The sequence below is a fragment of the Lepidochelys kempii genome, chromosome 6, assembly GCF_965140265.1.
Source record: "Lepidochelys kempii isolate rLepKem1 chromosome 6, rLepKem1.hap2, whole genome shotgun sequence".
In the NCBI taxonomy this organism is placed as follows: Eukaryota; Metazoa; Chordata; order Testudines; family Cheloniidae; genus Lepidochelys; species Lepidochelys kempii.
In genome coordinates, this window is record NC_133261.1 from 115,634,543 (window position 1) to 115,778,721 (window position 144,179).

The 144,179-nt window shown below is 41.9% G+C and overlaps 1 long non-coding RNA gene across 1 annotated transcript; it reads right to left on the reverse strand.

Moving 5' to 3' along the window:
* Positions 1-18,241: 18,241 nt before the first annotated feature.
* Positions 18,242-107,758, reverse strand: LOC140913425 (uncharacterized). The gene is made up of 3 exons (XR_012159584.1): positions 107,667-107,758; positions 23,330-23,601; positions 18,242-18,575 (listed from the first exon to the last, which is right to left on the reverse strand). It is a non-coding gene; the product is annotated as an uncharacterized lncRNA (long non-coding RNA).
* Between the last annotated feature and the right edge of the window lie 36,421 nt (positions 107,759-144,179).

The window sequence follows — 144,179 nt, forward strand, 5'->3', positions numbered from 1 at the left end:
AAATCCTAGCGGATCTTAAACATAAAAAAGAAGCTTACAAGAAGTGGAAGGTTGGACATATGACCAGGGAAGAGTATAAAAATATTGCTCAGGCATGTAGGAATGACATCAGGAGGGCCAAATCGCACCTGGAGCTGCAGCTAGCCAGAGATGTTAAGAGTAACAAGAAGGGTTTCTTCAGGTATGTTGGCAACAAGAAGAAAGCCAAGGAAAGTGTGGGCCCCTTACTGAATGAGGGAGGCAACCTAGTGACAGAGGATGTGGAAAAAGCTAATGTACTCAATGCTTTTTTGCCTCTGTTTTCACTAACAAGGTCAGCTCCCAGACTGCTGCGCTGGGCATCACAAAATGGGGAAGAGATGGCCAGCCCTCTGTGGAGATAGAGGTAGTTAGGGACTATTTAGAAAAGCTGGACATGCACAAGTCCATGGGGCCAGACAAGTTGCATCCAAGAGTGCTGAAGGAATTGGCGGCTGTGATTGCAGAGCCATTGGCCATTATCTTTGAAAACTCGTGGCGAACCAGGGAAGTCCCGGATGACTGGAAAAAGGCTAATGTAGTGCCATCTTTAAAAAAGGGAAGAAGGAGGATCCTGGGAACTACAGGCCAGTCAGCCTCACCTCAGTCCCTGGAAAAATCATGGAGCAGGTCCTCAAAGAATCAATCCTGAAGCACTTGCATGAGAGGAAAGTGATCAGGATCAGTCCCTTTTCACCACCTGATCTGTATCACTAAGAGGGTGGTGAAACACTGGAATGCGTTACCTAGGGAGGTGGTAGAATCTCCTTCCTTAGAGGTTTTTAAGGTCAGGCTTGACAAAGCCCTGGCTGGGATGATTTAACTGGGAATTGGTCCTGCTTCGAGCAGGGGGTTGGACTAGATGACCTTCTGGGGTTCCTTCAAACCCTGATATTCTATGATTCTATGATTTCTTCTCATGCTGTGCTGATGGTGTGCTGAGACAGCTGCCTATCACGCTGACCAATATTGTCTCATTGTTTCCTTGTACTGACCCATCAGTCCATGTGTATCCATCTGTTGTTTCGGGTTTCATACTTAGATTATAATCTCTTTGAGGCAGAAACTCATTTGGTTCTGTGTTTGTATAGCCCCTAGTACAGTAGGATCCTGGTCCATGACTGGGGCTCCTAGATACTACAGTGGTCATACATAATGATAGAAGTGTAGGACTGGAAGGGATCTCAGTAGGTCATATAGTCATAGAATCATAGAATATCAGGGTTGGAAGGGACCTCAGGAGGTCATCTAGTCCAACCCCCTGCTCAAAGCAGGACCAATCCCCAACTAAATCATCCCAGCCAGGGCTTTGTCAAGCCTGACCTTAAAAACTTCAAAGGAAGGAGATTCCACCACCTCCTTAGGTAACGCATTCCAGTGCTTCACCACCCTCTTACTGAAAACGTTTTCCTAATATCCAACCTAAACCTCCTCCACTGCAACTTGAGACCATTACTCCTCGTTCTGTCATCTGCTACCATTGAGAACAGTCTAGATCTATCCTCTTTGGAATCCCCTTTCAGGTAGTTGAAAGCAGCTATCAAATCCCGCCTCATCTTCTCTTCCACAGACTAAACAATCCCAGTTCCCTCAGCCTCTCCTCGTAAGTCATGTGTTCCAGTCCCCTAATCATTTTTGTTGCCTTCCGCTGGACACTTTCCAATTTTTCCACATCCTTCTTGTAGTGTGGGGTCCAAAATTGGACACAGTAGTCCAGATGAGGCCTCATCAATGTCAAATAGAGGGGAACGATCACATCTCTCCATCTGCTGGCAATGCCCCTACTTATACAGCCCAAAATGCCATTGCCCTTCCTGGCAACAAGGGCACACTGTTGACTCATATCCAGCTATTCATCCACTGTAACCCCTAGGTCCTTTTCTGCAGAACTGCTGCCTAGCCATTCGGTCCCAAGTCTGTAGCAGTGCATGGGATTCTTCCGTCCTAAGTGCAGGACTCTGCACTTGTCCTTGTTGAACCTCATCAGATTTCTTTTGGCGCAATCCTCTAATTTGTCTACTCCGCTGAAGGCAGAACTATGTAATAACTAGACCATTTCCGACAGATGTTTGTCTAACCTGTTCTTAAAAACCTCCAATGACAGAGATTCCACAAGCTCCCTAGGCAATTTATTCCTGTGCTTAACCACCCAGACAGTTAGGAATTTTTTCCTAATCTCCAGCCCAAAACGTCCCTTGCTGCAATTTAAGCCCATTGCTTCTTGTCCCATCCTCAGAGGTTAATGAGAACAATTTTTCATACTCCTCCTTGTAACAACTTTTTATGTACTTGAAGACTGATATCCCCACTCCCCCGGCCTTCTCTTCTCCAAACGAAACAAACCCAGTGTTTTCAATCTTTCCTTGACTTTTAATAATTTTTGTTTCTGTCTTCTGGACTTTCTCCAGTTTTCCACATCTTTCCTGAAATGTGGCATCCAGAACTGGACACAATACTCCAACTGAGACCTAATCAGTGTGGAGCAGAGCCGAAGAATTACTTGTGTCTTGCTTACAACACTCCCGCTAATACATCCCAGAATGATGCCTGCTTTTTATTGCAACAGTGTTACCCTGTTGACTCATATTTAGCTTGTGATCCACTATAACCCACATATTCCCTTTAGGGTGACCAGATAGCAAGTGTGAAAAATTGGGACAGGGGTGTGAGGATAATTGGTGCCTATATAAGACAAAACCCTGGATATCAAGACTGTCTGTATAAAATCGGGACATCTGGTCACCCTAATCCCCTTCCACAGTATTCCTTCCTAGGCAGTCATTTCCCATTTTGTATGTATGCGATTGATTGTTCCTTCCTAAGTGGAGTACTTTGCATTTTTCCTTATTAAATTTCATCCTATTTACTTCAGGCCATTTCTCCAATTTGTCCAGAACATTTTGAACGTTCATCCTATCCTCCAAAGCACTTGCAACCCCTCCCAGCTTGGTATCATCTGCAAATTTTATAAATGTACTCTCTATGCCATTATCTAAATAATTAATTAAGGTATTGAACAGAACCAGACCCAGGATCAATGTCTGCAGAACCCCACTTGATATGCCCTTCTAGCTTGACTGTGAATCACTGATGATTACTCTCTGGGAACAATTTTCCAGCCAGTTATGCACCCATCTTATAGTAGCTCCCTCTAAGTTGTGTTTCTCATTTGTTTACGAGAAGGTCATGTGAGACAGTATCAAAAGCCTTACTAAAGTCAAGATATACCACAAGACTTGTTACCCTGTCAAAGAAAGCTATTAGATTGGTTTGACATGATTTGTTCTTGACAAATCCATGTTGACTGTTACTTATCACCTTATCTTGTAGATGTTTGTAAATTGATTGATTATTTGCTCCATTTTCTTTCCAGGCACTGAAATTAAGATGACTGGTCTGTAATTCACTGAGTTGTCCTTATTTCCCTTTTTGTAGATTGGTACTATATTTGCCCTCTTCCAGTCCTCTGGAATTTCTCCCATCTTCCATGAATTTTCAAAGATAATCGCTAGTGGCTCGGATAGCTTCTCAGTCAGATATCTCCTCAACCACAAGCTGGGAATGGATCACTTGACTATTACCTGTTCTGTTCATTCCCTCTGAAGCACCTGTCATTGGCCACTGTTGGAAGACAGGATACTGGGCTAGATGGATCATTGGTCTGACCCAATATGGCCATTCTTATGTATGTTCTTATGTCAGCTCCTTGAGTATTCTAGGATGTATTTAATCAGGAACTGCCAACTTGAAGACATCTAACTTGTCTAAGTAATTTTTAACTTGTTCTTTCCCTATTTTACCCTCAGATCCTACCTCATTTCACTGGCATCCACTATGTTAGACTTCTGATCACTCCTTTTTTGGTGAAAACAAACAAAAAAATCACTTAGCACTTCTGCCATTTCCACATTTTGTTATGGTCTTTCTCCCCTCATTGAGTAATGGGTCTTCCTCTTGCAATGATGATGATGATAAAAGTTATTCATAAATATTTGTCAATTATTTTGAATGAACAATTATCAGTTTATGGGTAATTTACAAACTGTTCATTTCATTATTTGTAGTATGGGGCTGGTTATCAAACAAACCTGGTATTATTTCTGCTCCCTAATTGGAAGACAAACTTTTTAGATAGGAGAATAACAAATAATAGATAATAAATGGCAATGCTCTTCCTCACACATGAATATCCTTGTCCATATGTGAATACAAGTATTGTCATTGTACTAAGAACAGTTATTCTCCAGGACTAATGGCAACAAAAAGCTGTTGATAAAGCTGTTCAACAGGAATGAGCACAGACAGATGTGAACATGGGAAAACTGAACAGCATGACAATGAACCATTTACAAAATAATTTAAAATAATGTGAAAATTCTGACCAAAATGAAAATAAACCAGGAAACACAAAAGTCAAAATCCTTAAATCACATCATGCTGAGAAATCAAATTCAATTTGTGCGAAAGACATCTTTTATGCTAACTTCTTTTTTTCAACTTTGTGACTTCCGCTTTAAGCACCCCAATGTCCTGTGCTAATGGCCCCCCAAGTTTTGTTTTAAAAATAATGCCACTATAGCTCAAACAAACCATCTCAAGGCTCCTGTGCAACACAGTATAGTGGGATGCAATTCGAGTATTCGTTTGTTTAGAATAGAATGGGAAAGAGGCCAGGACTCATAAATCCAGTCTCTAGAATTAGCATCACCCTTTTCCTAGATTCAGAGAGTTGAAATCCAATGCTGTTTACAGAGGTACAAATCACCTCCCTACTCTTTTTATACAGTCAAAGACTGCATTCGCCCTTTGTGCCGCAGCATCACACAGGGAGCTTCCAAGCACACTTAGAGAGATGTGCAAACAGAAGGATCATGAGAGATTATGATTTAATTCAGTGCCATGTGCTTCACTGGATTGGGCTCTAAACGCTTTCCAAAGTTACAAAATCATAATAAATATGGGGCTTATGGTGATGGCCCCTCAAAGAATCTTACACGCACCAGTTGGCTCTAAAATGACATCATGAAAAGTTGATCCACTACAGATTGGAAGCAATATTTTTAGTGAACATTTTTTCAACTTGAGGGAAGAAACACTTTGTTTTAGAAGAGGACAAATGTTAGATGGCAGAACTTTGGTATTTAAAGCTGATCTCGAAAGGCCTAATTGTGACTTACGCCCCAGTTAATTAAGAGAAGCTCCACTGAAGTCAAATGTCTTACTCCGGTGTAAGTGAAAATGGAATCCATTCTGGAACCCTCTGGAGTTTTCCCTCTAGCAGCTTCAAAATCAGAAAATAAAAAGGGCAGTGTCTCGCAATACAGTAATCCTCTTGTAAGTAGTTATTGGATGAATGGATTTTTTGAAGAAACTAGAAGCTGCTTGTTACAGGATGATAAGTAAAAGCTCCTTCAGCTGTAGCCAACAGCTGTTTAATTTAAACTGCATTCATGTCGACAAAACCAGTGTCTAAACTGCATGCACTAATAATATCCTGCCTATGTATTTTGCTTGTAGATGGTCATTAATATCATAATGACCCCCCTATGATAGACAGAGTGCAGCGTATGCAACTATCATATTTAGTTTATCACAGAGGGATAGTCTGGCTTTAATTCAGTGCTGAATAACTAGGGTAATGTGAACTGCACTGTATTTGGGAAGATATCAGACAGATACCGAAATGATTCTACATTAGGGGCTTTCTATATTTACTTCTTCCCTGGGCCACGTCTTACATGTCTCAGATTTTCACATGAATGACAATGTGGGATGGTGAATATGTCCTAAAGACGGGCAGGGGCGACTGCAAAAAAAGGAGAGCAAAAAAAAAAATAAAAAAGGAGTGTGGGCCAAGGGATGTGCTGGCTGCCACTTCCCGCAGCCCCCAGTGGCCAGGAACGACAAACTGCGGCCAGTAGAAGCTGCGATCTGCCAAAGCTGGGGTTGCTGCAGGTAAACCAACCAGCAGATTTCCCTGACAGGTCATGTGCCAAAGGTTGCTGATCCCTGAACTAGAATGTAAAATCACTCCCAGCTATGTTACACAAATGCGCTCCCAGCATCCATGAATTACATACAGGTGACACCTGCATAGTCCTCAGTCCCAGCCTTGTTCCCCAGAACTATGTGTCTTGTACTTCTCAGTACCCTCTTGGACAATGTAAGCTTATAGTAAGTCCATAATACCAACACTAAGTAATGATTATGCAGCAGGCTTCAATCCAAGCACACTGGTTTAGATAAAACAATAAAATAAGTTTATTATCTAGAGAAAGACAGATTTTAAGTGATAAGTGATAAGGCATAAAAGTCAGGATTGGTAACAAAAGATAAAACTGCAAGCTAATACCTAAATTAACTTAAAAGCAAAATGTCTCTCTCACCATAAGCTACAACAGTTCACAGACTGGATTTCTCTTCAGCCAGGGACCCATCCCCCAGTTCAGAGTCCTCCATGTGTTCGTTGATGTCATGAACAGAGACTTGGAGGAGGAGAGAGGTAATGTGGAGGTTGCTGTCTCTTATTTTTAAATCCTCCTCCTCCTCTTTGAGGATTGCCCTCCACAGGGATGTAGACAGTCTACAACGTATGTGAAATTTGAACGGTCTCTGAGACAAAATGTAAATTTCTTGTTTACACCTATTCCCCTGCTGATTAAGCAGGAAATGTTAACACCTTGTTGGCATGCTAGTGTCCCTTTGACTCTGAGAAATTGGTTTGTGGGCATTACCCAGAACTACAACATATTTCACTAACAATCATACAGTAAAATTTCGTAGCTTTACACAACGTACTATCACACACATTTTAACAGGATAATATTCAGCAAATTATGAGCTTTCAAATGATACCTCACAAGGCATACTTTCTACAAAACATACCATGACCTTATAAAAGTGGTGAACATGGGGTACAGAGTGTCACATCTACCTAACTGCTCTACCATTTTAATTGGAGGAACTACCTTTGTCTTGCTACCATAGCTGTGGTACGCTCTTAAACAGTTGCTGAGTTTCAGCTGTGGAGTGTGTGGTCAGTTTGTACGTGAAGTTTGACATGTGAAGTGTTTTGGGATTAAAGTTATTTCTGTGAATGCCCATAGGATCATTATTTCTAACGATTTCCCTCTTTTCTTCAAGTAGCCTGGTTAGTGTATGCTGCCTTCTGGATCTTGTGCAAAGCGTGCAATGATTCCCTGGTTGAATCTTCTCTAGGGACTGGACTGAGGAGCTCTTGATCTAAAATCACGAACCTCTGCTATCAGGGTGAAAAAGCCCAGGTCCATTAGCTCAGAAGCAGAAAAGGACATCTTTTTTTGCCCTGAGGAGTGCAAATATCCACACTGATATCAATGTGGGTAATGTCTAACAGAAATCTTGTTTTGCTCTCTTTGGTTTATGTACTTAAAGGTCAATCTTCTGTGTTTCCAGTGGTAAAAAGAGAACTGGCTAAACTAAATTGAACTAAACTCCATATTCCCCAAATGAGAAGTGGGTAAACTCAGTTTCCTCTTGACTACACCACTATCTGTTCAGTATTTTGTCCTGTTAACACCTAATGACATAACAGGCCTATACATAAGATTTACCTCCCAGCATTTACGTTTTAAACATTGTATTTATGATTATGTGGCAGCACATTCTGTTTTGCTCATTCCTATCTTACTAGCTAAACCTACAATTTAACACCTGCCACGAAAATCCAACAAAATGGCTTCTGCTATGGCTCCTGACCACATGGGGGCAGGCTCAACCAATCAGAGAACCAGAACCAATAACACATCATTTTTGTGACCAAACATAACTAACCACTGCAAAAAAAATTTTTTTTGAGAAAGAAAGAATTAAAATGAACTTTCACACAAAATTTCATTTACTCCGCCCCTCCTGAAATTTGCTCCGTATTCCCAAACTCAAAACCCTCTTCCCCCCTAGGATAGTTTGATTATTAGACATATACAATATGTGGTGGCGAAATAAATATGTGATTAAGGTAGGTTGTCTTGCATGTATGTGGGGTTTATCTCATTGAAATATGAGAGAGTCTAGCCAATTTCTCTGTCCTCCACATCTAATGCTGTGTCAGTTCTACTTACTCTCCTTATCATCTGACATCTAGGATGTCCTTTATATTGTGACACATTATTGAAAAGATGGAAAATCTTGAGCAAATGTCATTGCCTCTCTTATTGGCCATTATGTCCTCATCTGAAGCAGTAGGCATGCTTCCCTCCTATTCACAGGTGTTACTGCCCCTTTGTTTAACAGCACTTCTTGTTGCCTTAAAAAGTAATTCACATGAAGGATGATAAGGAATCTTGAGTCTCATAACATGTTCCTGTTTGCTCTCTGAACACTCTGATATAATCAGTTAGCCTGGCTGGAATTTAAAGAGACACACAGTCAACCTGTTAAGAGACTCACACACCACGGCGATGTGTATGGTTTAAAAACCTAGATTAGATATAAATTGTAGCATCCATAAAGGAAGTTAAATCCCGTGCACTATTCCTGGAACCAATGAATTGAATATATTTAGGCCTGGCAGAATCTAATTTTAAAAATATATAACTTCAGTGGATAACAACGTTTATTTATAAAGCATTTTTTAATTTTTATCTGTTTAAACTTTCACATTTGCACAAAGTTCTGGGTTGTAAGCAATTTTATTTTTATCTATTTAAATTTTCACACTTGTGAAAAATTATGGGGGAGGGGTTCAGACAATTATTTAATGACAGCTGATGTGGAGAGTCAAAAAGTTATAAAGCTTTATAACCATTAAAAACACAATTTGCAAACATGTTATGGCAGAGTATACAAAGTGAATAGCCTTAAATCAAACTCTAATAAGTTCTCAAGCATCATTTTTCTTACTTTGCCTATCTGTAAATTTTGATCATCATCAATGGAAATGTTTTTGTTGCTTTGTGCCTGTATGGTAAAAATTGATATTTCTCAAAATTTACTCATAAAAATTCAATCCTTCCAAGCCTACATTTATTAAAAAATGGTTCTTGGTTTTGTACCTATCAACTATTCTCTATATATCAGTTGAATATTTATGTTACAGTAGCAGTGCGGGAGTTGCATGTCTTTGAGACTATTGCATTTCAGTTAAAAAAGAAGAATAAAATAGAAATATATTTTCAAATGAATATGACAGTGTTGAGGGAAGGGTATTTCAGGGGACTGGATAATGGTCAGATCTGATCAAAGAGCAAAATACTGATTTGCAGATATTTACACTGAGTTGGGTTTGCTTTTTTTTCCATTGAGCAATGGTCACATTATTCATGAATATCTAGGCAACCTCTGGATATTTATGAATCCCAGAAGTTTTACGGATCTTAACATGAATTATTATTTACTTGAAAATTCACACTGGAAGTACGTTATTCATTATTCACCATGTCAATTCAGGAAGTAGAAGTGATACCATGTTACACAGGAGACCATATACATGCCAGAAGTAATAGATAAAGTCAATGGCTCACAAACAGTCCAGGGTCTGAAAAATTATTCATTCTAACTATTCTGCAAATACTTATACATAAAGCAGACGACATTTCAAGAAGATCTGTATCATTTTGTGAATGATTCACTAATCAAAAAGAAAGGGTCTATATAGCACAATAGGGCCTGGTGGACGACTGACGCTTCCATGGGCAATGATAATACAAATAAATAACCATAAATAAAAATAATAAAGATTTGTAAACAATGGTTCAATTAGCTCTGGCCATGGGATACAGAGACTTCCACCTCTAGATCTTAATTCAGCCATCTCATTAAATCACTAGAGGCCCTTACTGTTTTAGAGCTATTTGGTGGCCACTATGAAATGAACTGGTCAGCTCATTCTAGTTTTTATTAGATAATTGTCCTCTATTTGACAAAGAATACTGGACAAGATCCTCCACTTTTGCAAACCAATTTAGCTCTATTCAGATTAATGCAGCTAAGCAGATTTTCTCCAGCCCGGATGATGATGACAAGAGATGGGCATGAGACTCAGAATTTAAACCTAGATTAAGATTTCAAATGCCCAAAAGACTGGGGTGTTCAGCTCCAGGGCTTTGTCTTAAGCCCTTTCCTTCCTCCTATAATGGCATTCTCGTGGGTAATCTAAACAACAGAGAGAAGCTAAGGAAAGAAAACCCATGGCAACTGAACTACCCACTCATGCCTAGATGTGGTCATGGCGGGGCAATGTGCAAAAACTGGCACTGCTGTGGCCCACACTGAAGCTGTTGTACAGAATCAGAAGTCTCCTCCTGCTGCAGTAATCTGACACATTGCTTTCAACGACAAGTGAACGATTTTCAGACAAAAGCTAATTTTTAAGTTGATGATGCCCTTCCAGCTCCCTGTAGTGGGAATGAAAGGCCTCACACATAACCTCTATTCTGGGGGTTATAAAAGTCTATTCACATGCAAGAAAGAAAGATCAGCTACCCGTAAATTTGTAAAAGCAGATAGAATATTCTATCCAGTCATGATCACCAGCTCCAGATCACTCTCTGTGCTTTGTTTCCTTTAATAATCTTTCAGAAAACCCGTGTATAGCTCAAGCATGCATTCCAGTGGGCAGTAAGCATGCCAGTCCAAATCCTTAGGAGATATAAATCAGCATAATGCCACTGATTTTAATAGAGCTCAGCCATTTAACACCACTAAAGGATCTGGCCTAATAGTTTCTTTAATTCTTTAGCAACTTTATAACACAAATAGATGGATATTTGTTTGTACTGAGGGAAAAATTACTCGCTTTAGCAGAAACCAACAGCCCTCTCTCTTTCCCACCTTGCTAAGTTACTCAGACTAGCAAATCAATCAACACCCTTTGTTTCAAAGCCTCTAACAGACAGTGTGGTAGATTTACTTTAAGTGCTTGATTTTTCTGCTTGTTTGTGTGTGTACTGCAGGCAAAAACTTAATACAAAATTTCCAGTTACACAGCTCTGAGCAGGAATACATGTTTCTTCCTTTGTATATGATTTCCATAACTATTTTCAGGCTTTGATGTTATTAATCTCCTTATTTTCAGTTATTTCAGCACAGCTGTCTGTGCATGTTACCTGAGAACAAGTGTGAGACTTTTTGTAAATAGGGCATGGAAATGCACAGAATAAGTTTATCACAAGAGCTGGACAAATAAAACAACATTTTTAGGTTACCATTCATTTACATTTTAGTAAACATTTCCCTTGGATTGGTCTCCTGGCTATGGGACCTCTTGCATGAACTCAGACCACTGATCTGGACTGCCCTTTGATCTGCCTGGTACTTAGGCATTACACAGGGACTGTCTTTCACTATGTGTATGTACAGAACTTAACACAATGAGACCCTGATTTTAGCTGGAACTTCTAGGCACTAACATAATGCAAATAACTAATTATTGACCAGCTAGCATATAAACTATATACTATATACTGTCTATAGATATTCATTGTATAGATTTTTATACACAGAGAAACAAGGTCTGATGTTCATTTGGGGTTTGACTTAGAATTTACTCCCCTATAAGAAGTTCCATCGACTTCTTGTGTGAAGAGGAGTTTGTAAATTTGGGCCTTTAATACATAAGAAATAAATTCATTAACATAGAGAATATGGGCCACGAAAGTTCAAGAGTTGATAGCAGAGGAGGTTGACTTCCTTAAGGGGCTAAGTGATTTCTTCATCCCTCAAAGTGGAAGGTATTTTAATATCCCAGGAGCCTGTATTTTCCTGGAGGGGAAGAGAAAATGCTAAAAAAGAGATTTTCCACTGCACCAGAGCAGATAATAAGGCAATTAAAGCTTTTAGCACTATTAAAAGTTGACAAAGCACCAGGCTTAGATGAAATACATCACAGAATTTTGAATGGAAATAGCGAGTGAAATAGAAAAGCCCTTGGTGAAGATTTTTGATAGCTCACTAATGACAGTGTTAGTACCAGACAAGGTAATTTCAATATCTAAGAAAGGAGCAGGGTTAAAGAATGAGCACATTTCACCTGGATTTCAAGAAATTATTTGATAATGTACCTCAAGATGGATTGGTTTGAAAAGGTCATGCAGGATGGTCGGCAGTGCAGGTGGCAAAAATATTGAAACTGGGCAGAAATTGTCCTTGAGTAAGCAGCCAACAGTGCCAGCGAAAGCAGCTCAGGGTGTTAATGTGATCATCTTTTTAAAAAGCAGTAATGGAACCCCTTCCATGACAACATTTTTCAGGGTTGCAAAATTCTTGTGCAGAAGGTGAAGGTACATAGATATTAGTCAGTACTCTCTGGTGCTCTGCATTCTGGCTGCTTTAGTTGATCTGCTCAGTCAGAAGTAGTCCATCTTGGAAGTAGGTCAAAGAAAAGTAGTTCTGATTCTTCTCCCTGTGCCTATCTTCCTTTTCTTCCTCTCTATGGTTTACTGTTATGTCTTGATCAAACATTTTAGCTATTAAAAAATCTGAATTTGATTAATTGACAAACCAGAACGTTTCAGGCACAGCGAAAGGAATTCTTGGGACAGCCTATGAAAAACAGGGTACGTCCCAGTAAAACCAAAATGTTTCATCTCTTTGGTTAAGGAGCAGCACCCTCAGTGCTAGAGGCAGAAGCAGAGCCAATACAGGAAGGACCACTTTGCATAAAGACTCAAAAGTTTTAAAAATGGCTAAATTGGCCAATTGCATAATGTTGGTAAGAATTAGCAAATATGGTGAGAGAGAACAAACAAAATGCAAAAAAGATTTGAATAAGGATAGGCTTAATAGATCAAATATGGCTCATCTAGCCCAGTGCAAAGAAGTTCACAGGAACTACACAGAGGATTAAATGGCAAAAAGACATTTGGGAAAACACAGCTCAGAATTATAGGCCAGAGAAACTAACATGAGGTGATTGTGAACAGTATGCTCAAGCCATACTCACAATAAAAAGGCACTGATGCTCTTGAGAATCTATATGCCTAGATGCATGCATACAGCATAGCTATACGTGACCAAACTTGCTCTGACTGACGTTTAGGGGATGTTATTGGGCGTTCAATATGTTATCCATAGACACTAATCAGAATCACATCCACGTAGCAAGAAGAGCATAGACCCGGCATAGAACATTGGGTGTTATCTTGTCATATAGCAATAACCTTGTCAGCAATTAAAGAGTTGTTGTAAAAATGAGAGATTGAAGTAATGTAGAATAATTAGGCAAAAAGTAGTTTCCATAAAACAGCAAAAAGGGAAAATGAGGGCTAAATGCACCTCCATTGCTTTGCACTGCAAAAGAGTCCAGTTTGGAGAGAAAGGAGCACAAAACAGATGCCAGGACTTGGCTCCTCCATCAACAATGCTGTGGACAACCAACAGAAGCCTGACTGCTAATCCATGATTGAGGTGCCTGTGTCATAATGAAGCCGCAAAAGTCTCTCTCTCTCATGTGAGAGTGTGTGTGCATGTGTGTCTTTCTTTCTAAGAAGAAAACAGGATGCCCTGACCTCTATCAGGATTCAGCGCTGTTCCGCTTGTGTGTAATAAAACTCTCAGCATGTCACTTACAGTCTTCCTAGCATAGGAATACATTTTACTTGGGGCTTCCACATACACTAGGAGGACAGAGAGTCCTGTGGCACCTTATAGACTAACAGACATATTGGAGCATAAGCTTTCATGGGTGAATACCCACTTTGGCGGATACATGTAGTGGAAATTTCCAGATGCAGGTATAAATATGCAACCAAGAATCAGGCTAAGGATAATGAGGTTAGTTCAATCAAGGAGGATGAGGCCCTCTTCTAGCAGTTGAGGTATTAATGTAAAGGGAGGAGAAACTGCTTTTGTAGTTGGCTAGCCATTCACCGTCTTTGTTTAATCCTGAGCTGACAGTGTCAAATTTGCAAATGAACTGAAGCGCAGCAGTTTCTCTTTGAAGTCTGGTCCTGAAGTTTTTTTTGCTGCAAGATGGCTACCTTTAAATCTGCTATTGTGTGTCCAGGGAGGTTGAAGTGTTCTCCTACAGGTTTTTGTATATTGCCATTCCTAATATTTGATTTGTGTCCATTTATCCTTTTACGCAGGGACTGTCCAGTTTGGCCGAAATACATAGCAGAGGGGCATTGCTGCCACATGATGGCGTATATTACGTTGGTGGATGTGCAGGTGAATGAACCAGTGATGGTGTGGCTGATCTGGTTAGGTCCTGTGATGGTGTCGCTGGTGTAGATACGTGGACAGATGCCACTGAAGATTCCTACAGCTGTGCTTCTGTCTCCTTTCCACTGATTAGTGTTAACATTGAAACAGAGCTACTTCCTGCTATTCATTTTTCCACCTAGCAGCAGTAGAATGGCCAGCTGCCTTGCCTATAGAATCATAGAATATCAGGGTTGGAAGGGACCTCAGGAGGTCATCTAGTCCAACCCCCTGCTCAAAGCAGGACCAATCCCCAATTTTTGCCCCAGATCCCTAAATGGCCCCCTCAAGGATTGAACTCACAACCCTGGGTTTAGCAGGCCAATGCTCAAACCACTGAGCTATCCCTCCCCCTAAAAAGCGATTGAGGGAGAAGAGGGTCAAGGAACAGCTGAAGGAACCAGACGTCAATGGAGAATTCAAGTTTCTATACGTAGCTCAAGATTTGACAACTACATGGGTGGAGCTACTGTATCATCATGAATGAAAGTGCTGATTTCATTCTGCACATAGTGAAGTTTCACACACACATACACACACTCCTGAACCCCAAAGTCGTATCATTTTGTCCTTAATCCATATCACTAATTGTCCATTAAGTAACAGTTTGCCTGCACTGAAACAGGATAATTTAGCTGTAAGTGGCAAGGGATGTAGGCGTGCTAGTGGACAAGAAACTAGATTTGTTTTTGCAACATGATACAGCATTAAAAGAATACCAGTGTGGGCTGAGGTGAATATTGAAAGGGATCCAATAAAATATAGAAAAAAAAGTCATAGTAGCTCTGTAGTGGTCTTGTGAGAGCTCACCCAGATACCTCAATTCCAGAAAAATATTGAGGAGTTGAAAGATATTTATAGAAAAGCGCAGGTGAAGGAATTCATTTATAAGGAGAGTTAAATGTTTATAGTTTAGGTAAGCAACAACTAGAACAAAATAGGTCTACACTTTAGAACAAAAAGTGTTTTCATCAGAAGACCTTTGTTTAAAAAATTGGAAAAAATGACTAAATGTTAATTGCAATATTTATTCAAATTTTGAAAGTGTTTAAATTTTTCATTTACCAAATGTTTCAGAAATGAAAAATGTTGATAATTGACAATAGCCATAAAGATTCTGATTAAAAATTTTGCATGTTTAAAACCTTGTGACATATGAAGAACAACTTCGAAATTCAAAAATATTTTGTGGCATTTTGCACCCTATTTGAGCAGTTCTGCTAAGTACAGATACACACTGGTGATGATGGGAAAGGTGATTGTAATGAGGAAGATGATGGTTAAACACTTCAGGTTGTTCTGCAAGGGATGGTGTGAGTATGTGAATGTTCAGATGTACATTCTGTTATATCTCTATCTACCTGACTGAGTTCCTATAGTGTGAGTGTTGCAACTGCACATTGGGGTTCCCAACTATATAGTAATTTGAATAATACTGGGCCTGATCTTGGGACAAGGACCTGTCAACCCTCAAAGTGATAACTGGGGATTCTTATGTAATCAATATAATGAATACATAATCTAAATGTCGGGCAACACCAAAAAGCACACGTTATGGCACACAGAAGAATGTGACGGGAAGGCACAGACAGGGAAAATGAACAGATGAAACAACTGGGTAGAAGAGTATCCAAAGTCCTTCAATTTCCTAAATTAAATGGATTTGAAATTTATATCTTGAGCATTTAATGCACCAAGGGGACACATGATATTGAAGACTTGAGAAGATAACTTTTCTTCCCAGTCCCATAAAGTGGCCTGTTGAAAGACTTGTGGAATGCAAAGAAACAGAACTGAGGTGATGTTGTCCCATTGCTAAAGGCAACTTAGGGTAATTGCACTCTCACTCTCTGGCTGATGAAGCTTGTTCAGGACAATATGAGAACACTGAACTGGCCCCTTGCTCTAGGACACAATCAATATTAAATTAGCCTTTAATTACAAGTCTTTTCATTATTCAGTGTTGACTTATGGTGTGGAAGCCGCAGCTGTAAATCTTTCCCAAGCCCTAGCTTTGATTCCTGGTATTCCTCCACCACCCACTTGTTCAGGAAAACATAAAACCTCTTTTGGACATCATTTCATAATCTTACAAGGTTAATAGGAGATAGATGCTGCTGCTCAGCAAGAGTAATAATAAATTTAAAAGCTTCTAGCTGTTCTAAGGTTGCATTACAAGGTAGAAAGTGATTTGTCTGAAGTGAGAGAGCAGATCCTAATCAATTTCACTGTAGTTGGCAAGTAATTCTTATGTACAAATCATGCAGACTCCTACCTGAATTTCAACAAATTGCTCTGAAACTGTTTGCATGAACTACAGCACTGATTCAGGCCAAATCCAAACTCTACTTGAAACCCATAGGGGATCTACACCTCTCTCTTGCCTCAGCTAACTTGTAATAAAATATTGGGTTTTGGCTCTCATTAATAATATATCTGTATACGAGGATGCGGTTGTCCTGTGTTACTGTAAATGTTCATTGCATATATTGGAGATTGGATATATTCCTCTCTCATGTTTATACTGTAAAACAAAAATATAAAATTTAAAAAGAAACAAAACTGAATTTTTATTATGTGTATTATTGTAGCACCTAAGAGGCCTAATCATGGTACATATACTTGGTACATATACTCACCAAGCCCACTGTGACATTGCACTCCATATGGTTTATGGAAATATGCTTATGAGTGTGAATATGATGTAACTGGAATATGCTTTATGAAAAAGGTCTCTTGTAAGGTATCATAACAAAGGTTATAACCTACTGAATATATTCCTCCTATTTATATCCATGTATCATTTTTGTATCCGAAGCTAGAAATATGAAATATGACTCTGAGGTCCTACTGTAATTCTGCAAAGTGTGGGCCATTAATGGTGGTTTAGAATCTTGATGGCTCCCATTGACTAGGACAATTGGTTGTAAATGGTTTATTTACCTGCACGTCTTCCTGTGTACATGTGGGCTAACCCAGGGAGAATGGAGACTAGGGGTCTTATAGTGACATGTGACCATGTCACATGATACTGGAATCCATCTTAATCCTTGTACTTTTCCATTGATGAGGTGGGGGTGGGGACAAGCACAGACAAAACATTCCTGCCTTGTGCCAAAGCTGTAAAAGGGTGTGGGGGGGAAGCAGGACAAAAGAGGTGGCCACTCATGAGAAAACCCCTGCTTACCACCTGAGATGTCTGCTGGAACTAACAAGGACTGTACCAGGAGAAAGGATTGGGCCCAGACTAGGAAGGAGTCTAGTCTGTGAAAGATGCTTATTGGAACATCTCTGAGGGTGAGATATTACCTGAATCAGTTTCTTAATGTATTAGGCTTAGACTTGCGTGTTTTTACTTTATTTTGCTTGGTGACTTTCAAGTAATAACAGACAGAACAAAGTAACCACTTAAATCCTACTTTTTATACTTAATAAAATCACTTTTGTTTATTAATAAACCCAGAGTAAGTGATTAATACCTGGGGGTGTGGGAAGGGGACAAACAGCTGTGCAGAGGGTGGACAATTTATGAATTTACCCTGTATAGCTTTATACAGAGTAAAATGGATTTATTTGGGATTTGGATCCCATTAGGAACTGGGTGTCTGGGTGCTGGAGACAGGTAACCTGCTGAGCTGTTTTCAGTTAAGTCTGCAGCTTTGGGGGCACGGAGCAGACCCTGGGTCTGTGTTGCAGCAGACTAGCGTGTCTGGATCAACAAGGCAGGGTTCTGGAAGTACCAAGCTGGCAGGGAAAATGGGCTCAGAGGTAATTTCAGCACATCAGGTAACAGTCCCAAGGGGTCTCTGTGACTGAACCCATCACACCCACATCGTGCTAGGTGCTGTACAATGCAGAAGGAAAAGATGGTGCCAAATCCGAAGACCTTTCATTCCAACTACAAGAAAAGAGACAGCATATGGATGCAGACAGACAGAAGGAGAAGTACAAGGAAACAGTAAAAATATTGGTCAGCACCAGTGGCCTAACCATTATCAAGTGTTTTTATAGGCTTCATGGCAGAGGAATTTTTAAGGGTGATGGTTTGAGAGTCACAAACTTATTGCTGAACTTTCAAAGTAGGTTGCCAGGTTTAAACCTTGTACTATTTAATACACTTGTGCCCTCCATCGGCTAAAAAGCCCTCATATGGAGCAATATTTTTGTTTTAAAATAATTTTACTATATTTCATAGTTCAGTTACACTGCTGTAGTTCATGAAATTCTGCTTCTTTTCTTTCATTTTGCAGGTCCCGGCTGCCCTTACAGGCTCCATCTGGTGCCCATAGTTTACTAAGTCAAGGTTAATCAATCATTTTTTGTCAAGTCCAAATTTCTTGGTCAAGGTATCGTCAAGGTCCAGACTCCAGAGAAAATAACTGGAAAAAAAACCAACAATGATAAGTAAATAAAAAGATTTCAGGGTCTGTTCAAAAGCATCTGGCGGTCCAGATTTGGCCTGTGGTCCACCTATTGACTACCCCAGTTTACTTAATGTAATGAGTGTACCTCAGAAAAGATTTGGAGGTTCAGCTGAGACAAGAAAGCTAAAGTCTGGGTACTTCATTGACGCTAATCCCAACCATTCTATTCTGTAAATGGGGCAGTGGGATCAGAGCATGAACAGTGGAACCATCACCATGGTATCTCAGAACACAACCTCTCCAAAGATCTGAAGTCTAAAAATCTGGTCAGGTAATCTCATGAGAACCATTTTTCTTGTGCAATGTCCAGTGTGACCTTCTTCACTTAGGGTCAGGACTACCACAAAACCAAAGTTGTTTTATTTTGGCATTTCCACTTGCACTGAAAACCAGGAAGTAGAGGTGTGCAAAAAAAAGAAAAGTTTTAAAAAATTAGCCAAAATGTGTGCATGAAACCACGAGTTTAAGCATCAGGTTGTGTTCGATTCTTATTATAACTAAACTAGTTTACACACGTCTATATTCTTATTTGTGTGGATAAATCTTCAGTAGAGTATGTATCTAAACACTGGATAACAAGTGAAAGAGACAACTTTCCACTGAAACAAGTTTAGCACAGCTTCTACTGTCTTAGCCCAGAGATGGCTCCCGTTGGCTCACTTTCTAGACCTGCCATATATGGGTTGAAAAGACTCGTTTTGACTCTTTGTTACCACAGAGAGCAGAGCATACTGTAAGGTCCCGAGGCCTTTTTCTGCAGCCACATTAGGACAGCAGCAGCCATGAGCTAAAAAGCAGAAAGTCAAATCCTCACATTCCATCCAAATTACATTAAAACAATGAAATACCGGGCTGTTAAGAAGGCACTCCTTTCCTAATAGTGCCCACCATCGCCAGATAAAGAAACAGATCTTAAGATGTCTAAAGAAAACTTTGTTTTATAGCGTTCTGTCCGGCAAGGAAACACTTATCAACAGTTGTGATTCTGAAATCTATACTTCTTTACTGTTTTGCATTTATGATCCCTGTTTATCTATATGGTTTCTGTCTGGTTCTTTAGGTATGCAACAGATAGGAACAATCAATTTTGCAAGATTTAAATCAACTAAGGTGTTGGAGTCTGATTGGTTGAAGAATTGTTTTGCAATATGTTAGGGTTGGTCATAGAGTTATTTTGTAGTACTTTAAAGTAATTGGTTAAGGTATAGTCAAGCAGGACTCGAGTTTAACTATATAAACTGGGGTCCAAAAGGAAGTTCTTTGGAACCTAACTCCAGAACACAGCCCAAGATCAGAGCTGCCAGACCGCAACACCTTGCCAACCATACCGCGCAGAAGCTGGAGGAGTCCTGGATGACCTGATCCTGACTAGCCACCATGAAAAGTTCATCTGCCTCACTGGGAGTGGTGAGCATTGTGTGCTTAGCATGTGTATTCTGTTTTGGTAACTGTTCATAAATAGAGATTTAGAATATTACTGTGTAAGGCTCTTTCACTGGTAAAAGGCCCTGCAAACCCACAGAAGATTACGCCCTGATCCCTAGGAATTGGGTAAGGGTAGGTGCCTTTCGGCCAGACCCCTAGGAATTGGGAAAGGGTGAGGATGCCTAAATTAACCAGGTTACACCTTGAGCCCACAGAAGGGTAAAGGTGGGCTTCCCTTGAATGTGCAGGTAACAATACCTGAGCATATCCTGCCTCCTTTCCCATGGGCTAAAGGATGCTAACTGCTTCACAACCTTCCGAAGATGTATGGAGTGGAGAGAAAAAAATTTAGGGAACCCAGCTAGGTGGGGATCTCAGAAGTGTTTGAAAGGGGAGAAATGCACCAGAGGAGGAACAGAGGATGCAGCTTCTGGATTGGCCTCTATGCATAACAATTTTCTATGAAAGCAGGAACACGGAAGCCTGAGGAGCTATTTCGCTCCAAGGGCTACAGTTGTTACTACAATGCAGTATGGGTGGGGGTAGCATTCAGTTCTCCCCAGCTCATCCAACCCCCTGAACCACACCTGACCATTTGGGCTTGGTTTTGTAGGGAAGCGCTAACCCTTCAGTAGCAACTCTGACTTGAAGATGGAGGATTCTGCAAAGTGGTTAAAGATGACCTGTTGCAGAAAGATTTTGTGGCAGTATCACTCAAACATGGCAGGTTTATTATTACTGCACTGTGCTGCTTTCTCCATTGTATAACACCATAATGACAACTCTCTTAAAAATCAATCAATCCCTCTGCTGGAAGATTATAAATCGTACATTATTGTGCATACTCCAGCAGCAGCATTTCAAGGATGAGTGTCTTGCCTTTCTTAATCACTTTTTTTAAATTACCAAAAGCAGACAGACCATATGAACAAATCGCTTGCTAGAATTTTGTTTTTTCCTAAAGTTAAAATTGTTCGGGAGTGTGTCCACAAATGTACAAACACAACCAAAGCCAAACATTTGGCACTTGGATAATTTTAAACCAACTCTTAAATATTTGGTTACGAAAGATGCTCCTAACGTGAATATATTTTACCCCTTCTTTCAGTTCAAAGTCATTTTTCCCCCAGTGAGTTCTATTCCCCTAGAGACAGGGATTTACAGATCAAGAGATCATCCATAGACACATTCTTCGCTCTCCTTTTAGCAGTGAGAAGAAATAGGCATCCCATGCTCACTCTCATTGATTGCTAAAATGTCTTCCACTTTCTTAGATCAGCAATAATTTACATTTAGTATCAAATCCATTAATGAGGTTCACAGGTAAGCACTGTGTAGAATTCAGTCACTGACATGAGATTCACTCTAAGGGTTGTGTATGGCTTTATTCAGCTCTGTTGCCCTCTAGGAAACAACTCAAACACCTAGAGAAATTCACACTTTAACAAAAGCTAAAGCTAATATAACTCCTAGCCCTTACTATGTAGATATGAGGGGCACAAGTACCTACTAGCAACAGCATGTGTCTTTGTGTCTATTAGCCTCTCCCTATGCTAGATCAGCTAGCTCCCTCTCTTCCCTCTATCAAAGGGGAGCACAAAGAGGATCACTATATATATAGGGTTCATAGCTCCACCCTTCTTCCAGGTGTTTGAAGGAGAAAGAGATGGAGTCTGCCTTCAGCCCAACCCACCACTGACATTCAGCAGGAGTTGGCGCCCCTCCAGCTGCCTGAGTTAGGGGGGGGGGGGGGGGGAGGGCTAATAGAAATTTACCACTTCCTTCTTCCTATCTCAGACCTGTAAGTTTGTTTGGGTTTCAGTCAAGCCAACCCTGTTACAAAAAGAGCAGGGGACCTGATCCTTCCATACCTCACAAGATGCTGTGAGGATAGCATGTAAAAGATGGGGAGATGCTACAGTAAAGGGGATGCTACAGTAAAGGGGAGGCAGCTTTCTTCTGACAACTTTTTCTTTCATCCCAGGGCACTGGAAAGACTGGGTTTGCTTTCCTAGCCTCCAGCCCAGCAGGCCACACTGAAATTACCAACAGCTTGCCCAGGCTAACAGAGCACACCTGTCAGCTGTTAAGTTAGGAATGTGATTGTCATTGACCCAAGCTGCCAGGTTTCTGGGAGACCCTCACTGTTTCCTAAGCCCTGGGATGAGGGCTTGGGGAATGTGAAGGTGTGACAAGAAATCTACCTCAGCTATGCACCGCAGGGTTGGTGAGCGAATCTTCTAATTCTTCTATCAAATCAGCACAGAATCAGCAATAAAAAAGAGACAAAAGAGAGGATTTAACCCTTTGCTAACTAGAGAAACCTCTTGGAGAGTTTGGGGAATGTGTGTGAATGGCGTATGCCTGTGATGAGGCTCCCTAGTATACAGGAGGGGGAAAGAACAGTATTCACCCTCTTTGCTCATAGAACTGCTTCCAAGCCCCAACCTATCAGAACATCAGAGGCCACTCTTTGATCTTTGTGGGAGCCCTTCTTTTATCAAGCCCTGCACACCAAGGATAGTAAAAGGCATACACAGAGATGTTTCAAGAAAAGGAGGACTTGTGGCACCTTAGAGACTAACCAATGTATTTGAGCATAAGCTTTCAGAGTCACTTCCTTGGTGTGAGGGAAAGGGAATATGTGCAGGGACAGACAGTCGGTTCCCTTGCTGTGGTGCTGAGCCACATACCAGCAACTTACCCATCCCTAGAAACTTTCTAGTTTCTTTCTGACTGTGATGTGTAACACACCCAAACCAGCACACAACTTCAACATGTAACCCACTACTCAGTGTGTATTGTACATCTGCCGCTATGCCTGATTCGCGCAGGACAGGCGTCTGTTACAGCTACCAGGCATCGAGCCTCAATCTTTAGTGGAAGTGGTAGAAACTCCTGACTTTTGGCTCTGAAGATCCCCGGTGTGTCAGCCTACATGGTGGCCATGACAAATATACAGGACCTGATTCTCTGTTGTGATACAACCCATTTACACCATGCCAGTAACACAATGGGGCTGTAACACTGGCATATCGGACCTCCCTGGAATTCCCTCAGTGCATCTCTATGCCACCCTAATGCAGGGGGAATGGCCAGGAGAAAGTGCATGAATGCTGCACTCCAGTTATTCTCAGCTACTGCAATGGCCCTTTGGGGCCACAGGAAGCCAAGTGCAGAAGGACTCTGAAAGGCTGCTACAATTTTTATCTGCAGCAGACCCAGTCTCGGCCAGGCCCAGAATACTTTCCTATCACCCTGTTTTGGCACTGAGCAGAGCTCACCTGGGAGAGATGATCAGAACGACAGTGGTCGGGGGAGCACTTGGACAAAATCAGGCAAAAATCACAGAGAAAATCAAACTCCAAATGTGCACGAATAGACTCAGGTCCCAAAACGTATGCAAAAGAGAGTAAAAAAAAATAGAGCACAGTGCTCCATTGACATATTACAAGGATTTGGTCTCCCCTCGTTTTCATTAGTCTTGCCAGTCCTTCTTTGTTAAGTTACTGTAAAGATTTAATTTTCTGAAGTTTGAGGATTTTTAATGGGCAATCTGAAAAAAGAAAGAGAAACATTTTATTGTAAACTCAGGGCGTAAAAAAAAAGCACAATTTTGACATCATAAAATTTTAGATGAGATTTTTAACTGTACTTTTGAGACCTATAATTCAGAACTGTACTTCCAGCCATGAGTTATCATGCATGAAGTTGAGTCAACTATTTACAGTGTTCCCTGACAAATTTAGCTCCTTTTTTCTAACCATATGAACAGACTTTGATTTTAACCAATTTACTCATTGTGTGTAATTGTTTGTCAAACAGCTGACGTGAACACATTGCAGCCTAAGGGTTGCTACCAAACTATTCACTACTATGCCTATTTCATATTTATTATTCATGGTGTGTGATTGGCCATGTAAATAGCATGTCATTGTTTCTAGTTTCTGCTACCAGACCTGAACTTTGCAAAAGGAGGAATGAATTCTTGCAGACACTTTCCTAGTCATGTGTGAACAGGGCTATTCATGCAACCGAAAGCCCATTCTCCAAACATGTGCAAAAGCAAACAAACAAAAACACGTCACCCTCGAACAAATGTCGATGTGTGATCAAAAAGGGGCATGGCCATGAATTGAAACATGATTTACAGTTTGCAAAAATGTTTTTGAATGAATGTTCCCAGCATTTTGCCTTCTCTGTGTGTAGCTCGCAGGAAGGCCAAAAAGGTAAGTCTGAAGAACTGCGAAGGCTGCAGTTGCATATCTGTGTTAAAGTTGACACTGTGTGGTTAAAAGACACATGGTTAAAGCACAGGAATCATAGTCAAGAGATCTGTGTCCTTTTGCATGCTCTGCGGCCTAACACTCATTCTGTGCCTCAGCTTTTCCATTAGCTGTAAAATGCAGATAATGATTTTGTAACATGTCTATGGCTGCCTTGAGCTTCACAGTGGTCTCTGTGCTGCACAGCATGGACACTTAGGATTTCACTGCAACAAGATTAGAACCAGAACCAGATCCTCCAAAAGCACACGTACTTATCAGTGTACCTCTAAGGAGAATCTCCTTTAGCTGTTAGTTGTATAATGCTATCTGCACCGGGATCCTCCCACCTGCTTTTGGACAAGAATAAAATCTTCTGGGCAGCAGGCCTCAGGCTTCATTCAGCATTTTCCTTTCTTTGACCAAACTCTGACATTTTTCATTTTTCAAGTTTCACTTTTTAATTTTTCCCTTGCCCCACTGTTCTTCTTTCTTCCTCCTTCCCTAGGTGTTGAGTAACCAAATGGAAAAGAAGTTGGAAGAGGGAAAGAAAGAGTGAAAAAACCTGACCACTGAAAAACTGATTTATTTTCTTTAAAATGTTCACAAAAAATTTTGAATCAATAAAAATATCATTCCTTTTCCAAACCTGAAGAAGGAAAATGATTTCTAATTTCTTGATTTTCTTGTTAATGAAAAATGTTTACCATTTTTTCCACCGGCTCTGGTCCCCTGTAACATTTAAACATTCCCTGGTGTTTCCCATGCAAAACTCATGCAGCTGGATGCTTCTGTGTACCCATAACCTCAATGTCCCTGTACATCAATGAAAGCGTCAATCCCTCTTTGTTGCACTATGATGGGCTTACAAAGGGGAATAAATAAATAAAATACTATAGAGTAGTTCATTCTGCAGCACCAGCCCCATGTATCAATTTGCACTGATAAGTTAATTTCCATAATTGTTATTCAGGAATAACATAATTTGAGAGGAAAGAGGTCACCATGGTCAGGATGCCCTGAGAGGATTCTGCTTTGCTGAAGTCAGCACATTAAAACTCTCTAAAGGATTCTAGAGAATAATGCCCAAAACCCAATCATTTGGTTAATGTTATTACGTATGTATTTGCTCTCAATTAGAGACATACGGTGACCTCCAAAATAAGACTTTGCCTTTGATACAAAGCTACATGACAATCTTCTTCTCACAGCCTGACCTTGCTGCTTTAGCAGTCAATGGCAAAACTTCCCATGACTTTTATGGGCCCTCAGACGCATTCCCTATACTATGCTCCTGCTTCTGTACTATGTAAATAAGTTGGATCACGAGAATGGAGAGGAAGTGTGCTGTAAGATGAATGGGAATCCTTTCAGCTCACTTTTGTCTCTCCTGGTGAGGTTCTTTCAGATTAGTTAATGTTTGGTTAAGTTAAAGGACTGTCGGAGTACTTCAACACAGCAAGCCCCGCCCCCTGCAGCAGTGAATCTCAGAACCAGGGTCAGCTGACTTGGTTTCATGGGGCTCACCTTATGGGACTAAAAATAGACATTCCCATTCAGCCTGGAGCCCAGGGTCCGAAAGCCACTGGCCTCAGTGGTTTCAGAGCCTGGACTCCAGTCAGACCCTGGTTGTCTACATGGCTATTTTTAGCCCGCAGTTTGAGTCCCATCTCAGGTGCTAGGACTATACGCTTTTGTTTAGCCAAAGTAGGCAACACAGACATTTTTTACAAACAAGATATATCTCATGTGGGATCGCAAGTGAAACTTCCATATATCAGACAGTATGTCATATGCTACATTTTATTTTGTCACTTAAAATTAAATTCATTTTTAATATGTACAGTAGTAAAATCAAATCAGGATTTAATCCATTTTAGAAACATGTTCTATTACAAGGAGAAATGTGCAGCTTAGACTCAGAATGGTTTAGTGCATTGGCAGTAAATATTAATTCCACGTTGGTTTTATTTCCCCCACAGCCCCTGCCCCCAGTATTTTATATGAGACATTGACCTTTCCAAAGATGCTGCTCTGATAATCTGATCCTCTGCACAACAGTGAAATATTATTGTAATTATTTGTTTTTATAACTATGATGGACACCACTGAGACTGTCTTGACTATAACTGGGCCAAGCAGATGGAGCATTGATTGGGTAACTCTGTTATGCCCTATACCAATATTTCTCAACCATTTCAGATTAACGACATCTTATTAGAAGTCAAAACTTTTCCTGATACCCTTACATTTACTACAAAAGTTAAAAAATGTACCAGTAATAAACCTTTCTAATATATTTGTGGGTTTCAAGAGGATATGACCTTGCAGAGTAAGAATACGGGGGAGTGAGATTTTCTTTGCTTTAGTTTATAATGAATTTTTCAGTGCCTCATGCCCCCCGGATTGCCTTTTGGGAAGCCGCTGGGGCTCAGAACTGTGCTGTTGACAATATAATTTCATGAGAACACCGTATTCCATGGTATTTTGGTCAAACAAGAAAATGCAGTATAATATCTTGATTTCCTCATGCACCAATGGGCCCAAAAGTTTGTGATGTTTAGGTCTGCATCCAGATTCAGGGTTTTTGCTCTGGAGCCATCTCTAGTTACAAATGAAGCACCATCCACGCTAAGAAAAGAACACGTTACTGGAATTGGTTTTCACCATGATTAACATTTGTATGAAAAGCATGTTAAAATACAGTCCATGTGGAGTGGTTGTAACCCAGTACAGATGGATCCTGAAGGATTTAAGGATCACGCACTATCTGAACACCCAAGTTCCTTGCAATAAATATAGTGTTATGAAATGAAAGCCAAAGCAAATGAAAGGTTTTCAGTGGAGGTGGAGAAACATGAGTGCACATAATCTTCTCATACAGTGGTATTAATATTTCTTTCTTTCTTTCTTTTTAGTTTATTTTGCTTCATTTTCTGTTCTACTTGTGACATTCCTATTGCTCCTGGGGATAGTGGTATTTTATAGCAGGGGTGCGGAAAGCCATTGAACAAAACTGTAAACCCAGTATATGATGGAAATCATTGCATAGAGGGTGCTGCCAGACCCCCAGGACCCATAGTTTCCGCACCCCTGCCTGGGGGCAGATCCTCCGCTGGTGTGAATTGTTATAGCTTCAGTGAAGCCAAAGAAACCGAGGCAATGAAGCTATGACAACATACACAAGTGGAGGATCTGTCCCCAGATGTTTAAAAAGGGGGTTCCTCCCATCAGTCCAGAGTGATTTTTCAGGAGAGTCTCCATTCATATCCTAGCAAAGACATCTTGGTGTGCAATAGAGATAGATGAGCCAGCTCAGAAAAGAACTGACTCTGAATTTCACACTAAACCTGAATCAAACCCAAATCTTTAAAGTGATTAATTCCCACTACCTTCCACCCCCACATTCTCTGTCATACCAATGCAATCCCGTCTTGGCTTCAATGGGATTTCACCACTATAACTGAAGGTAGAATTTGGCCTTTTGCATGTAAATTAGATCAGTCCTTTAATTGTTTATGGCAGTAAATATATTTAATGTAAAAATATCAGAAAAGTATATTTAGGGGCTGACATTTAAAGGGGCCTTGACCAAGCCTCTCCTCTTTTGTAGGTGCAATTTTCAGCTTACTAAAAGTGATTTAATTTACTAAAAGCGCAATGTAGCTTTAGCTCCAGGTCATTGTTGTTGGTATTTCTTGCTTACCACAAGTAGCTTACAAGTTCCTGCTCTCCTCAGACTGGATTTGGACAGCTAAACCATACGCAAGAGGAGAAATACTGAGGAAAAAGCATCCAACTTGCTATTCTGGGTCTTTTCTGTTGTTGCTACATATGTGTAATTCCCATTAGTAGTTACAGAAGATGTGCACATGTGCATTGATGGTAGAATAGACTCCATTTAAAAAAAAGTGAATATGAAATTCTTCCTGTTAGAAATCTCTTATCATTAAATATTGCTTTGCTTTCATCTACAACAAGCATAACAAGATAATTCTATTTACCATTTCTCACCAAGAAAAGTAATTAGAATGCAAGGTAATTTCCATAAAATGCATTATGACTTTAATATCAGTAAACTCCACTTAAATATTAAACACAGAGAAAAAATATTAGCTAAATTATCATAGAATAATACGATCAGGTTACTCTAGGAGAAAAAGTGATAAATGTGTTTTAATAAACTGTGCAAAATTATATGTATCATATTCTTGCTTCCTGTCAATTTTATTTAGAGTTAAATGCCATTGTGATAATTAGTTGGGTTTTAGAGTGTTCATTAAAAGCTTTTCTAATGATCACATAGAGGAATAAGTAAAATTTAATTTCTTTCTTTAAACTCAAAGAAATTCATCAAATAAATAAACAAAAAGCATACTCTGCTGCACACACACACACAATCATGTGATTTCTTCCCAGCAGATAAGCATTCAGCACAAGCACAATCAATGGGTCAATGGGTATTTTGCTAATGAATTCAATGGAAGCAGGCCTGGGTCCTTTGTTGATACTCTTGGCTCACTGAAGGGGCCCTATTAATTAAAGAGATACTGAGTCAAATCCCCAGTTCTTATCCAGGCCAAACTTCCATCAAAGACAACTCCATGAAGTCAGTGGATTTACACCAATGTAAGTGGGAAGAGAGGCCTTTGTAAGGGTCATGAGGCTCTGACCCTTGGAGCTGTGATCAACCACACTGTTTGAAGTTAATCACTGGTTAATTGCTCCTGGTGGCGAGGGGTAGTGCTGAGCTGACCTAAGCAGGGAGACATACGAAAAGTCACTGGTTCGGCAAACTTGAGAGTCGCTAACAGGAGAGTTTTGGAGGGAGCTTGGAAAGGGAGTGTGAGAGGCCTTCTTTCCAGGGTCACTTCTACATGCCATTTCAAGATGGCCAGTGATCTCGACCTGCAACAGATGTGCCATGTTTTCTTTCCTGCATGAAGCCAGAGGGACTTCCAGTGCATGAAGTGCAAGTTGATGGCTATGCTAGAGGAAAAGATTCTTGGATTGGAGAGGCAAGTAGAGATGCTACTGAGAATCAAAGAAGCTGAGGAGTTCCTCATCCAGGTTTGGGAAACACCAATACCCCAGGTTCACAGAAGAAAGGAGCTGGCCACCCAGGAGTCAGAGAGACAGGAGGTCTGAGAGGAGACCTGGCAGTTCATATCCATCAGAGGCAATAGATGACATTGGCATTCTTTGTGTCTGGAGACAGATGAGAAGAGGACCAGGAGGAAATCCAAACAGCTAAAAGTTACCAGTCAATACTGTAGACGATACCTCTCAAGATCCATCTGGTCCAAGGAAAGGGAGAGAGGTATGGGACACACCTTTGGATGGCAGCTCAGCCCAACCTGTAAGAAAAGTTTGCTTGCCCACTGAGTTCTCCAGGCATCCAAAGAAGATAGACAATCATTGTTGGGATTGAATTCTCAGAAAAATCATAAGACCATTCTGCAAGGGACAAGCAGACAGCAGGATGGTGTGCTATCTTCCCAGAGCTAAGACATGAGACATCACACACAATTAAATAGGCTTTTGAAGTCAATGGGCCAGGATCCTTTGGTGATGGTTCATACTGGTACTAATAACACTGCATCATGGGATATCTCACAGATAATAGATGACTTCAGGGAAGTAGGAAGTGTGCAGAAGAAGTTCAAGTGATGAAGTGAAGGCAGCTATAATAGATATAACAAATGGTACAAAGAGGAAATTGACAGTGATAAATATAAATCAGAAGCTAGGAATTGTAGAAAATTGATAATGGAAGCAAAGGAACACAAGAATAAATCTACGGCCAGCAGAGTTAAGGGGAATAAGAAAGAGTTTTTTTAAAGTATGTTAGGAACAAAAATAATTCTAAATATAGTATTGGTCCATTACTAGATCGAAATGGTAGATTTATCAATAATAATGAAGAAAAGGCAGAAATGTTCAATAAATATTTCTGTTCTGTATTTGGGAAAAACTGATTATGTAGTTTCATCATATGATGATACTCTTTCTATTCAATAAGTATCTCACGATCATGTTAAACTGCGGCTACTAAAGTCAGATATTTTAAAATCATCAGGTCTGGAATACTTACTTCCAAGAGTTTTAAAAGAGCTGGCTGAGGAACTCACTGGACCCATAATGTTGATTTTCAATAAGTCTTGGTACACTTGGAAATTTCCACAAGACAGGAAAAATTTAATTTTGTGCCATTGTTTAATAAGGGTAAATGGGATGTGTAATTATAGGCTTGTCAGTCTGACAATGATCCCATGCAAGTAATGGAGCAGCTGATACAGGATTTGATTAAGAAATAATTATAGGAAGGTAATATAATTAATACCACTCAACATGGGTTTGTGTAACATAGATCCTCTCAAACTAACTTGGTATCTTTTTTGATGAGATTACAGTCTTGGTTGACAAAGGTAATAGCATTAATGTAAAATACTTAGACTTCTGTAAGGCGTTTGACTTGCTACCACCTGACATTTTGATTAAAAAACTAACAAGATAGAAAATTAACATGACACACATTAAATAAATTAAAAGATGGCTAACTGATAGGTCTCAAAATGTAATGGTAAACAGGGAATAAATATCAAGTAGGTGTTTTTCTATTGGGGTTCTGCAGGGATCTGTTTTTGGCCCCATGATATTTAAGTTTTTCATCATTAACCTAGAAGAAAACACAAAAGCATCACTGAATAAGTTTGCAGATGACACAAAAATTTGGAGAGTGGTAAATAATGATGAGGACAAGTCACTGATATAGAGCGATGTGGATCACTTTGTAAACTGGGTGCAGCCAACTAATATTGGTTTTATTAAGGCCTTACTTAACATGTGATTTTGTGGAATTTGCACACTCCAAAATATTAGGCTTCCATTGCAATTTTGCCAGAGTCCTTGTAACCCCAAGAAAGCTGGATCCAGGATTCCTGGGGGGGCTCGATCCCCAATATTGTGATGGTCACTAGGGTGTCCCCATTCTGAGGTGCTCTCTCTGCACTAGATGTGTCCCTGGTCCACTGATCATTACATACAGTTCAAAGCAAATACAATTTATTAAACAGCAATCAATTTTTAAATAATAAGGAAAATAATGAGAAAGGTTAAAGGAAAACACATCACCCTGCTCTGTGGCACGGGGACATCGCAACCAGTGTCTCTGGAATGTCAGGGCAGTTCACAGTCTGATCCTCACATGTCCCAGGCCTCCCACCAAGGCCCTGACTGTGCTGCAAGGATGCAGGGATGCTGCAGGTCAGACACTTGCTCTGGTGGTGGCCACATACCTTCAGGCTCTAGGTGGCATGATCCTTCTTTCCAGCATCACCCCCACCCATTGGGGTTACGATCCCCCCCTCCAAGCTTGTGCTGCAAGACCTCTTGGCTGGGGGCATCTTCCTGCGCTGGGCCCGCTTCCCAGGATCCCCCTCGCTCTTCCCCCAGCTGCTTGCCACACCTGACTCTGGACTGCTCCAGCCTCAGCCCCAACTCTAGCCCCAGCCCTGCTGCTGCTTTGCCTCCAACTCCCTGGGCTGCTTTTCTAGCCCCTCTGGCTCTGTGGCTGCAGCTCTCCTCCCAGCACTGACCTGTTTCCTGGGCTGCTTCTCTGGTTCTCGCTGGCTGGCTTCTTAGCTCAGCCCTATTCTGTTCCAGGCAATTCCAGCTAACTTGGAGGACAGGACCTCCTGGCCTCCTGACTCCCTCATTAGCCAGCCCACCCTGTCAATCTCGCTGACCTGAAACATTGGCCTCTCCTCATTGCTCCTGGGGACTGTCAGTCTCAGGGTCCTGATTTCCCATCGACCCTTCCCCTTTCTTTTTGGTATTAGAGTTATCCAACTGAAAGAAGCCCACTGAGTTTTAGTAAGGGGCCTTACACTTGGGCGCACAAACAGCGGAATCTGAAACTGGAATAGAGAGGTTATTTTCCTGCTGTATTTGGCACGGTGTCACCACTGCTGAAATACAGTGCGCAGTTGTGATGTCCACAATTCAAGAAAGATGTTGAAAAATAGGAGAGGACAAGAGCAATGAGAATGATTAAAGAAATAGAAAACCTGCCTTATCGTGATAGACTCAAGGATCTCAACTATTTAGCTTAACAAAAGAGAAGGTTAAGGGGTGACTGGATTACAATCTATAAGTACCTACATGGGGAACAAATATTTAATAACGGGCTCTTCAATCTAGCAGAGAAAGGCATAACATGATCCAATGGCTAGAAAATGAAGCTAGACAAATTCAGACTGGAAATAAGGCATACATTTTTGACAGTAAGAGTAATTAACCATTGGAATAAGGGTCATGGCGGATTCTCCATTGCTGACCATTTTAAAATCAAGATTGGATGTACTTCTAAAAGATCTGCTCTAGGAAATATTTCAGGAAAATTCTATGGCCTGCGTTATGCAGGAGGTACAACTAGATGATCACAGTGGTCCCTTCTGACCTTGGAATCTATGAATAAGAATTTGGCCTAATATTTTAACATCGTATTCATTTTTCTGTATATATTAGACAAAATCTTTCAAAAATATGTAAGCCTAGGTTTTCAGTTAAACCAAGGCCCCTTTATGTGACTCTGACACTGTAAGAACCCTATATGTGGTTCCTCAGTGTACAAATGGGAATCATGTTTTCAGTGTTAACAAATCCCAAGTGATCTTCATACCTTACTGATGTTAAAAAATATTTATAAGTTCCAATATATTACTTTTATCTGTGGTAAATTTCTATGAGACAAGCCCACATATGCAAAGCAATTCAAAAACAGAAGCATCAGGCTAAAATCCCATATAGTAGGTCAGGCAACATAGGCAAAATGCATTAGCTATCATGCATTACCACACATTTCCTTGCAAACTCTGGGTGCTGTCCTGCAACCCCTTAGTAATGTTAATAGTTGTTTTGAAGTTCAGTAGTCCAACGGACTATTCACATGAGTAAGGGCACTAACTTAAGTGAGGGCTTACAGAACTGGGTCCAATGGGCCTGATTCAATGTCCATTGAAGCCAATGGTACTCTTCCCACTGTTTTTAGTGGGTCCTGAATACGTTAAGCTCTTTTGGAAACAATGGTAATTAAAATATGATCAATAGCAGTTTGACCTGAGTAAGAACTGAATAACTGGGCCCTTAAACCTTATTTCACTAAACTTTTTCCATTTATAATATTGTCACAGTTCCTGGAGATTATTGCATATCTAACTTATCCTGTAACCATAATGTTGTTTATTCTTTCTTATGAACCTTTACATTATTTCTCATTAGAGCCCCAGAGAACAGACTCAGTTACAACATCCTTGTGACGAATTTCCATTTAGTTGATATCAAAGTTGTGAAACAGGTAGGATCAGAACTGAAACTAATAACAGTGAAGTTAATCATGTTACCATAAGTGAAATGCAGTAATAAAAAGTAATTGAGTTTAATACATAATTTAGATCATTACTTGTTAATGCATTCTGCTTAGGTGTTGAAAGAAAATTATTTATCTCATATACAGTTAAGATTTCATTTGTTTTTATAATGGAATGCTTTCCAATTGACTTTAATAAGAACAGTTTGTTAAATCAGATTTTGAATTTGTGCATAGATTTGAAGTTCATATGGTAATTTTTGACATGATATATGTAGCACTTGCATTCTCCTCTTAAAGTGGTTGGATTTATTCTCTCATGAGATTTAATATTCATTGTTGTCTTATATTACAAAAATTAAATTGGTTTTCTCTGATGTCTTGATGGGAGGCAATTTGGCTTATGATTATTTTATTTTATTTTTAAAGCAATTAATAGCTTCACTGGCTTTTTGAGGCACTCTGTTCTTTTTGCTATCCATCATGGGCCTTGTGACAAAATTCTCTGTGAAAAACTTTATATTAAAGATTCTTTCAATGAAAGCAGACACTCTTAATTATTTTTTATTTATTTACATTTTCTCTTAATGGTTCTCCTGACACAGTGCACTTCAGTAGAAACTGTAGTGACCTGAACAAGGGATTCTATACAGTAACAGTATATAACGCCATACTGTCAACAGAACAATATGGTCAAATTCCTATTAGTGCTTCCATTAAAAATCCCTCTCTATCTTCTTATTTCTTTCTGGGGTTCAGTTCAGAACTGCAGAATTCAGCTCAGAAGGGATTTTTTTCTAAAAATGAAAATAGTCCAATTGTCAAACTGAGTATGTTACCTATGGGAGGATATTTTATGTTGTTTAGGGATTAGGCCCTCAATTCAAGAAATTACTTCAGCACTTGCTTAACTTTAAGCACATGGATAAGTCCCATTGCTTTAAGCACCTCCTATAAGTTAAGCACATACAGAAGCAGCCTTCCTGAATGGGAATGGTTTATTGAATTGGCACCTAGAGCAAGAAGTTGAAAGTCAGGACTCTTGAGTTCTATTCCCAGTTTCTGACATTGACATCCACTATGGGCTTGGGTAAATGCCTCTTTATGCCTCAGTTTCCCCACCTGTAAAAGGGGTATAACGATACTTACCTATCACACAGGGGCATTATGAGGCTTATAGCCAATGTCTGAGAATAAGTTTGAGATCTTTGGCAGAAGGCTGACAATATAAATGCAAGGCAATATTATCATCACTGTGCATGCATGTCCCCTTCACTATAATGTTTCAAAATATGATCACAGGGTTCATTTAAATGCATTTTTATCCATCGCTTTTATTTATGATGACTTTTTTCACGCCTGGTAAATTTAAACCTGGGCTGAATTATCTGCTAGAGAAGGTGCTGCCTTGTGAGCTTCAGTGTTACAAGGAGGAGGGCTTCTATAATTCCTGACAAAGGCTTGACCTGTGAAGTTGTGAACCACAAAATATCAGCTGCAGTTTGTAACTTTCACTGTGTAAGATTATAAATATTGGACCAAATCTTTATCTTGCTGAAGTCAATCACAACATTCTTATTAACTACAATGGGACCAGATTTTGGACAATTATAAACAAAAATCAGGGTGCTTTGTGAGCCCATTATTAATTGTCAGTGATACCAGAGACGACTGCTGGTTTTTCTGATGACATTCATGATACCAGGTGATCGAATGCAATCCCAACAGAAATCTTGCACGAGTGCACATGTATGTTTTTTTTTACATTATTCTTTTAGCATCTCTCCATGGGCACTAGTTTTCTGCTATCAGACAATTCTAATATTCAACCTAGACCTCCCACACCGCAACTTGAGACCGTTGCTCCTTGTTCTGTCTTCTGCCACCACTGAGAACAGTCGAGCTCCATCCTCTTTGGAACGCCCCTTTAGGTAGTTGAAGGCTGCTATCAAATCCCCCCTCATTCTTCTCTTCTGCAGACTAAACAAGCCCAGTTCCCTCAGCCTCTCCTTATAAGTCATGTGCCCCAGCCCCCTAATCATTTTCATTGCCCTCCACTGGACTCTCTCCAATTTGTCCACATTTCTGTAGTGGAGGGCCCAAAACTGGATGCAATACTCCAGATGTGGCCTCACCAGTGCCGAATAGAGGGGAATAATCACTTCCCTCCATCTGCTGGCAATGCTCCTACTAAGGAAGCCCAGTATGTCATTAGCCTTCTTGGCAACAAGGGCATACTGCTGACTCATGTCCAGCTTCTCATCCACTGTTATCCCCAGTTTCTTTTCTGAAGAACTGCCGCTTAGCCTGTCAGTCCCCAGCCTGTAGCAGTGCACGAGCTTGTTGAGCCGCATAAGATTTCATTTGGCCTAATCTTCCAATTTTTCTAGGTCACTCTGGACCCTATCCCTACCCTCCAGTGTATCTACCTCTCCCCTCAGCTCAGTGTCATCTGCAAACTTGCTGAGGGTGCACTCCATCCCATCATCCAGGTCATTAATGAAGTTGTTAAACAAAACCAGCCCCAGGACAGACACCTGGAGCACTCTGCTTGACAACAGGTGCCAACTAGACATCGAGCCATTTATCACTACCAGTTGAACTTGACAATCTAGCCAGCTTGCTGTCCACCTTGTAGTCCATTACATTGCTTGCAAGAATACAGTTGGAGACCATATAAAAAGCTTTGCTAAAGTCAAGATATATCACATCCACTGCTTTCCCCATATCCACAGAGCGAGTTATCTCATCATAGAAGGCAATCAGGTTGGTCAGGTATGACTTGCCCTTGGTGAATCCATGTTGACTGTTCCTGATCACCTTCCTCTCCTCCAAGTGCTTCAAAATGGATTTCTTGAGGACCTGCTCCATAATATTTCCAGGGACTGAGCTGAGGCTGACCAGTCTGTAGGTCCCCGAGTTCTCTTTCTTCCCTTTTTTAAAGATGGACACTATATTTGCCTTTTTCCAATCATCTGGAACCTCCCCAATCATCATGAGTTTTCAAAGATAATGGCCAATGGCTCTGCAATCACATCAGCCAACTCCCTCAGTACCCTCAGATGCATTACATGTGGCCCCCATGGATTTGTGCATGTCCAGATTTTCTAAATAGTCCTTAACCTGTTCTTTCACCACTAAGGGCTGCTCACCTCCTCCCCATACTATGCTGCCCAGTGCAGCAGTCTGGGAGCTGACCTTGTCTGTGAAGACCAAGGCAAAAAAAGCATGGAGTACTTCTGCTTTTTCCACATCATCAGTCACTAGTTTCCCTCCCCCATTCAGTAAGGGTCCCACACTTTCCCTGACCTTTTTCTCGTTGCTAACATACCTATCATTAATGCATATGAAGTTATGAGAATGTGTTGTATGGTTGTCATTAAAATATGCTGTGGGTTTGGGAGGCACCCAGATACTAGCTCTCCAGAGACAATATCAAGGGAGGTAACCAACACCCAGGTGGGTGCTGAACAGACATCTCCACCAATTGTCCAGCAGAGTTGCTAACATACCTTGTTACGCTTCACATCCCTGGCTAGCTGCAACTCCAGTTGTGCTTTGGCCTTTCTGATTACACCTCTGCATGCTCGAGCAATATCTTTATACTCCTCCCTAGTCATCTGTCCAAGTTTCCACTGCTTGTAAGCTTCCTTTTGTGTTTAAGTTCACTGAAGATTTCTCTGTTAAGCCAAGCTGGTTGCCTGCCATATTTGCTATTCTTTCTGCACATCGGGGTGGTTTAAAATACAGCCAGCTCTCCTTGACTCCTTTCCCCCTCATATTAGCCTCTGAGGGGATCCTGCCCATCAGTTCCCTAAGGGAGTCAAAGTCTGCTTTTCTGAAGCCAGGATCCATTTTCTGCTGATCTCCTTTCTTCCTTTTGTCAGGATCCTGAACTCAACCATCTCATGCTGCCCAGGTTGCCACCCACTTCTACTTCCCCTACCAATTCTTCCCTGTTTGTGAGAAGCAGGTCAAGAGGAGCACAGCCCCTGGTTGGTTCCTCCAGTACTTGCACCAGGAAGTTGTCCCCAACACTCTCCAAAAACTTCCTGCCTTTGGTCCACACTTGTATTGTACAGTCTGGGAATTCATAGAATCATAGAATATCAGGGTTGGAAGGGACCTCAGGAGGTCATCTAGTCCAACCCCCTGCTCAAAAGCAGGACCAATCCCCAATTAAATCATCCCAGCCAGGGCTTTGTCAAGCCTGACCTTAAAAACCTCTAAGGAAGGAGATTCCACCACCTCCCTAGGCAACGCATTCCAGTGTTTCACCACCCTCCTAGTGAAAAAGTTTTTCCTAATATCCAACCTAAACCTCCCCCACTGCAACTTGAGACCATTACTCCTTGTCCTGTCCTCTTCTACCACTGAGAATAGTCTAGAACCATCCTCTCTGGAACCACCTCTCAGGTAGTTGAAAGCAGCTATCAAATCCCCCCTCATTCTTCTCTTCTGCAGACTAAACAATCCCAGTTCCCTCAGCCTCTCCTCATAAGTCATGTGTTCCAGACCCCTAATCATTTTTGTTGCCCTTCACTGGACTCTTTCCAATTTATCCACATCCTTCTTGTAGTGTGGGGCCCAAAACTGGACACAGTACTCCAGATGAGGCCTCACCAATGTCGAATAGAGGGGGATGATCACGTCCCTCGATCTGATCGCTATGCCCCTACTTATACATCCCAAAATGCCATTGGCCTTCTTGGCAACAAGGGCACACTGCTGACTCATATCCAGCTTCTCGTCCACTGTCACCCCTAGGTCCTTTTCCGCAGAGCTGCTGCCTAGCCATTCGGTCCCTAGTCTGTAGCTGTGCATTGGGTTCTTCCGTCCTAAGTGCAGGACCCTGCACTTATCCTTATTGAACGTCATCAGATTTCTTTTGGCCCAATCCTCCGATTTGTCTAGGTCCCTCTGTATCCTATCCCTGCCCTCCAGCGTATCTACCACTCCTCCCAGTTTAGTATCCAATTCAGAGGAGGACAAGTTTTGCTCAGCCCTTGCATGGAGGTGAAAAGTCAAGAGATTTCTCAAGCCAAATTAATGAAGGCATAGGTGCAGTTGCCAGTATAGGTGACTGTGTAAGTGGGAATGTGGGTTTGCACCTCCCCAATTCAGGGGCTGAAGGAAGCTGATTCAGGCCTGGCACAATCTGTCCCAACCTTGTGCCCCCATTACAATCGTCCCTAAGGGCTATCGAAAGTGCATGGAATCACCCAGACCTACGAACACCCTGGCTACATCTCAAGACACCCTCCCCCACACCACACCCCAAGTCTGCCCCCAGCCTGCTGTAGATCACCCCCTGCAATGGAGGAGGGGCTGCAGGATAGCAGAGAGCTTGTAGGACTCACCAGAGCAATCTCTGTGCCAGTGGGAATCCCCAGGGAGGGATCTTATACCTGCCCTATGGCTTGTTTACAGCCGCATGTCTGGTATAAGGGGACCACAGGCCCAGGCCAGTGTTGAATCAGGCCCCTTCTCTACTCCCCTCCTTGCAGACCTAACTAGGGGCTGGACACAGTCAGACCCGGAGTGGGTTTTATTTATTAAGAGTTAGCAAATAATGATCTCAGCCCAGCTGACTACATGTTACTCAAAATAACTTCTTCTCAGGGTGGATGGCGGGAAAGAGCTGAACCATCTGGGGAATGAGATACCCACAGACATGTTACGGTTTTTAGCAGAGAGACAGGCTACCAGAGAGTCACATCACAGGCCAAAAATACAATCCAGCTGTGATGTTGCTGCTGGTGGTGCTGTTGTTTCCTTTTCGTGCTTTCGCTCGTGTGCCAGTTCCATTGGTTTATCGCGTTACCTGATATAACATGATGCCTTCACAGTTCTAAACAAACCCTTTTCCTGTGGATCAATAACAACGGTAGTAGCCAACTGATGTTCTTCGCAGCAGAGCAAATAAGCAAGTGCCTGCAGTCAAAATGGGTCAAGTGCTTCAGTAACAGTGTGGTTCCTGCCGGAGGCAGAGGCTCCTTAGCTAGCTACAAGAGGGGTGGGCCTTAATTTTACAAATGGCTGGTTCCCAAAAGGATTCAAATCACATACACAAAGCCGGGGCTGTACTTTGGGAATGACATTATGGTTGTGCTTCTGGCCCTTCAGAATATTTGTTTTTCAGACATGGGGATTGACTCACTGTCAGTGGTGCAGGGAGATGGAAATGACACATCCCCTGTGCCAATGATCCTCTTGAATTCACCCTGAGGTAAGGCAAATGCCCTTTGCCCTAACACCTTCCATCAGTGCTTCTGCTACAGAGGGCTTTCATTTGCAGGAGGAGTTTCAAAGGAGTGGGGGTTGCACTGCTTCCACATAGCCCTCTTTGGCCAACTCCTCTTGAGGCTGCACTGACCCAGAGACACTCCCAGCCCCATTGGAGCAGGAGGGAGGCTGTGATCCCTTCCAGATGCTGCAGTCCATCCTTTGGTGGACTTTCCATCCCCAGGGCCTTGCAAACGTGTTTACGTTGATGCAATCTAGGCTGGATTTTGCAATGAAGTTAAGATGCAATTTCATGCTCTGAAGCCTCATTTCTTATCAGTTTAGGTATTTTGTATAAAAAACCCAAATCATAGCAAGACTGTCTGCAAAAGGGATGGGTGGGATTATGTTTACAAGTATTTCAATGCAAGTGAATGAATGGACTACATTAAAGGTGGATCAGTTCACAATATGTCTATTTCGGTACATTTTCACATAACCTTTGGTTTTCAAGCCCCCCCCCCCCCCCCCTTTTTGATTCTTTACACACTATAATCCCTTGCTTGATTACTGTGTAGGTGAAGGAGGGAACACAGTAGCTTCTATTGTTAACAAGCTCTGTGGTATGAAACTGGATTTGTATCTGGGGATGTGTGTCAATTGCACTGCAGCATAGGTATGATGTTACCTAATGTGGCTGACTGGGGGTCGATCCTGTTTGAAATAATCCTTGCAGATCTAATACACAGCTGGGAATGTTTCTGATCCAAAAGAAGCCGAATCTTAAATGTCTTGGAAGAAATCCTTAAAATCAGACCAGTGGAGAGGAAGAGCTTGACAGAGAGACAACTCGCTGTGCCGCTCGGAAGGCGTTCTAGAACCAAGTCAATCAGATATCTTCTGCTCATCTGCATATACCATGTGACTAACTGAACACCATCTGAACACCATTTGGTTCTAAGAGGATGAACACTGCATTCCTGAGAGGAGTGATTATCTCCCAGGAGTGACAGGTTACATGCTGGAAGAAAAACAATTAGCACAGCAGTGAGGAAGCCGGTGGAAGACAGATGGAAATGGCAATGTTAGAGTCTTTTAAACTCAGTGTGATGAGTCAGAGATGAAACCTTTTATACAGCCTGGAGAAGCTGACTGAAATAATTTAATAAATGATAGATATTGTTGGTGATTACACTATTTGTCATATAATGGATTCAGATACTTGGTGATGGCATCTTGACTTGTGATGCTGCAAGTTCATAGCTTACCCACTTTGATTATTTTAGTGATGCTTTTCCTGTTATCATAGCAAAAAGGTCTTCTATTAAGAGCATAAAACAGCATATTAAAATATACACATTCTGGGGTTAACAATTTAGCAGTAAAAATTCTCTCTGACTCAGCTGGGCTAGGCTGCAGTTCAGAAACATTTGCTTTATAAATGCAGTTTGAAAAATGTATGTTTTTTTAATTAAATAGCAGTTTGAAGTTCTAAGAAAAAATTAATAAGCTAAAGTTGTATTTACACAACTGAAGAATGACTTACATTATAATATAAAGCAAATATTTCACACTGCTAGGTCGCCCCAACTTGACACAACTCTTTTTACCTATTACACACAGAAAACTACATCAAAAGAACATTATTAAGGTTGCAAATAAAACACTCAAAGTTAGGAAATAGCAGAATTAAGGTGACCTATGCAACCTGAATTCAGCCATCTTGAACATATGCATCATGATACAGTCTTTAGTTACATTACCACATATTTCCCCCCTCTCCCCACCGGACCTCTGTTTCATTTGGTGCATAGGATGGACCATTCTCTGGAGATGAATCAGGGTTGTGTAGTACAGGTGGCTGTTGTCGGTAGGCCTTCTGCCTCATTTGTTGTAGACGCTGAAAGGTGTTTAGTGAATGAGGCAGGGAATTGCAAAGAGGAAGGATGGCCTCATGGTTAAGATAGTTGAATGCTGCTCTGGAGAATTGAGTTCTATCTCTGTGTTTGTCATGGAGTTCCTATGTGATGCTAGTCAAGTCACTTAAATTACATTTTTCAGCAGTGGTCATTAACTGTGTGTTCCTCATTTTCTGGGTGCTCAAGTTGAGACTACAGGGTCTGACTTACAAACATCTTGTGCATTCATAGCTGCAGTGAAGTCAATGGAAATTCTGCTTAGAACATATAAAGTGTTATATAATGCAAAGGACTATGAAAAATCAGTCCCTAAGCATCTGAAATTGGATACCCAAAGTTAGTGGAAACTTTTAACTTTAATCTCTCTGTGCCTCAGGGCTCGTCTCCATTTACTGTGGCTGCAGCGATCGATCCACCAAGAGTCAATTTAGTGGATCTAGGGAAGACCCACTAAATCAACCACCGATCACTCTCCCGTCAACTCTGGTATTCCACCGGAATGAGAAGCATAAGGTAAGTCAGCCGGAGAGTTTCTCCCGTCGATCCAGCGCAGTGTAGACACCACAATAAGTTGACCTAAGGTACGTCAACTCCAGCTACGTTATTCATGTAGCTGGAGTTGCATAACTTAGGGCGACTTATCCCCGTAATGTAGACTTGCCCTCAGTTTCCCTCTTGTAAAATGGGGATAATAGCACCCTCTCATCTCACAGGGGTGTTGTGGAAATAAATTCATTAAGGTCCTGTAGTGATGAGCCCCATAGAAAAGGCCATGAGAAAGTTAAAAATTCTGTTTTCAGAGCAGGGTTTGAATAATGTAAAAGCAAATAGGGCAGGGGCCACACACTGAACAATGAGGAGAACACAAAATATTGAATAGCTACATTATCCCTCCCATGCACTGAGTGAGGCAGGGGTCCTATGGAGAAAATAGTATATGATGAAATTAACGACTATTTCATAATGCATGCGTACAATGGGCTGAATTAAGATTGCACGGGTAATCTTAATTGTGACATTTCCTAATGGTTGAGTGCTTGACTTTGTAATGCTAATAATATTCTTTTAATGTAGTGTTGTGTGTGTAATATAATATATGGTTTAACTGGTATTCGCTGACTACGGTTTTCTTAGGGCATGTCTGCACAGTGAGTGAGGGGTGTGATTCCCCTTCTTGGGTACACATACTTGCGATAGCCCTCATTGAGCCTGACACTGGTGGGTCTACACTTCCAATATTTTGGAAAATGTCTGTCGTTTGGTGAAATCTGGTGCATTCCCACGGCAAGCGTCCCTTCCCCTACCATTGCTCTGTTTTCCATAAGTATCTCGTGCCCCAGGGATATGTCATTCTTATTAAGGAAGGTTTAGCAGTATCAAGAGGGGAAAGAACTTCAGGAGTGACAGAGAAACCTCCCTCTACTTCATTACCCTCTTACACATGAACCTGTCATTCTGGAGAACAAAGAACTGAACTTGCGATCCATACTCAGATTCCCCATTGGGATCATAGGTGCTGGAACTAGAGGTGCGGGGGGTGTTGCTGCACCCCCTGGCTTGAAGTGGTTTTCATTATATACAAGGTTTATGGTTTGGTTCAATGGATCTAAGCACCCCCACTATAAAAATTGTCCCAGCACCCCCTATCAGGATACCCTCATCTTGTCTATATAAACAAAGTGGAATGCGGTTTTGTTTTGAAAAAATGATGGTCATAAAAGAGTAATGACCAGGTGAATATGGGGCGTTTCTCTTTAACTCTGAATTTCACTTTTATTGACTTATTTCACATCCCCTCCACAATGACCTGTTCATGATTATTGTTTTAGTTTCATTTGGGACACCAAGCCTGAATTCCTTGTATAACAATTACTATGGTGGGGATTGAACTGGCTTCCACTAGACCTATGACAACAAATACAGCTTGAGCTAAAAGTAGCAGGCTTTATATCAAATCCATGTCCATCACAGATCAGGCGTAGAGGGGGACACATAATTCACACCATCCAGCAAGTTACATATATCCCCTGGACAGAGGAAGCTCATCCCAGATTTCTGAGGTCTAGAAGATGTTCAAATTCTGGACAATCCCAAATTTTGTGGCAGCCACCATCTTGGCTGACACCAGGGACTCCCAGCAAGAGTCCCTACAACTGAAGCTAAAAAGCCAGGCTGTAGAGGTGACTGCTGTAACAGACCCATATCCTTTGTGGTTTGTGCACAGAGTGGGATGAGTAACACACTGAGCAGTGCATTATACTCGCACAAGCAAAACATCCAATTATTTTTAGATCAGAGTTTTTATGGTCTAGTTTTAAAACATAAGTTAGTTTCTAGGATGTGCAAGTTTTTACCTTTCTCAGTGTGTAGCCATTTGCTAGTCCAAGATTTTGGACATGCTAGAATAATAGTCATAATGGTCTACATTTTCAAAACTGACCAGTGATTTTGGGTGCTTCTGTTTCTGAATGCCAATTCAAGACTCCTGATTTTTTAGCTTTTTTCTTTTTTAAAAAAGCCTTGAAGAATCTGGGAACCCCAACATTCAGTCACCTAAACCCAACAGTCACTTTTGAAACTGTACACCCTGTTGGCTAAGTCTATGTCACAGCCCTAAGGTGTCACTTGCTGTGACTGTACCCCTTCACAGGCTCCTACAGCTGACAGCTTTAACTATTGTAATGGCATACACATTTAAGCAGCCAACAAGGTGCGTTTTCTAAAACATCAGCTTTTCAAAATTATGGAAATGAAATCCACAAAATGCTCAGGTAATGTTATTTTCCCACTCTAATCGCTTTAATGCACTTTAGCAAAGTAACTATGCCCCATTGTAACAATAAGAAAAGAAATTGTTTACAAATTGTACATTGAAATTTAAGTTACTAGTAGTAGCAACAGGTTTATAGTGACAAATCACTTTAGATTGGAGTTTAATTTATGAAGATTGCTTTACCTGAGGCTATGGTAATCTATGCCTTTGGAGTAATTCACACTCTGCCTCATTTCTAATGCAGTCAAAGACTGTCGTATTTCACTATGACAATGTAATCACAGATCCACATTAAAAAGTCATTATTGTTTAGAATCCAGCTTGGTTTGAAAAACACTTACTATAAAATTCAACAGCCTTTGTAAATTACCCAAAGGTTTACTCAAGAATACAAGGTGCAGTGATTTAAATCTGGAATTTACTACTTTATTGATTATATGGGATTTTTAGGTCACTGCATTTACGGGAAATGATTAGTGAGTAATCAAAGTAATAAACTCCCTGATGCTGGTTCATAAATAATTATTAATTGAATTTTCTTTATCAACTATTAGATGTAAACTGCTTTCACTGTAAGAAATCTTTATGAAACTTTTTTTGTCATTTTTTGTACTGTGGTCTGAAAATCAAGAGTAATAAAAGAAAGAACTCAAAGCATTATTTCTGATTTGGAGGCATAAAGGACTCCATTAGACACTCCAACTGCACTTTTTGGTTGCCAGCTGGTTAGCTAAAACTTTTGGACCTCCAGTTCACAGGGAGGAAAAAGGAAAGAAACGGTTCTTAACAATTTAAAGATCAGAAGGAATTCAATAATTGCTGCATGTACAGTAATGTATAAAAGGCTAGTTGCTTGTTAGAATATAAATCTGGGTTTTAAAACATCACTAAGTAGGCAGAATTTATATCTTTATTAGCTACATGCTCTAACAGTGCTGGCAAAGTAGCTGTCTAATTTGCAAGAAAGTCCAGCATAGTTTTAAATTCAGTCTTAGCTGTGACTATTGAACAAGGATTCAAAAGCACAATAAAAACAAATGATGCAATGAACCAGTTAAAATCACTGTATATATTTTTCTTTAATTAGGCATTTTTGAGCTGTGAATTGGATCAGATATTCCCCAAAGCACATGACATGTGGACATGTAATAGCAGCTTTTGGGATGTTACATTAGCTTGTTATGCTTGCAAATAGAGTTTTGTAAATTAACTTTAGGAGTAATTGAATTCAGTTTTGTTGAAGTACAGGTAGAAGCTGGAGATGCTGCTTTCATATTTGGGTTTTTAATATAGTACATTTAGTGACAATCATGATCCGAGGTCAACCGTTTCACATTTTTAAGAAGCGGCTCATGAATATTTTCGGTTCTAGTAAAAGTGAATACTAAAGAGCTGGTTTACACAGAGATGGGCTCATTACTGTGTTGGTGACTGAATACGTACAAGAACAAATTCTTGCCAGTAAATGAGACCATACGGACAAGGGTTTTTCTTCTTGCCTGACGCAAATAGTGCCATTTAAAAATGATTTTAGACAGCTGACTTTTTTTTTTATAATGCTGTGGCTAAATTGAGCAAAGGAAAATTCTCTATTTAGGATCTTGTTGTCTTCAAGTTGATCTATATCTATCCCAACCATAATGGGAATATTTATAACTGGAGCAGTGATCCATACAGTTCTGAAAGCTCCCCTGCTCCTACCACCACCTTCAGGTGACCCACGCAATTGAATGATCATCAGTACTTTAGAAAGCTGCACTGGGAATTTCACTATGAAAAATAACAGGAGTTTTTCCTGGAGGGTTCACCTTTTAGGCACCAAGTTTATGGGGTCCTGTAGAGCCTATGGCTCTGCCCTCATGGATATCACTATAGGACTAGAGCCTTTAGCCTGCTGCCAGTGAGGCGATGTGTTCTGGTGGATAGGGTAGTAGACTCTGGTTATGTCTCTATGTGAACTGAGAGGTGTGATTCTCAGCTCACGCAGAGGCACATACAAATAGCAGTGTGTCCCCAGCGACACAAGTGGAGGATTGGGCTAGCTGCCCAAGCGTGTACCCTGAGGGCCAGGCGGGATTGTACTCTGGGTAACGAGCTCAGGCAGCTGCCCGTACCACCATAGACACATTGCTATTTTTAGGCACTCAAGCAGGGTTAGTGCTGGTACATGTACTCAAGCGGGGAACCACACCCCTCAGCTCAAATGTAGACTCCCTATGACTTAGGACAGTGTTCCTCAACCTTTTGATACCAGGGACTGGCTTGCTGCCTTCCTCAACTGTGTCAGAGAAATCTCAGGGCCTGGCGCTGGTCCATGGATACGTCATTGAGAAACACTGACTTAGGAGACCTGGGGTCTAGCCTTGTGCCTGCAGTGTGACTTTGGGCAACTCATTTGACCTCTGTTTCCCCTGCCGTTGTCTGTCTGATTTATTTTAGCGTGTAAGCTCTTTAAGGCAGAGGGTCTCTCTTACTATATATTTGTATGGTGCCTACCTCAGTGAAGCACCACTGTAATATCAATAATAAACATTTGTGAATTAGATGAAATGCACTCAATACGTTAAAGAATATTCTGCATTGAGTTGGTTACAAGTTACTGGAAATTCTAGCAATGTAAATTGACAATTGTAAGTTCTATGTGGATTTGTTCACTGAGGAGTTTAAATAATGTTGTCCAGGCAACAAGGAGCTGCAACAGAGTCATTGTAGTAGAGATTTCAGTCCACACCAATCACACAGATAGTCTCAGGGGTATTAACATTTACTCTTGGAACACTAGTCAACTCCTAGACCCTCAGCTGAAGTAAATACACTGACTTTCTCTAGCTGGAGATCTGGCCCAACATCTTTAAGATGGCTGGTTGATAGCTATGCCTTACATGAGCCAGCAGATGACCTCAACATTTAAGGGTGCTGAGCTTGTTTGGAAACCTGGCCCCAATTTTGGATGCTGAGCATTTGAAAATCCAGCTCTGAGTGCTTTTGGAGATCTGGATGTAATTGACAAATCTTAGCCCCCATAACCATACTCTGAAGCCAGAAAAGTAAAAACAAATGGGCAAACATCTGAAGTGACCATTCTTACCAGGCAGTAGTAATAAGAATAAGGAAAGGCTTTGTTAGGTTTCTTATACAACTTTGTTTCCTAAGCCCTGATGTGTCTATACAGAGCGTCATTTGAGCATAAGCCCATTCTAATCACAATTTATAGGAAACTTCCATTTATAAAGGGCTAATAAATGAGTAACAGATATTTTAATAAATGGTTCATTGATTGGTACAGTTTTATAGAAGCCAACAAGCCAACAGATTGTTTATAATACTGGCTTAAAACCACCCATAACACCTTCTGTAGATGGGCTTATAGCTACCTACAGCAGCTACATGGCTGTTATGTACTTATAACAGCTATAAATAATTTCTTAGCCCTTTATAAACCATTTGTAAATGTAACCTTAAGACAAAGGGTGGCCTAAATTGTTGCCATTGAGTCTTAAGTAATGCTTTGAAGTAAATGGATTTATGCTGAATCAGGGACAGTGTGAATCATGGGCAGGACTTTGGAAAAGCAATTTTCCTACTTGAACTTTTTAAGTAATTCTAGTTTGTTGTCCTCTTTTAGGACATGATCCTGCAACCCCCTGTACACTTGAATATTTCTTATAAGAGTTCAGAGTGCAGATTTTGAATGTGGTTGAACAGTCCATTAAAAATGTGTACTCCCTTGGGTTATGTTTCAAGAAAGTAAATAAGCCCCTTGAATATGTTTGCAATAAAGTAAGGTACCATTTAGTGACACGTTATCCAACCAGCAGCTCATCTATTTGGTGGCTTATTTCCTTATTAGCATAATTAACCAATAGTGCTTTCTTCATGGGTCTCAATTTCTAATTGAGGTACAGCTGTGAAACAAAGTTCTGTCTCCATTAAAGCATGTTGTCTGATTACAAGGGCTTTTATTCCTACAATGATTGCATCTAGGGTAAACACTTAATTGACAGGAATAATTAACCAAAAAGGGTGACGATTTCTGTATAAATCTATTCATTATTGAGATACTGCTGTGATAACAACTTCTATTCCTAACTTACATGAACATGTAGAAAATAGGGTTATGGAGCCAGACAGATAATAGCTAGAAGTCCCATATAGATTCTAAATAATACTACAGTTTATAGTAACACTTAGTACTGACATAGTGCTGCACCTCTTCAAAGTACAGTACATGTTCATGGACTGCTAACATTTCTCATGTTCTCATCTTATCAGACATTGTGCTATTAGAAGACACTCTACTTCACGTTATTCTGTAATTCTTCAGTTCGTGCAAAGATACTGCTCACGTACCTTCCTACCTGCCTACCAATGCAAACTCTTAATGAATCCTCAGGTGACTCAGAAGCCCTAAGTTTGCAATTTGCTGCGGGGATGATGGGTGCAGAATAAATAAAGAAAAAGAACTCACAATAATCCACTCTGATTTTAAAGACATTGGAAATCAGATGCAAGACCTGGATGGATGGATCACCTCCTGCAATGGTTTGGGATGAGAAGACCAGCTATAGATTGAAAGGTATTGAACAGCTGGATGGGAATTGAACCTGGTACTTCTGGAGCTAAATGCACTTGTCTTATCTGGTTTATCTAAAGCAGTGGTTTTCAACCTGTGGTCTGCAGACCCCTAGGAGTCCACAAACTATGTCTAAGCTTTCCAAAGGGGTCTGCTCCTCCATTTGAAATTTTGTAGAGGTCTGCAAATTTAAAAAAACTTTAACCCACTGATCTAAACAATCCCAGTGACTTTGATGAGAGACGGATCAGGCCAATTAACCTAAAGGGAGTAATATTTATACACACCTATACATAACCTAGCCACTGGAGGGAGACAAAAAGCCACACTGTGTTCTAGTTCTCAGGTCTCCTTTACTTTCTTTTATTCTTGCTTTTTTGGCTTTCCCGTGTCTTTTATACCCATTTTTATAATTTAATTTCCATACTGTTTTTACTGACAAAGGTCTGTGTTATGTATTTTACATAAACAGCAGTACATTTAACTGTTTTATAATTGAATTTGTTCATATTTCATGTAGATTTCCTTCCCTTAAAAACTGCTAATGATAAAAAAAAATTTAAAATACTTTTGCATATTCTGTTCATGATGTTTTATGGATGCTTGCCTAAGTATAAGGTTTATGCAATGGGTAGGATTAGTTCCAGTATTCACTCATCCAAATCTCGGGAATTCATAGATGATAGCTTAAATAGTTAGATCAACAGTTTGAGTGTATATTTTGGAATTAGTCAATGCTCATTTGTGTCTTATCTAAAAAGAACCAGGTGTTCAGTGCAAACTGCCACAGGACTGTTTAATCCCATTGATTTAAATATCCTCTTTTCCCTTCTTCTTCACAAGAGTGGAGGATGAATGAATTGAAACTTGTAGAGATGATGGACACTTACTCAGGGGCTTGAGTCTCGGGACAGAAAGGGTACTTCTATATTGTAGAGTGAGGCATGTTATCACTTCTATATCTAAGCACTCTTTTCTAGCCTCTGTGATCACGGTAGATCAAACTGCCTCAGTCCACACACTTATGAGTTTCTACTATTATTTTTCTGAAAAATTAAACAAATAGGAAAAAGGAAAAATCCCTATTTCTGTCCCAGCCAAGCAGCCTGGCAGGAATCACAACAGCATAAATGAGAGATAGGTCTTCTCACCCTTTCCCCTCCTAATACAGGATTGCTTCCAATGGAATAATCTACTGGTTTTTTGGCTGAGTTTTAAGTGACCCAAAATTGAGTTGCCCCTTCTTCCTGTAGGAGAGAGAACTTTCCGCAACCATTACCAAAATGCAGCTGCTTCTGGGGCCAAAAATAGCAGGCCAGCAGCCATTAAAATGGTAACAGCAACAATACAATGCACTTTAGAAACAAGAAACAAAGAAGATAATCTCAGACAATGAAATCAGCAGGCAGAATATAATTATCATTGTTTGGGAACCAGGGGATGCACCCATCCTCTTGCAGAAAATGCCCTGGGATCTTAAAGACCATAAATGATCAGGCTTCAGGTATTATGTCTCATCCCAAAGACAGTACTACTAGCAGCTGGAGCCACCTACCACCAAGCTGGAGTTTCAGAGGAGTAAGGCAAGCAGTCTGGAACTGGGAATCAGGAGGTCCCGATTTCTAATTCTGCTTCTGACTGATTGAATCACTCTGGAAGTTTTAGCAGGTCACTTGAGCTCTCTGCTTCAGCTTTCTCATCTGTAAAATGAGGACAATCTACCTATCTCATAGGAGTGTGAGGATTAATTAATGTTTGTAAAGCATTTTGCACATGTAAAATGCTCCATAAATTTTAAGTATTACTGTTATCAAGGACACCTACTTAATTACCAAAACCAAAGCCATACATTCTCCTGGATAGTTCCTCACTAAGGCCCGGATCTTGCAAATACTTTGGTATTCATTGGGAATATCCATGTAGTAAGTTACACATATGCAAAAATGCCTAAGTATTGACCAGGCCCAGCCACTGTTGACAGTGAGATCTAATAAGACTGTGGCTCATAACGCTATTGCGGTGATTAGGAATATCACACTACAACATACTACATATTTTGTCCAGCTTCTAATACCTTTTGATAACAGCTAACTGAAAAACTCGGGGGCGAGGGAGGAGGGATTACAACATTTTGTTCCCTGGTTGGTTTATTTTTAATCAATATTTGAAATTTAGAAATTTTGTGAAAATGCCAAAATTCGGGGGGGGGGGGAGAATTGACCAATAATATAGTTGGCCTGAAAAAAGAGAGGAACCCACCCACCCCCTTCATGTTTTTGATTTCCCCTCCCCACCTCACCCCTTACCCTTAAGAAAAGAACTTTGAGGAAACTTTGAAAAACAGTGCATGAATTCAACCACTTCCATTTACAAGCAGAAGTACGGAGCCTGTAGAATATGCTCGACATTTTCACCCCCCATGCTTTCCAGAGCTTAGCTGGCTGTCAAGACGACTAATTACACAAGAACTAATGAAAGATTGTCAGACACATTCAATGCATGTTAGTAAATATAAGATTCTGTGAAACATTATTAAGGCAAACCTTTCTGAGAGGGGCATACACACTGTACCGTATATAAATGGCTGAGAATTCTTTATACCTATTTTTACTTTTGCTGTCCATTCCAACTATCAGTTAAGCAGTAATGATCTAGGGTGGGGATTAATGGTGGACTGACAGGCATTTGTGCCTGGAGGTACAGCCGAGGGGGCCATTAGTCCCAGCTGGTCATTAATCCCCAAGAATGCCCTGTGCTGAGGTCACTACTGCTATTATAAGATGAAAATGAGAGAAAGCATAGGCATATGGATTTTTTTTTGTAAATAGTTGATGTGGTTCAATTGATAGGTACAGAGGGTGCTTCTAGGAATTAATGACCTGCACATTAGCTAGTTGGATTGCTCGAATCATCTGCACATTCCACTGAGGAGATTACAGCCATGAAAAATATCTTTAAATTTTTTCATATTTATCATGAAAAAACCCTCTATTCCAATATTGATTTTCAAAATAAGAAACTTCAACCTGGCTGCCTATAAACTTGCCTCTAATTCAGTACCTAAAAAACAGCAAAGGCCGGAAAGGAAGATTTGTTTGGGGATTAAGACCTCGACTCAGGAGAAGTGGGTTCGATTTCTGGCTCTGCCACTGACTCGCTATGTGACCTGGGAACTTCGCCTAGTCTCTGTGCCACAATCTGTAAAATGGGAACAGTAATGCTCCCTTTCTCCCACCTTTTTGTCACTCTTGTAAGATGTTCACGGCAAGGACTTAGACTTATTATGTATTTGTACAGTCATGAGACTCCGAACTTGGTTGGGAACCTACATGCTGCCATAATACTGGTAATAAAATGAGTGGAATACATTCCTCACCTCAGAGTCCATTTGAGAATTATTTTCTCTTCAGGGCAGTGATAGTGATTTTTCCCTTTTCCATTTGTACAGCACCCATTACCACTTTTGTATGCTACCCTAAGCCATGGTCTACACTAGGACTTTAGGTCGAATTTAGCAGCGTTAAATCGATGTAAACCTGCACCCGTCCACACAATGAAGCCCTTTATTTCGACTTAAAAGGCTCTTAAAATCGATTTCCTTACTCCACCCCGACAAGTGGATTAGCACTTAAATCGACGTTGCCGGCTCGAATTTGGGGTACTGTGGACACAATTCGATGGTATTGGCCTCTGGGGGCTATCCCAGAGTGCTCCATTGTGACCGCTCTGGACAGCACTCTCAACTCAGATGCACTGGCCAGATAGACAGGAAAAGGCCCGCGAACTTTTAAATCTCATTTCCTGTTTGGCCAGCGTGGCAAGCTGCAGGTGACCATGCAGAGCTCATCAGCACAGGTGACCATGATGGAGTCCCAGAATCGCAAAAGAGCTCCAGCATGGACTAAACGGGAGGTACGGGATCTGATCGCTGTATGGGGAGAGGAATCCGTGCTATCAGAACTCCGTTCCAGTTTTCGAAATGCCAAAACCTTTGTCAAAATCTCCCAGGGCATGAAGGACAGAGGCCATAACAGGGACCCGAAGCAGTGCCGCGTGAAACTGAAGGAGCTGAGGCAAGCCTACCAGAAAACCAGAGAGGCGAACGGCCGCTCCGGGTCAGAGCCCCAAACATGCCGCTTCTATGATGAGCTGCATGCCATTTTAGGGGGTTCAGCCACCACTGCCCCAGCCGTGTTGTTTGACTCCTTCAATGGAGATGGAGGCAATACGGAAGCAGGTTTTGGGAACGAAGAAGATGATGATGATAATGAGGTTGTAGATAGCTCACAGCAAGCAAGCGGAGAAACCGGTTTTCCCGACAGCCAGGAACTGTTTCTCACCCTGGACCTGGAGCCAGTACCCCCCGAACCCGCCCAAGGCTGCCTCCTGGACCCAGCAGGCGGAGAAGGGACCTCTGGTGAGTGTACCTTTTAAAATACTATACATGGTTTAAAAGCAAGCATGTGAAAGGATTACTTTGCCCTGGCATTTGCGGTTCTCCTAGATGTACTCCTAAAGCCTTTGCAAAAGGTTTCTGGGGAGGGCAGCCTTATTGTGTCCTTAATGGTAGGACACTTTACCACTCTAAGCCAGTAACACGTACTCGGGAATCATTGTAGAACAAAGCATTGCAGTGTATGTTTGCTGGCATTCAAACAACATCCGTTCTTTATCTCTCTGTGTTATCCTCAAGAGAGTGAGATATAATTCATGGTCACCTGGTTGAAATAGAGTGCTTTTCTTCAGGGGACAGTCAGAGGAGCCCATTCCTGCTGTGCTGTTTGCCTGTGGCTAAACAGAAATGTTCCCCGCTGTTAGCCACAGGGAGGGGGGAGGGTTGAGGGGGTAGCCACGCGGTGGGGGGAGGCAAAATGCGACCTTGTAACGAAAGCACATGTGCTATGTATGTAATGTTAACAGCAAGGATTACCCTGAAAGAGTGTAGCCACTGATTTATAAAATGTGTCTTTTTAAATACCGCTGTCCCTTTTTTTTTCTCCACCAGCTGCATGTGTTTCAATGATCACAGGATCTTCTCCTTCCCAGAGGCTAGTGAAGCTTAGAAAGAAAAAAAAACGCACTTGCGATGAAATGTTCTCCGAGCTCATGCTGTCCTCCCACACTGACAGGGCACAGACGAATGGGTGGCGGGCTGAAGAGAGTAAGTGGCGGGCTGAAGAGAGGGCTGAAGCTCAAATGTGGCGGCAGCGTGATGAGAGGAGGCAGGATTCAATGCTGAGGCTGCTGGTGGACCAAACCAGTATGCTCCTGTGTATGGTTGAGCTGCAGCAAAGGCAGCTGGAGCACAGACTGCCACTACAGCCCCTGTGTAACCAACCGCCCTCCTCCCCAAGTTCCATAGCCTCCTCACCCAGACGCCCAAGAACGCGGTGGGGGGGCCTCCGGCCAACCAGCCACCCCACCACAGAGGATTGCCCAAAAAAAGAAGGCTGTCATTCAATAAATTTTAAAGTTGTAAACTTTTAAAGTGCTGTGCTTAAAGTGCTGTGTGGCATTTTCCTTCCCTCCTCCACCACCCCTCCTGGGCTACCTTGGCAGTCATCCCCCTATTTGTGTGATGAATGAATAAAGAATGCATGAATGTGAAGCAACAATGACTTTATTGCCTCTGCAAGCGGTGATTGACGGGAGGAGGGGCGGGTGGTCAGCTTACAGGGAAGTAGAGTGAACCAAGGGGCGGGGGGTTTCATCAAGGAGAAACAAACAGAACTTTCACACCGTAGCCTGGCCAGTCATGAAACTGGTTTTCAAAGCTTCTCTGATGCGAACCGTGCCCTCCTGTGCTCTTCTAACTGCCCTGGTGTCTGGCTGCGCGTAACCAGCAGCCAGGCGATTTGCCTCAACCTCCCACCCCACCATAAATGTCTCCCCCTTACTCTCACAGATATTGTGGAGCGCACAGCAAGCAGTAATAACAGTGGGAATATTGGTTTCGCTGAGGTCTAAGCGAGTCAGCAAACTGTGCCAGCGCGCCTTTAAATGTCCAAATGCACATTCTACCACCATTCTGCACTTGCTCAGCCTGTAGTTGAACAGCTCCTGACTACTGTCCAGGCTGCCTGTGTACGGCTTCATGAGCCATGGCATTAAGGGGTAGGCTGGGTCCCCCAGGATACATATAGGCATTTCAACATCCCCAACAGTTATTTTCTGGTCTGGGAATAAAGTCCCTTCCTGCAGCTTTTGAAACAGACCAGAGTTCCTGAAGATGCAAGTGTCATGTACCTTTCCCGGCCATCCCACGTTGATGTTGGTGAAACGTCCCTTGTGATCCACCAGAGCTTGCAGCACTATCGAAAAGTACCCCTTGCGGTTTATGTACTCGGCGGCTTGGTGCTCCGGTGCCAAGATAGGGATATGGGTTCCGTCTATGGCCCCACCACAGTTAGGGAATCCCATTGCAGCAAAGCCATCCACTATGACCTGCACATTTCCCAGGGTCACTACCCTTGATATCAGCAGATCTTTGATTGCGTGGGCTACTTGCATCACAGCAGCCCCCACAGTAGATTTGCCCACTCCAAATTGATTCCCAACTGACCGGTAGCTGTCTGGTGTTGCAAGCTTCCACAGGGCTATCGCCACTCGCTTCTCAACTGTGAGGGATGCTCTCATCTTGGTATTCATGTGCTTCAGGGCAGGGGAAAGCAAGTCACAAAGTTCCATGAAAGTGCCCTTACACATGCGAAAGTTTCACAGCCACTGGGAATCGTCCCAGACCTGCAACACTATGCGGTCCCACCAGTCTGTGCTTGTTTCCCGAGCCCAGAATCGGCGTTCCACAGCATGAACCTGCCCCATTAGCACCTTGATGCATGCATTGGCAGGGCCCATGCTTTGAGAGAAATCTGTGTCCATGTCCTGATCACTCACGTGACCGCGCTGACGTCGCCTCCTCGCCCGGTATCACTTTGCCAGGCTCCGGTGCTGCATATACTGCTGGATAATGCGTGTGGTGTTTAATGTGCTCCTAATTGCCAAAGTGAGCTGAGCGGCCTCCATGCTTGCCTTGGTATGGCGTCCGCAGAGAAAAAAGGCGCGGAACGATTGTCTGCCGTTGCTCTGACGGAGGGAGGGGCGACTGACGACACGGCTTACAGGGTTGGCTTCAGGGAGCTAAAATCAACAAAGGGGGTGGCTTTACATCAAGGAGTATTTCAGGCAGGACTTCACGGAGGGTTCTAATAGGAAATGGTGCACCTAAGTTATCGTTCTTATTGGAACAAGAAGGTTAGCCTGGCCTCTGATTGATAGATGGCTAGATTTACCTCGCTGCACCTTCTCTGTGAGTGACTGCAGTGTGACCTAGAAGAATGAGTCCCCTAGACGGGGGAGGGGGGGGAAGCAAATGAATACAGAACAAATCTGGTCTATTTCTTGTTTTGATCCACTCCATCTATCTTTTACATCTTTGGCTGGCAGCAGACGGTGCAGAAGGACTGCATGCCATCCACATCTCATGGCTGCTCGGCAGAAGATGGTACAGTACGACTGCTAGCAGTCCGTATCGCCTGCCTGCTCACCATAAGACGGTTCAATAGGACTGACTGCAGGACTAAAGAGAATGACCTGGTCAAGTCACTCCAAATTTAGTCCCTGCGCCCATGTCTGCCCAGGCGCTCCTGGCCGACGTGGCCAGGAGCACCTCGGACATGACGATGACGGCTACCAGTCGTACTGTACCGTCTGCTGCCACAAGGCAAGGGGTTGCTGCTACTGTGTAGCAATGCTGTACCGCGTCTGCCAGCACCCAGGAGACATAGGGTGACGGTTACCTGAGCGGGCTCCATGCTTGCCATGGTATGGTGTCTGTACAGGTAACTCAAGAAAAAAGGCGTGAAACGATTGTCTGCCCTTGCTTTCACGGAGGGAGGGAGGGAACGGGGGCCTGACGATATGTACCCAGAACCACCCGCGACAATGTTTTAGCCCCATCAGGCATTGGGATCTCAACCCAGAATTCCAATGGGCAGCGGAGACTGCGGGAACTGTGGGATAGCTACCCACAGTGCAACGCTCCGGAAGTTGACTCTAGCCTCGGTACTGTGGAAGCACTCTGCCGAGTTAATGCACTTAATGCACTTAGAGCATTTTCTGTGAGGACACACACACTCGAATATATAAAACCGATTTCTAAAAAAACGACTTCTATAAATTCGACCTTATTCCGTAGTGTAGACATACCCTAACAAATATTTATTACTACCCTTGCCTACTATCTCATACTTCTATTGCACTCACCAGCTCTGGCCTCATATTCCCTTTTTCTCCCACTTACTGTCACAATAATTAACAGATATTAAAGCCAGAAGGGACCATGATGATCATCTAATCTGACCTCCTGCCTGACACAAGCGCTAGAATTGTGCTACTCTGGCCCAGGTTCTGATTTCCTCTACAGCAGCGTATATCAGGAGTAATCCCACTGAGTATGATGGGGTTACTCCAGATGCACACAATTCCGAATCTGGCCCTGTATTTGACCCGTGTACTTACAGTCTCTAAATTTTAGCATGTAACTTTGGACGTTTGTGTAAATGCAAATAAAAGTGCATGACAATCCATCATTATTTTGATGGCAGTGTTTTGGATGTCTGGAGTCCCTGATTCAGCAACGCATTAAACATGTGCCTAAGTCCACCCCTTTTCAGCAAAGTACTTAACATTCAACACATTCTTTTCCCCACTGAAGTCAATGCAATTTACCATGCTGTACGAAGTAGAGAAAGACTTAAGTACTTTGCAGAATCAGAACCAGAGGGAACCCCAAGTGCATGAGTGTTGGTTCAGCTCAAGGTCACTGCCTGGATTTGCACCAAAAACATATTTAGTCATTCAATAACAGTTACTTGTACCATAAAGGACCATCACACATAGTCCCCTTTTCTTTGGAATCATCTGTATCCACAGCTATTCTGACCTGCAAACAAATCATATTTCCATGTGAATACTTGTTATAGAGCTATTTTGTTTTTTAACCTTTTGTTTTTGTATTTTATTCTTTTGAGAAGAGGGCCCTAAGGAATCTGACTCAAATATCTTCTTGAGCTGCCATCTGCAGACTAAATAAAAAGAACCGGATTGTTCCTACCTAGTTAGCACCTGAATACTAAGAATAATGAAGTTGTATGTGCTGAAAGGTCCTTCATTTACATGGCAAGCACTGCTTTGTATGTGTCAGGGAAAACAGACTAGGAAATTGCTTTTGTCAGGTTTGCAGTGGCCTTGATTATTGACATGAAGTAGTGTAACATTGAACAGCACAGCTGGCTTCCCACTGGGTAAGCAAAAAGGCTGATTTCAAGATAAACATTGTGGGTTACTGGAAGTGGAGCTGTCAAATGTACAGGTAATTCTGGACATGAAATGTGTGTGTGGAGGGGCATATTTTTCACTTAGGTTGCCCTCTTCAAAAGGGTAAGGGCATTTCCATTCAATAACTTATTATATTTAGATTTCCATAAATCACACTCTTTGCTAGGCAGTCATACCTCCTGATAACTCAGGGAATTCCATTAGAGAATAGCAGGCTGATGGATATTTTCCATGTATCCATGGGCAGACGGAGTTACTGGATCATTTAAAATGTTCTTCTAATGAGAAGTGCCGCACTATCATAATATCTAACTTTCTTCCTTTTAATGAAAAATTAAGATCTCTGCTAAATATCCAGTTAAGTAGAAGGACCTGTTACCAGCTCCACCTTTGCAATTTGTCTGGGTAGATGGATTTGCAGATACTCGAGAAATCTCCACTCAAGCATGCATCATAACATCCTATTTCCAATCAACCACATCCTCAGCAATACAGTTCTGTATTTTGATATTGCATCGCTTGTTTCATTAACTATTGTTATTACTACATTAATGCCTACAGGTCCTACCGGAGATTGAGGCCCCATTGTGTAAAGCACTATACAAAGGCACCATAAGAGACAATCCCTGCCCTAAAGGGTTTATAATCTAAGGCCAGGAGTACACTACAGACTTCTGTGGCTCAGCTACATTCGTCATTGGTATGAGGAGTTTCAGAGTAGCAGCCAGGTTAGTCTGTAGTCGCAAAAAGGAAAGGAGGGACTTGTGGCACCTTAGAGACTAACCAATTTATTTGAGCATGAGCTTTTGTGAGCTACAGCTCACTTCATCGGATGCATTTTTCCACTGAATGCATCCGATGAAGTGGGCTGTAGCTCACGAAAGCTCATGCTCAAATAAATTGGTTAGTCTCTAAGGTGCCACAAGTCCCTCCTTTCCTTTTTGGTATGAGGAGGTGATCCCTGATCAACCTATCTGTGCCAGGAGAAGTCCTTAGTGTAGACATAGTTACATGAGTAAAGCTACACTTTTATCAGTGTGACGTGTTTCACTCCTGGGGAGTGGTTTTACTACAGCACAAAGCACAGCTTTGCCAGTATAGTTGGGTTCACACTAGGAGCACTTTGCGGGAATAGGATACCGGCATTCCTATACCAGTTAGATAGAAAGAGAGACACAGAGAAGTGAAGTGACCTGCTCCAGGTTACACAGCCGATCTTTGGCAGAGCAGGGAATTGAACCCAGGATGCCCAACTTCCATTCTTGTGCGCACAAGACAAAGTGGAGATTTATCACATGACTATCACATGATCAAAACCACATATTTTCCTTCCATTCACTGCATATTTACTAAAGTGGATCTATATTTTCTGGGTCAGTTGTTTTCGACCACCCATAAAAAAACAAACAGTTTTTAATACAAACACTCTTTTCTTTCAAACATTATGAACATCTGGTGCACTGGGGATTGTCACAGTTATAACAACATCTTTCCTGCTCTTACTCAAATAAACAACATACTTTTTAATCTGGGGCACTCATTCAATGACCCTCCATCACTGACCAAATGAATCGTGGGAACTGAGCTCTTGAGCAAGGGTTGGCACATACAGGAACAGGGATTTGATCAGAAATTCAGAGTTTGTTGAACCAGTGGCAGGAGAAAATAGTAGAAAACCTACCGGGATGCTCCTCATTTCTGGCCTAATTCACAAAGATTACTTGCCATAAGGTACCACTTGAGTAATGTAAAAGAAAAGCACACTGCTATGATGGGAAATGTAAAGCAGCTGACTCCTTTATGTGGCAGTAAACTGAGGTAATCTATCCCTGTCCACTAATGTTTATAAACATATTGTAAACAAGCATAAATGAACAGCTCATCTCTCTAGGGAGAACAGATGCATCCTTAATACTGATTAAGTGTTTTGTTCTGCCTGAGTGTCTGGCAGAGGTTTATGCTCCTAAACAGGGGGAGGGAGACAGTAGAATGACAGTCTCATATTCTCCTGGCTCTTTAACTGCTTTGGGGGACTCAGTAGGCAGGATAGCATGTATAATTCCACTGATGATCGCTCTCTGCACTACAATATGACCTGGGATTCATGGCAAATGGCATGTTTTTAAACCTACTTCCCACATTTCCTTGTTGCCTTGAAAGTCAGAGTGAAAGTTTAAACGCGAGTGGGTCAGCTCTGCCGGTTGGTCAGACAATGAAGTCTAGTACTGATACCATGCAAACTTAATCACACCTAGAGCATCTGCATGCTGACTCCCTGCAGTGGTAAGAATCACAAATATAGCACATTCACACCTGCTTTGCTTGTCAAAAAGTTGCTTGTCAAATAATTTCCCTGCACTAGGAATTCTAAGCATCAGAGGGGTAGCCATGTTAGGCTGTATCCACAAAAACAATGAGGAGTCCTGTGGCACCTTAAAGACTAACAGATTTATTTGGGCATAAGCTTTCGTGGGTAAAAAACCCACTTCTTCAGATGTATGGAGTGAAAATTACAGATACAGGCATAAATACATATTGGCACGGGAAGAGAAGGGAGTTACCTTGCAAGTGGAGAAACAATGTTGAAGGCCAATTTACTCAGGGTGGGTGGATGTGGTCCACTCCCAATAATTGATGAGGAGGTGTCAATACCAAGAGAGGGAAAATTGCTTTTGTAGTGAGCCAGTCACTCCCAGTCCCTATTCAAGCCCAAGCTGATGGTGTTAAATTTGCAAATGAATTGTAGCTCAGCAGTTTCTCTTTGAAGTCTGTTTTTGAAGGTTTTTTGTTGAAGAATGGCTACTTTTTAATCTGTTATTGGATGTCCAGGGAGGTTGAAGTGTTCTCCTACTGGCTTTTATATGTTACCATTCCTGATGTCTGATTTGTGTCCATTTATCTTTTTATGTAGAGACTGTCTGGTTTGGGCAATGTACATGGCAGAGGGGCACTGCTGGCACATGATGGCATATATCACATTGGTAGATGTGCAGGTGAACGAGCCTCTAATAGTGTGGCTGATGTGATTAGGTCCTATGATGGTGTCGCTTGAGTAGATATGGGGACAGGGAAGGCAATGGGGTTTGTTACAGGGATTGGTTCTTGGGTTAGTGTTTCTGTGGCGTGGTGTATAGTTGCTGGTGAGTATTTGCTTCAGGCTGGGGGGCTGTCTGTAAGTGAGGACTGGCCTGCCTCCCAAGGCCTGTGAGAGTGAGGGATCATTTTCCAGGATAGGTTGTAGATCGTTGATGATGCACTGGAGAGGTTTTAGCTGGGGGCTGTACGTGATGGTCAGTGATGTTCTGTTATTTTCCTTGTTGGGCCTGTCCTGTAGTAGGTGATTTCTGCTTGTAAGGTAAGTCCGCCATATATATTTATCCCTGTATCTGTAATTTTCACTCCATGCATCTGAAGAAGTGGGTTTTTTACTCACGAAAGCTTATGCCCAAATAAATCTGTTAGTCTTTAAGGAGCCACCGGACTCCTCGTTGTTTTTAGGAATTCTAAAAATTCCTAGGCTCTTGTGAAATAACTTCCTATCACAGAAGTGAGATGGAAACTTGTTATGTCAGTTGGTCTCCTTCAGCATGGGCTGGACTGATCCCTACAGTACATTTCTGTACTGTAGATGTATCATCTACTTGATTTTTTTAAAAATGCCTCCAGTTTTGTAGGCAGCATTTTGCACTCCCTAATTACTTACAGCCACAAATGAAAGGACATAGACATCTAAGTATCATAGAATCATAGAATCATAGAATATCAGGGTTGGAAGGGACCCCAGAAGGTCATCTAGTCCAACCCCCTGCTCAAAGCAGGACCAATTCCCAGTTAAATCATCCCAGCCAGGGCTTTGTCAAGCCTGACCTTAAAAACCTCTAAGGAAGGAGATTCTACCACCTCCCTAGGTAACGCATTCCAGTGTTTCACCACCCTCTTAGTGAAAAAGTTTTTCCTAATATCCAATCTAAACCTCCCCCACTGCAACTTGAGACCATTACTCCTCATTCTGTAACTGATTTGCATGCTCAGTCAGATAGTTAGATGTCTAAATGCTACCAGTTGGCTATGTGATTGCACAGAGGTAGAAAATTATAGGCATTGTTATATGCAGGTGCAAAATTGGTGGCTGCTTCTGAATATCAAGTCACTTCTGCTGTCCATACAGTGTCTAAAGAGCTTGGCTCTTGTCATGAAAGTAAAATGATTTTTACAATTGCTGCTGTTTACTTGTGTTACTCATTTTAACCTATGCTTAGCCTATCTCACAATTCACCAGCAACAACTGACAATTATCCACCAGGCTGAATAATACTCACTGGAATACATATAATAAAGCTAAAAATGTATCATTTCTACTGAGACTTTGTGCTTTTGTCATTATATTTACCATCATTGATTACACTAGTGTTGGCTTCCTTTGCAAAGAGATACCTTTCAGCAGTAATGTGGTGTATGTTTGCTATTGGCTGGATAAATACAAACATATCTGAACAAAAGCCTGTGAAACCCATTCATTCATTCAACTGTTGTTCACTTGAGTGTGATTAGCGTCATCTTCATTGCATCCCCAGTACAGTAGCTTTGCTGCCCTGCAAGAGACAGGGAAACTGAAAACCTTGATCTATGCAGGAAATAGCCCGACTTGATTATGTTAAGAGTTGTCACTTTGGATGGGCTAGCACCAGCAGGAGAGTGAATTTGTGTGGGGGGGTGGAGGGTGAGAAAACCTGGATTTGTGCTGGAAATGGCCCACCTGTTGATCACTTTAGATAAGCTATTACCAGCAGGACAGTGGGGTGGGAGGAGGTATTGTTTCATGATTTCTGTGTGTATATAAAGTCTGCTGCAGTTTCCACGGTAAACATCTGATGAAGTGAGCTGTAGCTCACGAAAGCTCATGCTCAAATAAATTGGTTAGTCTCTAAGGTGCCACAAGTACTCCTTTCCTTTTTGCGAATACAGACTAACACGGCTGTTCCTCTGAAACCTGTTATTTAAAACAGTAGCCACACTCCGTATTTTCCCTTTGTGCACATAAACCAATCAAAGCTAGACAACATGAAGATATTTATTAAAGGGTGATAGTATGTAGAGCCACTTTTTCAGTGTTTACGAAGTCCTACAAAATAACTGCACAATGATTTCTATGGTTAACATACCGCCACCTATACTGTGATACATATTATGCCACTCTGGCGGAGAGAGATGCCCCAAGATATACATACATCTATCCTGAGCAAAAAAGTAATCTCGTTGTAATTCTTAAATTTTCTGCCCTTGTTTCAGTAATTGCTACTCAATGTCTAATGACTAAAATCAGGGCCAAATTCTGGATATTTATGACATCTTATTTACCCTACTCCACAAACAGTTCCACTGAGGTCAATGGGACTCTTGTTACAGAGTCATGGGACTTGTCATGAGTAACGGTATAGGAACCTGACTCTTAGACTGTGAAATCTTTGGAGCAGGGACCACATTTTTCTAAATAACCCAGCACACAATTGGGTGCTGTGAAGACAGGGAAGAAGATATTCCTAATATGATATTGTTAGGACTTTTTTTAGCTTACTATAGAGGACATGAGAAAACTGCGTAGTATAAAACAATCTGTTTAAAAAATTCAATTAAGGATGAACTAAAAAAGTTCAGTAAAGCTGACATTTAGGAAAGATTTCTCTCATTAACACAGGGGTTTTAGTGCACTCCATATAGACATCCCAATATGTTGCCCATGTCATACACTCTATTGCCTGTGAAGACTAACAGCCCATATTAATTAACTTGTTCACCCCACCTCTAATTACTAACACTGAGTAAAATCTGCAGTGTGTTGAGTGTTTTCTAATTCAGCAATTAAATCAATACATATATTTCCTTTCTCTGGATCCTTCCCAGTCTTTTAAAAAAATATTATTTATGATTCACGTTTTCATTTAAAGAAAGGAATGATGAAAAGTGATACCTCGTCCCTTAAGGAGGGGTGAGGTGGATACATAGCCCAGCCAAAGCATTAGTGAGATATTTGTGTGCCTGATTTGCAGTCAGCATGTTACTCCATTTGTGACTTCATAGCCAAGACTTCCTTCCCTCAGGCCAGCGTTATTTGGAAATGAAAAGGGAGAACTCCTACAGACGAAGATAATCTATATCGGAAGAATCCCTGCATGCCAGTAGTGACAGAAGAAATAGGCACATGCTGAATGAGGTACAGGCAGGTCATGTGTGAGTTGATCTATGGAACTGCCTTACCCTATCAAAACAGCTGGTACACAACAGGTGATATTGACTTGTCTTTAGGTCTGGCACAATATTGTCCATGAACCAGCACTGAGTATATCAGGTAGCATTTGCATTCCTCTCTGCATTTGCATTGCAAAAGGAGAACTATTGTTAGCTCTTTTCTAACATAACACGGACCCATATCCAAGGCAAAACGTGACCAAATTATTGTTAGAGGGGTTGTGAAACCAGGAGTGATTTTAAGGCTAAGATTTGAAAAGGCAGCTAAGGGACTTAGGCACACAGAACTTCTGTTAAATTTCAATGGGAGCTGGGCATCTAACTGCCCTAAACTTGAATGTTAATCCCACCCTAACCCAGGCTTTCCTGTGTGGCCAGCAGGTCCAGCTACGGGCTGTGGGAGCATGTCATGGGGCGTATATACCCCATGCTGGCCCAAAACAAAGGGGCTAATGCAGGTACTGCTGACCAGTTCTGATTGGCAGCCTCACAGCAGCTGGGAAAATGAAAGCGGAGGGAAGCCGAAGGGTGGGGCGGGAGAAGGGAGCTCTTGCCAGCAAGCTGCTGAAAAGCCACTCAGAGACAACCCCCTGAGAAGAGACAACTGGACCAACAGGCTGAAAGGCCTACAGAAACCAGGGAAGGTAGGAGCTTATAGGGCCCCTGACTGACAGTTTGCCCTTGGCTATCTAACAGTGAAGGCAGCCATATTTGACCAGCTGCAGTTAAGCAAAGAGACCTACCGTTGCCGCTTCACAGAGCAATGATTTAACTCGTCTATGTGGCCCCGGAGCCTGGCAGAGAGACTCAAGGAAATCGGTTGGAAGTGGATGAGGCCTGAGGACATGACAAGCAGGAAAATAGCTGGCATGGTTGTTCTCGAGCAAATCCTCTGGACCCGCCCCGCTGCCATGCCAGAATTGATACTGAGACACTGACCAGACACTCTGGAAGAAGCAGTAATGCTAGCCAAAAATTATTTTGATGCTGAAGCCCCACTCACCTAGTCTGGGAGGACAAAGCTTGCCTCTTCTATGTTGATAAAGGCTGACTGAAAAGGGAATAGCCTTTCTGAAGCTACAGGATGGGGACCAGCCTCACCCCCAACAAATAAGACCTCACGCCAAAGGTGTCCCCAGCTTATTCCCCATCCAATTCTCCAAAGGCCAGAACTTTGGACACCATGCCAGGCCAAAGCCCCGAGTATCCAGCCATGACAGGGTTCACCAGGGAGGGTGGTCTGTTTGTAATGAGGACAGGAGAGACATATTAAAAGAGATTGCCGTACCATGGAACTTAATTATGTGGACAGCTCAAACATCCCCAGCCTTGACCAAATTCCAGGGAGCCCAAAATTTACCACCATGTTGCTCATCAATGACCTGGAGGTGCAAGCCCTGGTGGATTCAGGTTGCAAACAGTGAGACAAGACCTGCTGAGGGAGGCTGAGGTCCACTTGGAAGGCACTGTGTCTCTGACATGCCTCCATGGGGAAGTGAGGGACTCTTTCTGTACTAAGTCCATCTAATGGTAGGAGGCCAAACAGTAGGTCTAGTGTGTAAACTGCCATCCCCAGTTTTGTTGGGATGGGATGGGACAGGCTCCACTTTAAGACACGGCTAAAACCCCATTGAGAAATCGAATGGAGATGACTAGAGAAGCCAAATAGACCCGAGGCAACCTCTTTCCCTTTGAGGATGAAGACTTCTTTCTACCCCAGATGAAGGCCCAGTGGTCTAGGTGCGAGAAATGTGCTGCCAGATGTGAGGGGCAGGACTTACATAAAAGAGGTTGTGGCTGTTGTCTTAGAGTGCTGAACCCCAAACAATACCCAGTAGATGTGTGGAGGCTATTGGGCTCATCTAACTTGTGGGTGGAACAACAAAGGGAGGATTCCATATGGAGGGTCTATAAAGAAGGCATAACTCTCATGGACGGAAAAGTGGTCAGGCCTGAACTAGCCACCTGCCTACCTTGTTTCTAGTGTTGAGACACGTACTCTATCATCTGGCACAAGGTACCTTGGAGGGGAAACAATATACACAACTCCTTGTACCGCATGTATTCAGACAGGAAATACTCAAGCTAGCTCATGAGGTACCAATGGTAGGCCACCTGGGCCGGAACAAAACCTTCACCCATCTGTTACCCTGCTTCTTTCGGCCAGGAATTCACAAAGAAATAAAAGATTATTGTGCTGCTTGCCCTGACTGCCAATTGGTATCCCCTAAATGGTATGACTAGCTTCATTGGTTCCCCTTCCACTCATAGAAATCCCATCTGAGTCGATAGGAGTAGACCTAGTAGGACCCACAGACAAGAGCTCTGCTGGCTACCAGTATATGCTGGTTGTCATTGTCTATGCCACCTGCTACTCTGAAGCAGTTCCCCAATGATCCACAATGGCCCCAGTCATAGCAACAGAATATCTAAGAATATGAAGGAAAAGACCAGCACATATTATATTTAAGCTGTAAGTTACTCCTCTGAGAGAAAACATACACAATAATTGAAAAGGAGTGCTTTGTGGAGAAATGGTCTATCGAAACACATAGATATGATCTACTAGACAACCACTTTACATTGTGACTGACCATGCCCCACAAAAACAGCTGAACCACATGAAAGAAACAAATGCATGAGTAATGAGGTGGTAATTCAGCCTACAACCATACTCCTTCTCAGTAGAACACCACCCTGGCTGCCAAAATAAGAATTTGGATTTCTTCTCCAGAGAAGGTAGGAGCACCACTTAAGCAGAGAACACTCCTGCTTCTCTCCAAAAGGGCAGGGATCTGTCATGGGATGTATATACCCCATACTGGCCCAGCAACCAATGACTTAATGCAGGTACTGCCAGTCAATGTTGATTGGCAGCCTCACAGCAGCTGGGAGAATAAAAGAGCTGGAAAGTGGAGGGGTGGGGTGACTGCCAGAGGAGCAAGCAGGCTGGAGAGGGGAGCTGCTGCCAGCAAACTGCCAAGAAGTCACTCAGAGACAGCACCCTGAGAAGGGATGACTAGAACAACAGGCTGAAAGGCCCTACAGAAACCAGGGAAGGTAGGAAGGAGCTCAGGAGACAGCCAGAGTCATTGAGTCCTAATTCTGCCTGCCTAGCTTAAAGGCCCTGAGCTGAAACCCAGTGAAGTGGGTGGGCCTGGGTTCCCCTATTAAGCCCCTGGCAGACTTAAGAATGGATGGGTTTTTTAGAGTGAATGTAGGTGCAATGATCCCCCTGGCCAGAGGGGGTACTGTTGCACCAACACACCCACACAGGAGCAGAATAATTCAGGGAGAGTACAAAGCATAAGAGAGGAGCAATGCTGGCTGTGAAACTGATAAACCCTTGCCAGCTGCCAACATGCTCTTACAGCTGTGGTTAAAGAGATCAGTGGCTCCTTGAAAGCCACCTACTTTCCTTCCTGCTCCTCCAGTGGCCCCTAATATAGCTTACATCTATGCACAACACAGCAGGCTCTGGTAGTGACCTATCAGCTCAGGGCTCCGCTTCCATAACACTCAGCTTGTCACAAGCACATGTGTGATCTGACCCTGTGGTGCTAGCTATGGGCAAACTGCTTTCCAAGCAGCATGTAGCTTTCTGGTTGGTGGGGGAACAGTGAGGGTGGGCCAGCAGGGGAATGGGAGCAAAAGGAACGAGCTAGAAATATGAAGCCTGATTACAGGAGATGGGTAGTGGAAAATATCCTGCTGCTTCAGGGCTTGATGCAGCTCCTACTGAAATCAACAAGAGTCTTTCCGTTGACATCAGCTGGAGCAGGATTTGGCCCTAAGGAGGGATGGAAGGGGAAATCATGAGATTGTATCAGGGAGCATGTAAGAGTTTCTGTGAGTGTCCTACACAGAGCCCAAAATGTCTCAAATAATTAGCATCATACAGTTTAAGACCAGGAGTGACCACCAGATTGTCTAGTCTGACTTCCTGTCTATTACAGGCCACTAAAACATCCCCAACCACCCCACACAAGGCCCAACAACCAGTTTGACGAAAGCATTAAAGCCCTCAGGACACAAAATTATTGTGTGCCACAAACGGAACAGGAAGGACCAAGGTGCACCAATGTCTGAGGCCCCTGCAAATGGCAGGGAATTGATTAAATGAGATATACCCGTCAGTCTAATCCAACGCTGGTCAGGAAAGTGAAATAATTAACTAGTAACTGATTCATAGTTATTATTTTTGTGGATTACTCAGGCATCACAAATCAGAATTTGGGTTTCTGTGTTAGTCATTATCATTATTAACTACTACTATTATTATGTGGACTGCACAGCCATTATTGCAAACAAAATTTGGCCCTATTTTTTTCAACTGGGCAAGTTAATCCCTCTGAGCTGACTCCAAATGCTTCTGACTTACATGCTGCATGGATAAGTGGCCCCTGGAAGTTTGGTTCAGGTTCCATGGGGGATGCCTAAGATGCCAGTGGGATCAGTTCCTCTGCTGCCACAATGCATCTCTGTGGAAACTCACCCTCCTTCTTCCTGCTTTTTCATTTAAAGCCAGAGTCATTTGGGTCTGTGTATAGCAATTGTCCAAAAGGGGACTTCCCCCTCCCCCCGGAATGGACCAAATCAGACATCTAATTTCATGTGTCCACTCAGCCCTGACATGCAGGTGAGGCTGTCAGTTATAATCAAGGGGAAAGGCATCTCACAATGAATACTAAAAGCATGTGAAATGGTGCCTCAAATTTCTTGCAGCCTTTTTATTGTGTCTAAACTGAGATCTTTTGTGAAGTCCAAGCATGTGCTTATAACACATCTTTGTGCTAGAGAACGCACTGCCTGTTGCAGAGCATGAAAGGAATGTGTCATATTGTCATGCTGCAAGGGTCATTTTCCCATTGTGCCTATAATCTGCAGAGTCTGAGTAAGAGGACAAGAGAGACCCTGAAATTGCACAAAAATGTCTCCAGATTTCTATGATATACACATCTGGAAGCAATTGCGACATTAATTAGTATATTGATTTTTTTCCCCCTCTGGCTACTCTCCCACTTAACTATTTGTTCGGCTTGATTTGTGTTATCTATTGCCAGGGAGAGGTTTGGCTTTAAGCTGCTACTAGACTATTAAGAAAATGAGAAATAGACAGGAGGCTTTCTGTTATCACTCACCAGATTATTACACACTCACAATAAACATATCTCCCTGGAGGCTGGACACAACATTTGTTCCTATGTAAAAGAAAAAAACCCATGCATGTTGTTTGTCTTAGATTAAATGCTCAGTTGGCCTGAAGAAGTGTTGCCCACAGAACACTTGTAGTGAGAGAAAAAGAGGCAAAGGAGGGATTATCGCTACAGTACTTTATTCAGTTTGCTGTCAATAAAAATGCTGTTAGCTTTAGCCACCTCTTGTTGCACATGAATTACACACAGTCTGTCTGGGCCAGATCCTTAGCCTCCTTGGCCACCGACTTCCATGGAGCTCTGTCGATTTACACTAGGTGAGATCTGCCCCTCAGTCTACATCCTGTGACCTTGGAGTGTTTGAGCACGTCCTGTCTGTGGCCATATTTGCTGTTTCTCAATCCTGTTTTTTCCTGTCAGTTCTCTTGATGACTTCTAAAAATGCAGCCCATGTCCTCCAGCCTTGTTTTTCCTTCAAAAAATTGTATATACCCCCTGCCATTTCTTTTTGATCAGTTCTTATTTAGTCCCTGCTGTGGTGTCTATGTGTAAGAGACAATTACTATAAAAGATCTCACCATGCAAGTTTCTATTCACCATACAATACCCCATGTATGACAGGTTGTGGGGCATCTCACTCATGTTAAACTGTGGATTACCCACTACTGTTACTTAATGCATATGTAATGAAGACAAAAATCAGGAATGAATAATGGTTATAGCTGATTTGACCTTACTTTATACAATGTGAGGCCATTTCTGGCAATACTGATCTCAGTGCAGCTTTAATGACCTCATCTAATTATTGCTAACTCAAAGACCTTCAGTGCTTTAATGTGAGTCAGAGATGCACACCAGCAGACTAATGAACTCATCACACTGTGCTAGTCTTTAACCAGAAACAGAGGTTCATTTGGAAAAATTAGAAAAAAAATACATCATGGAGAGGAAGCCTGAGCTTATTTAACATTTATTTCCCTGAGTTGAAAGAGGAAACGATATTGCCATTGCTAGAGAAAAAATGAGATGAAAGTAATATTATTGATTGCCATAAACTGTTCTCTTGAGTGAAAGGATTAGAAAAGGAAGGGGGGGCTGTTTTGCTGGAGTGAAACATACAGAGGCATATTGACTTTTATTTATTTTTGACAGATATAGCTCATCTAGATTAGCCCATGATGATTAGAAAATACATAATATAAGAATCATCAAACTCAGCATCTACTGTGGTATTCATCAAAATATTAAGGATGGGGAAGAATCCATTGATTTCTCAACAAAAGTCATGCAGAATGTTAGCGTGTCTAGCAAACACTTTTATTCTGCTCTTTGCTCTCATTAATACTTGATCTGTTAATGAACCTGCCTTGATCCAATTTGTTCACGAATTAGAAATCTTTATGTCCCACACGCAAAGAGACCAGGTTGTTATAATCTGTTAAACTCCCCAAATCAATCTCTCCCCCAAAAATATAAATGCAGAACACTGATAGCATAACACAGTAAACTTTAACAGCAGGGCACCTGTTGCATATTAATCAGTCTTCAAAGTGTGCCTGGAAATGTCATGACCACAAGATTCCTCATGAAATGTCCCTTACTTCCTGCTTCTGATCAGGCCAGGAATATTAGGAGAATGGCTTTCTGTATAAAGAAATGGCTTTCTGTATAGAGCACTTCTGCTCCTAGTGTGTGGAGGGATGTGCTGGCCAAGGGATGTGCTGGCCGCCACTTTCCGCAGCCCCCATTGGCCTGGAGCGGTGAACCTCGGCCAGTGGGAGCTGCGATCAGCTGAACCTGCGGATGCTGCAGGTAAACAAACTGTTCCAGCCTGTCAGTGGATTTCCCTGATGGGCCGCGTGCCAAAGGTTGCCGATCCCTGCTTTAAAGAAAGAAATTTAGGTTCAGAGTTCAACAGTTTTGTAAGGCTCATTTTCATTCTGGCCAACTCAGTTCTGAACTGGAACTAAGTTTATGAGATATGGTGCATCATGGGGTTACAATAAGGAAAAGGTTGAGAAACTCTGTGTGAGACCTACTGTACATATACTAGGTATAAATGTGAAGATTACCGTATGTAGTAGGTCATAAAACCAGGTGCTATGCTTGTGCACACTCAATGACAACCAGGATCAGTGCCGAACCAGAGTCTTAGCTGTTCCTTTAACAAAGACTTTGTTTACACTGGCAGCAGCATGTAGGGTACATGTAGCTACATGCGGCAGTGAAAGGCTCTGGCAATGGGGAAAGGCTCCGGCAGCAGGGAGGCAGTGGGACAATACACTGCGAAAAATATCTTGGATGCATAGACAGCCATGTTGGGTATATATGCTAAGGTCCTTGTGAGTATTTACTCTACTCACCTAAACAGTGCCTGACTGTCTACACTACTATTTGTATCCAGGCTGGGAAGGCAAGTAGTGTGTAAACTCTACCCACTGCCATAGGTATAGAGATAGTCTAAGGCACAGCCAAGCTTTGGGACTGATACAGTGCCATGCCAGGCATTTTCAAACTCTCAGGCCAGATCTATACTACAGAGTTAGGCTGACATAAAGCAGCTTGCATTGACCTAGATCTGGAAGTGTCTAAACTACAGCGTTGCTCCTGACAATGTAAGTCCCCCCACTACACCAACCTACTCATTCCACCTCCATGAGAAGCGTAGCGCTTAGGTCGATGTAGTTAGGGTGACGCAGTGTGTGTGCAGACACTGCGTTCCTTACTTTGCCTGTCAGCACCGTCTGGGAGCCTGGCTGCCTGGTGCTGAGAGCCCAGGCTGCCAGCTTGGTGTGGAGCTGGCAGCGGCAAGGAGCTGAGAGTTCAGGATCTCAGCGCCCAACACTGTTCACTTAAGTCGGTGCAAGTGCTCCTGGTGAGGACGCGCACCACTGGCAGAAGGAAGGTAGTGTGGACAAGAAAAGCTGCAGTAATTTTTGCAGTGGCTGTACATCAACCTAACATAATTTGATTAAGTGTGTAGTGTGGACAAGGGCTTAGTGTGTTTTATACCTAGGGTTCTCAATCTTTTTCTTTCTGGGGCCCTTCCCAACAAGCTGCAAAAACTCCACGGCCCACCCGTGCCACAATAACTGGTTTTCGGCATATAAAAGACAGAGCTGGCATTAGGGGGTAGCAAGCAGGGCAACTGTCTGGGGCCACATGCCACAGGGGCTCCCATGAAGCCACATTGCTCAGCTTTTGACTTCAGCCCTGGGTGGCGGGGCTCAGGGCTATGGGGCTTCAGCCCCATGCGGTGGGGCTTCAGCTTTCTGCCCTGGGCCCCAGCGAGTCTAACGCTGGCCCTGCTTGCCAGCCCCCCTGAAACCTGCTCGCGACCCCCCAAGGGGCCCCGGACCCCCTGGTTGAGAACCACTGTTTTATATAACTTTATAGGTGGGATGTTCAAAAGCACTCAGTGTTGGCTTAACCCTGGTCTCACTGAAGTCAATGTTAAAGCTCTCATTGATATTAACAGGAGCAGAGGAAGCCAGCTCTGTCTGGAAGTTAGAAGCCTAAATACCTTTGAGGATCTGGGCTTGAGTGGTTTTGAAAATCCCACCCTGCATGTGCAAAGCACTTTGCACAAATTAATTAAGTCCCACAAGCCCCTGTTTTACAAAGAAGCAATGCAGATTAACATTGCTTTTCATTCTAAAAATAAATACAAAATGAATTGTAAAAGGTAGCTCTCAGTTTGTACAATAGCTCAGCCTTGAATTGGTTCTGCCTAGTCCATGGAATACAATTTGAATGTGGTCAGCATGACAATTCTTGTATTGCATCACCAGCTATTCTCAGCTAAATTACCTCTTCATTGCCAGGCTCCATGTGCCAAAGCAGTGCTTCAGGGAATACCATATCAGTTCCAAAGGGTGAATACTTGAAGATCCGGAGCAAGGCAATGAATACACACTTGTCAAGCAGAAAGACTGGAAATGCATTAGGTAGGGAACATCTAACTTAACTGGATTCCTAACCAGCTTTGACATCAGAGATCCAGATCATCATTTTGTGCAGGACAGTAACTGCTCACACAGCCAGGGAGTTAAACGTGCAATTATTCATTTTTTCATGAAAATCTAAATCTTGAATAAGTGATCTTAGTGTCATTCATGTGTGATTCTTGCACTTTTGCTGAGATCAGAAGATTAAAACAATGGCAAACTCAACTTCTTATAGTTACAGAAGCAAGACAAATATCGGTACTGCTATCGAAGAAATTTACCTTCAACCCTTGTTTTCCATAAACATCTGATGAAGGGCAATAAAGAGCCTCATCTGTAGCTGGTGTAAATTGCTATAGCTCCACTGGAGACACAAGCTCTGTGCTGGTTTACATCACCTGACAGTCTGGCCCTTAAAATCAATTACAGAAATATATTTGGCTTGGATGGATAGAGGAAGGGGGAAATTATCCATCTTTCTCAGCAATTCTAAGATAGAGTTTTTTCTTCCCTTCTTCAAAACTTAGAGACTTACATGAACTAAATAAAGATAATCACTGGCACTGCTTACAGTTTAGACAGACAGTTAAACAGCAAATTAATCTGATTTGGAATATAATCCCCAAACAATCTGCACTGTTAATTGTTCTTAAAAACTGGCCAAAATGAAAAGCTGAGCCTCTGGAATATACAAAATTCCTTCTTTCCCCCACCCAAACAAAAATGGACAAGATGAGGACAAGACTTGAAATAGCTTTTAGTTGAACAATTTGGGACGAAATCTGAGTTACAAACTAAAATTTCTTTGGGGAGTGGGTCACCAATTCCACACACACGTACACCCCCACATACCCCATGTTCACATATCCAGTCATTCCTTATGGGATTAGTACGGATAAGGGAAGAAAAGATATTAAGATGGAATTGGAATCACCAAACCATTGTCATTTGTCTCCTTTCTTTTGCCATTCCAGAAGAAGCAAAACTGGATCTGATCAATGCAATCCATCAGAAAAGTCAAAAACTCCTCAGTGATTCATTCTGGGCCTCTAAAATGACTTGGTATGGACTGGAGAGTCCTCTCTTAAGGTATAATTCAGTGCCCATTGAAGTCAATGGAAAGACCACCACTGACTTCAGTGGGCTTTTGATAAGGTCCACAATCTTCCTAGCTGGAGAAGCTTAGACTGCACCAGGTTCTGTGGCTAGGATGCTAGCCTAGGACTCAGGGGAACAAGTTTGATTCCCTGCTCCACCACAGACTACCTGTGTGACCTTTGGCAAGTCATTTAGTCTCTGTGCCTTACCTTCATCTGTATAATGGGGATAATAACATTTCCCCACCTCGCAGGGTTGAGGATAAATATGTTGAAAATTGTAGTCACTGAGACATGATGACAATGGGGAGTCATATAAATGCTTAAATTATATCATTATTTTATCAAGTCAATTACCTTTTCTCTTTGCCAAAAACAGCTACATTGACCAATTTGTTGCCCCTCCCTTACTACTTGTTTTACCTCATAAAAGGCAACAGCTTAGGAAAGAATTACATGAATCATCAGCCCCTTCCAAAACTTCTGGTCCTCAACTGAAATCCACCTTCAAACTCTTCCTGAAGAAGGACACCTTTAATGATAGCCTGTAGCTATCCCCACCCTCCAGCAGACTCCGTGTCTCCTTCTACAGCAACCTACTTAAAATGGCATTTTGATATAATGAGGAACACCATTAAATAGCTACAGCAATTAATTCAATTTCCCAAAACATACTAATACAAACCCTAAGTTACAGCATAAGAGCTCTTTGTTTGGTTTCTTTTTAGGAAAAGTCTTTGGCGCGAGAGATCTCTCTCTGTGTCTTAGAAAAAAGGAGCAGAATGAGGTAGTACACTTCAAACATCCCGTGTTGTGATCAAAGGGAGTAAAACTCAACACTGAACACTCTTCTCTACCTTTAAACGTAGTTATCAAGGATATAAGTGTTAGCTGCCCTATTCCATCTACCAGCTGTGACTCTGGGCAGAGTAAGAAAAGTATTTCAGATCTGCAGATTCAATAACCACTTTCCATTTTTTAAAGAACTGGAGATGAACTGTGATAATTTATTGCATAATATGATTTGGGTTTCTCTACAAAGTATTAATTTTTATAGCTCAGCTACCCTACACCACTACAATTACACAGCTTAAGATACTATTCACAAATGTCTTACAGTGTATACAGGAGATGATTACTAAATTAGTAGCTGGAGATTATATTTTCTACCCATCGATAATTCAAATGGAATGTGATCATAGCAGTTCTAGGAATGTGTATGTTATGTACAAACTCGGGGAAAGAGTGTTTAGCTTCACTCTTAAATATTCTGATACTCTGCTTCCCTCTAACCATTTCCACAGCTGTAGGGCATGTGCATTATCTGTGGTCAGACACTAAATAGCAATAGGTGGGATTTTCAAAAATGCCTACGTGATTTAGGTGCACAAGACCCATTGAAAGTCAAGTATTGTGATTATTAATGTTATGATTACACACATTTATGAGGTGACTATCACCATGGCATCTGGGCACAGTTTACCTGATTTGAATTAAGAGCAAATAATATGTGTATGATGGGGCAAATTCTCTGCTGGTGTAAATTGGCACCACACTGATGTCAGTGGAGTTTCACCAGTTTATGCCATCAGAGAGTTTGACCCACGCAGCCTAAAATCTTTTACTCTCCTAAGTCATGCCATTGCCTTCAGGGACCATAATCTAAACCCAAAGTAACATGGACTGCAGGTTAATTCCAGCCATGCTGAAATGTATCACACAGTAGAAGGATCACGTATTTGGTCACTGATGTCTCCTCAATAGCAAATGCTGCTCACAAGGTACTTGTTAAAACTTGTGCAATAGTTGATATTGCTGCTATCTCAGCTTTCAGGTTTACAACTTTTTAGGGCAATGTGGAAAAATCTTGCTCCCCCTCATGTTTTGTGTTAACCACAGCATCTCAAAGTCAGGCTTCTTATTCTCATATAAGTGACTATCACAGGTCTGCAGGGCAGGGTGAAACAAAGGATGAATGGCTTTCTATAGAATATCAAAGTCTAAAGAGCAATGGAAAATGTTAAAACAAAACTAAACAGGAACACTATTTACCTAATAAAAACTAAAGGGAAAGACATGAAAACAAATAGTAAATATATGCAAAATTGTCAGGACAAAATAAGGGAGGAAATGAGCTCAGTGTCTGTTTCAGGCCAATCTGGTTCTTCAGACTCTTACATTAATCATGGCTCTTCCATCCCAGTCATGTATTTTGGAAAACAGCCTCTTCCCTGGGTTTTTGTATTACTGATGAACAGGGCCCTGACTGATTTCACACTCATATTGGATCTCAAACTGACTTTACACTAGAGAAACTCTATTTACTTTAATGGAGTTCCTCCTGATTTACCCTGGTATGAGGTGAGAACAGAGTAAAACCCTAGAACTCCATTCTTCCTTCCAAGATGCTTCCAGGTTCCTATATACAACCCCAGCATGACTCATCTCAACCATGACTTCACCACAATAGTGTCTTGTCTTGAACTGGCTTTTTAAATAGATGCACTGTAGATAGAGTCATGTCTTCTCTCTATCAGTTTAAATTCCAAGAGAATTTGGGTCTAAAAGTCAAACCCATGTCTTGGTGGGTTACTTACCCAGACAATCTATCAAAGTTATCTTTTGGAATGTCCCAGGTCATTCATCTTCCATCACATATTCAGAATGATAAGGATGATTATGGGGTAATGTGACCATCTATTAAAATAGATCATATATTAAAACTGTATAATCGTAAAATCATTTCTAAAGAATAATAAAATATCATATCATTACAAAGACATAAAAATGTAATAAAAGTATGTTCTTAGGAAGATTTAAAAGGTAATTGTGGTTTTTAATGTTGTAATAATTACCACAATTAAAATTACAAAATCACATAGAGTAATTAAAGCAAAGGATCTCCAACCACGACAATCTTTTAGGGTTTCAGAGCTCTAGATTCCCCAGTTAGATGTATGTCCATATAAGGCTAGCATTCATAGATCAATTTACTATTCATTGGTCAAGCTAGGATTTGTTTTGATCTCAGTAAGTACCAGTGCAAATCGAATTGTGAAGTCTCACAAGTTTAATTGTGAGGGATACTTTCTGAGTTGCCAAATTTGTTTGGAGCCCCCAGAAACTCGATCAACTGCTTGTATTAAAGGCTGGCCTTCTCTTCACATTTAAATGTCCTGCTGATAGACTGAGTGATGATGGCTAAGTCCATTTCTAGTTGCTCCCGATGTCCTGGCAGTGTCCCCAGGCGAAACACATCTAATTCTATTAGAAGATGGGCCTGAACTGAGAAACTATGGGCCACATTCTCTGGAGGATAACTACATTAACTTCAGCAGAGTTATGCCAGCAGAGAAGTTGGCCCTGAAGCCAAACTTCTCCCTTCTCAGGATATTCAGATACAGATCTTAGAGTCTACAACCACCTCGAGCTCCAAAGCTCATCGTGTAATAACAGCACCTTACATTTCTTCTAGGGATAGATCCTATGTCTGAGCATTACCCTATACTGTCCTCTTTGTTTAAAGTAAGTGTAGATTTAGAGAGAAGAAGGATGGTCTAACACCAATTTTGAATTTAGGAGACCTGGATTCAAGTCCCTACCTTGCCACAGGTTTCCTGTGTCACCTTGGGCAAGTCACTTAGGCAGCCCAGATTTTTAAATGTATGTAGGTGTTGCTCTTCTCAGTGTTGCAAGGATTTAGACAGCTAAGTCCCACTTTGAACACTGATTTAGGCACCTATGAGCTAAAGTCTCAGTGAAATTCAAGAAGTGCCTAAGCCACTTGTCAAAATGGGATGTAGACGTCTAAGTCACTTAGGCCCAGCCACAACACTGAGCAGAGAATCACCAAGTATCTTTAAAAATCTGGACCTTAGTCTTTCTGTGCCTCAGTCCCACATCTGTAAAATCATTGAACCATACATGATTAGGGCTGGAAGAGACCTCAGGAGGCCATCTAGTCCAACCCCCTGCTCAACGCAGGACCAACCCCAACTAAATCATCCCAGCCAGGGCTTTGTCAAGCCAGGCCTTAAAAAACTCTAAGGATGGAGATTCCACCACCTCTCCTGAGTAACCCATTCCAGTGCTTCACCACCCTCCTAGTGAAATAATGTTTCCTAATATCCAACCTAGACCTCCCCCACTGCAACTTGAGACCATTGCTCCTTGTTCTGTCATCTGCCACCACTGAGAACAGCCGAACTCCATCCTCTTTGGAACCCTCTTTAAGGTAGTTGAAAGCTGCTATCAAATCCCCCCTCACTCTTCTCTTCTGCAGACTAAATAAGCCCAGTTCCCCCAGCCTCTCCTCGTAAGTCATGTACCCCAGCCCCCTAATCATTTTCATTGCCCTCCACTGGACTATCTCCAATTTGTCCTTATCCTTTCTGTAGTGGGGGCCCAAAACTGGATGCAGTACTCCAGATGTGCCTCACCAGTGCCGAATAGACAGGAATAATCACTTCCCTCAATCTGCTGGCAATGCTCCTACTAATGCAGTCCAATATGCCATTAGCCTTCTTGGCAACAAGGGCACAATGTTGACTCATATCCAGCTTCTCGTCCACTGTAATCCCCAGGTTCTTTTCTGCAGAACTGCTGCTTAGCCAGTTGGTCCCCAGCCTGTAGCAGTGCACGGGATTCTTCCTAAGTGCAGGATTCTGCACTTGTCCTTGTTGAACCTCATCAAATTTCTTTTGGCCCAGTCCTCCAATTTGTCTAGGTCACTCTGGACCCTATCCCTACCCTCGAGCATATCTACCTCTCCCCACAGCTAAGTGTCATCCGTGAACTTGCTGAGGGTGTAATCCACCACATCATCCAGGTCTTTAATGAAGATGTTGAATAAAACCGGCCCCAAGACCAACCCCTGTGGCACTCTGCTTGATACCGGCTTCCAACTAGACATCGAGCCGTTGATCACTACCCATGGAGCCCGACGATCTAGCCAGTTTTCTATCCACCTTATAGTCCATTCATCCAATCCATACTTCTTTAACTTGCTGGCAAGAATACTGTGGGAGACTGTACCAAAAGCTTTGCTAAAGTCAAGGTATATCACGTCCACCAATTTCCTCATATCCACAAAGCCAGTTATCTCATCATAGAAGGAAATCAGGTCAGTTAGGCATGACTTGCCCTTGGTGAATCCATGGTGACTGTTCCTGATCACCCTCCTTTCCTCCAAGTGCTTTCCAATGGATTCCAAAATGGACCCGCTCCATGATTTTTCTAGGGAGTGAGGTTATGCTGACCAGTCTGTAGTTCCCTGGATTCTCCTTCTTCCCTTTTTTAAAGACGGGCACTATGTTTGCCATTTTCCAATCATCCAGGACCTCCCCCGATCGCCATGAGTTTTAATGGCACTGACCTACCTGCCAGGAGCATTGTGAAGATAAATACATTAGAGATTATAAGATTCTCAGAAACTCTGGTGATGCGAGCCATAGATACATAGTTTTTATTTGTAGGAATTAACCCGGTTGATTTCATAGTGCATTTTGGATGCTTTCGGCTATTCACTAACAAAGGAATTCAAACACTGAAGAGGAAGGGATAAAAATGTACTACAGAACCTTCCCCCCAGTTTCAGTGACCCACATCAATAGACTGGAGTTTATTCTGAAGCTGCAGGGATGATGTGAAGACACTTCCTGACCAGTTTGACCTAAGTTTGCAACATTGTGTATATCAAACAATGCAATTATTGTGTGCCGTCTGGCCCTCTCCACAGAGATTTTCATTAACAATTTTTCTTTTTACTCCAAGTAATACTTTTGGGGGAAAGAGCCTCTGTTTTATCCCTTGTAGTGCCAAGATGAAGAGTATTATATAGTTGCAGTATTCCAAGAGCCACCTGAATGACTCTCTGATTGTAGGTGAGGAAAAGAACAAGAAAGAACAAAGGTAAGGCACCCCTGAGAGAGCTCAATATTCATGTCTCCTCTGTTCAGGCTGCTGAATACTGCAGTTTGCTTTAAAATCTAAAGGTGTGGTACACAGAAAGTATAGGCAGCACAGATTCATTGATACTAACATTACGGATAGTGAGTGTCATTCTGCTTACTCCAGTTTCTAATAAACTCTGCAGTGGATTATATAGCTCACTAGACAGGAGTTGCATTATTACATCTACCTCCACTGTAACCACTGCTCCCATTCGTTAAGACTGAACCATCTTCTGTGCCTATCTTCCTCATCCTGAAAAACAATATTGGCATCATCTGTTATTAGAATGTGAGAGATATGTGGAATGGTCAGTTCAAAGAATGGAAGGGGTCCAAATTTCTGAAATAGAATGGAGCGAAATATATAAAATCAACCTTCCTTTGTAGGCGTGCCATTGCCACTTCCTCTCTACTTCTGTGTGTGCAGCTACTCAGTTGTCTTCCCCACACAAACTTTCCATTAGCTGATCACAGGCCAGACCAACAGTAAAACCAATCATCACCACCAGCCACTCGGAGAAATTTCACACAGTGCCAAAGTACATCCCCAAACCCTGCCTTCTGAGTACAAGCCCTTACATGAAGTTAAATTAAATTTTAATCCAAGCTTTGGTATGATAACAACACAGATGACCCACATCACTCCTGAATATTATAGGCACCAGCTCCAGATTTTCTAGCATTTAATTAGGCAAAAAAAAATATTGTTCAAAATATGGGCTGCAGAAATATTATATACCATGCTTTAAAAACAACAATCCACGGCACCTGACAGGGCACATCCCTAACTACAGAAATCCAGTGTGATGCAGAATGTAGAGGGGAAGTGGAACTTTTGAATTTAAATTGACCAATTTTGTCAATGAATCAATATCTCCAGAATGAGGACAGAGTGCAGATGAAAGCAGTTTTAAGACCTATTTAAGGCTGTAAGAGCCTATTTGTTTGTACCGATTTCACATGGCCTCCCTCTAATATTTCATCTATATTCATATTTATAGCTATCCAAATTGTAGGTGTCACCTACTACAGGAAAAAGAAAAAAAATGCATTAAAGGAACAGTGAGGGCATGAGTTGAATCCACAAAAGCCAAGAACTTCCAAGATCAGGTTGAAACCATGTGCCAATATTCTTCTCTATAATGATTCAGGGGACTTAAGAGATACCAGGCTTGATCCTATGTCCACTAAACTCAATGATAAAACATCCACTGACTTCAGTGAGGCAGGATCAAGTACATAAGGTGCACCCTTTCACAGGGGCTTTAATTATTTTTGAGCGCATAAGTGAGGCAGGACTAACTGTTAAGGCTAAGAAGTGTCAAATAGGCCTAAACAGAGTGACTTACCTTGGACACCAGGTGGGTCAAGGAACTATCAACTCCCTACAGGCCAAAGTGTATGCTATCCAAAAGTGGCCTGTCCCAAAGTCAAAGAAACAGGTTCAACCCTTCTTAGGCTTGGCTGGTTATTACAGGCGATTTGTACCGCAATACAGATAAATCGCCGCCCTACTGACAGACCTAACCAAAAAGAAACAGCCAAATGCCGTTCAGTGGACCGAAGATTGTCAGAAGGCCTTTAATCAGCTTAAAGTGACTCTCATGTCTGACCCTGTGCTAAGGGCCCCAGACTTTGACAAACCGTTCCTAGTAACCACAGATGCGTCTGAGCGAGGTGTGGGAGCAGTTTTATTGCAGGAAGGACCAGATCAAGAATTCCACCCTATAGTGTTTCTCAGCAAGAAGCTGTCTGAGAGGGAAAGCAACTGGTCAGTCAGTGAAAAAGAATGTTACGCCATTGTCTACGCTCTGGAAAAGCTACGCCCATATGTTTGGGGATGGTGTTTCCACCTGCAAACCGACCATGCTGCGCTACAGTGGCTTCATACCGCCACGGGAAATAACAAAAAACTTATTTGGTGGAGTTTAGCTCTCCAAGATTTTGATTTCGACATCCAACACATCTCAGGAGCTTCTAACAAAGGGGCTGATGCACTCTCCTGTGAAAGTTTCCCAGAATCAACTGGTTAAAATCATCCTTGAGATGTGGAAAATATTGTTAGTGTTTATATATTTGGTAGTATATTTAGAGGTGCATGTGTCTTATTAACTCTGTTTTCTCCTAGAGCTCCAGGAAGAAATCACAGCCAGAGTTTCACCCTATCTGTGATTTGGGGGGCGTGTCATAAATATAAAGGGAAGGGTAAACACCTTTAAATCCCTCCTGGCCAGAGGAAAAACCCTTTCACCTGTAAAGGGTTAAGAAGCTAGGATAACCTCACTGGAACCTGACCAAAATGACCAATGAGGAGACAAAATACTTTCAAAGCTGGAGGGGGGAGAAACAAAGGGTCTGTGTCTGTCTGGGTGATGCTTTTGCTGGGACCAGAGCAGGAATGCAAGTCAGAACTCCTGTAAAAAGTCAGTGAGCAATCTAGTTAGATATGCATTAGATTCTGTTTTGTTTAAATGGCTGATAAAATAAGTTGTGCTGAATGGAATGTATATTCCTGTTTTTGTGTCTTTTTGTAACTTAAGGTTTTGCCTGGAGGGATTCTCTATGTTTTGAGTCTGATTACCCTGTAAGGTATTTACCATCCTGATTTTACAGAGGTGATTCTTTTACTTTTTCTTCAATTAAAATTCTTCTTTTAAGAACCTGATTGCTTTTTCATTGTTCTTAAGATCCAAGAGTTTGGGTCTGTGGTCACCTATGCAAATTGGTGAGGATTTTTATCAAGCCTTCCCCAGGAAAGGGGGTGTAGGGTTTGGGAGGATTTTTTGGGGGAAAAGACATTTCCAAGTGGGCTCTTTCCCTGTTATATATTTGTTAGATGCTTGGTGGTGGCAGCAATAAAGTCCGGGGGCAAAAGGTAAAATAGTTTGTACCTTGGGGAAGTTTTAACCTAAGTCGGTAAAAATAAGCTTAGGGGGTTTTTCATGCAGGTCCCCACATCTGTACCCTAGAGTTCAGAGTGGGGAACGAACCTTGACAGGCATATGCAATCTGGTCAGGCCAAGCCACAAAGTTCTTATCAATTATGTTCAAGGCATGAAGACCTCTAGGAAGTTGAGTCATTTTGCAATCCTCTATAATGTGTGTCATGATTTGTGGCTGCCTACTTTGACATAGTGGATTGTCTCTAAGACCTTGTCTACATTAAAGGGAAAAGTCGATCTAAGCTATGCAATTTGAATTACGTGAATAGCATAACTCAAGTCAATGTAGCTTAGATCTACTTACCGCAGTGTCCACACTATGTGATGTCGATGGGAGATGCTCTCCCGTCGACTCCCCTTACTCTCCTTGATCCAGTGGAGTACAGGAATCGACAGGAAAGCGATCTGCAGTCAATTTTGCAGGTCTTCACTAGATCGGCTAAATCGACCATTGATCCCCCAATAAGTGTAGACAAGCTCTAAAATGCCACTGAAATTCCGCTGCAGCGCAGATTCCATATCCAGTATGAAACCAGTTCACAAAGCTTCATTGCTTTCATAGTAAATCAAACCCACTTTGGCCCTGAGTGGGGTTCGAGACAAGATAATTATTTGTCACTTTCTCTGTTGACCATGAAGCTCACCACACGTCCTCTACCATAAATTGCTCACCTGGTAAACTTATCCACCTTGAGCGACGTGAGGGCAGATGACCAGGTGGTGGATTAATGGTAGATGTGGCATATCACATAGTTTCTTCACAAGCTTTGCTGCACTTTCCTCTCTGAGAACACTGGTTGGAGTAATATTGCAAAGAACTAATAACCATAATAGAGGAGTAAATTTAAGTGTGTCTGAAATAATATGCATGGTGGAATTAAGTTGTACATTGAACATCTTTGTGTGAATGCCAATCCATTGTCCCCCAGGGACAGGGAACAATGATTTGGAGATGAGGATGGGTGGGAAGGCAACACAGCTTTTTGCAATACTGTCTCTTTGTACAAGAATATTAGAAAAAAAGGAAATATCTCATGGGCTGTGCCTTACTAACTGATAGATTCATAAGGCCTAGACACCCGGTGTTTCTGAGTGTGCTGTTTTGGAGAGGCAACTATGCAAGCAGGTGGGAGGCAGGGGAGGAGCAGCAATGAGGATAGCTAGCAGGTGGCATGGGGACCCTAAGGACTGCTTGGTTAACTGACTCCTGCTTAGCAGGTGCAGCTAAACTAGCCAGCCTCAGAGAGGAGCTGTATGCCAGCTGTGCACAGTGAAGGAAAAGCATGCTGGCTGGTGGGGAGTGAAGCCCGTGGGGAAGAGCTAATGAGCCAGCCAAGGAGAAGTGGCTGTATGAAGACAAAGGATTACTGTGTAGTGAGAGTGCTGTAGGGCTTTGTCTCCAGCTGCTCCCAACATGCCACTTTAGGGCAGTGTCTAAACTAATAGGATAAAGATATTAGGTGTGAGGAGATGGGCCAAACATTTCACGGCCTATGTGCACTTGGTGAGTTGATTGGGCCCTGTTCAGGGAGGCCTATAAAAGATGTCAAAGAATCATAGAAATGTAGGGTCGTCAAGAGGTCATCTAGTCCAGCCCCCAGCACTGAGGCAGGACCAAGTAAACCTAGACCATACCTGACAGTTGTTTGACTAACTTGTTCTTAAAAATCTCTCATACGGGGATTCCACAACCTCCCTTGGAAGCCTATTCCAGTGCTTAACTATTTTTATAGTTAGAAAGTTTTTCCTAATGTCTAATCTAAATCTCCCTTGCTGTAGATTAACCCAATTACTTTTTGTTTTATCTTCAGTGGAAATTAGGGTTGCCAACTTTCTACTCACACAAAACCAAACACCCTTGCCCTGCCCCTGCCCTGCCCCACCCGTCCCCTGATGCTCCTCCCAGGTCCCACCCCATCTGCCTCTGCTCATTCCATCCCTCCGCTCCCCCCCCCCGTCCCTCACTCTCCCTCACTCACTCACTCGTTTTCACGGGGCTGGCTCAGGGGCCTGGTGTGTGGGAGGGGGTGAGGGCTCTGGCTGGGGGTGCAGGTTCTGGGATGGGACCAGAAATGAGGGGGTCAGGGTGCAGGAGGGGGCTCCAGGCTGGGACAAGGGGTTGGGGTGTGTGGGGATTGTGATCCACCCTAGCCCCCAGATCCTTTTCAGCAGTATTACCATCTAGCCAGTTATTCCCTATTTTGTATTTGTGCATGTGATTTTTTTCCTTCTTATATAATGACAGGTTTCAGAGTAACAGCCGTGTTAGTCTGTATTCGCAAAAAGAAAAGGAGTACTTGTGGCACCTTAGAGACTAACCAATTTATTTGAGCATAAGCTTTCGTGAGCTCACGAAAGCTTATGCTCAAATAAATTGGTTAGTCTCTAAGGTGCCACAAGTACTCCTTTTCTTTTTCCTTCTTATGTGTAATATTTTTCACTCATCTTTATTGAATTTCATCTTGGGGATTTCAAACCTATTCTCTAATTTGTCAAGGTCATTTGAAGGACAGGATTAGAATTCAAAAGTGCTTGCAATCCCTCCCAGCTTGGTGTCATGCGTAAATTTTGTAAGCATACTCTCCACTCCATTTTCCAAGTCATTAATGAAGATATTGGATAGTACCAGATCCAGGACTGCCCCACGCAGGACTCCACTAGATATGCTCTCCCAGTCTGACAGTTAGCCACTGCTAACCATTCTTTGAGTACAGTTTTTCAATCAGTTGTGCACCCACCTTATATTAATTTCATCTAGATTACATTTCCCTAAGTTTCTTTACGAGAATGTCATGTGGGACTGTGTCAAAAACCTTAAGAAAATCGAGATATATCATGTCTGCTGCTTCTCCCTCTATCCACTAAGCCAGTAACTCAGTCAAAGAAAGAAATTAAGTTGGTCAGAACGATTTGTTCTTGACAAATCCATGTTGGCTATTACTTATTATCCTGTTATCAGCTAGGTGCTTACAAATTGCTTGTTTAGTAGTTTGTTCCAGTATCTTTCCGTGTATTGAAATTAAGCTGTCTGATCTGTAGTTCCCTCGGTTCCTCTTTGTCCCCTTTTAAAGATAGGTCCTAGGTTTGCCTTTCTCTAGTCTTCTGTGACTTCACCTGGCTTCTATGAGTTCTCAAGGATAATCACTCACGGATCCAAGATTTCTTCAGCTACTTCCTTAAGTACCCTGGGGTGCCTCCTGACTTGAATAGATCTAAGTTATCTAAATATTCTTTAACCTGTTCTTTCTCTATTTTGGCTTGCATTCCTTCCCTCTTGTTAGTATTTACCTTGTTAGTGAAAACTGAAGAAAAATAGGAATTAAACACCAGTCTTCTTCATATTTGTTATTAGTTCTCATTCTCCACTAGGTAGAAGACATATACTTTCCTTCATCTTTTTCATGCTCCTAATGTAGTTAAAGAATGTCTTCTTACTGCCTTTTATGTCCCTTGCTAGGTGTAACTCATTTTGTGCCTTAACTTTTCTGATTTTGTGCCTACATGCTTGTACTATTCTTTTGTACTCATCCTTGGCAATTTGTCTATATTTCCACTTTCTGTAGGATTCGTTTTTCATTTTCAGATCATTAAAGAGCTTCTGATGAAGAACTTCTGATTTTTCCTGTCTGTCCTTTGCATCGGGATAATTTGCTGTTGTGCCTTTAATATTGTCTTTTTGAGAAACTGCCAGCTGTCCTGAACTCCTTTTTCCTCTTGGAATTGGCCTACCGGTTCTTGATCTTCTTGGAAATTTTGTGTGAACCCTCTTGCTGCTCTGATGATATTATAATTTTGTAATATAACTACCTGCAGGTTTTTGTCACCTGTCCCCTTTGAATCTAGTTTAAAGTCCTCCTCACTAGGTTGGTAAGTCAGTGTGCAAAGATTCATGATTCATAGATTCCCAGGCCAGAAGGGACCATTTTGGTCACCTAGTCTGGCCTCCTGAATAACAGAGGCCATAGAACTTCCCTGAAATAATTCCTAGATGCTCTTTCCCTTCTTGGTCTGGTGGATTCTATCTCAACCCAGTAATCCTCCTTCCCAGAACAGATCCCATGGCCAAGGAAGCCAAAACTCACCAACTGACACCATCTACAAAGCCACGCATTCATCTCCAGGATGTACATGTCCTTGCCCTGGCCATTATGCTCAACCGAGAGGATGGACAAGAACACACCAATGGCCTCAGCTCTTTTACCCTCACTCCCAGAGCCCGGTAGTCACTGCTGATTTGTTTGGAGTCATAATCAAGCCTAATGTACCTTTAGTTCAGAGCCAGAAAAAGATGGGATTTATTTGACTCAGTGTGAAGCAATACAACTGTACTACAAAGCCCCCATTCCTCTATCACAACCTGGAGACTAAGGCTATCTTTTCAAAAGTGGCCACTGATTTTGAGAGCCCAACATGTGATACCTTGGGCCTGATTTTCAGAAGTTTGGGGCATCCACAGCTCTAGTTGAAGTAAAAGGAGGATGCAAGTGCTCTGTATCCCTGAAAATCAAGTCCAAAAATTATCAAATTAGGCATCCAAGACCATTGGCCACATTTGAAAATATAGGCCTTAATCCTTAGGAAACTGGGTGCTGGCCAGTTCTGAGGTGGGTGTCTCCTGGAGACTGGTTAATTGCAAAGGTTTTGGTGAAGCTCTTTCTTTGGCTGTTGGGAGGAGATTATGGTTTAGGGATATCCATTTGCCATGAGTACTGAGTGGCCTTATCTCCCCACCTCTGGGAAACAGCCCCTTCTTCGTCATCTAGACACTTCAATGAGAGTCAGCTTTCCCTGTTGCCAGGTCCCACCCCATTCCACACCTCAAGAGTCAGTATGGAAATATTACATATGTTTACAACTGAGGGGAGGTGAACATGTGTAGCATGTAGCCCAGAGTAGCTCTAGCTGAGGAGCTAGGCAACTGGTTATTACATGCAGGTAGGGAGAATGAAGCTTTCTGCCTGTCTGGAGTAAGGGGTTTTATTTCAGCAGAGCATAGCAGGGTTAGAAAGATGCGAGAAAGCTGAGGAAGGATTTATTTTGTAGAAGGAAGGGGAAGAAAGGACACTGTGCTACAGTGAAGGTGTGGGCCATGTGCTGAGTGTAAGCAGGTGGAAATATTCAGGATTCATCTTTTATACCTTGGTCCAATTTGCTCAGGGCTAACAATTCTCATCCTAAGAGTTAAGGGATTAGTTCCTGCAGAAATGGGATATTGAGCCTCTCACCAGAGCCTCTCACCAATAGATCTGACTAAGTGACTAGTACTCAAAAGTTATCACTCCATGTCCAACTGGGGCCTATGTGAAATGAGTGAGAGATCCAAATCACCTCTCAGGGGACAAGTGTTTCCCAACAGACATGGGAAGGGCAGCATGGGGAATCTTACATTGCAAGGCATGGTACACACTCAGAGAGGGTGGAGAGGTGATTTCCACCAGAAAATCAGCTTTCTGTCTCGTGTCTCCTTAACACAGAGTCTAACTGGAATGAGGTATGAAAGCAGACATAAGGGGTCAGATTTTTTAAAAAAAATGGTTGTGATTCAGATAATTTAAATTATATTCTTTATTTCATGGTCACTTCTTCTTACTTTTGTTAATCACTCCATATTCTCTTGAGTTGAAAGGAAAGGGAAAGAATTCCCTTAGAAATGGTACCAGATTGAATTCTTCTCGGACTTCTTTGTGTCCTTTCATCTAATCAGACTGCTTTACTTCACAAAATACTTGGGGCTACAAAAGATGTAGCTTCTTATGATTATAGAATCCTTCTCTAATCTCCCAATCAGCTTTTCATTACCTTGCTTTAAAAACAATCAGAAATCCCACAACAGGAAAGCAATCCAGCTGTTGTTCTGCCTGATGCATTTGCTGATGTCTAACAGTGTGTGTGTGTGTGTGTCGGGGGGACGGGGGAATAGATTCAATCTGGAGATATGCACACCATTGAGCTTTCTCCCTTATTATACTTAAAACGAGGCTCCTATTGATTTTGTAATTATATCAAATGGAACTTTAATAGACCTTGTATATGCAGCATGGGCTAGTGCATGGGGCACTGAACGAGGAATCAGGACACCTGGATTCTATGCCTAGCTGTGCCACTGAACTGCTCTATGACCTTGCATAAAGCCCTCCACCTCTCTTTCCCCTCCCATCCTTTGTCTGTCCTGTCTATGATTCTCTAAGTTCTTTGGAGCAGGACTATATCTTGTCATGTGCTTAGCACATCAGCCCCATATCTCAGCTGGGGTTTCTAGTGCTACTGTAATACATATACACATCAGCATCATAAATAATGTTAAGTGGTAACATTTCAGAATCCCAGTTCATTTTTCCAACATAGCATTGAGAAATATTTTAGATGTTTATCATTATGAGTACAGCCTCCCCTAGTTCCAGGGCGAACGCATGTATTGTCAACAGCACATACAGTATTTGCCATAAATTGGATCAAATGTAGGACATTTTTGGCACAGTGAAAAACATGTGGCTAAGATGTAGCTCATGTTGTTAAATGATTGAAGGTACTGATCCTCCTAATGCATGTAAAGACATGATTGATCAAAACCGGAGCCACGCTAGTCTCTGCTCTTTCTACCATATGTGTCAGTCACCAGAGGGAACCAGACTCAGCAATGAGGGAAACAGGGCAAGGAGAGGGACCACACTATCTTATGTCCCTCCTACTTTGTTACCATCTCTCAAGCCTGCACCCAGCTGTCTCAGAACTGCCTGACACTGCCGGACACCTGCCTGCCATTTTATTCTCTCAAACAATTCAAAGGGAAAATAGAAGAAACTCGTAATGTCCTGGGGGGTCATAGTAGTAAAATGTATCCCTCTCGGCAGGGGGGCTGGGGAAGATAGTTGCCTCACTCCAACATATCCATCATCCCAGAACTGGATTTTCTTTCCCCTTTGGGCCAATATTTTCCTGTGCTTGCCCTCAAAGGGATTTATTCTTTGTAGTGTGTTTATAATAGTGTTAATAGGGATGGATAAGAATATTGCGCTCGGCACTTAAGGTGCACGTGTTTCTCTATGTTGCAGGCTAACAGGGTTATACAGGTGTAACTGAGGGCATTATTCAAAGGCAACAGGTCTGCCTGGGACAATTCAGTTCACAGAACCCCTCTCACTGGTGAGAGGAAGAGCCCAACTTAATTGTCAGGGGCTGAGTTGTGGTGGAAGGGCTGGCTCTTTTAGATAAACTATCTGTTCAGTTGTAAAGGACTCAGTCATGAGTAGCCTTGGAAGTAAAGATGCATGAGGTGTCCCCTTACTCCCCTGTGTGGGCTACTCAGGTCCCAGTCCATGCACAGGGGAGAGCAGTTAACACTAAGCTGCTACTCCCCCTGACCACACTGGTCAGCAGGGGGTAGATGGAGCCTTGGCTCCGCCCCCGCATCACAGCTGCTAAAATACCTGAGCCAGTGCAGCTTGGGAACTGAGCTCCACCATGAAAACGGCTTGTGCAGTTTACTCTCCCTATGTAGCAAAGGGAGAGTCTGAGTCTCAAATCAGTCCCAGTTTTGCTCCTGAGCCACCGCAGCTATGTGCTGCCATTTAGGCAAGGTGTCAATTCAACTCAAACCGATCAACTCATCTACCACGAATCTAGGCTGTGAATTAGGGGAATTTTCCGGGGAGCACGTGAGATGGAGGTGAGTGCAGACACACCTACTAGTCCAAAAAGAAAAAAGTCAGGATATATTTCCATATGTCCAAACTCTACCTGTCTGCTGTCAGAGATACTGATAAGAGGCCAATTTCAGAATTAGAAAGCAGCTGATTTCCACCTGTCCTAGATCAGATTTAGTTCCATAGGGAAATAAACTAGATTAATGTTGCTATAGAGGAGGAAATAATGGTTTATATTGTAAAAACCTTTCAGTAACACAGTTACATTCATACCTCATGTCATCTTTTTATAACCCCCTCTTAGCTATGAATGGCAGCAACAATGTTCAACCAAAATTGGATAGGGCTCTCTGTTGACCCAGAAGAAAAATAAAATACAATTCACCAAATGTTCATTTCTGATAACTTAGCATTTCTTTAGTCAATGCCTTACTGACAATCTAATAACCATGAACACATACATAATAAGTATTTCTAGTCCCAGCCAATGAAATTAAGTAATAATTCCAAGCATAAGAAGTTGTATCATGTTCCCCACCCACTTGTCATACTAAAATTAAATTAATATATATATATATTTATATATACACACACACACACTTATTGGAGGGGGTTCTTGTTACTGTAGTTCTTCTCCTTAATTTAGATTAATCTTAGCCTTTCATCGTACTTATATATGTTATGCCTGCCCACCCCATAGCTGCTATTTTATATAGTGTGGGGGAGTTTATTTGAATTTATAATATTTAATGCACAGTGGGAGTTTAGAAGAGAATACTGGAGGCGTCAAAGAGACATATGGTACGAAAGAAAAGAAAATGTTTCGATGACAGTTTTAAATCTCTTTGAGAAACAATTAATTGAAAGGTACGGTATACCTAGTGCTGATATAGATTACCAACAAAGAGCTGACTCCATCAGGTCACCAGTTACATCAAGGCAATAGAAATGGCTATTTAAGCTTCAGTTACAACTTCACAGCTTGAGCCATCTCAGCATCATTTATTTACTATAATACAGCTCTCAATCAAATACCTTTTACTGGTTATATAGCTCTTCATATCACTCCCCTGCATACAATTCTGTTGAATGGTCTGAAAAGACCTAACAAATAGCTAAGGGTCAGTCATGTACTTCTGCCCTGGGAGACAATGATTTAAAAGCTCAATATAGTAGTTTGATTCCTCTACTTGGACTGTAATTTTAAAACTAGATGACATAACAATGCATGAAATGAGTTTTTAAAATGGAATGAAAAATCATTTCTCAACACTTTTTAATTCACCTTTATTAATGCACGCACTTAGGAATTTCAGTTTACTGGCAAAATGCTAAGGACCAGATCCTCAGCCTCGTTTAAATCAGTATAGCTGTTTTGAAGCTGATGAAGATATGTCAATTTACACAAGGGTGCTGGAACAATTTGTACAGTGGGGTTGCTGACAGCCACTGAACCAAACTGTAAACGCTGGATATCATGGAGACCATTTCAAGCCAGGGGTGCGGCACCTACGTTCCTATTTCCAGCACCTATGAATTTACACCCGCTGAAGATCTGGCCTTAGCATTTTGCCATAAAACATGTTTCTATTAAAAGTCCCTCTTCATTTTCTTCCTGATTTTGTAGCACTCAAATGTCCCTGATGTAATGACGTCTGGGATTTCAGAAGCTTGAATTTGACATTTTTAAATTCCTGCACTGATACACATAGTGCCCTGCTTGGGAATATTTTTGATTCTCTACTTGCACATTGTTTTTTGTGAAAGCTATATCCTCAGTATTGCATCATTTCTAGCCCAGGAAATGAAAGAAATTAATATAACTGGATTTATGTGGCACTGTATGTCCCCACTAGATTGGTTAATACTGAAATGGCAAAAGCATCCTCCAGAGTCAATTCTGAGCCTGGGCCCTAAGCCCACAAGAAAATACAACCATACAGACATGCCTGGGTCAAAGGTCCAATCAAGCACCCTCTTTTGGTCAGTCATCAGATTGCTGTGAGGGGATCCAGCCCCAGGATCCCATGTGTTTTAAACCACTGGAGTCTGAACAGAGCCTGTGCATAGTCCCAGTCTTGGGGTCCCTAGGCAAACTCTCAGGGTGCAGGTCTTCTGTCTACCATCTACTCCTGAGATCTGCAACCACCTGGCCCCCAGCCCAGACCCTAGAACTAGTGCTGATTCCTCAGATCATAGTTTATAAACACACCATCTCTCAGAACTCCCACCATGCGAGTGAGTTTACCTCTTCAGTGGTCACGTGCTAGATATAATGCTCAACACTCACAGACAGACCTTGCGCAAGATTCTAAACCAATCATTGTACTGCACTTAACAGGTAAAGCACAGAGAAAACAACAAAAAGAAAAGGAGGACTGTGGCACTAGAGACTAACAAATTTATTTGAGCATAAGCTTTCGTGAGCTACAGCATCCAATGAAGTGAGCTGTAGCTCACGAAAGCTTATGCTCAAATAAATTTGTTAGTCTCTAAGGTGCCAAAAGTCCTCCTTTTCTTTTTGCGGATACAGACTAACACAGCTGCTACTCTGAAACCAGAGAAAACAACAAACATCCTAAATACAATGCCCCTCAGTTTAGCTCTCTCCTCTCTCGGGAGTCGTTGGAGGACCACCAGAGTTCAGGGAAGCAGGGTTCCCTCCTGCCTTAACAGGCTGCTGCAGCAGCTTCTCTTTGCTTGCACTGGAGAAAATGTCCAAAACCCCAAAACAGATCAACTCCTGCCCTTTTATAACCTTCCTCTCCCTTTGTCAGGGAACTCCTGAGTCAGCCACTTCAGGTGATCCCAGACTCCTGCCAGATGACTTTATTGCCAGGCATCCTCTCCGCTGACAAACCAGTAGTTCTGGGTGGGAATGAATCTATTGCCTAGGGTGTTTGTATTTGAATAGGGGACTATCCCAAGTTAATGACCCTCTATTGTTAGCCCTGCATCACAATACCTTGGAATTTCAGTCCAAAATGGAAGCAAAGAGACAACAGAGACTTGTGATGGCTCTGCAAAGCAGGGGACTAGAACTCCTATCCGCCCCTCTCCATTGTACTTCCCTTTTTCCTACCCAGATAAGTGGAAAGGTCCTGAACTAGGAGGTGGCAGGGGAACCACATGGCAGCTGGGAGCTGGAGGGAAGCCCAAGCAACTGTGGACAGAGCCTTATGTGGATCAAACGGAGAGTGCTGGACATCACAGCTGCATGCAGGTCTGTGTTGGATTTATGGGAGAGCAGCAGCAGCTGGGCAGGGAACCAGTGCAGAGTGCCCCAGTGCGAGACACTATCTGAGCCTGGTTTGGAAACCCACCAATGCTTATGTGCTTGAATACAGACTGGACTGTGGAGGGCACTAGGCCTGAAGAGCCCTGATTCTCAGTTGGCCTGCTCAGGGACACACAGAAAAACCAGTATCGCTCACTGTGAACAGTAACTGTTTACACCTCTGTACCTAAAAGCTTTCCCTTAGCGATGTGTCTGAGTGGTTACCAGGCCCCACCAGTGCTAGCACCTACCCCTTGACAGGGGGTTAGACTAGCTGACCCATGACCTTCTAACCCTATGATTCCACAGAGCTTGCTTCCAAGATGCAGTTCACCTGGCACACAACTGGCCCTCTAGGCATTTGGGGTTGTCAAGGTTCCTTCCCCACTCTGAACTCTAGGGTACAGATGTGGGGACCTGCATGAAAGACCCCCTAAGCTTATTCTTACCGGCTTAGGTTAAAAACTTCCCCAAGGTACAAACTTTGCCTTGTCCTTGAATCCCATGCTGCCACCGCCAAGCGTGTTAAACAAAGAACAGGGAAAGAGACCACTTGGAGACATCTTCCCCCAAAATATCCCCCCAAGCCCTATACCCCCTTTCCTAGGGAAGGCTTGATAAAAATCCTCACCAATTTGTACAGGTGAACACAGACCCAAACCCTTGGATCTTAAGAACAATGAAAAATCAATCAGGTTCTTAAAAGAAGAATTTTAATTAAAGAAAAGATAAAAGAATCACCTCTGTAAAATCAGGATGGTAAATACCTTACAGGGTAATCAGATTCAAAACATAGAGAATCCCTCTAGGCAAAACCTTAAGTTACAAAAAGACACAAAAACAGGAATCTACATTCCATTCAGCACAGCTTACTTTATCAGCCATTTAAACAAAACAGAATCTAACGCATATCTAGCTAGATTACTTACTAACTAACAGAAGTTCTGAGACTGCATTCCTGATCTGTTTCCGGCAAAAGCATCACACAGACAGACAGACCCTTTGTTCCCCCCCACCTCCAGCTTTTAAAGTATCTTGTCTCCTCATTGGTCATTTTGGTCAGGTGCCAGCGAGGTTATCTTAGCTTCTTAACCCTTTACAGGTGAAAGGGTTTTGCCTCTGGTCAGGAGGGATTTTATAGCACTGTATACAGAAAGGTGGTTACCCTTCCCTTTATTTTTATGACAGGGGTACAGAGTAACCCCAATAATTACAGAAGACAACTAGCTCCCACATTCAAATAGAGTTTGCAGTCTGATCAGTCTCACAGATTCATAAATTGTATGGAGAGATTTCCCAAATCGTCACAGCCAGTTCTTTCCTGTGGAAGCTGTTTAACTGAAAAGCCCCACAGCAAAGAGCTGTCTAGGATTATTTACTGAAGAAGTAGGGTTTAGTGATCTTTACTATGCCCATGGACTCAACCTTTGCATTTCATAGGCTTTATTTATTATAGTTCATGAGCCTGAAGACTGGCAGCCGAGCACCAATTAAACCAGAAACACAAGTGCCTCCCACATGCCAAAGCACATTACATCATCCACGTGCCAAAAGGTAGAGCAGGCAAATAAATACAAGCCTGGATGTGTCTGTTCCAAAAGACAGAATCTGTGACAAAGGTTGTGAGACAGTTTCAAGAGAATTCTATCTAGGTCAGGAAGGTTGTAATGAGGATTTTTAACTATTTGCTCTAAAAAGATATCTCTACAGAAAAGTTATATTAGTTAGGGACTAGGATTATACCTGGTACCGCTTACAAAACTGACTGAAACTGTTCCTTTATGGTTCCCCATTTTTGTTTTATTTTATTTTTTGGCTAAACCCAAGATTTACTAGGAATTTTTCTTATTTGGCTCATGTCAACCTCTTATAATTTAATCCAGCAAAAATGATGATGTTTTGTTCTCTCCCTATGTGAATGGAGAAACTATAGCCAGGATGGGCAGGGATGGTGTCCCTAGCCTCTGTTTGCCAGAAGCTGGGAATGGGCGACAGGGGATGGATCACTTGATGATTACCTGTTCTGTCCATTCCTTCTGGGGCACCTGGCATTGGCCACTGTTGGAAGACAGGACACTGGGCTGGATGGACCTTTGATCTGACCCACGTATGGCTGCTCTTATGTTCTTACATAATCAGCTGAAAATATGCTTTAACCATTAAATTCATTGGCAACACTCCCATTGACTGGAATGGTGCAGAATTGGGCCCAAGATATTTCTCTGAATTGACCTAATGTTTCCACCCATCTCTACTTAAGGGCATCTATAGCCATTCCCTAGGTCTCAAGTCCACTTGTGGACATGCCAAAACAATGAAGGCTGCTTGTTTTAATATCACTCCTGCAGCTGCAGTCTCCATGAGCCTGGGAAAAGAGCATCACAGGCAGAGCTGGCCAGAAAATGTCAACACCTCCCCGTCCCCCTGGTTTAAATGCTAAATGGAAACAAACAGTTTTAACATTTTGTCTCAAATTTCATTTTTGTCTGCTTTGTGGTCAGTTCTAGGTTTGAGGAAAAGTTATGCAGTGAAATGACAAAGACATTTGTTTATCTCAGAGTTCACTGGGGGAAGAGATTCTGAAGGGACCCATTTCTCTGTACAGGGGAGCTCCATACCAGCCTGACCTGATTATGGTCAGGCCTATGCAGTACTGGGCTTGAAGGTGTAGGTCCCCATAGCTAATCCATATTTTGAAGAGGGGAGCCCCAGTATGAGATCATTGTTTCCTCCAGTGGTCCTGTGCAGATCCCAGTCACTCTGTGTCTTTTGCTCAGATCCTGGCAAGGACATTGCAGTTCTGTAGCTGCAGGACTGCAGTGATAGGGGAGTGACAGCTAAAGAGGAAAGCAGAGGTGCTTGTGGAGGCTCAGTCAGTTCCCCATAAAAGTTAGCTAGTAGAGGATGGAGGAGCCACCGGGGCCTCTTCTAAACCTCAATTTTGCCTGCGATTATCCCAGGAAGGGAAAGTGGTATCTGCTGGCCCACTGGTGCCCATTCCCAGCAGAGAGCTCAGTTTTGTATAGAGCTGGTTGGAAATTTTCCATTTAAACAGTTTTCAGTGGAAAAATTGGTTGTCCAAAGTGTCTGCTTTCTGCAGAAAATTTCAGCTTTCTCTTGGAAATCCCAACACTTGAAAAAAAAGATGTCTTTCTGACCAAAAAAAGTGGGGCTTTTTTTGCTGAAAATTTTCTGGTTTTGGTTTTTCTATGAAAAGTCAAACATTCTCTGCTGAAAATTTCTATGAAAATATTGTCTCCAAATTTTCCATAGGAAAACCCCCTCAAACGTTTTCCGACCAGCTTCGGTTTTGTAGCTGTCAGCTGACTCTGGTTCCCCAGGCTGTCCCTCAGCTGAGGGGATCCTGATGGTATCTGTGCCTAGAAATGTTGGGAGAGGCACTAATCTCTCTGTCACTCTCTTGCAACCATACATGGACTGAGGTGAGGGGAGAAGGAAGTCCAGGACTTCAGCTTTTGGGTACAGGTTGTTTGGCCACAAAGTAACTCTGCAGCTTATATATCCCTCCTCATGATTCAGTTAGTCCTCTATGGCCACAGATAGCAGTCAGCGTGCAGGGTTATGGTCATGGTCCATGCCTGCTGCGGAGCACCTGGTAGAGGAAATGGTCCGGAAGTGCCTGGTGCTGCTACCTCCGACAACCCTCACTGTCTTCTCTATTATATTCAGTGACTACAGGACTGTTCCAAAGACCATTGAAGTCTATGGGAGCCTTTTCATTAAGTTTTGGGTTAGCCCCTGAGCTAGCTTTTTAGGAACTGTGACAATACCGTGGCAATGTCTTAAATCTATTATTGTTATTGTTGTTTTCCACAGTCTTCCATGTCAATTGCACCTGTGTGGCCATATCAGCTATTCTCTCCCATGTGCTTCCCAATGTTCTCACTTCCATGTAGAGCTTCCCTAGGCTCTGGAACAACCTGGCTGCCATACCAGCATACACATTCCCAGTAATGCTAAATGGTTCTTTCCACAGACGCACTGCCCTGTACATGCAGGATTTGTGGTCATATCTCCTAATGCCCACAGAAACCTTAAATCAATGTATGTAAGCCTAGTTTGCCATGATCACCACTGAGGACTACAGATCAATGTAATGTTTACACTATTTATATAAAACCCAATATATAAGACCTCTATGATGCTTACATATGGTTTCATTCATTTTCATAAAGTGCATCTCTGATGAGTTTTATTCGACCAGCTTTTGTAAACTTCTTATTCTAAACAGTCACCGGCACAAGGATATTGTGTTATCCAAGTCTAGGTCAAGCAAGACTTACTTGATCTCATCCTATTTCCATAATAATCTCTGTCATTTCTAAAAGAATAAGAAGGTAAGGACACTTTTATTGCTGCAATAAAAACAGCAAAGTGATCTTCTGATGGCACTTAATTAGATTCATTTTATCTTCTTTGACTGAGCATGACATACTGTAACCCTTATTTATGAAGTAAAAATGAATGTCTTATGGTTCCTAACACAATTGGAGAAGAAATTACCATGGTATTCAGCTTAATCTGTGTTTGTATCCGACATAAATGATCTTAAGATAAATTACAGGAAATTATTTTCTACTCCTGGTAACCATAACAACAGATGAGAATTGGTCTAGTTCAACTTACTGACTGTTCCTGGACTCTTTAATATGTAATAAAAGTTATAAGACAAACGCAATCCACAGGCTTGCCTTTTGTTTATGCAGGAACAATCACTGAGGCACTGAAAGATAATTTTAGGTTAAAGTTAAGCTTCAGTCTTCCAGCTCTTCATCACACACAGGGCGGAATATATTGCTTTTCCAATGGCTTAAGGAGCACACAAAGGATCTACAACAGAAGAGGACACATGGCAGGCATGAAAAACAATGACACATGCTTGAATTGTGGGACGCAAGAAAATATTTTTTTTTAAAAACAGTGAAGGAACATGATAGGAGTGTGCTGGGTGGGCAGAGAAGATCAGTTTTATGGGATTTTAGGAAATATCACAGATCTGAGCAATCCACACAAACCCATTGCTTAAAGAAGAACATTAATATGGGATCATGACACATCAGCATAGCAATCAGATGCTAAAGGGAGGGTTTTGAAGAACTGGGAGCTTTTCAGTAAATTGAATAAAGCAGGATAGGGCTCTGGAATAGATGAGTTTGCAAATCTAAGGTGAAAGATGGCGACTTTGAATAGACTTTGGACTTGTTTTTGTATTGAATAGGTCATTAGGGATCAAGTACCTGGAAGCTCCCTGGAGGATGAGAATGGAACTTCTCCAGAATATATTGGACAGTTATGGTCATATAAAAACACTACCAAAGTCTCTGTTAAGAATCACTTTTCGCTTCCAATTGCAGTCCTAGGTGTTGTTATTAAAGAAGGTGAGCTCTGGTCACTGTTCTGAATTGGGTGCAAGTTCACAAACTTGTACCATATAATTTTAACCTGTTTTTCTCTGATCCAAATTTCACCTTCCAGAATGTTAGAAAAAAAATAGATATATCTGTATTCCTACAGGTCAGATCCCAGGGTCTGCCCAAGCTGTGGTCAGTGCAGGATGTGGAGAAACGTGTCTCTAAGCTACATTTCTGCTCTTCTGATCATTCAGCTGATCAGGGTTTGTCTCCTGGAGTAACTAAGAACAGCTAAAAGCTGCGCTGAATTATGTTGGAAGCAATAATCCTTTATGGACCTTTCTGTTAACTGGGACTGCTGGAGCACAAGGCATCATAGCCTATTCCTATTCCTAACACGCTCCCTACAACAGCTGTAAGCCAGTGTATGATTCTCCCACATTCCAGCAGCGTAATGTGACCTGAGATAGTCAATGATCAGACCCTGACTCTGCACCACTGGGCTAGCCGAACAGATGCAGCAATCAGAAACGTGGACCCAGCAATCAGGCAGGAGCAGAAGTCAGTGGCAATTTTGTAGAGAAGAGGGACTGAAGGCAGCAGCCAATTAGGCAGTGTTAACCAATGTGCCCACATGGCTGAGGCTTGGGTGCAGCAGTTTGGGTGGCAACATAACAGTTGGGAAAGCAACCATGTAGGCAGGCGGGGAAGAGGCAACACCCACATGACTAAACGGATCCTAAGTCAGAACTAACTGGCAGCCTGGCATGTGTTTAGGAGGTTTAAATATGCTGGAAATTGAGAAAGGAGCTGCAGCTGCATGCCAGCCATGCACAGACATAGTGGAAAAGAGAAAGAATGAAGAAACAGCCCTGGGTCATCATGGATCCACAGACTCAGTAGAGGAGAGACAGATCTGTTAAAAGCCTTGCAGCTGGATTGTTGCAACACTTTGAGCTCTTGGCCACTACTAATACCTCACTTGGCACCACCGTGCAAAAGGATCAGGAACATGGGAGGGATTGTGCAAAATTGTAATGCCTAAGGGCATGTATTGAGTGACCCAACCATGGCATCCCTAAATTGGTAATAACTAAACCATCTACTACATCAGGTAGGCAGGAGCAGGAGAGCTCATAGCTGTCACTGCCATAGTGCAAGACAGGGCCAGGCAAACAGCCACAGACCAGGATTGGCAGGGACTGTACAAAGCCCAATATTTACTCCAGACTGTAGAGTAGAAAATGGGAGCCTAGCTTCTGACACAAGCAACAGAACAGCAAGAATGGACCAAGAAGACATCAGCACAGCAAGCAGAGAGAATTTGGATTTAGGATGGTATGACATCATATAATTGGACGTAGAGGACGAACAGCACTGGGTGTGGTGAGTCAAACGTTCTCATGTGTACTACCACTATGCTGGAAAATGCATAGCTCAGTAATCATGGGCCATGCAAATCAGACCAGCCTGTTGAAGTCAATGATTTATACCAGCTAAGGATCTGACTCATGATTATTGAAGTTAATTGAACTAAGTCAATTTACATTCACCAAAGACTGGCCCTTTATGTTTATTTCTTTTTTTTCTGAAGACCTTACAATAGATAATAATAAAAATGGATGATTTCACCATATACTCATTACGTTCCTCAGGGACAATTCCATAGATAGGGTAGTAACCGGCTAACTATAACGGTTCTTCTTTTGACTTTGAAAGTGCACCTTTCATCTTAAAAGTATATAAACATCAGTGCACAGAATCTGAGAGCTGTATGGAGAATGAAAGTTCTGAGATTTCTAAATTGGCTTTGGTCCAAACTGGAGCAAAAGCTGAAAATTTCAAAAATTTCTGGGAAGGATAATTATATATATATAATGTCAGGTTGATTAAAATGTTTCCATGTGTGACTTTTTAAAATGTTGTATTATATTTTCATATATGTATTCAAAGTTCAAAATGAGAAATTACTGAAATAGATGATATTACTTAGTCCTGCCATGAGTGCAGGGGACTGGACTAGATGACCTCTCGAGGTCCCTTCCAGTCCTACGATTCTATTAAATGAAAAAAAAAACAAAACTTTTTTCCATTTTTCTTCACAAAAAAAAATCCATTAAAATCAAGCCAATTCTGTGAAGCATTTCAGTCTCAGTACAACCACATATTCTAATGGAATTTGGTTCCATCAAAGTTTCTCTGACCCGTTCAGCTGAGTAGTTCTAATCCTTGTAGTCCAAACAAACAGAAGAATGAAGTCTGCACATGCAATTATCTCTGAAGCAACAAATGGAAAATCATTGCTATGAGAAAGAAAGCAGCCCTATTTTAAGCTAATTTCAACATAATAGAGACTTCCTTTTCCGTCTTGTGCAGTTCCTCTGCATAATTTCAGAAACCACAAATGTTAAGTGATTTTATCCAATAGACCAGACATACTCCTTATGCCTGTCAACAGACAAAAGATTTGAGGGACTCTAATATTAATATATGATCCAAATTGCCCCTCCCACCATGGTGTATGGAGGGGGGTGAGGATTTTTCCCCCAGCATGTTCAGAAACAACCAGTCTAAGCCTATACCTTTCATAAATAAACAAGACCAACAGTAATATCGTACTTAAAAAATTAAGGAAGGAAATTCTTGATGATGGCAATGCTGTTTCATGATTTATAAGAACAGTTGCATTCCGCCCTAATTTCCCAAGTGAATAGCAGCTGCTATTCGGTAAAAAGCTGTTATCATTTTATCTGTTTTACAATATGTCATGTATATTTTGCCAATCACATTTTGGCTCTCATTGCAGTGTCTGCTGTAATACAATTGTAAGCTTGTTTAATCAGCTCAGCATAATCTTTGTGCTTTTGACACTAAACACAGAAAGAGAGAGAGAGATTACTCAGTTGTCCAGGCTCTTTCCTTTTGCCTCGTAAAATAGAGACATATCATTCCATCCCTTTTTGAAGCAGAACTAGTCACTGAAGCCCATTCAAGTTCTGTTTAAAATGGATAACACAATGTGGTCCACAAAAAGAAAAGGGGGACTTGTGGCACCTTAGAGACGAACAAATTTATTTGAGCATAAGCTTTCATGAGCTACAGCATCCAATGAAATGAGCAAAAGCTTATGCTCAAATAAATTTGTTCATCTCTAAGGTGCCACAAGTACTCCTTTTCTTTTTGTGGATACAGACTAACACGGCTGCTACTCTGAAACCTGACAATATGGTCTGTAGTTTTTACCTGGTATATCAGATCTTCATTACAAAAAAGGTTTGAATTGGTGTGCCTTCACATTTGTTTAAAATAGGTTTTTAAAAGTCAGACATAGCAAGATTCAAACCTTCAAATCAAAAAGCTTCTTAAAACTTTGTATCTGACCAAATAAAGACTTTCATCTTCACAGGTCTAGCAATTTATTACCAAAAAGCTCATCCATCAATCTGTATATTTATTTCCCTTGAAAATGTCTGCTCTTCGCTCTTTCTGTCATAAGCATTGCTTATTTTCAAGGCTGCTGACACCAATTTACATGAAAATTCCTATTTCCTATATCTATTCACAAAGAGAAACATCCAGACGAAACTGAGTTGACTCTGTTGTACAGCTTTGCTACAGAGAACTGGTGGCAGGTTTTGTGTCTTTTCGGCATTTCATTTTCGGTTGTTACACGTTTGCCCTTGTCATTTGTTCCTTAGCGAAAATGGCCATAAGGGTACATGATCAACACCTGTGATCTGCACATGACAGTTCCAAGCCCCTGCCAAGGAAAGACAATCCTTAGCATTTGGGGAGAGGGGTAAACGCCACATGCACAGTGCTTTTCATTAAAACAAATCCAGAAACCAAGACTTACACGAGACACCATCTCATGTTCCATTGTATCCAAGTCAACAGTTATGCCCCAAACCTCTCATTAATGCCAGGAAGGGTGACCCTTTCCGGCGACTTCAAGCATGGAGCTAAGGTGAGGAACCTAACTGGCTAACAGTGAACCACATATGGAGGGTTTGTGAACTAATCTTTCAGAGACTAAAAAAGAAGAAGCCTTCACTGTCAGAGTGAGCCAAGAAGGATGATGCTGTGTAACCCACTAGTGAGTGCATGTTATACGTCCCTCTCTGTGCCAATCCACAGAGGGCAGGAATCTGTTAAAGCCAAGACTCTAGAGCAGGGGTGGGCAAACTTTTTGGGCCGAGGGCCACATCAGGGTGCGAAACTGTATGGAGGGCTGGGTAGGGAAGTCTGTGCCTCCCCAAACAGCCTGGCCCCACCCCCTATCTGCCCCCTCCCACTTCCCGCCCCCTGACTGCCCCCCTCAGAATCCCACACTCATCCAAACCCCATGCTCCTTGTCCCCTGACCGCCCTCTTCTGGGACCACTCCACCCCTAACTGCCCCTCCGGGACCCCACCCCCTATCCAACCCCCCGTGCTCCTTGTCCCCTGCCCCCCCCAGAACCTCTGCCCTATTCAACCGCCCCCCTGCTCCCTCTCCCCTGACTGCCCCCTGGGACCCCTGCCCTATATCCAACCCCTCAGCCCTGGCCCCCTTACCATGCTGGTCAAAGAAGCATGTCTGGAGCTGCACCGCCCGGCCGGAGCCAGATGCACTGCCCTGCATGAGCGCGCAGCCCCACCGCCCAGAGTGCTGGCGGTGCGGTGCGCTGAGGCTGTGGGGGAGAGGGAACAGCGGGGGAGGAGCTGGGGGCTAGCCTCCCTGGCCAGGAGCTCAGGGGCCAGGCAGGACGGTCCCGTGGGCCGGATGTGGCCCGCGGGCCATGGTTTGCCCACCTCTGCTCTAGAGCCTTGGCACTTCAGTTCAAATGATAAACCTCGTACTTTTATCTCCATAAAAAAAGTCAGTGAAAACTTTTACAAAAATTTTAAAAAGCTAAAAATGGATCTATTTCAAACGCTGCAAAATAGAAACAACTTCACATTTTCTTTTTTGACTACATCTACAAATAACAATTAATAATTAGAAGCTTATGACATTTCTCTTTGATTGTTCTGTTTTTTCAGACTTTTTCCTGTGAGAGCAAGCCTGCGTGTGAGTAGTTTAAAAAATTGCTGTCCACCCAACTCACCAAAGGAGAAAGGAAACAGGGAGGCCAAAAGAAATGCTTAAAAGACATCCTCAAGATAAACATCAAGAGACATGGCATCAACACCACACACTGGGAGACAGTACCCCAGGACAGGGATAACTGGCAAAGATTTGTCAGAGAGAGAACGTCCATTTTTGATGAAAATCGCTTTGCCCTGGTCACAGAAAAATGTGAGACAAGACAAACAACTGTCACGCAGCAATCGCGGCCCAACCCTGACTTCCAACACAACCTGCAACATCTGCTAATGAGCCTGTGGCTCAAGGATCGGACTCTTCAGTCATCAAATGGACCCATAAAAAATAAACAGCTGTGAAAGAAATCATCCTCGACTTGAGGGATCACTGATGAATTATTCAGACTTTAAGCCAAGAAAGGACCTCACAAGATTCATAGCTATCTATCTTCTAATATTAGTACCCATCCCTATGGTACAGAATGCCTTACACTGTGCTGAGCTTCAGTTATCAACATATATATATATATATATATATATGGCACACTGGGGAAGAGAAGCAGGTTGTGTGTGTGCACGTGTGTGCCTCTGTGTGTGTGTGTGTGTGTGTAAGTACAAACAGTTTACAATGGAACGGCTGCGGACCAAATACTCCACTGGTGTAAATGGGTGGACATTTGTGGGGGCAGGGATAGCTTAGTGGTTTGAGCATTGGCCTGCTAAACCAAGGATTGTGAGCTCAATCCTTGAGGGCGCCATTTAGGGATTGGGGGCAAAAATTGGGGATTGATCCTGCTTTGAGCAGGGGGTTGGACTAGATGACCTCCAGAGGTCCCTTCCAACCCTGATATTCTATGATTCTGTGACATCCATTGATTTCACTGGAGTTTCATCCATTTACATCAGCAGAGAATTGGCCTGCTATTGGAAAACTTTCCTCTTTTGTCTCATAGACATTTGTTCCAGTACCACCAGAAATGCTTTCATCTTCCAATGCATGATAATTATAGTACATCAAGGGGCCAGGAAGGCACTGAACTACACCTTACTTGTCAATGGTTTTTGATATTTTAATGTAATGTGTTCTGCTATTGCGTCTCTTGGCTTTTTTGATTTTCATCTTTGCACTCCAAGTGTTGTTATCCCTTGTAAAGCACAAGCAAGCCGTGCTATTTATATGTATGGCAAAGAACTCTGCCTTACCAATCCCTCTCTTCCCTGCCCTTCAAAAAGAAATCCGAGGGACCATACAGGTCAAACTGACCCTTTCATCTAACTCACACAAGCCTTTGAAGAATGTCAGTGTTTTATGCTTTGTATTTCCTAACTATTTCATTTTTAAATCCATCTGCAATACCAAGTTGCAGTCAATAATCAGTAAGTTCTTGGTTGAATTCCTTCTCACAGCATGAAGCCTGTTAGTCCCATAAATGATTTTCAAAAGAAGGAATATTTATAATTTACAGTTTAAATGAGATCTTGTTAATATAGTCTATTTTTTGTATCACTGATCATTAATAAATAATTATTCCTTGCCTAAATAATCAACCCTTTATTATTATCATTCGGTCCCAGTTGCAATAGCTGCTAGAAGGTGCCAGGGCTGCATTGTGCGAGGCCCTGTTCATACATACAACAAAAAGATGGTCCCTGACCCAAAGAGCTTACAATTTTCGGCCCTGATCCAGCAATGGCTAGCACACAGACAAACGGCTTAGCTCTCCTGGAGCCCCCTTAACTTCAAGTCTCTGCATATGCACAGCGGTCTGCCCCTCATGCTATCAGATGATGGATCAGGACCAAAATATATGACAAGAGACAACAGATTTATACAAGAAGCAGACCGGGAAGCATCAGATAGCAACAATATGATTATGGATAGCAAAGGAAGCAGAGAACACCAGCTGCCTAGCCATTGTCATATGCATAGCAGGAATCACAGTCGAGGTGAGTCTTGAGGAGGGTTATGGTATATTAACTCTAAACCGTTCTGAGCCACTCCGCCGTATCATTTCTTAGCCCAGCTGCAAAAAAATAGCACAAGAGCCAATATGACTCATCTGCTCATCTTGTCCCAAGAAAACTGCGATTATTTAATTAATGGGCAAAGTAAGGATGTTGACTGGTGTGTAAGTAAACAATAAAATCAAACAGCTTCCCGGTTTATTGGTCCGTAGGGTTATTATAAGCAGTAGAACAACTAGCCGGATGGGTTGTATGTATTGATTCCCTGCCACTGTATAAAAGTGCAGATCTAGGCACCAGTGTAATAAATCTAGGTACCAGAGTGACACAAATCTATGTTCTTGAGCTATGTGGCAGGTAGTACAGATGGTAGATGAAAAAAGATAAACCAAGATCAATAAATCTTTTTTTTATCAACATGTTTGCGGGACACATGATCACTCAAGGGGAAAAAAAATTAGCCAACTCTAGGAAAGTCCAATTAAAAGATTTTCTTACCTCCACTGCTGTAATATTTCTCACTGCACAGCAAGGTCATGCATTTGTTTAGGATCCTAAACAGGCAGGATCCACAGGAAAGTTCCAAGGTGTTTTCATGGAATCTGTGGGGAAAATGCTTAAATCCACGACTTGCTACAAGAACTTCTTTCTAGTAAATCTCTTAATTAGAACTATCTGACACACTGGTATGGCCCCATTACCATAGTGTCTGAGTACGTCAGAATCGTCTATGTATTTATCCTCCTAATGGGGTTGGACAGTGCAATTATCCCCATTGTACAGATGTGAAATGGTGACACAGAAGATTAAGGCTATGCCTACAGTACCCACTGTTCAGTCTACAGGGTGTGAATAAGAGTGTGCACCAAAGTGCTGCACTCTAACTCACCCACGTGAATGCCATGAGTGTGAACTAAAAGGTTCCTAATTCGCATTAACATAGTCCTGTTTGAAAATGACACTAACGTGAACTAGGAATGTTTTAGTTCACACCCACATCATCCACACAGAGGAGTTACAACCCAGCACTTTGATGAGCCCTGGTCCCATAGGCCAAAATGGGAGGCGCTGTAGACAATCCCGAAGTGACTTGACACAGAGCACGTCTGTTTAGAGTAGGGGCTCAAACCCAGGTCCTATACTAGTGCCCTAATTGTTGGACCATCCTGCATCTCTTCCCTGACTTTGAGTATGAGTGATTATAGGAACGAGATGATTGGAGCGGGGGGAAAAACATCACAGAAGTCTACTGTTGTAGAAAGAAAGGTGAGACTTATTTAGAGAGGTGGGTAAATTGGGATCCATTTAATTATAATGTTATGTATCTGAATTGATAAATTGTATCAATAAATTATGTCAACCAGGTAATAATGCAAACAGAAGGCATTTTGGCCTCTCAGTCATGGCCAGCATTAAGGGAGGGACGGGGGGACAAAAAAAGCAATTTACACTCCAGCTCAGATTGCAAGAAAAAATTTGGATCAGTTAGCAAGACAGACAGTTTTGGTTCTCGCATCACTGCTTAGACTGCAAGCTATTTCCGAACCAACTGGAATTGCTGTTGCACCATATTAGCTGCTCAGGATGGATGGAGCCAGCTGGTTTCTAAATATAAAACACAATTTCTTAGAGGAACAGTTAGATGTCTCCCTCTCAACCAACAAAACACCTGTTCAGACCACTGTTTTTTACAATTTTTGTTCAGACTTGTGTGTATGTGTGTGAGTGAGTGTATCAGAGGAGTAACAGGCCAACAATATGTGAGTGGGTGTGTCTCTGTGTTATTTTTATATATATATAAAATATATATATAAAATATATAATATTCTAGGCCTGGTTCTCCTTTCACTTACACTGATCGTATACTGGTACAACCCCAAAGATCAGGAAGGCACTGACAGAGTATTACACACTGTTGTCATCTCTTTTAGCCATAGTGTGTCCTCAAGGATTGCACTCATACTTGTACCTAAATCTAGCAAGGCTTATATTCCCTCCATCCACTACAGAACCTTTGGGCCAGTTCTGGATGCAATATACTGTCCCAGTGGTGCAAAGCAACAGCATAGCAGGCTTAACTGGCTTTTTCAGAATTACCCCAATGTACAGAAATACTCAGGTGCCTCTTCCCCAATGCAGGAGTCCTGGCCAGGGAAAATAGCATGTTGCCATGCTCAGTGATTCTTAGTAGCTAGAATGGCCCCATGGAGGTCTTGAGCAGCTGGCGTAAGCAACTCTGAAGTTGCTTTGACTTTAATTCTGGACAAGATGAGAATAGGTGGGACACATCAAGGGAGCTCAAAGACCTCTTTGCACTCTCACTGCTTCTAAGATGAGGGTCGGGATCTCTGTCTTTAATAATCCTGTCAAGGCTGATTCCCCAATCTGGCACTTCAAGTGCAGAAGGTGGGGGCCAGCAAGGATTCTAAAAGTTAATACTGACCACTTCAGGCTTGTATTAAATTCCCAAGGTCACAGCTTCTCTCTGACCTTGGATGGGTAGATGCTGCCACCACCCAAGTGCAAGAAAACTCCCCCTTTTGAGAACCCAGGAAGAAGCACTTGGGAATTCCTTCCTGTGGGGGTACCCTCAAGCCTTTTCACCCCCTCACCTCCAGGGAAGAACTGAGAAAGAAAATGAAGCTGCTACCAGCTAATTAAACAACATCTGCACAAATCTCTTAGGACACCAAAAATCCAATCCTGTTCTTAAAAAAGGTAAATTTTATCAAAAACAAAAAGAAATAAAATACATCTGGAACTTAGGATTTTGCTAGGTTTAAAAAACCCATTTACAAAAATAAAACATCAAGAATAACCTTCTTGAGGTCTACCTTAAAGGTTGCAAGCAAACCAAAAGCATTTGGGGTTAGCACAGAGGAGTCCACAAGCCAATAAGAAACAAAAGAAATAACCCTAATCACATCTTCCTCGACATTTTCTGATCTACTTACATATCTGGTGTTTCAAATGAGGAGTTTTAGGTATGATCTGGTAATTTCTATACCTGACAAAAAGCTTTTTACAGCACAGTCTCAGCCCTGTCTCTTCTCTCTCCTCTCTCACACTGGAGAACAACAGACAGACAGACAAAGGGAAAGCTTTTTTTCCCAATTGTAAAGTTCTAGCCCTCCTATTGGCTCTTTTGGTCAGGTGCCCATTCAATTCCCTTTACCTATGCATGCAGTCAGACTTTTTAACCCTTTACAGGTAAAGCAAGTAGTGAACATCTTCCAAGAGGGGTTCTATAGCTAACTGGCTGACTGGGTGTCCACAAAAGGGAGTCCCCCGCTCGCATTTATCACAAACCCCCTATGCAGTGTTCATTAGCCAGAGGGTCCCCACCATGACTCAGTATGCACTTATAGGTAACAAGGTCCATCTTCCCCGTGTACCTTACAAAACCTCCAGATGAACATTATAACCCACCAAGTGCTCTTGTTTCTGAACAAAGTCTCTTCCCTTTGTGTATATTTGTTGCAACACAATGGGCCTTGGCTTGTCCATCCAGTGAAATAGCATCTGGAAAGTCTGAGCTAGAATTATCAACTCTCCATTACAGAGCTGCTGAGTTTGAGCCAATGGAAAATGATCTCTAAGTGGATTTGTAGTATATTTTTCGCCCACTTTGGACAATTTAGATCTTCATTCCCATCTAATTTTCCTTGCAGAATAATCCTTCACCCTCCCCCTCGAATTGCATTTCTTGAAAATAGTAATGCATTTGGAATCTGCTTTCTGCATATCATGCCTTCCTCATTTCATTCTTCCTCCAACAATCAGCCAATTTAATAGGCTTATAGATAATGTTTGAGCCCTTTCAAAAAAGAAGTTTATGCTCCTAATTTCCTTTAATAGTCAATTTTCATTCAATTTATCCTGTTTTCTTCAGTCTGTGCAGACTCTAAAAGAGTTCATTTATATTCAGATTTTCCTCCTAAGAGAAGTTTATTTTGGGGGAAAAAACCAAAACTCTTTTAACTTCTTTCCATTAAGAGAACAAGAGCATAAATGATTTTAAAAATATTTTGTTTCTTGTTTGTGCCGCACTTAAATGGAAAAATGTTACTCTCTTCCATTATGGTAATGATTTTTTAAAGGGGGGTAAAAAAATTGTACCTGCAAAGAGCAATCAGCCATCTCTTATTGCAAGAGAAAAGGCATCATTAAAAATAAAAGGGAGAGACAAGTACATATTTAAATGAATGATCTGATGGGAGGATACATAAGAATGATTTGTGTGTCTTGAAACTCTGCTGTCACTTATGTTACACGTGATGAGCACTTAATGAATGTTCATAGTAAAATTTCTTGTATTTATTTTGCCTGAAGGCTACAGCCATTTTTAGGGGACAAAGTTTAATGGACTTTGTTTGACTCAGTAGATACAGTGATACTTACAGATCCTTTCTAAATGTATTACTGTAATTATAGATCCTTTCGCCATTTTTTCCCCATGAATGTTAAGGTAAATATTATTTCCAAGAGGAGATGTGTGTGGTGTACAGATTTTTAAAATTGACATTTAAACATGCAGTACTGTGTTTTAGTTGCTAAATAATCTTATTCTCATTATCTATGCTTTAGCATTTGTACAGTGCAGAGTATCATGGTGATTGGTCGTTACTTTAAAGCAATTAACTCTTGCATTTAACAATTATCCTGTATCTATTCAATATTTGCAGTAAAAAGAAAACAGAGCCTGCATAAATTGCATCCTACTGCCGTCTTGTCTGCATCCTGCAATCCCAAACCACATCTTCTAAAACAGAGACGCCAAACCCCACATCCTTCCACAACAGTGACAGCTGCTCCCCACAGTGGGGAGACATCCTCAGGTAAGCCTGCAGAGAGCACCAGAGAGGTTGCAGCTAACTCAGACTCTGTGCATGCCTAATGCAGCCCCACTACAGAGGGAGTAGAGCACTGTGGGGCACAACAAATCTTTGGACCCAGCCCGTCCATGCCCTGCCCTGCCCCTTCCCACCTCCTGCAAGCTGCCATGCAAGTACGCTTCTGTAGAGCACAACACAGCACTGTGCTGGAAAGTGCACCACCCTGGATAGGACTCTGGAAACCAGCCCTTACCTTTGGCAAAGCAGAATTACACCTCCACTGTCTAGGAGAACCTCCAAAGCCACTGAGGTCATGGCTACTTGCTGCTTACACGGAGCCTGCCTGATGACGATGTGGCATGTCATAATGATAGCATGAGTTTGGGATAACTGAAGCTGTCAATCTCATGCAGGTCATCCCAGCAGCGTGCCAATAAAACTTCCATATTACCCCACTGATTTAGACTGTCTTAGAAATGCCTTAGGACTCAGTTCAGAGAAAACACTTAAGTACATGTTTAAGCACATGCCTAAGTCCCATTGACAATAATCAGGAGTTCTTCCTGATTTTCTCCATTGTAAGTGAAAGGAGAATTAGGCTCATAATGTGCAGTATCACACAAGTATCTCCCAGCATACTCCAGTCACTCCTAATCCTCAAGTGCATATGGAAGTCTAATATCATGAATACAATAGTCTCTGCTCAGTTAATTTGGGCATGGCACTTCTTATCATCTTTGATCAATTCACCTAGATTTGGGACCCAGTCAAGTTGAAGGATGCTGTCCACTAAGCCCCATCCCAACTGCACTGTTAATGGAGCCTATAAGAAAATTACTAAACTGGGTGGCTTTTTGGTTAATATAATTAATTTTCAATCATCAACGTCATCATCATCTCCTCTTATAGACCACTTTCCACCCATGGATCTCAAAGCACTCTACAAAGGAAGGTAAGTATCATAATCCCCATTTTCCAGATTGGGACATATAATTAGATCACTGGCAAAAGAGGTGAAGTGACTTGCACAGAGCAGCGCACTATCCACTAGACAATACTGCCTTCCCAAAATGTCTAATGAGGAACCTTTGGGGAACGGGAAAGCAGGTCCTTCCTCACTTATAAAAATTCTAACCCTAAAAACAAATAGAGAAAACAAGTCATTTCCAGGCAACATGTTCCTGTCAATGACAAGACTTTTCTAAGCACAGTGTGACCTCCTTGATGTGTATTATTTCCTCGAGGATGTAAAAGAAAGCAAATAAATAAAAAATGCCACCAGTCTTCTGAGGGACCCTCTTTTCATCTGTCACCTTTCCCCCTTTACACAGCATCAGGCCACCCCAGACAGAAGCAGCAGCAGAGTTTTGTTTTGGAGAGTTCTTACCAATCCGTTGACAAACCATGGATTTTATTCCAAACACGGTGCAGCTTTTAAATACAACTTGTTTCTTCTGATTACAACTTGCACAATCCCAGATGGTGCCCTGTATAGCGTCATATTACTTAAAATGCTAATGTATTCCAACTTCTTCAGATGTTGGCACTGGCGTGGTGGGCACCTTAAATGAGAGTGTGAATAAAAGAACAAAATCTCAAGCTGGAATCTGGACATTCTGCCCCATGCTGTCATTAAAACCCCCAGAGTAAGAAAGGAAATGGAAGTATAACATCACATGGTTCAAGGCTCCTCTCTAGCAAGCTATCATTTAACCTCAGGTTATCTTGACATTTACATGCTGAAGGGAACACTTAATGTATGTCGCTGTGTGAGAACAGCTGAATGAGAACAAAAATAGAGAAAAAGGAGCCAAGAAAGAGAGAAAATTGTAAACAATTTACACATCTCTGTAAAGAGAGGGTGATTTTGTAACAGACTGGCCTGTGTTGATATGGTTTGTTCACTAGATACAGTGTTCAGAGAGGCATTACAAGTGAGACACTAGCTACAGATAAACCTGCAAATAGCCAGGTACCTCTGACCATGAGAATAGGTGTTTTATCCAAGCATCATGCAAAATACTAATTATCCGCCAGGGGATGCGGGGACAGAAGGGATCTCATATCCCTAACCAGGCAGGTGCAGAATTGCTGAAAACACTTCCTTCATTTGATTCATTTCTCTCTGTCTATCTACCTCATCCCTAGACCTCACTCATCCATACAGGATTGGAATGACTCAGACAGAAGTAGTATTTCAGCAGTGGTCAGCAAATTAGCATTTGTAGCACTGAAATGCCATTTCTACAAGCAAACAACTAAGGGTGAGGGAAACTATAGTGATGAGTGGATTACAAACTTAGATAGACAGACAGATAGGCAGATAAAGAGTCGATTCAATGCCTACTTATGACTAACCAGGTGAGCTTAGAAGCCTGTGAACTGTTAATGTGACAGTTTGACAGTTAGTGCCCAAATTGAATTCCTGCTATAAGACATCTATTACCTTATGGACAATACATTCAATACTTAGGTTCACCACAGTGTCATTGAATGAAGAGAGAAGTTGGAGAAGAACATTCAGGGCAACATTTTGGCACCTTTGTGTATGTGGAGCAGTACCTTACTGCACAAGCAGTCCCATGGAAATCAAATCAAACATATTCCCTTTAACCTGGCCCTTTAAAATCCCCCCTCTACTACAGAAAAGGAAATGACTTTTTTTAAACCAGAAACTCAGTGTTTTGCAATGGAATTCACCACTGCGGGACCCAGGAGTCATTTTTAAAGGGCCAGAATTGCAAACTGGCTCACCAGCTTTCACCAAGAAATCGAACAATAATGGAGTGGGCTTCTGAAGCTCACTTTATGAAGACCCTCATCCATGAATAATTGGAACTAAAGTAAGACTTTGGGACATTTGCTGGGTGGAATGGGGGTTTAAGGGGGAGTGTCAAGCTGGTAAAGAACAAATTTCACTTGCAAAATCTGCTTTGTTCCCCAGGTTCCCTTCATACAACATTTTATTTGTGAAGTTGAACTCAGTGAAGTTGAACTCAGTGATTTCATTCTGCTCTGCACAGAATTCTGGGAGAAAATTTACACATGGACACAGGAAACCATAATCTTCTAAGGTGCAGTCACATCATGATAGTATCTTAAAACTGTATTTGACAGGATATAGAAGACAACATAATGGACAGGCAGGACATTGTAGATATCTGATCTGTAAAGAATGACAATATTATCAAATCAATTTTAAAAAGGTAATTATTTACTATGTATTTTATAGTCTTCCAGGAATAACAGATAGACACTTCGCTTCACACAGTGCTGTAATATTTCACCTATCAAGGACAAGATGCTGGATATTTACAGACTGTAATGAGACTGCCCACTGTTTGATGTTACCATAAATAAACAAGTAAAACTGCAGAGTTTCATAAAATTCAGCCTGATGGCCTGGAAGAAATTATTTTAGTAGAAAAGAATGGCATGTGTAATCACATGTACAAAGACACCTCTACCTACACACAAATGCACAGGGCCTTCTGCACAGCTCGTTCTTTTCCAAGCTAGTCCTTCCCACAAAGTAGAACAAAAACTCTTTTCCTTGAAGGGATTGTCTAAATGTAGAGATGGATTACACTGTCCCTACCCCATATTCTTTTGCTATTGCGCCAAGTTATTTGTCACATGCAGGCACATTTCAAAACACTAGGTTGAACTCATTAAAAGAAAAAAGGAGAGACATGGTGGGTGAGGTAATATCTTTTATTGGACCACCTTCTGTTGGTGAAAGAGACGAGCTTTCGAGCTTACACAGAGCTCTTCTTCAGGTTTTCAGCTCTGTGTAAGCACGAAAGCTTGTCTCTCTCCACAAACAGAAGCTGATCCAATAAAAGATATTACCTCGGACACCTTGGCTCTCTAATATCCTGGGGCCAGCACAGCTACAACAACCCTGAATAGATATATAAAAAAGCAGACTTTTTTTCTCCTCAGGGATAAATGGGCAACTGGGTTCAACAACTGAAGAGCTGATACCTGCATTCAAAATGAAAATGAAATCTCAAACCAAGCCCATTTTTAAGGCTCAAAATGTTAAGGTACCTTTTTCCTGATTTTTTTTCATTTTCTGTTTCTGATCCTGGCTAAGCAGGGAAGTGGAGGAGCTGAAATGCCACAAGAAAAACCCAGTCTCTTAACATTTCTAGCCTAGTATTGCAATCTCCAGAGATTCTGGATAAAACTATGACATTTCCAGGTGCTTATCTTCTGAACTTCTTGTGATACACCTGACACTATTTATTGCTAGAGCTCAGCCAAAATCCCAAGTCTGAACATCCCCAAGCTCTGGTGGTGAAGCACTGGATTGGGTTACCTAGGGAGGTGGTGGAATCTCTTTCCTTAGAGGTTTTTAAGGTCAGGCTTGACAAAGCCCTGGCTGGGATGATTTAGTTGGGGATTGGTCCTGTTTTGAGCAGGGGGTTGGACTAGATGACCTCCTGAGGTCCCTTCCAACCCTGATATTCTATGATTCTAAGCTTCGGGAAAGTCTGAATTCAAATAAAGGATCCAGACCCAAACGCTCAAAACCCTATTCAGTACATGTATGACCTCTCCACCTAGTACTGAGAGAAAGGAATCTATCCCCAGGTGAAATTCCATCTACCATAGGGATGCACCTGATGTTATTTAAAACATGCCTCTGACCGCACTTACACACACTGAAGGTAAATCACTATCTACACATTGGTTATTTGCTAGACGATCCTTTCATAAGTTGCCAACTCCTTTTATTAAACATTGAAGGGCGTGACTTAGTCTCTATCTCTCCATCTTTTCAAAGCTAATGTTTTCGCATGTGTCAATCTAAAGGAAGCTTGCAATCTTGTATTTTTGGAATGTCAGCACGACTATTCACTGGAAATAAATACATTTTCCAAAGAAAGCCCATACCACACAGGAAACTGAAGACTACTATTTGAGACAGGCACACTCAGTGAACACTGAAACAAACTTGCAAAATTAAGGCCCCACCATCCCCTCATGCGTTACATAATTTATGAACAGCCCCTGACTTTGCAGTGTCAGGAGTGCTGACTGGCTTACATTGTGATGTCATTCTTCCTAACAGTCTCACCTCCTAGAGATTATTTTAGTGTTTCAGGGATTCTGAAGATCAGCAACATTTACTGTAGAGATATGTTTGTAGAAGATTATAATTTAGAGACACTCCCTCATAAGAGACACTATTATGAACATAGGAATTTGGAGATGTGCCCTGAAGGAAGGGGTTGCGAACACCGCATGGTTGTATGCAGCAGTTCACCAGCAATGCTCTCCAGTTTGTTTTATTAAAGTTTTATTCCTTTCTTGTTCACTGGTTTGTTATTTAACGAACCCCAAGATCGTTCCATTTACTTTTGTAGACAAGAACTTGTAGAGACAAACTGGAGATTTTTCAAATCCTGCCCATTTCTAGCCACAATCTTGTGGACCTCCCTTAAGTGATTGTAGAAGAATAAACCCACCAAACAAATACATTTACTGTGCAATTCCATCTACTACAGATTTTTGGAGTACATCTCCCTACCAGCATCCATTAGCTCTAAACAAGGCCATAATATCTTTATGTTCTCCATAAAGCTGTTTACAGTTCCTACCGTTTTCCTCCACAGTCATGCCCTTCCTCCTTGCTACTTCAAAGGCTTTTTAAAAGATCTTTTTCTTCCTTTAGTGAAGTTTGCTATGCACTTGTGGTCTTGTAAATGACACTACCGATTTCGCCACAGAAACTTCTGACAATGTGCTTGAAATATCTGCCTAATGTTATGCGTGGGCTTGCATCCAAGTTTAATAGCACTCCAATTTAAAATCCCCATAAACATGTTTACTTATCTCTAGTCTGCAGGACAACATAATGCACTTTGGAGAAATCTTTTGATTAAAAAGAGGTTTCCCTTTCTTACTGAGCCTTCTTAACAGGACTTTCCAAGTGTTGCTGACATGGGTGGCGCTTCCATAGCATAGTCTCCTATCTTCTGGGATTTTTCCCTGAGCTCATGGGGAATGAATTTCTAAACCTTGCTGACCTGCGGTTGCCATAACTTTCTGCATCACTCCAACATCAAAGAAATGTGCATACGCTACAATCTGAACCTCTAGGGACAGGCTACATAAATTCTCATGCAAATTGTTGAGCAGAGGGATGGGTTTTTTTTGTTTTTTTTGTTTTTTGGGGTTTTTTGTTTTTTGTTGGTTTTTTTTGCCAGCTACAGAAACCATCTGCTTGTTCTTTTTTACTGTTTTTTTAAAGACTTGTCTAAAAATATATTGAATAGCTCGTCAAAAACTTCAGAAAGCACCCATTGGCAGAGCAGGTTTCTCATGCCCATCCTGCTAATTATCAATACAATTCTAGGAAATGAGCCAAAATCAAACCCCAGCATCTCCTAAACATCTATTCTTCTCCTTTAAAGGCCTGGCTTCAGATCTGTGCATTTCTTGCATTCCCCACACTGCTGTGTCCCCTTTTGCTACCTCAAATGTGTTGTGTTACCCTGAGATTCCCCAGAGTTTGTTGCAAGAGTAGCTGCTATATAGTACGCTGTGTAGCCTGACATGATTTAGGTTGCCCAAAAACTGCCCTAGCCCCAAAAGATGAATTTATCCACAGCACCGAAAGTATCCTGCTGGTGTTATGCCCTGCTCTTGGGCAGGCTGTCAGCAATCAGACCTGGGACCACTGCATCTTAAAGCATGAGCCTCTACTGCCTGAGCTTCAAGACAAAGCTCTAGTAGCTAAAACTGTACCAGGCTCATCAACCCCTGTATGTGGCCAAGGCACCAGCAGAGGGAAGATGCTGCAGGTGAACATGTCACTAGTACAGCAGTAACAGTGGCATGGGCAAAGTTATATCAACTTCCCAGCTTGGTCTCCAATGAGGCTCCCTTCCCACTGTATTTGCTACCTAGAGAAAGCATTTCTAAATTTGATACACCACACTTGGACCAGGAGTGAAGATTACCAAGCGAAGGCTTAAATCAGCATCACCCAGAAGACCTTACTTCTTAAAATTGCCATGGAGTCCAATGTGAATTTTGCCCGAGCAATGACTGAGTGACCACTGATATCAGAAGAGAGCAGCAGCAGATAAACTAGCCTTCTGTTTCAGGAATAAACACCAGATTCAGAGTCAGACCATACATGTAATGTATAAAATTAAAGTAACTATAACCAAAAGGAAAAATGGGGCCAACATCACTACCAGGTAACCATTATAAGCTTTGAGAGCTGAGGGTGAATGTCCCTGTAAATGGCCAGTGCTGATGCTGATGTGTTTGCCCTTGCTGATGCTGATTCACTTATTAGGATTGAATTATTCCTATGCTTTACTTGATGTTTGCAAAGACCAAATGGAAATTCATACCTTTGCCAGTGCCGCTCAGCTGTAGGTAAAGAATGTGGGAGTTCTCATTAGTTAACTATCAGACAAATGATCTATCTTAGTGTAACACCGACAGACCCCGGTTGGCGGTGGGTGGGATCAAACCTGTGGCCTCTGGAACTTAAAGCATGAGTCTCTTCCACATGAGCTAAAAGCCAGCTGGCTTGTGCATCCCATGAAAGGACCAAGGACAATCACAGTCCCTTCCCTCAGTCGAATACAGGGATCCTTCTTCTGAGCATCCCTAGGGTGCAAATTGTTCAATGGGAGTGAGGAGAGGCAGCATCAGGGTCCAGTCCCCTGTGTACATTGGCCCATGGAGCTGGCTGGGCACATCAGAGGAGAACAGACCACACCATTCCTAAATCTGCACTCTCTCTGCACACTGGGGAGCTGAGGGCGGGACACCTCCTGGAGCTCCCTTGTGGACCATGTGGTTTCACAGCACCCTTTACCGAGGGCTGTGCCAAAACGCCACCCCCTAACCTCAAAGATGTGGCTACCCTCCAAGCAACTTTGCAAAGCGATCATTCAGGTGCAGTGACCAAAAGAACGGTTTGAGTAAAATTTCTCCTTATAACTGAAGGCCATTGTGCTGTGCTATAGCAGCTACCCAGGGATAATTAAATCACAATTTAGCTCTGTAGATGTGCTCGTAAGTGACTCCATGATGCAATGCACATTTATGATGCACCCTCATATCCAGGTAGCCTGATGCATTTTCTATTCAATGCACCATTTCAACCAATGTTCTTCATTTAGGCTTTGGGCCACCTTACCGCTTCTGCCTGCTCCCCTAGCCTCTCTCACGAAGAATCCAGAAAGACCTAGCACAGAAGAACTGCTGCAGTTTTACTGCCCCAGGATTGATGGACTGGGAACGGTAGAGCAGCAAACCGGGGATACAGCACAACCCCTTCAATGACAGGAACTCTGCTCCATGGCATCTCTCTCTGCAACAGCACAATGGACACTCAGGGCACAGCACAAGGGAGCTACAGGATACTTGGGAGTGTAGCAAGCTGCTCTGAAACTGTATGGATCCACACCCCCATACTCCCACACACACAATGCATGAGGCAGATAGAGGCCCTAGCTGTGGCTACAGCCAATGGCTTGTTACAATGGAATCAAAGTAGCGAGGCAGCCCTCCACACCAACTGGGGAGGAGATACCTGTGCAAAGCTTATTGACTCGGGCCCTGCACAGCATGAGCATTTGACCCTCTGACAACTAAGTTCCAGGGTCACCTTCCATGTAACAGCAGGACCAGATGTGTGAACAGTTTGAATGAACACATAAATATCTTCCATCTTTGAGGCCATCCAGCTTTGATAACTGGAAATGGAAATTGCAGAATGAGAAATTGACCTCTTCTGTGCTTTTGCCACATATAAAGAAAAGGCATCACTGAAAACGTTTGTGAAGGGCTCCCTCATCCCACCAAAACCAAAGGTAACAGGCACCAGGTAATTTTTTTTTTTTCATAAATGCAGGGCTAGCTTCAGATAAGTGAAGATTAAAGTTGCCAGACTGATAGTGAACTACACATCGCTCACAAGGCAAATGCAGCATGAAAATCCCCTTCATTCTCTCTCCTTATTAAACACTATCATTTAATTTAGAACTCAAATAAATATATTAATAAGGAATGTATAATTTTAATGTCATCTCTGCAATCACCCATAGATTGATTCTACCTTGAGCTCATTGTATTATTGCTAATGACTGAGAGCCTGTGCCACATTTTATCAACCAAAGTCTGTCTCAGAGAACTTTCTAATTAGTGCTACTAATCACTTATTTCTTCTCAGGGAGACTAATGCATTATTACACAGACTTGTGAAATACGTCCAACAACATATACATCTTGTTAAAATGACACTCAGGAGATACCATTCCCAACATCTATCAATGACTCTTAATCTATCAAATGGAAATATTGCTTAAATACTGCTACCGCAGTCAGACGGGTTCAGGCATCTTCTCCAAGCTCTGCTAGGCACAATGTCGCCAAGCTTTGGCATGCAGCCAACTCTCTTACATCATATAGCAATTAATGTACCCTCACTTGAATAACAAGAAGTTAGAAAGGCAGTGGAAAGTAGCAACAGAGTGGGACAACTGATGAAATTAGCTGCAGGAAATCTATTTTGTAATAAAACTGTTCATAAAAGCAAAATGTCATTTAAAGGCATAATTTCCATGGGGAATAAGTTTTTATGTTGGTGTGCATCTTTAAGACTTGAAGACTTTTTGTTTTTAATACTTTTTTCATTTAAATGAGTTCATAGAAGCCTAAAATATACAAAGACATACCGGGATCCCAAGGAAACTCGTTATATGTTGTGCGTGCCAGGGGTTTTTGGTTTTTTTGTTTGTTTGGTTGCTGTTTTTTCTCTAAAAGGATCCAAGATGCTGAAGTAATTTCTTTGTGAGAAATATTTAGATCAGAGGAATGTAGATAATTAACAATCCACATAAAAGAATTAGCCAATTTTCATTTTAAGTAAAAAAACAAGGATCCAATTTTAAACTGCTAGGGAATGCTGATGAAACCTGATATAAAAAGGAATGTAACTGGTTATTTTCCTTTTTCTCCCATGTTTGAATACATAACTAGCTATAAAGTCTACTTTACTCTCTCTCCTCCACTCTAAATTAATTAGATACATTACAAAGTTCTTCCTTCTAAAGTAATTTACAAGGAAATGCCATTCTTATTATATGAAAATCTGATGATAAATACTTTCATTTTTTACAAAACATGCTTTGAAATCAAAGTGATGTATGAAAGGAAGTGAAGACAACAAATAAACAAACAGACTGAAGTGCTTTGAACGCACTAGACTGTACTTGGAGTGTTTGAAAGGGAGAATATGCTGTGGTGAAGCAGATAGGTTCAGATCATAGTAGAAAGCTGAAAATAATGATTTTTTTAAGGCAAGAATTCCCAGAGATTCCTGCTGGATAGAACTCAGCGTGTGACCTTTTTTTTTTTTTTTTTTAATTGTACAGTATCATCATACTTGTTCAGTGCTATTTCCTGAACCTTTAAATGCAAAAAAAGATTATGCAAATTAGTCAGCTAATCCAGGAAACAAAAACGTTGCTCTAACTTCTGTTCTTTTAACTAATCCACTGCTCCTTATCACAAATAAGTGCTATACAAATACAAGGGTGAGGGGTGTACATTTGCAAACTACCATCACCAAGAAGCTGCATTGATCTAACACATATCCTTGAGATAAGTATAAATAAATACCATGATGGTACCTAGTCACTGTTAATAGCTCTCAAGAGCAGGTGTAAGACCCACAAACGAAGGTCAATTTTGGTTTCTCTGGCCCACAAGAATGAAATATAGCAACTTCTATCTTATAAAACTCTTCCAGCTGTGTGAATTCATGGATGAGAAACATCTTCTCAGAAAATATCAATGGCTTAAATAGGTCCCTCAGAGGCGTAATGATCCCTTCTGACCTTAAAATCTATGAATCTATGAAAAAAGAAGGGTCCTTTGTTTTTAACTAATCTGCTTTTCTGTTTTCTAACCACAAACTCCACATAGGTTCTGTTTACAGTAGTTATTGTGAAATGTTTTCTGCAAAGAGAAAGTGAAGACTAAGCCACAAGAACTCAGAAAACCAATACAAGTTGTGAATATAAAAAATGAGTAAGGCAAGGTGATCTCTTTCTCAAAGGACAGACTTACAATTGGGATAGATCTGCAGCTGACTGTGACCCAGCTGCATTCCAAATGAGAAAATCCATCTAGAGCCGACAGAGAATATGATGCCAGTAGGATCATACAGCAACTTGCAAGTGTTCCAGTAATTTCCATTATTTCCAGATGTTCATGAAATTGACTCAAATGTTATTGATAAAAATCATATACAAATACATCATACACAACCATGCTGTGAAATTCTTGTCAGATGGAATTTGAAAGCCAGCCTGTAATGTAACTCCTAATCTGAACACCTCACTCAGATATCTAAAGGAAGTGATAGCAGCTAAAATTCCCATAGATTATGTTAACCAAGAGAACAGTTGCACCAATCTGTATTGAGATATAAAGAAACTTTCTCTACATAATCTAATGGGATTTCATACTTCAGTTTGATTGTCTTGTAAAGCCAACAAGGATCTCTTGCTCATCCATAATAAAATATGGCTGATCCATACCCCTCAAAGTGTTTGGCTGTGTATGTGCTCAAGTATATTCAGTGGAAAGTGTTCTTTAGTTACTCCTGTTACAAACACTGTAGATTAGATTAGATTAGATTAGATTAGATAAAATAAAATAAAATTCAGGTCAAAGTCTTCTCTGAAGCTCCAGTTGGCTACTCTAATTTGATAGATGATATCTTTACAGAACACTCTATGTTTTGCATTAGTTTGACCAGATAAACTTCCCCCATGGTCACCGGTTCAGAAAAACAATAGTATTTTAAACCCTTGTAAACAGTTCCAGATGGAGGGCTAGACGGACAGCAGCAGCCAAGCTCTGTTTGTCACACCTGCGGAGAGAAATGTGGTTCTAAACCACTTATGCTGAGGCCGACCAGAAGCCAAGCTAGGTCTTGGCATAACATACAATAGTTATTCAAGTCATGCATTTGGGACTGCTTGGCTAGCAGAGGTGGTCTGGCTACTCCCCTGCCATTCCCAGCATGCCCCCTACTTGCCCCTTCCTGTCCAACATGCCCCCTACATGGAAGCAAGACATGTGGGTGGAATAGAACTAGTTATGCTGGCTACATGCCGCTTTGACATTCCCCTCCACCAGCGGAATCCAGAACTGTGCCTTTAGGACAGCTTGTGTGTTTCATTGTGGTGCCTGTGGGTATGTCTGTACTGCAGCTGGGAACATGCCTCCTAGCCTAAGTAGAGAGACACATGCTAGCTCCACTCCAACCAGGGCACTAAAAACACCAGTGCAGATATTGCAACACAAGTGGCAGCTCAGGCTAGCCATCCAAGCTCAGATCCAGGGCCTCAGGCAGGCTTGTACTTGAGCAGCTAGCCTGGGCCACAGCCCAGGCTGCAATGTCCATGCCATGACTTTTAGCGCAGTAGTTCAAGCAGAGCTAGCATGTGTCTGTCCCCTCAGGCCGGGAAGCACGCTCTCAGGTGCAGGGTAGACAGACCCTGAAAGGCTAAGTATTGGCCCATTGAATTTATGCAAACAATTAAGGCTGCAATTGTATAGCGGTGTATGCTGTATATGCATTTTAAAAAAAACCCAAGTGTTGCCGGCACCCAGTGCCGAGAGGCTGAACAACAGCTTGAGTTGGTTCGTTACCCGGTGTGCTGCACCCAATAATCACAACGGGGTGGAGAAACAGAAAAGTTTATTTGCAGCTGCAAAAAGTTACAGGGAGAATAAAATCTCAAATCCTGCACACCAAGCAGGAAGTTACACAGGCTTTTATACATCCTTTTTCCCAGCATACTTATCCAATAGCAAGCTGCCCCAAGTATCCATATAGCCAGCCAATCCAGTTCCCAGTTAGTTCCCTGATTCTCTGTATCATTTGTTAAACTATACATAAAGCTGCTTTATTCAGCATTGTTCTTCCATATCTGCCCTGTGTGGCCTTGCTTAGTTTCAGGCAGTCTGACTCTGCAACATATTGTTGCAGATTCTCAGCATAACTGCTGTGTGTGCCTCTAGGCAGGGGGGGCCAAGGACACTTGGGCCTAGTACGCAGAGCTGCTGCGAGTGCCTCCAGGCAGGAGGGGGGGCCAAGGACACCGGGGCCTAGTGCGAGGGGGCTTCATCGACACTCGTGGTCTTCCATCCCCTCGAGTTACCTAGTGGCCATGCCCCAGTGTCCCCAACACAAGGAAAATGAACATACGTGTGTGAGTATAGACAGAGTCATGCACAGAATTAGACATGCACGATTATGCAAGAAAGAGTTGTGTCTCCTTACTTAAGGTTGAAGCTAGCTAGACTGATTCAATTTAAAACAGAGGCATTTCCAGCATGTGCAACTGAATGGAGTGTAAGTGCAGCTACAGTAAGATTATAGTCAAGAAAGAGCCATTTTAAATGAAAATCTGTGTGGGCATGTTCTAACATGACAAGGCAAATTCAGACAAGTGAAAACATCAGTAAGCCCTTTCTTCTTTTTCTTCTTCTTCTTCATACCAGATATGTGTGTAAAATAAATCATGTGATCCAGGATTCACTTATTTCAACAGCTCTAAGGCTTTGGATTGGGGCAGTGGGTGGGGAAGAGCATTAGAAGGATCAGAAGGCACCAAAGTGGGACCATAGGCACAAATGGTTTCACAGGAACACAACAGCAATTCCTTCAGGATCTTTACGACGGAAATTGATAAGATGAATGCACAACAACAACAAGACCTCTATAGATAATACAATTACTTTCCGCAAACAAGTGTCAAACTAGTGTAAAGCGAGAAGAGAATCATTCCCTCCCATTCTTGTCCAAGCCATTGAGCTATGCCTGGCAGCGATTCAGTCTCTCTCCACAGTTTTCTTCACTTTCCTCACCCTCAGCTGTGGTGAACTGTGACCCTGCCTCTTGCTGTTCTTCTAGTCAAGCAAAAAAGCAACAGCTTAGTGATACACATAAGAATCTGGTTGGTTGCATTTTTACTCAGAACCAGATACCAGGCTACACCTAGAAGAAACCTGCATTTCATTCCTGAAATATAAAATTAACATTGAATTTAAATGTTCATAGATGGGCTTAATTAGGTCTGGCTTTCCCATGGGGACATTCTTGTCTGGGCTGGGCCTTGAAGGGGTCAACCAAAAGGCCATCATTTTGATTTCAGACGGCTTCACATTAGGATAGAATTCTCTAGCACTTTCGCCGTCGGTGGGCACCCTGTTTGTTGGTCTATTCTCCGTCTGAAAAGCCACAAATGCTGAGCCCCTGTACAAATGACAGAGGAACTTCTTTCCATCCCCCTCCCGCGTCCAAGGCTGGCCATCCACTCACTTTGATTTAAACTAGGTTTGTCCTGTGGGGCTGGGCCGTACCATTTACTACAATGCTGCTCTTTGCTCTTTGATTGTGAGATATATGCTGGGGGTGAATCATAGAATCATAGAATATCAGGGTTGGAAGAGACCCCAGAAGGTCATCTAGTCCAACCCCCTGCTCGAAGCAGGACCAATTCCCAGTTAAATCATCCCAGCCAGGGCTTTGTCAAGCTTGACCTTAAAAACCTCTAAGGAAGAAGATTCTACCACCTCCCTAGGTAACGCATTCCAGTGTTTCACCACCCTCATAGTGAAAAAGTTTTTCCTAATATCCAATCTAAACCTCCCCCACTGCAACTTGAGACCATTACTCCTCGTTCTGTCATCTGCTACCATTGAGAACAGTCTAGAGCCATCCTCTTTGGAACCCCCTTTCAGGTAGTTGAAAGCAGCTATCAAATCCCCCCTCATTCTTCTCTTCTGCAGACTAAACAATCCCAGTTCCCTCAGCCTCTCCTCATAACTCATGTGTTCTAGACCCCTAATCATTTTTGTTGCCCTTCGCTGGAGTCTCTCCAATTTATCCACATCCTTCTTGTAGTGTGGGGCCCAAAACTGGGCACAGTACTCCAGATGAGGCCTCACCAATGTCGAATAGAGGGGAACGATCACGTCCCTCGATCTGCTGGCAATGCCCCTACTTATACATCCCAAAATGCCATTGGCCTTCTTGGCAACAAGGGCACACTGCTTACTCATATCCAGCTTCTCATCCACTGTCACTCCAGGTCCTTTTCCGCAGAACTGCTGCCTAGCCATTTGGCCCCTAGTCTGTAGCGGTGCATTGGATTCTTCCGTCCTAAGGGTGAGGGGTTATCAATTAACCCTTGTGCATCCTTCCTGCCAACCACTGGGAATTACTGGGGACTTGTCCCCTGAAAGCCTCATCTCTTAGTTTTGGGCCACAGACATTGGTAAGTACTCTGATAAAATTAACTGGGGCGGGACCAGGGGATTCCTTTATAATAGTACAGCACAGGAGGCCAGTATAGGCCATGCCCCTTTTCCATATATTGAGTAACGACTACCTAGTTGCCTAAGGGCATTCAATTGATAGTGGTTATGCATTATTAAAGTTGCAGCTAACATAAGGGTTTTGTCTGCCCTTATCTAGCTGTGCTCATACCAAATAGCCACATACCTTGGATCAATCTCCCAAAATTAATCATGCTCATTAAAATTGATTTGAATGTATATAAAATATCTGAAAATAGTTCTTTAGAGGAAGCTTTAAAAGGCTGTTGTGAAATATACAAGCATCATCTAAATCACTGACCTTAATACACATGGGCCCAGATTTTCAGACATATGTGGTGCAAAAAGACGCACACATAATTTTCATATGTAATAATTGTAATTGCATGTGCAACCATGGCAATTGAGCACTCATCACTCTGAAAACCTGGGCTCCATTTTATTTATTTAGGATTATTTAATGTACAAAGTAACTCAGTTCAAATAACCAAAACAGTTTGAACCAATATACAGAGCAGTATAATTTTATACAGTATAGGGTAATTACTATAGTTTAATACTTTCCAAATAGGGAAAGTTTGACTAAGGCTGGAGAGAATGGATGTCTAAAAATGTTCTCTTGGCTTTTGAAAAGGATAGTGTTAAGCAAGAATACAATTAGTTGAATAACGTGCATAACCTGATATGTCAGTATTTTCCAAACTGACTATATGATTATTAAACACTTTGAAAATTAAACAACCTGAGCACAGATGCACATGAATTGTCCATCATGCCTATGAGTGACTGAAATTTTTGCTTGCAGTGTTGTAGCCGTGTTGGTCCCCAGATATTAGAGGTAGGTGAGGTAATATCTTTTACTGGTCCAACTTTTAAAGAAGAAGAGCTCTGTGTAGCTCATAAACTTGTCTCTTTCACCCATAGAAGTTGGTCCAGTGAAAGATATCATTTCACTCATCTTGTCTGAAATTTTTGCCACAGATTTCTGCTCTTGTGTTTATCAAAGGAAAATACTTAGGATAACATTTTCAAAGGAAGGTGCAACAAGTGAAACTGCAGAAATGCATCCATCAGGGAATTTGTAGATCTCTATGTAACCTCTCCAAGTCAGCTAGTACCACAGTGAACAGTACTGTGAATGTGATGGGGTGAACTTGTCTTAGCATACAGCCTCATTGTATCCCAGTAATTGTCCCTGCATTGGGTTTTAACATGTGAGAAATACAGTTTCAGGCAGTGGATGCCTAAAAGTATTCATTATTTTAGAGCTAAATTCTGTCCTTTCTGCTCATGCAGATTTCAATGGGACAGTCTATGGAGCAACTTTCTGATGGTGTGATTTGGCCCAGGACTGTTGACTTCAATGGAATTATGCCAATTCTCACCACCCGAGAGTTTAGTCTAATATGAATAAGGGTGGCAGACTGTGACCCAGAATGAGAATCTTGACAACAACGTAACTAGCATTGAAATGCAAGAGTTATATTATGTGCTAACCTAAACTCATACAACTCCAGCTTTGCTGAAAGCCCAGAGCCAGTTGGGAAAGGGCCAGGCTTCTGGTCACATATACAGACATATACTTGTATGTGAAATTATCTCACCTGTGCATTCAAATACCAATCTGAGTGTGCAAATGTGGGGTTTGGTGGTGCATACGCTATTGTGGACACCCCCATTATATCCTCTGAAAATTTGGCCCTTTGAAAACACCCATTAGTGTGTTTTGCTCAGGAATATGGTGATGGCCATATTAAATTAGATTCCAGTCCACACTTGAAGTTATACTTGGGACTATAAGATCCATCTAGTCAATTTTGTAATACTACCACTATGTGATAAAGGCTTATAATTTAACTTAAGTGCTATATATGTCAACAACTATGTGGTAACTATGTCTCTTTTTCCTCACGAAAATTCAGAAGAGAGAGGTTGCTGTCTGGTACATTTCATTATTTATTGTGTCAATTCAGTACAATTCAATATATTGTGTTAATTTCCTTTTCCTATTTTTTAAAGAAGTAATCCGTCACTGAGGTTGTAACGGCTCCAATTTTAATGGAAGTCTATGAGACAATGTCATTGAAATTGGATCGGTCCAAATGGAATCATTATTGTTCATCCACTGAGATCTTAATAGCTCCATCAATCGAAGTGTATAATACAGTGCCCAAGGTGTTTTGAGGAGGCTTTGAGTTTTATCTAAGCGTAAGGAACCTCTGTGCATCTTAGAAGCTCAACAGAATGAATTAAAAGATACAGTTCAAAAATCTCCTGGAGACCCATTGTCTGCAGATCATATATACAGTAGGCTCCTTTACAGCTGGTGTGGGTCAATCAAGTCAGTATGCATTTTGTGAATCATTGACACAACAGATCACAGGTCTTTAGTTACATCAGTGTATGGTTAGGGATCATTCAGTCCACAGATCTGTGCATGTGCAATAACTCAGTGTGCTTAAAATCCTTGGGATGTTTTTAGTAAAGAGGTAATTAATGCACATACCAAATAGCTGCTTTCCTCTGTTAAATATTTCAGCCTTTTTAATATTGCTATAAGTACCTGAGGGCATCCGGCCCTCATTTTTCATTCGGAGATTGGATATTTTCATATTTTTAACTAAAAAGAGTAAAGAAAAGAAATTGAACACAGGTCCTTGTTTACTAACATCTAAAAGAGAAATGTCCACTTTCCAGGATACAAGAGTCTGTACCACTCCTGGCCCAAACTGGCACTTTGTCACTAGTCTCAGCTGAAAGGTGGGGAAGCTTGTTCTGCCACTACTCTGGTGTTCTTTGGACAAATAGAAGAGTTCAGTCTCCAGAGTTGTCAGCCTGGCACCTCTCACACCAAGTTCAGGAACCTCCCAGAACTGGAGGTGGAAACTGGTTCACAAAGACCTCCTCTTCTGGAAATTTCAAGGGGACATGATCTGGACCATGAGGAGGTTTTTGAGACTGGGTGGCCCCTATTCTTTACTTTCATCTATCAACGTATTAGGATGGAATTCCACTTGGTGGCATCCACAGAATCTTCTAAAAAAAGAACAGGAGTACTTGTGGCACCTTAGAGACTAACCAATTTATTAGAGCATAAGCTTTCGTGAGCTACAGCTCACTTCATCGGATGCATAGAATGGAACATATAGTAAGAAGATATATATATACATACAGAGAAGGTGGAAGTTGCCATACAAACTGTAAGAGGCTAATTAATTAAGATGCGCTTATGCTGTAATAAATTTGTTAGTCTCTAAAGTGCCACAAGTATTCCTGTTCTTTTTGCAGATACAGACTAACACGGCTGCTACTCTGAAACAGAATCTTCTGATTCTGTAGTGGAATTGTCTGGGGTTCTCTGCTCAGTGTCACCCTTTAGTTACACATTTGATCACACCCTCAGCTCTACAGATTTTCCTGATTTTCTTTTTCCTTTCCCTTCATGATGAGATAACTGGCTCTGTGGATATGGGGAAAGCGGTGGATGTGATAGATCTTGACTTTAGCAAAGCTTTTGATACGGTGTCCCACAGTATTCTTGCCAGCAAGTTAAAAGAGTATGGATTGGATGAATGGACCATAAGGTGAATAGAAAGCTGGCTAGATTGTTGGGCTCAATGGGTAGTGATCAACGGCTCGATGTCTAGCTGGCAGCCGGATCAAGCGGAGTGTCCCAGGGGTCGATCCTGGGGCCAGTTTTGTTCAACATCTTTATCAATGATCTGGATGATGGGATTAATTGCACTCTCAGCAAGTTTGCAGATGACACTGAGCTTGGGGAGAGGTAGATATGCTGGAGGGTAGAGATAGGGTCCAGAGTGACCTAAACAAATTGGAGGATTGGGCCAAAAGAAATCTGATGAGGTTCAATAAGGACAAGTGAAGAGTCCTACACTTAGGCAGCAAGAATCCTATGCACTGCTACAGGCTGGGGACCGACTAGCTAAGCAGCAGTTCTGCAGAAAAGGACTTGGGGATTATAGTGGACAAGAAGCTGGATATGAGTCAGCAGTGTGCCCTCGTTGCCAAGAAGGCCAATGGCATATTGGGCTGTATTAGTAGGAGCATTGCCAGTAGATTGAGAGAAGTGATTATTCCCTTCTATTCGGCACTGGTGAGGCCACACCTGGAGTATTGCATCCAGTTGTGGTCCCCCCCACTACAGAAGGGCTGTGGACAAATCGGAGAAAGTCCAGCGGAGAGCAACAAAAATGATTAGGGGCCTGGGGCACATGACTTACAAGGAGAGGCTGAGGGAACTGGGCTTATTTAGTCTGCAGAAGAAAAGAGTGAGGGGATATTTGATAGCAGCCTTCAACTACCTGAAGGGGGGTTCCAAAGAGGATGGAGCTCGGCTGTTCTCAGTGGTGGCAGATGACAGAACAAGAAGCAATGGTCTCAAGTTGCAGTGGGGGAGGTCAAGGTTGGATATTAGGAAACACTATTTCACTAGGAGTGTGGTGAAGCACTGGAATGTGTTACCTAGGGAGGTAGTGTATTGCAATGCCCCAGAGTGAGTTGTGGTTATTTTAGTGTATTTCACTTAATTGATCATTACCTGTGTTGAATCCCATGTCCTGCCTTTTTTGCTGTCAGATACAATAGGAAGTGAACTAAACTTCACATCAAACTCTACATACCTGTGATTAAAAGAAATATTACTTTTCACTCTAAACCAGTTTTGTCAGGTATACATCTTGACTGTCTGCATTATGGAACATCTGTGATAATGCTTATGTTCTTACACTGACATCTTCGGAGAGCATATGTAAATCCCCTTATGTAGTTAGCCCAGAAAAAATGTGGAAGGCATTTTTTCTCCCATGCAGCTGCTGTTGCTATTGTTTCTGATACTAGTTTCTAGTTCATGGCTTGATGCTTTTCTCATGAGTCTTTGGCTGACCAAAAAGAAAAAGACAAGGGACTTCAAAATTTAAAACATTTGAATTCCTACATCTTAGTATATGATCTGACACCATAATAACATCTCCAATCCTAGACATCTACGAAAGTCAATGTTATTGTTGGCAAGACTTCAGGAACAAAAAGCAAACAGGAAAGGGATTGTATTATCATTTAAAGTCACAAATGCAAAAGAAAGTCCGTATTTTCTATCAATCTATGTATTAAAGAGTAGTACCGTATTGCTGTGTGAGAGAGAAATGGAGAGAGTGAGCTGGTCAGAAAACGTGGGGAAGAGGGGATTCCACAGAAAATTTTGACTTTTCAAAGAAAATCAAAAACTTAAATATGTTGACTGAAAACCGAAATATTTCAATCTGGAAATGCTGCTGCAACGCCTCATGGGAATTGTAGGTTGGGTGCTTATTGCTGTCTTTCTCCTCCATAGGCCGTGCTCCCTGGTGAGACCCATGATGCATCTTGGTGAAAGGGGAAATGCATCATGGGAGAGATAATCTGGCTGGGAGTATGGGCCAAAGAGAAGAATCAGTTTCCATGGGGTAGTGCAGCAGCCTATCCAAATTGAAGTATTTCTGCTGAAAACCAAAATACTTGGTGAAAACTGAAATACTTCAGGTTCTGGGCGTTTGGTATTTCAACAACAATAAAATCAAAATTTTCCATGGAAAGGGTTCAGTTTGAATGCACCTGTAGATATAGGCAAATGGCAAGTATGAAGGTAATGGTCCCCACATTTTCTAAATCATTTTTCTCAATCCCTATTCTGAAACTGACCCTGTTATGTGCCAGCTCCCCACATGAGTGGGAGGAACTACAGATTTGTTTCTCTTAACAAAATGGAGTGGGAGTTAAAAGTAAAGATCAAGCCATTTGAGCTATCTCCAGGCATTTTTAGAAGGACTATCAACTATTCACTGTTAGAGTTTGAGGGATGGGGAACAGATGGCTTGTGATGCTAGATTCTGCCACATTCAGATAAACGTATCAATGTACTGTAGAAACAAAGTGGGTTTTTTATGTCATTCATAAAATGGAGTTGATGACATGAAATATTTGTTTAGTGATGATCTTGTGATTTCTTCAGTAAATGCTGCTTTCTGAGTGTCTCATATTGCTACATTCGATAGATCTGCAATGTAGCTACAAATTCTGTTCCCCGGTAATCAAACTGCTGCTACCTTAGTAATCATGTGCTGTAGTCATGATGAATAGGTCGGAAAATGAACAAGAGGCTGCTAGGCAGTTCTCCAACACCACTTTCTACAAGCCATTACCCTCTGATCCCACTGAGGGTTACCAAAAGAAACTACAGCATCTGCTCTAGAAACTCCCTGAAAAAGCACAAGAACAAATCTGCACAGACACACCCCTACAACCCCAAGCAGGAGTATTCTATCTGCTACCCAAGGTCCATAAACCTGGAAACCCTGGACGCCCCATCATCTCAGGCATTGGCACCCTGACAGCAGGATTGTCTGATTATGTAGACTCCCTCCTCAGGCCCTATGCTACCAGCACTCCTAACTATCTTCGGGACACCACTGACTTCCTGAGGAAACTACAATCCATCGGTGATCTTCCTGAAAACACCATCCTGGCCACTATGGATGTAGAAGCCCTGTACACCAACATTCCACACAAAGATGGACTACAAGCCATCAGGAACAGTATCCCCGATAATGTCATGGCAAATCTGGTGGCTGAACTTTGTGACTTTGTCCTCACCCATAACTATTTCACATTTGGGGACAATGTCTACCTTCAAATCAGCGGCACTGCTATGAGTACCCGCATGGCCCCACAATATGCCAACATTTTTATGGCTGACTTAGAACAACGCTTCCTCAACTCTCGTCCCCTAATGTCCCTACTCTACTTGAGCTACATTGATGACATCTTCATCATCTGGACCCATCAAAAGAAGCCCTTGAGGAATTCCACCATGATTTCAACAATTTCCATCCCACCATCAACCTCAGCTTGGACCAGTCCACACAAGAGATCCACTTCCTGAATACTACAGTGCTAATAAGCAATGGTCACATAAACACTACCCTGTACCGGAATCCTACTGACTGCTATGCCTACCTACATGCCTTCAGCTTTCATCCAGACCACACCACACGATCCATTGTCTACAGCCAAGCTCTATGATACAACCACATTTGCTCCAACCCCTCAGACAGAGACAAACACCTACAAGATCTCTATCAAGTGTTCTTACAACTACAATACCCACCTGCTGAAGTGAAAAAACAGATTGACAGAGCCAGAAGAGTACCCAGAAGTTACCTACTACAGGATAGGCCCAACAAAGAAAATAACAGAACGCCACTAGCCATCACCTTCAGCCCCCAACTAAAACCTCTCCAATGCATCATCAAGGATCTACTACCTATCCTGAAGGACGACCCATCACTCTCACAGATCTTGGGAGACAGGCCCGTCCTTGCTTACAGACAGCCCCCCAACCTGAAGCAAGCACTCACCAGCAACCACACACCACACAACAAAAACACTAACCCAGGAACCTATCCTTGCAACAAAGCCCGTTGCCAACTATGTCCACATATCTATTCAGGGGACACCATCATAGGGCCTAATCACATCAGCCACTCTATCAGAGGCTCATTTACCTGTACATCTACCAATGTGATATATGCCATCATGTGCCAGCAATGCCCCTCTGCCATCTACAGTGGCCAAACCGGACAGTCTCTATGTAAAAGAATAAATGGACACAAATCAGACGTCAAGAATTATAACATTCAAAAACCAGTTGGAGAACACTTCAATCTCTCTGGTCACTCGATTACAGACCTAAAAGTTACAATGTTTCAACAAAAAAAACTTCAGAAACAGACTCCAAGGAGAGACTGCTGAATTGGAATTAATTTGCAAACTGGACACCATTACATTAGGCTTGAATAAAGACTGGGAGTGGATGTGTCATTACACAAAGTAAAACTATTTCCCCATGTTTATTCCCCTCTACCCCCACTGTTCCTCACACATTCTTGTCAACTGCTGGAAATGGCCCACCTTGATTATCATTACAAAAGGTTTTTTTGTCTGTGTTTTGTTTTTTTTTTCTCTGCTGCTGGTAATGGCTCACCTTAACTGATCACTCTCATTACAGTGTGTATGGTAACACCCATTGTTTCATGTTTTCTGAGTATATAAAATCTCCCCACTGTATTTTCCACTGCATGCATCTGATGAAGTGAGCTGTAGCTCACGAAAGCTTGTGCTCAAATAAATTTGTTAGTCTCTAACTTGCCACAAGTACTCCTTTTCTTCTTAGTAACACTGTATATAAAATCAAAATATTAATCAGTAAGCCTTTCTTTATTACAATATGTTCGCCTTCAGAAGTAATCCAACTGGAGCCTTTTCAACCTCACTGTAATTTACGAGCCAGCTGGAGCACAATACATTTTTAATAAAAATTAGGTACAAGCAGATACAGGGGATTAATAGTTGTATTATAATTTTATAGTTTTCAATATATACTGCTATATAAAAGACAATCAAATATGGGGACCATCTCAAGGATATAAAATGGGGTATTTATTTTTAATGGAAAGAGAATTTCAGGAATTACTGAGCCATGAAGAGTTGATGAATGCAGTCACTGGGCAAAACAAAGGCCACCTAGAAAGAATAGATATGCAAAACAATAGAATTACTATTGTTTATTTGGACTGTGAACACCTCAGAAAGTGCTTTTGAATCACAGCAATGAACTGCAGCTCTGACATTTGCTCAGATTTAGATACAGAGCCAAAAATAGCTTCCTTTTTTATCTATGCCACAGTTTTTTTTCCATACTTTTTGACATACATTAATTAAGAGTTTATTATATATTGGACAAAAATGGAAGTCAAAGTGGTGTTCATAAACTGATTGAACCATTAGAAGAAGTATATCTTTCTCTGGTTAGCTTTACGCCATATAGATAGAACCTAGAGTTGGAAATGAAGCAGCTATAAATTTTGCCATCTTTGCAAACTTTTTAACCTGCATTGCGTAAGTTAATATGTTTTGTTTCTTCTCCTTTGACAGACACTTAGGAAGCTGCTTGAGTTATTTTCACTTCACTCCTATAAGTCTTAGTCTTCCCATTGATTAATACTCTCCCGTTGATTAATACTCTCCCGTTGATTAATACTCTCCCGTTGATTAATAATACCTGTGAAATAAAAATGTTGTAGTTCTAGTACTGTAACTTGCTTCTGTCTTTAAAGTCTCTTAAACCTAAAACTATGTGAAAAAGTGCTGCTCTGATTCAAGTGCCTTCCAGTTCCCTCATGAATGGGTCTGCAGAAGAACTGATCACTGTGCAGCATTTAATCTGCAACCCACTCTGAAAGCAAAGCTATAGCAAAGCAAAACAAGTCTCAGTAATGAAAGGTTCTTCCAGAAATTAGTAGCTTTTTCAGCCAGGATACGAATTACAATGGGGAAAATCCCTCAGAATCCCCCTTGAACAAGTTTTTATTTGGGAAATGGATGCACAGCTCTCCTTGTAAGGAGGTTGTCAGGAGGGGTGGCATAAACGGCTTTGAAGCTGGACCCCAATGATATGAACATTTATGAAAGCGAACCCATCAGTGACTTGGAAATTTTCAAATGAGAAATGCCAACAATGAAAATCTTTGAAGGGGGGGACATGCCAGCAGTGTAAAATTCTCCAGTGGGAACAAGCCTTCATCAATTTGAAAGTGAGTCTTCTCAACATGAAAGCTTTGAAGAATCCCCCGCCTTTTTTTCTCCAAGATGTGAAGTCTTTGAAGTTATGCTTGTCTTAATCATTTTAGAAAGGTAAACTGTGGAAGAGAGGTGGAATAGGCATCTCCAGACCTGTAATTTTATTGTCCCTTAACAGTTTGCCAACCAATAACATGCAAAAATTTCAGCATAATACGGATAGTAACATATACTTGATGCTCAGCTTTTTGCAACCCACTGTTAGCAATGTATTGTAGATTTTTGCTTGGATACTGGAAGCTGAGCCAATAGCTTCTTTCCTAGATTAGAAGAAAAGTACTAAGGAAAGAGCTATAAGTTGCCTGCTAGGACACCACTCAGAACTATAGTCTGGGTATACTGCAGTAGGTTAAAGGACTAGCAGTAACATCTCAGGGCTGTTTTGCATGCACATCACAAACACACCATCTTACGCACAGAGAGATAAATCCTTCCAGTCTTGTAAATGAACAAGGCCCCCACTCAATGGAACTAGTGTGGTTCTTCTGCTGGGAATCAAGCTTTGTGGTCCTATGTTAGAGGTCCAGGCTACCTGTGCTCTGCCAGCCCGGTTTTAGGGAATTAATCATTGGAACAAACTACAAAGGGAAGTGGTGGATTGTCCATCTTTTGATGTCTTCAGACCAAGCATGGATGCCCTTCTGGAAGATATGCTTTAGCCAAACACAAGTGAGTAGACTCAATCCAGGTGTAACTGGGTGAAATTTAATGGCCTGGATTAAACAGATCAGACTTGATGGTCGAATGCTCCCTACTAGTCTTAGACTCAGTGAATCTCTGGCCTCCAGCATGCAAGGGGAGGAAGGGCTCATGTGAAGGGTAACTTTGGCCAATTAACTAATATTTATTGTTAATTAAATTATAAGTTCTTTGAGACTGTGACTTCTGATTTGTTTGCCCAGAACATGTTATTTATTATTACGTTAGTGGCAAACATGTGTCCAGTGCTGTACAAAATGTAAATAGCTTAGAATATGGAAGACAGGCCTAGAAAGATAAAACGCAAATCCAGAGGAAAAGGTCAACTGATTGATTTTTATCACTAATGTATTAGTTTTTATTTTCACCATACCTGGGGCCCACTGAAGAAATGAATTTTTAGGAGGAAATTGAATGAAGAGAAGCTGGCTAGAAAATAGAATGGAGGAGAAAAAAGTAGCTATGGGAAGTAATCTAGATTTCCAGGCTTGGAATCATATATTCCATCTCCTCCTTATGGTCTTGTGTTAATATAATGTAAGAATGTGGGGACATACTTTGTATCAATGCTGAGGGAGAAACTGCTGAATAATAATGAACTGAATTAATTTCTATGGAATGCAGGTCTCTGGCTCCTAGCAATGTAGCTAGGATCCAGAGATCTAAGTTCACAGTGGTTGCCACAGGTGATGGATCTGAACCTTTTGAGAAAACTGAAATTTCCATCTAGACCTAAACCTTGTGGCTGGCCCGTCTACTTATAATGAGTCAAACTAACCCCCAGATCTGGACTGTGGATCTGAACTGAGATTCACACTTTGGTCCAGACAATGGACGACCGCTGGGTGCAGACACAAGGTGACAAGGGGCCAAATATCCTCTTTTCAGTCTTTCACCACCATGTGACTACAAAGTGTAGTCCCTGCTCCCCACAATCATAGGCACTGTTTGCCTGAAAGGGAGTGGGATGAGAGGGGAACGAGTCCACCTCCTCTGGGCTGACTAAGAGAGCTGGCTTGAAGCGTGCTGTAAACCATTGCAAGACTGGTGGAACAGCTGGGCCAGGGTGTGCTTCTCTTACGACGAATTCTGGCTGATTCAGCACGAATTCTTGTTGTGGAATCTGACTGTAGCATGCCCCTGAGAGCCCCGTTTAGCACACCTGAGACTGCCAGGGACACAATCCAGACCATTGGACTCATTTCTAGTTCACACAAAGAAACGGAGGAGAGCAGGGCAGCTTCGGTCTCTCTATTCGTACATACAGTCAATAGTACCATAACATACAAAACTCAAATATTATAGGCACATGTGCCTTAGGAAACTAGAAATCGTTGTCAAGTGCGGCAGCCCAGTGGCCTCACGAACAGCACTATCATTATTCCGAGATTCCGCTCCCTGGGCTAGCAGAGAAACACTGCCAGTTTTGAGCAGGAAGTGCACGTTGTATTATGCTGCTCTTGATTATCCCCTAATGGCCAGTTTGTGGGGTCTTATTTACAGCCTGGCTATTCTGTCTTACTCCAGCACCAGACTTTATGGGAATAAATAGCTGCCTGAGGCAAGAAACTGGGAATTATACACTCTCTGGCTAGAAAGGGAAAGCCCCGAGTCTCCCTTCTAGACAACATAACATTCCAATTTGTTTCTTTCATGAGGTGAGTTCTGCATCGTGGCCTGGAAAAATAAGTAACAAAAGTAAGGCAGGTCTTGTGGTTAACGCAATATACTGGGATTCAGATGATCTAGGGTCAATCCCTGTTCTGCTGCAGGCTTCTTTTGTGATGCTGGACAAATCACTTCATCTCTCTGTATTCCATTTCTCCATCTGTAAAATGGGATTAATAATGTTTTCCTTTCTCCCACCCATTTTAGATAAGAAGCTGATCAGGGCAGGGACTGATTCTTATTATGTGTATGTATAACACTTAGCATCATAGAGCCCTGGTTAAGACTTCTATTAACAATAAAGAGGAAGTCCATGCCATAAGAACTGGAAACCTCTAATTAAATGAAAAATAAATATATTACAGGATTAAACGAATGGAAATACAATGGTCAAACAGAAAAATATGTCACTGTCAAGGTTCCTCCCCCACTCTGAACTCTAGGGTACAGATGTGGGGACCTGCATGAAAAACCTCCTAAGCTTATCTTTACCAGCTTAGGTCAAAACTTCCCCAGGGTGCAAAATATTCCACCTGTTGTCCTTGGACTGGCCGCTACCACCACCAAACTAATACTGGTTACTGGGGAAGAGCTGTTTGGACGCGTCCTTCCCCCCAAAATACTTCCCAAAACCTTGCACCCCACTTCCTGGACAAGGTTTGGTAAAAAGCCTCACCAATTTGCCTAGGTGACTACAGACCCAGACCCTTGGATCTTAAGAACAATGAACAATCCTCCCAACACTTGCACCCCCCCTTTCCTGGGAAATGTTGGATAAAAAGCCTCACCAATTTGCATAGGTGACCACAGACCCAAACCCTTGGATCTGAGAACAATGAAAAAGCATTCAGTTTCTTACAAGAAGACTTTTAATAAAAATAGAAGTAAATAGAAATGAAGAAATCCCCCCTGTAAAATCAGGATGGTAGATATCTTACAGGGTAATTAGATTCAAAAACATAGAGAACCCCTCTAGGCAAAACCTTAAGTTACAAAAAAGATACACAGACAGAAATAGTTATTCTATTCAGCACAATTCTTTTCTCAGCCATTTAAAGAAATCATAATCTAACACATGCCTAGCTAGATTACTTACTAAAAGTTCTAAGACTCCATTCCTGGTCTATCCCCGACAAAGACAGACTATAGACAGACCCACAGCCCCTTTGTTTCTCTCCCTCCTCCCAGCTTTTGAAAGTATCTTGTCTCCTCATTGGTCATTTTGGTCAGGTGCCAGCGAGGTTACCTTTAGCTTCTTAACCCTTTACAGGTGAGAGGAGCTTTCCCCTGGCCAGGAGGGATTTCAAAGGTGTTTACCCTTCCCTTTATATTTATGACAGTCACTATTAAGAGGTTAGACTTACACAGCCAGATTCTCAGCTGGTAAAAATTGACATCGTTCCAACGAAGTCAATGTTTTTCCATCTTGGTTTACACCAGCTGAGATTCTGTCTTGCAGTACTGCCTTTACTAGAAAAAATACACTGACACACTAAGCCGTACGTAGAATTAATGTTCTTAAACCTGTAAATTATGCTTTTTACAGATTTACCTGGTAAATATGCCAGTGGAATGCTCAATGATCTGATAGTTCCCAGAACAGTGGCCATTGAATCTTCAATCTGATTTTAAATTAAAGAATATCTGTGGACAAACTTCAGTTTGTATTTTGGCACCTCTGAAAAGGATGATTCACAATGGATTGTCACTCAACTTTTTTTTTTTTTTAAGAATATTTTCATAGCATCCAGGCAGAAAATGTTTTCAGATAGCCTTCTGGATGTAATTAAAATCTTACAGTATATTGTATCTTGTACTTGACACCATTTGATATAATTGTGTGGTATGTCACTTGTTTCACTAATTAATAGGTCATGCCTATTACAGAGACAAGGCAGGTGAGATAATATCTTGTATTGGACCAACTTCTGTTGGTGAGAGAGACAATTCTGGGAAAGGTACTTAGTGTCACAGCTAAATACAAGGGGGAACAAATTGCTTAGCATAAGTAGTTAACACATATTCTCAGGGACAATTCAAGGTGAAGTGAACATTCCTATTACAGGCAATGCTTTCCCCTTTAGATAGCTAAAGAAATACATGGTTAATAATGAGTTCCTCCCTGAATATGAAAATACCCTAAAAGGGAAGAGAGAGACACCTGGCAGTAATATATTTTCCCATTACGAAGGACTGTAAACACACGTAGGGAGCAGATGCAGCACTTTCTAAGATGCCAGATCCATATCTATCAAATGCCACTCCAGGCCTTTTCACTTCTCCTACTCCAAGGAGAGCAAGGACTGTACGTTGCGCACACTTTTTAAAACCTTTCACATTCATTTTACAATACGAACACTCCTGCTGTTAGGCTGCAAGTTTCAAAACAGTATAACAAATTACAAAATCCCTTTGAAGAAGACAAATTGTTCTGAATTATCAGCTCTGATGAACTGTTTAATTATGAATGTTTTTTTGCTAAGCATCTTTAAATATTAACAAGATATGTTTTTGCACTTATGACCTAAACCACATCTAAACTCAGATGTCTAGTGATTATTACCCAGTGCCGTCTTACAGTACAATAGCGTTTCATTTAGTCTCCTTAGGTCAGGCTCTTTTTGCGTTTCTTTGCTTTTGTGTCATCCCCAGAGATATTCACACTCATCTGGGCACTGAAAAGGGACCAGAAAAGCCATAAACCTAACATTACCATTGAGTTAACCTTTCCTATATTCATGACTTTGGGAGCGCTTCCGTGATATATCTCTGAGTGAGATCCTCTTTGCTGAGAAAGAAGTCTAAAATGAGGCATGAGTTTAGAGTTTGGTCACCCGAAAGAATGCATAAGCAGGACAGAGAAAATGTCTGCTATATAACATTGGTCTTGATGATCAAGATGGACACCTTATGACCATCAAATTTATAGATAAAGTGACTCATTATTTCACTCAGTTCAAGAGATGCTTATTGCCATCATTCAGATGGCAGTACGGAATTCTGGATATTTGTTCTCTTAGGGCCTGATCCATAGCTCCTAGAAGTCAAACACAAGAAACCCATTGACCTCAGTGGGCTTTGGATCAGGCACCTCGTCACCTCATGTTCAGATTAATGTTACCATCATTCTAATACTGTCTGATATACTGGTTATTTCTAGTCTGGGCTGTTTATGTGAGCATTACTCCCATGATGATGAGCACAGAATAAATAGATGGTCCAGATCCTCACAGTCAATGGAGTGATCCCAGTGCAGATCTGCTGAGGATTTTGCCCCGTGTATATCAGAATAGTATAACCATAGTATATCCATAGTTATCAATCAATACTGGGATCAGCAGAAGGTGAATTATATAATATACAAATTACTGGTGAGAAAATGGATGATGCCCTTTTGATGCACAGACACTAGTTTCCACAGCCCACTAATCTTGGTAATGTGATTCTGCTCTTCCTGCCACCAGCTGGGATAGATCTCCCAGCTGCAACAGTGATACTGAAGATATGAATCTCAATACAACCAAAGAGCAACCAACTTGAATAGACTTCTATGGAGCGCCATGGGGCAAGAACGGTTTCTTAATGTGTGTGTACAGTATCTAGTACAAGAAGGCCCTGATCTTGGCTGAGTCCTGTAGGTACTGCTGGAATTCTACTACTACTACTAATAAAAAAGAATAGAGAGCATGTTTGTTTGTTAGCTAGCTGTGTGACAGCATTTTGACATGGGTGAATATAACCCACACACCTCCTGGGTGTGGCATCTAGTGGCACCGAGACCACTTAGCGAGCGATTATGAGTCTGCTCTACGGCCTTAGCTAAGAGCCATAAGACTTTTAGCTCATGCAGTAGAGGTCAAATACTAAGCTCCACAGACCCCAGGTTTGATCCTGCCCACCGACAACTGGGGTCTGTCAGTGTTACAACTGGGGGTTTGTCCGGGCTTTCAACTGGGAAGTCTCTGAAGCTCAGGATGTACTTCCTCTGCTAAGGGAAGTATATGACCCACACACTTCCTGGGTGTGGTGTTCTGTCCCATCTAGTGGCACCAAGCCCACTTAGAGAGAAATTATGAGTCTGCTCTACAGCCTGAGTGGCTTTTAGCTCATGCAGTAGAGTCTCATGCACTAAGCTCCAGAGGCCCTAGGTTCTGGACCTGGGTCTGTTGGTGTTACATAGGCTTCCTGGAAGAAGTGCGGGTAATGAACTTGTATGATTGGCTTAATACATCAGGCAACTGCATTAGTATATACAAGGCAGCTTCAAACTACTGAGAGTGGTTTGTTAACCAGCAAAGATGGTATCTACTGCTGAACAAAGCAGCTGTTTTCAATGTGTAAGGTATGCCTTGCCATCAGGTTTTGTCAGAGTATGAATGTTGTATCTTGTCTGTGATCTGGTAGAGCCAAATACGATAGAGGACATGGCTGTATATAATGGCAAAGGATGTAAGTACTCTCAAAAGTACAGCAGAAATGGGAATTGGTTGTTCTGTGTCCAGAATGTTATCTTCTCTCTGTAGTAAAGTTTCACAAATAAGCAATGGCTGCGAGTGACAGACAAAGTGTAGGAGAGAGGGAGTGTTACTGTCCCCATTTTACAGAGGGGGAACTGAGGTGCAGAAAGAATAAAAGTGACTTGCACAAGGTCACACAGAAAGTGTGTGGCAGTGGTGGGAATTAAACCCAGGTTGCCTGAATCCCAAGTTAGTGCCTAACC